Genomic DNA, 121,896 nt, shown 5'->3' on the forward strand with positions numbered 1-121,896 from the left:
TGACCGGTCCTGGGGCTTTGACTGGTCCCGGGGTTGTAACCGTTCCCATGGGATTGACTGGTTCCATGGGGTGTGTCCAATCCCCAGTCTTGGGAATGCCCGACCCCGACTCTGCAGTTCTATTCATAGGGGGAGTGGTCGGCAGGGTAGAGCTTGGGGGTGGGGGTGAAATCATTCCCGAGGCCCAGGAAGCTCAGCCAGCCGTAGTTAAACCTGTAAACCATGTCAAATCAGAGGCTTCCGGCCTCAATAAAATATTTAAATTGCCAGCCCGCCTCCTGGTAGCGGTTCGCTGACCGCCCCTGTTGCATCTCCGTTAAACTCGGTAGCGGGCGGGTTGGAGGCGCATTGGGGTCAGGAGGATATTCTTCCATTTTCACCTCTGACCCGACACCAACCCGCCGGTTTTTGCGGTGTTAAAATCCCGCCCGATTCTGTCAGATTGCAGCACGGTGGCATAGTGGTTAGCACTGTTGCCTCACAGCGCCAGGGACCCGGGTTCAAATCCGGCCTCGGGTGACTGTCTGTGTGGAGTTTGCACATTCTCCCTGTGTTTGCGTGGGTTTCCTCCGGGTGCTCCGGTTTCCTCCCACAGTCCAAAGATGTGTGGGTTAGGTTGATTGGCTATGATAAATTGACCCTTAGTGTTAGGGGGATTAAATACGTGGGGTTACGGGGATAGGGTGGGTTATGTGTTGGTGTAGGGGTTACAGGGATCGGGTGGGATATGTGTCAGTGCAGGCTCGATGGGCCGAAATGGCCTCTATCTGCACTGTGGGGTTTCTGTGATTCTGTGATCTCAGGCACGGAGAATGTGTGATCAGTAATTTCCAGTCTCTTTTCCCTTCTCTGTTTTACAGTGAATTTGCTGGCGATTGTGATCCTGTCCCGGGGAAAGTGCGGGCTCTCCACCTGCACCACCCGCTACCTCGTGTGCATGGCAGCGGCAGACCTCCTGGTCATTGTCACTGAGGTCATACTGAGGCGGATCTATGTGTCTTATTTCCCAGTGTGTTTCCTGGACATCACTCCTGTGTGTAGTGTTATCACTGTCCTGGTCAGTGCAGCCACAGACTGTTCTGTCTGGTTCACCGTCACTTTCACCTTCGATCGATTTGTGGCCATTTGTTGTCAGAAGCTGAAAACTAAATATTGCAACGAGAAAACTGCTGCTGTAGTTCTGGCAACAACCAGTATTCTGCTCTGTTTAAAAAACGTTCCCTTCTACTTTACATATCAACACTGGGAGATAATCGCCAATGTGCCGTGGTTCTGTGTCACAATCCCGAGCTATTATACTGAGCCCGGGTGGGTGGGATTTGATTGGTTTGTTACGGTCTTAACCCCATTCCTCCCATTCGCTTTAATTCTGTTGCTCAACGCTCTGACAGTCAGACACATTTTAGTGACCAGTCGGGTCCGTAAGGGACTGAGGGGTGAGAGCAAGGGAGAGAATGGCAGAGACCCAGAGATGGAAAGCAGAAGGAAGTCTGTGATTTTACTCTTCACCATATCCGCCAGCTTCATATTGCTTTGGTTGGCCTATGTTATTAATTTCTTATATTATAACATTACAGCAACAAATCCCGATCATTACACTGGTTCTTTATATATATTTGGACGAGTCGGATATATGCTGGTGAATCTAAGTTGCTGCACAAACACATTTATTTATGGGGTGACACAGTCCAAGTTCAGAGAGCAGGTGAAGAGAGCGGCGAAATATCCAGTTACCTCAACTATTCAATTAATTAATAATCATGAACAACTGAGCTCAGCCCAGAGGCGGCTCCCAGTGTTTCCAGTCCAGGAATGTAATATTCAGCCCCAGACTGCCATCCACTGAATTACACCAGAAATCGCTGGAGATCTGAAGATATAGCCAGTGGCGGGGCGAGCACTGTGTTTAGGATTCAGCGCTGTTTCTGATTGACATTTCTCACATTGCCTTTCGGGACAGGACCACTAGTTTGCTGCTTTCAACCTGAGCTCTTCCGTAAAGAGTCCCTCTAACGATTGAGGGCAGCAATTCATTCGCAGCTTCCAGAGTAAGAGCCTGGTCAGTAGTTAGGCAGACAGAGCTTAGCTGCAGTTCAGGGGATTACATTACATGGAATCTACAGCACACAAACAGGCCATTCGGCCCAATCAGACTGTGCTGGTATTTATGCTCCACACCAGTCTCCTCTCATTGCATCTACCTCATCTCAGCCTCTCAGAATATCTTTCTATTACCCTTTCCAGCCTTTACTCGTCTAGTTTCATTCTGAAAGAATCTAAACTACTTTCCTCAACCACATCCTGTGGTAGAGAGTTCCACATTCTATCCACTCTCTGAGTAAAGTAATTGCTCCTTATTTCCCTATTGAATTTATCAGTAACTATCTTGTATTTATGACCCCAGGTGTTGCATTCTCCCACAAGTGTAAGCATTCTCTCCACATCTACCCTGTCCAACCCATTCATAATTTTAAAGATCTCTATCAGGCCTCATCAAAGTCATCTCTCTTCTATAGCAGAAAGGCCCAACCTGATTAATCTTTCCTGATAGCTGCAATCTTTCAGTTCTGGTGCGATCCAACTAAATATTTGTAGGACCGAATCTATTGGCCCCCTTCACAAAATCCGTTGCCTAGCCACCGACTCCATCCCTCTCCTTAGCACCAGTTTGCCTGTTTGCAACCTTGGTGTCGTATTTCATCACAGGATGATCTTCCGACCAGATATTAACTCCATCACCAGGACGGCTTACTTCCACCTCAGAAACATCGCTGAACTTCGCCGCTGCCTCAGCTCATCTGCTGCTCAAACCATCATCCATGCCTTTTGTAGCTTTAGACTTGATTACACCACATCTCTCCTGACCGTCCAAAGATGCGCAGGTTAGGTTGATTGGCTATGATAAATTGACCCTTAGTGTTAGGGGGATTAAATACGTGGGGTTACGGGGATAGGGTGGGATATGTGTTGGTGTAGGGGTTACGGGGATCGGGTGGGATATGTGTCGGTGCAGGCTCGATGGGCCGAAATGGCCTCTATCTGCACTGTGGGGTTTCTGTGAGTATCTGTGAGACCGGCTTCACATCTCCCACCCTCCATAACTTGAGCTCATCCAAAGCTCTGCTGCCCATAACCTAAACCACACCAATCCCCTAAACCACCACCCCTGTGCTCGCTGACCTACAGTGACTCCCGTTGCAGCAATGCCTCCAATTTAAAATTATCATCCTTGCTTGAAATCCCTACATGGTCTCGCCCTCCCTACCTCTGCCAGCTCGACCAGCCCCACAACACTCCCGAGATGTCTGTGCTGCTCTAATTCTGGCCTCTTGCACATCTCCGATTTTAACCGCTCCACCATTGATGGATGTGCTTTCAGCTGCCTGGGCCCGAATCTCAGGAATCCCCTCCCTGAATCTCTCTGCTTCTCTCAATCTCCCTCCTCCTTTAAGATGTTGCATAAAACTTACCTCTTTGACTAAGATTTTGGTCATCTTTACTAATATCTCCTTATGTGGCTCACGGTCAGGTTTTGTTCAGTAACAATCCCGTGAATCGCCTGGGCCATTTTACTATGTTAAAGGCGCTATATCAATTCAAGTTGTTGTTGTTGTAAGTATTTTGTTCACTTTCTCCAGTTTTTCTATGTCCTCTTTCTGTTATGGAGACCATAACTATGCACCGTTCTCTAAGTGTGACCTGACCCGGGTCCTATACATGTTTAATACAATTTACAAAGTATTTACAGCACAGAGACAGGCCATTCGACTCACAATGTCCATGTTGGTGTCCATGCTCCACACGAGCCTCCACCCACCCTCCTTCATCTAACACAGTAAAAATATCGTTCTATTCCTTTCCCCCTCATGTGCTTGTCTCGCTCCCCCTAAATGTGTCTGTGCTATTCGCATCCACTGCTCCTCGTGGTAGCGAGTTCCACATTCTGACCACTCATTTGGTAAAAAGATTTCTCCTAAATTCCCTATTAGATATATTAATGACTATCTTATATCTATGGCCCCGAGTTCTAGTCGCTCCTGCAAGTGGAAACGCCTTCTCTAATCTACCCTATGAAACAATTTCATAATCTCAAGGAACACTCTCTGATTATCCCTCAGTCACTGTCCTAAAGAAACGTGCCCGAGCCTGTTCAGTCTTTCCTGACAGGTATAACCTCTCAGTTCTGGGATCATTCTAGTAAATACTGTTTGTACCTTCACCAGTCCCTCTGGGTCCTTTTTATAAGACAGAGACCATGTTCACAGTACACCAAGTGTGGTCTGACCAAGGTTCCATACAAGTTTAACATAACTTGTATTTGTTACATTTCTATCCCTCTAGAAATGAACCCCAGTGCTTTCTTTGTGTTTATGGCCTGGTCAACCTGCATTGCAACTTTTACTGATTTATGTAACTGTACCCTCACATCCCTCTGTCCCTCAACCCCGTTTAGAACTTATATTCCAAGGTGTATGTGACCTCTGTATTCTTCCTATTAAAATGCACTACCACACATTTCTCTATATTGAGGTTCATTTGCCAGTTACACACCCATTTTGCCAGTTTAATAACGTCTTCCTGGATTTTGTTGTAGTCCGCCTCTGTATATTAAATATAAACCCCCATTTAGGTGGCATCCACAATGTTTGAAATTGCAATTCCGATTCCTGAGTCCTAATTGTTTAAGTAAATGGTGAACAAAAGTGTTCCCAGCACCGATCTTTGTGAAACACTACTTCCCACCATTGGCCAACTTCACTTCTTTTAATTCTATCGCCTTAAAAATAAACCCCAATTCATTGTCAGCATTTTATCTGCTTTGCTGTCCAGTGACACTGCTTTTGATTATTTGTTCCCCTGTAGCCCTGCTGCCCTTTGCTCTTCTGCCACGTTCAGTTTCTTATTTTCTGAGGTATCGGTGATTATAGAATCATGGAATGATACAACACAGAAGGAGGCCATTCGGCCCACCGTGCCTGTGCCGGTTTCTGGTAGAGCTATCCGATAAATCCCACTCCTCTGCTCTTTCCCCAGTATTTTATTTTATCTGAAGTGTTTTTTCCCAAATCCCCTTTGAAAGTTACTATTGAATCTGCTTCAACCGCCCTTTCAGGCAATGCATTCCAGATCACAACAACTCGCTGTGTAAAACAAAATCTTCCTCATGTTGCCTCAGGTTCTTTTGCCAATCACGTTAAATCTGTGTCCTCTGGTTACCGACCCCACTGCCACTGGAAACATTTGCTCCTTTATTAATCTATTAAATGTATTTAGGCTTTTAAGCACCTCTATCAAATCTCCTCTTAACCTTCTCTGCTCTAATCAGAACAACCCCAGCCTCTCCAGTCTCGCCACATAACTGAAGTCCCTCATCCCTGGTACCATTCTAGTCATAGAGTCATAGAGTCATAGAGTTTTACAGCACAGAAAGAGGCCCTTCGGCCCATCGTGTCTGCGCCGTCCATCAATCCCTGTCCAGTCTAATCCCATTTTCCAGCATTTGGTCCATAGCCTTGTATGCAATGGCATTTCAAGTGCTCATCCAAATGCTTCTTGAATGTTGTGAGGGTTCCTGCCTCTACCACCCTTTCAGGCAGTGAGTTCCAGATTCCAACCACCCTCTGGGTGAAAAAGTTCCTCCTCAAATCCCCCCTAAATCTCCTGCCCCTTACCCTGAATCTGTGCCCCCTTGTTATTGACCCCCCTACTAAGGGGAAAAGTTCCTCTTTATCTACCCTATCTATGCCCCTCATCATTTTGTACACCTCAATCAGGTCCCCCCTCAGCCTTCTTTGCTCCAAGGAAAACAACCCCAGCCTGTCCAGTCTCTCTTCATAGCTGAGGCGCTCCATCCCAGGTAACATCCTGGTGAATCTTCTCTGCACCCTCTCCAAAGCAATCACATCCTTCCTATAGTGAGGCGACCAGAACTGCACACAGTACTCCAGCTGTGGCCTCACCAGCGTTTTGTACAGCTCCATCATAACCTCCCTGCTCTTATATTCTATGCCTCGGCTAATGAAGGCAAGTATCCCATAAGCCTTTTTAACCACCTTATCTACCTGTTCCGCTGCCTTCAGGGATCTATGTACATGTACACCAAGGTCCCTCTGACCCTCTGTACTTCCTAGGGTCCTTCCACTCATTGTGTATTCCCTTGCCTTATTTGTCCGTCCAAAATGCATCACCTCGCACTTTTCCGGGTTAAATTCCATTTGCCACTTTTCCGCCCATCTGACCAACCCGTTAATATTGTCCTGTAGCCTGAGGCTTTCCTCCTCGCAATTTACCACCCCACCAATTTTCGTGTCATCCGCGAACTTACTGATCATACCCTTTACATTCTCATCCAAATCATTAATGTAGATCACAAACAGCAAGGGACCCAGCACCGATCCCTGAGGTACCCCACTGGACACAGGCTTCCAGTCACAAAAGCAACCTTCGACCATCACCCTCTGCCTCCTGCCACTCAGCCAGTTTAGGATCCAATGCGCCAAGGCCCCCTGGATCCCATGGGCTCTTACCTTCTTGACCAGTCTCCTATGCGGGACCTTGTCAAAAGCTTTACTGAAGTCCATGTAAACCACATCCACAGCATTTCCCTCATCCACACACCTAGTCACCCCCTCGAAAGATTCAATCAGATTGGTCAGACATGATTTACCCTTGACAAAGCCATGCTGACTATCCCCGATTAATCCTTGCCTCTCCAAGTGGAGACTAATTTTGTCCCTCAGAATTTTTTCCAATAATTTCCCTACCACAGATGTTAGGCTCACTGGCCTGTAATTCCCTGGTTTATCCCTGCTACCCTTCTTGAATAATGGTACTACATTAGCTGTTCTCCAGTCCTCTGGTACATCACCTGTGGCCAGAGAGGTTCTGAAAATTTGTGTCAGAGACCCTGCAATCTCCTCCTTTTCCTCACACAACAGCCTGGGATACATCTCGTCCGGGCCTGGGGATTTATCCACTTTTTGGCCTGCTAAAACCGCTAGTATCTCCTCCCTCTCGATGCTAATATGTTCAAGTATGTCACAGTCCCCTTGCCCGACTTCTATATCTACATCGTCTTTCTCCATAGTGAACACTGAGGCAAAAAATTCATTTAAAACCCCACCTACTTCATCTGGCTCTACACACAGCTTGCCACTTTGGTCCCTAATGGGCCCTACCCTTTCCCTGGTTATCCTCTTGCCCTTAATATACTTATAAAACATCTTAGGATTTTCCTTTATTTTGCTCGCCAGTGTTATTTCATGGCCCCTCCTCGCCCTACTAATTTCCTTTTTATGTATGCCCCTGCACCTCTTATACTCCTCTAGGGCTTCCACCGTCTTTTGTCTTTTGTAACTGCCAAAAGCCCCCCTTTTTTTCCTAATGCATTTTTGTAAATCTCTTCTGCACACGCTCCAAGGCCTTGCCATTTTCCTAAAGTGTGGTGCCCAGAATTGGACACAATACTCCACCTGAAGCCTAATCAGTGCTTTATAAAGTTTTTGCATAACTTCCCTGCTTTTGTGCTCTACTGCTTATAAATAAAGTGAAGGATCCCATAGGCTTTATTAACAGACTGCTCAAATTGTCGGCCGCCTTCAAAGTTTAGTGTACATACGTGCCTAGCTCCCTCTGTTCCCCCACTCCCTTTAAAATTGTACCTTTCATATCACATTGCCTCTCCTCATTCTTCACTTCACAATTCTCTGTGTTAAATAGAATCTGTCAAGTGTCTGCCTAATTGAATCAGAGTTCGGGTTATGCTGCAAGCAAAGGGATTGGATTCGGAAAGAAACACCATCAGAGAAGTGTAGGATCATGTCAGGGACGTACCTGAAGCTCTCAAACCCTCCAGCCTGAGGAACAGTTTATAAGGGTAAAGACCCAGGCAAATTTTGTTGTCATTTTGGGTCTTGCTTTCGGCTCCAGTGATACTTTATTTCGTTAATGCAAAATATGCCAGTAAACTGATTAAGGAGATAACTTTAAATGCAGGAATGAGGGTCAATGAGAAGGTGCTGCACGAATGACTTTTTAACAGAAGGTCAGTCATGATCGTACTGAATGGTGGAGCAGGCTCGAAGGGCCGAATGGCCTAATTCTGTTCCCATTTCTTATGTTCTCTTGTTGACCAGTCAGGCTACGTCCTCCTGAAGTCTGTTACTATCCTGCTCATTGTGTGCTACATTTCCGAGTTTCGGTGCCCTGTATACCCAACTCTAGGTGATTAAAATATATCAGAGAGAAAACTGGTCCTAATAGTGACCCCTGGGGAACACCACTGTATACTTCCCTCCAGTCTGAAAAACAACACATCACCACTGCTCTCTGCTTTCTGACCCTTAGCCAATTTGGTATCCATGCTGCCCTGTCAGACTAATCCCATGGGCTACAACTTTATGACAATTTATGTAACGAGATTTTTGTCAAATGCCTTTTGAAAGTCCATATACACAACTTCAACCGCACGACGCTCATGAAGCTTCTATTTTGCTACCAAAGTGAATCACCTCGCATTCATCGATGTTACATTTAACTTGTCACTTAACTGCGCAGTCTGTATGTTTTCTAATGTCTGTTGTGCAATGTCACTGTGAGAAATGTCTATTCAATATTTGAAGCAAAGCATCAGTGTATTGAATAAAAAGAAATAATAATTAATAAAGGCAGCCATCTACAACTGTGTGTGGCTTTCGAATTTTACCATCTGAGGATTTATTGCAGAGTAAACTCCTGGCTTATCATTTGTACCACTGCTGTTTGGAGAATTCGGTCAAGATATAATTTATTTCAAATAACAGAACTTCTGACCTGTTTGCTTCAGCCTCTCTTTTTGACTTTTGATATAAAGATGCATCGAACATCCTAAACTCCTTCTCACCCCACATAATATCCTCAGCTCCTCCCCACAGCACCAAATATCCTCAGATCCTCCCCACTCCACCTAATATCCTCAGATCCTCCCCATCCCACCTAATATCCTCATCTCCTCCCCACCCCACCTAATATCCTCAGCTCCTCCCCACCCCACCTAATATCCTCAGCTCCTTCCCAACCCTCCTAATATCCTCAGCTGCTCCCCACCCCACCTAATATCCTCAGCGCCTCCCCACCCCACTGAATATCCTCAGCTCCTCCCCACCCCACCTAATATCCTCAGCTCCTCCTCACCCCACCTAATATACTCAGCTGCTCCCCACCCCTTCTAATATACTCAGCTCCTCCGCACCCTACCTAATATCCTCAGCTCCTTCCCACCCCACCTAATATCCTCAGCTCCTCCCCACCACACCTAATATCCTCAGCTCCTCTCCACCCCACCTAATATACTCAGCCCCTCCCCACCCCACCTAATATCCTCAGCTGCTCCCCACCCCTCCTAATAGCCTCAGCTCCAATCCACCCCACCTAATATCCTCAGCTCCTCCCCACCCCACCTAATATCCTCAGCTCCTCCCCGCCCCACCTAATATCCTCAGCTCCTACGCACCCCACCTAATATCCTCAGCTCCTTCCCGCCCCACCAAATATCCTCAGCTCCTCCGCACCCCACCTAATATCCTCAGCTTCTCCCCAACCCACCTAATATACTCAGCTCCTCCCCACCCCACCTAATATCCTCAGCTCCTCCCCACCCCACCTAATAACCTCAGCTCCTCCCCACCCCAACTAATATCCTCAGCTCCTCCCCACCCCAACTAATATCATCAGCTCCTCCCCACAGCACCTAATATTCTCAGCTCCTCCCCATCCCACCTACTGTCCTCAGCTCCTCCCCGCCCCATCTAATATCCTCAGCTCCTCTCCACCCCACCTACTATCCGCAGCTCCTCCCCACCCCACCTAATATCTTCAGCTCCTCCCCACCCCACCTAATATCCTCAGCTCCTCCCCACCCCACCTAATATCCTCAGCTCCTCCCCACCCCACCTCATAACCTCAGCTCCTCCCCACCCCAACTAATATCCTCAGCTCCTCCCCACCCCAACTAATATCATCAGCTCCTCCCCACAGCACCTAATATCCCCAGCTCCTCCCCATCCCACCTACTGTCCTCAGCTTCTCCCCGCCCCACCTAATATCCTCAGCTCCTCTCCACCCCACCTACTATCCGCAGCTCCTCCCCACCCCACCTAATATCCTCCGCTCCTCCCCACCCCACCTAATATCCTCAGCTCCTCCCCGCCCATCTAACATTCTCAGCTCCACCCCACCCCACCTAATATCCTCAGCTCCTCCCCACCCACCTAATATCCTCAGCTCTTCCCCACCAATATTCCATCGAATCTTTTTGTACTGCATGTCCACAAACTCCTTTGAACGCGACCTTTTTGTCTGTGGGCAAGTTTTGCAACAACAGATTTTAGAGCAACTTTTAGGAAAGCAAATTTTACAACAACGACATCCACTACAAACAGTTAAACTCATATATACATTAATGAGATATTGCCACCCCACCATCTCCAATCATGAGACAATCAGACAAGGTTGTGCCAGTTTAACATAACTTCCCTGCTTTTGAAATCTGTTGCTCTAGAAATGAACCCATGCCTTATTTGCACTTTTATGGCTTTTTAACCTGCGTTGCTACTTCTGATGAATTGTGAATCTATACCCCGAGATCCCTTTGCACCTCTACCCCTTTTAGACTCTCATTTTCCAAGGAATAGCTCGGGTACTTATTCTTGCTGCCAAAATTCACCAGCTCACACTTAACTATATTGAAATTCCTTTTTCATTTAAATGCCCATTCTGCAAGTTTTTTTTACGGTATAATTAATTAAAAGCTTTTAGTTCGTTATGTACAAACTATATTTAAATAAATACTTGTCAGAAATGACTGGGATATAAATGAACAGCAGAATAATAAATTAACACTTCAGAAACGTCACTCAGTTGCACATCGACAAACAATCCAAAAGCTCAAGGTGAGCTGAATGAGGCATATCTATTCGTGCAATTTGTATTAATTTTAAGGTTTTCAACTTATTACCACTTCCCTCGTGTCACTATAGCAATGGTTGCAAAGCAGCAGGTGCAGAGGCTTTCCTATGGTGCTGACGTGCTGTACGTCCAGATATGTAATCAGAATATTAATCACAATGCACCCAGACAAGCAAGAAATATAAAGTGCTGTAATTCTTTAGTTCAAAGAATTAAAAAGAACTGAACAGCAACGGGTATCCATATTTCCAACTTCAATCACTTCCATTAATAAACGTGGTCTTGTTGAATCAGCAACCCCCCCCCCCATGTAACCTGTCAGAAATGCAGCACTTATTCACAAGTACAGAAAAAACACATACACAATTTGCGTCACTGAATTTAAAACCAAAAGCAGGAAAAGCTATGATTTATCACAAATAAATATTCATAATTCTTCCTGGACAAGAGAACCAATCAGACTGACTTGGATCTATTTGCTAATATGTTGATGTAAAGATGTTAATTAACAACTTTTGCTTCCAATGTTATTTCTCTCAAACATTCTCCACAATATTAATCCCTGCTTTTATCACGAAAAGTGTTGAATTATTTTAGGTACTTCCCAATTAAACAGCAGGAAACAAATGTCATTGTGCTCTCAATTTTCAATCTCCTAATTCAAACATTTAAACCGAATACAAATGAAAGATTATCAGTTTAATCAATGTATTTTGTGTGTCTTTCTCAATAAACAAATAATGGTTTCTTCTAAAGTAACTTGGTGCATTTTTCATTCATCAACACAGAGTTCCTGATTCTATTAACACTCCACTAAACATTTAAGCAAAAATCTATAATTACGTTATTCCTGGGACTTGTTCAGACTATAGAACGACAGAGAAAATAAAATCGTTCACAATAGCAAAATACAGCCGATGCTGGATTCTGAAACATAAACAGAAAATGCTGGGAAATCTCAGCAGGCCAGGCAGTATCTGTGGAGAGAGGGAGAGGAACAAAGTTACCGTTTCAGGTCTGTGACCTTTTGTCAGAACTGGAAAATGTTAGAGGTGTGACAGATTTTAACCAGGTTCAGAGGGAGGATTTAACCACTGCTGCCTTCCGCCCTATCACAGACCATCCCTTGGATAAAGTTAGAGATTTATCCCGGTGCAGAGGCCGGATTTAACCACTGCTGCCTTCCACCCTATCAAAGACCACCCCCGTTGTACCTTCCTCCCCTCCCGCCTTTCGTTGCCTCTGCACCTGGTAAAATCTGGAACAACTGTAACATTTTCCAGTTCTGAAGAAAGGTCACAGACCTGAAACATTAAATCTGTTTCTCTCTCTCTCCGCAGATGGTGCCTGGCCTGGTGAGTATTTCCAGCATTTCCTCTTTTTATATTATGTAAAATAATACTGTTTGCGTTTTCCCCGCTTTTGGTTTTCTTCCTAAACGTCTTAATGATATTTTTATAAAATCAATCAACTGTAATAAGTAACTCCTCTAAATCTTTCCCTGCCCTTCGACTTCAACTGCATGGTTGCATGTTTGTGTGACGCTGCTCAATCCATTCGATCATTGAAAATCACATATTGAGAAATTTCCATTTTAGAACGTTTTAAGCAATTCAGAGCCTTCTTAAAATAATAAAAGTTCATTAAAAATCTTTAAATTCTTCCTCGTCTCATTGCAGCTATTACAAAAGAAGTTGCAACAAGTTTCTCTTTCCCTCTTGAAGGCTGTCGTTAAAAATGCAACAATAAAATAAAGTAAACTCTAATTCCAAACGGAGCTGTAGAAAGAAAGTGAAGAAAGTGGTTAAACTTCCTAAGAGGTGAGGGTACCTCTCCCCAGTACAATAGTAAAATACTGTGCATGCTGGAAATCTGAAATAACAACAGAAAATGCTGGAAACACTCAGCTGGTCAGGCACCATCCCTGGAGAGAGCAATAGAGGTTTCAGGTCTGTGAACCATCAGCAGAGTTGGAAAATGTTGGAGATGCAACAGGCTTTAAGCAGGTGTAAAGGCAGGGAAAGTGGGGGAGGGGAGGAAGGAACTATAGAGACAGTCTGTGCTAGGATTGAAGGCAGGAGAGATGAAATGTTGCAAATGGGGATGGCAGAATCATCAACAGCTGCCACCTGAAAAATTAGGGACAGGGGTAATAGTCTGAAATTTTTGAACTCAGTTTTGTGTCCAGAAGGCTGTTACGTGCATAATCGAAAGATGAGGTGCTACTCCTCGAGCTTGCATTGAGCTTGATTTGGAACAGTGGAAGAGGCCGAGGACAGAGTGGTCTGAGTTGGACTGGAGTGGATAATTCAAGTGACAGACGACTGGAAGCTCGAGGTCACCATTACAGACTCAATGGAGGTGTTCCACAAAGTGGTCCCCCAATCTGCGTTTGGTCTCCCTAATGGAGAGGAGACCGCATAATGAGCAGCGAATACAGTATACTAAATTGATAGAATTACAAGTAAATCGATGTTTCACCTGGAGGGGGTGCTTGAGGCACTGGACAGTGGGAAGGGAGGAAGTAAAAGGGCATGTGTTGCTTCTCCTGCACTTGCACGGGAATGTGTCGGGTGAACGCGAAGGAATGTTGGGGTGATAGCAGAGTGGACCAGGGTGTTGTGGAGGGAGCGGCCCCTTCAGAATGCTGATATGGGAGGTGAGGGGAAGATGCATTTGGTGGTGGACTGGAGGTGGCGGAAATGGTGGAAGGTGATCCTTTGAATGTGGAGGCTGGTGGGGTGAAAGGTGAGGACAAGGGGAACCCTATCGTGGTTCTGGGATGGAGGGGAAAAGGTGAGAGCAGAAGTGCAGGAAATAGAATGGACACGGTCAAGAGCCGTGTCAACCACGGTAGAGGGGAATCCTAGGTTGAGGAAAGAGGAAGACATGTTGGAAGCAATGGTATGGAATGTGGCATCGTTTGAGCAGATGCGGCGGAGATGGAGAAACTGGGAGAATGGAATAAAATTCTTACAGGAAGCGGGGTTGGAGGATGTATAGTCCAGATAGCTGTCGGAATCAGTAGGCTTATATTGAATATAATAGCAAAATACTGCGGATATTGGACATCTTACATCACAACAAAAAAAGCTGGAAATACTCAGCAGGCCAGGCAGCATCCGTGGAGAGCGAAACAGAGTTAACGTTTCAGGTCTGGGACCCTTCATCAGAACTGGAGAAAGCTGGAGATGTAACACATATTAAGCAGGTGCAGGAACGGGGAGCGGGTGGGTGGGTGGGAGGAATGTATTGAAGGAACATACTGTGCTTATGTAGGAAGCGCCTGATGCCCTCATTTGTTTAAAGTAATAAGCAGACAAAAACACAGTATTCATACAAAATCAACCCACAGGTGGCCACGCACAAAATAAACAGAACCAGAGAGGGAGACAGAATTGGGAAACACCAGGAGATCGACAAGAAATATTGACAAGGACTAAGGCGCTTTGCGATCAGATATTGCCTGAACACCTGTGGTTAATGAAAGGGATTTAGTTGCTTGATTTCCTTATACACCTTGAAATTCTGGAGAAGATGGCTCGTAGTTTGCAGAAACGCGGCCTAGATCAGCCGTTGTGAATGTTGCATGATCCTTTAATAATCTCTCACAACTCAACTGAAAGCACGCGGAATGTGTAGCTTTGAGAGGGGCTTTCTGCACAGTCAGGGCTGGAAAGGGGAGGGAGCGAGAGACACTGTAGAGGCTGAGTGTGTAGAAAACTGCACAGAGAAACAGCAAATGTAAAAGGCCTTTATACATTGAAACACGAATGAGAATTTTTCCATTTTGCTACTATTCAATTGAACATGACTTCAAAATGTTTCCGCTCAGTCTCGAACCGGGAAACGTTCACATGTTGAGCGAACGTGCTGACCACCACAATAAGGGAACGCTATGCTGAACGGTCGCGTTCTGCACACCCGCGCGAAGCAATGCTTTCTCCTGATCAAACTTTCAACTTTCCACATCGCTGCGACTGCCTCAACAATCAGCAGCACATCATTCGGTACAGAGGTACAATATACACTTCTGTAAAAGGCCTGCAGTCAGCAGGAAATTACATTTGGAACTAGACACTTTAAATGTTTACATGCCCACATTTAACTGCAGCTCACAGTGTCAGAACAGTCAGCATATCATTAGTCTTCGAGGCATCTTCTTGAACTGCATCTCCCTAACAATCTTAGCTGATCACAGCACGGCTACCAATCAATTCATTGCCAGTGTGAAAAATGCAACGCTTGAAACTTAGCAACGTGTGCAAGACTGAAATGAGAGAGTGCCTGGGCCGTGGATAGGGATAACTTATCCTGCGCATTAAGATATTCATTAGGTCTGAGCCCTTGCTGCGTAAGAAAATTCTTCTCATCTCCCCTCTGAGCCTTTTGCCGGTTATTTCCTTTGGTTTCCGACCCTCCTGCCACTGCAAACGGTTTCTCCTCATTTACTCTTTCAATGCCCCTTGTAATTTTGAAAAACTCTATTAAATTTCCTCTTTAACTTCTGAGGAAAGCAATCTCTGCTTCTCCAGTCTCTCAACATAACTGAAGTCCTTCATCCCTCGGACCACTCTCTGAGACGTGAAACAGAGGCTCTCGCTCTGTGTGTCTCTCTCTCTATCTTTGTCTCTGTCTTCCTCTTTGTTTCTGTATAAGATTCTGAGGGGGGTTGACAGGGAAGATGCAGGGAGGATGTTTCCCCTCTTGGGTGAATCTAGAATTGGGGGCAAAGATTCAGGATAAGGGGTCGCCCATTTAAAACGGAGGAAGTTCTTCTCTCAGAGGGTCGTGAATCTTTGGAATTCTCTACCCCAGAGAGCTGTGGAGGCGGAGTCATTGGAAATATTCAAGGCGGAGATTGACAAATATTTGAGCTGCACAGAAACATAGAAACATAGAAGATAGGAGCCGTAGTAGTCCATTCGGCCCTTCGAGCCTGCTCCACCATTCAATGCCGTCATGGCTGATCATCCAGATTCAGTATCCTGTCCCTGCTTCTCCCCATATCCCTTGATGCCCTTATCCTTAAGAAATATTTCTAACGCCTTCTTGAATGTATTTAATGAATTGGCCTCAACTGTCTTCTGTGGTAGAGAATTCCACAGATTCACCACTCTGGGTGAAGAAATGTCTCCTCATCTCAGTCCTAAATGGCTTACATAAGAAGTAGGAGTAGGAGCAGGAGTAGGCCATATGGCCCCTCGGGCCTGCTCCGCCATTCAATAGGATCATGGCTGAACCGAATCTAGACTCACGCCCACTTCCCTGCCCTCCCCCCGTAACCGCTAATTCCCTTATCTGCTAGGAAACTGTCTATCTCCATTTTAAATGTATTTAATGTTGCAGCTTCCACAGCTCTCTGGGGTAGCAAATTCCATAGATTCACTACCCTCTGAGTGAAGAAGTTTCTCCTCATCTCAGTTTTGAAAGGGCAGCCCCTTATTCTAAGATTATGCCCCCTAGTTCCAGGCTCACCCATCAGTGGAAACTTCCTCACCGCATCCACCCAATCAAGCCCCCTCATAATCTTAAATGTTTCAATAAGATCGCCTCTCATTCTTCTGAACTTCAATGAGCAGAGTCCCAATCTACTCAACATTTCCTCATACGTCAACCCCTCATCTCCGGAATCAACTGTGTGAACCTTCTCTGAACCGCCTCGAGAGCAAGTATATCTTTTCTTAAATATGGAAACCAAAACCTCACGCAGTATTCAAGGTGTGGCCTTGCCAATGCCTTGTATAACTGCAGCAAGATTTCCCTGTTTTTATACTCCATCCCCCTTGCAATAAACGCCAAGATTCCATTGGCCTTCCTGATCACCTGCTGCACCTGCATACTAACGTTTTGTGTTTCATGCACCAGGACCCCCACATCCCTTTGTACTGTAGCACTTTGAAGTTTCTCTCCATTTAGAAAATAACTTGCTCTTTGATTTTTTCTGCCAAAGTGCATAACCTCACACTTTCCAACATTATATTGCATCTGCCAAATCTTTGCCCACTCACTTAGCCTGTCTATGTCCTTTTGCAGGTTTTTTATGTCCTCCTCAGTTACTGCTTTCCCTCCCATCTTTGTATCATTGGCACACTTGGATATGTTGCACTCGGTCCCTTCCTCCAAATCGTTAATATCGATTATCCTTAGACAGTGACCCCTGGTTCTGGACTCCCCCACCATCGGGAACAGCCTTCCTGCATCTAGTCTGTCTAGTCCTGTTAGAATTTTATAAGTTTCAATGAGATCCCCTCTCATTCTTATAAACACTGGAGAATATAAACCTAATCGACCCAATCTCTTTTCATACGTCATTCCTGCCATTCCAGGTACCAGTCTGGTGAATCTTCGCTGCACTCCCTCTATGGCAACAACATCCTTCGTCAGATAAGGCGAACAAAACTGCACACAATACTCAAGGTGTGCTGTCACCAAGGCCCTGTAGAACTGCATCAACACATCCTTGCTCCTGTAATCGAATCCTCTCGCTATGATGGCCAACATACCATTTGGCTTCTTAAGCGCTCACTGCACCTGCTTGCTTACCTTCAGCGACTGGTGCACAAGGACACCCACGTCCCGTTGCACGTCCCCTTTTCCCAATCCATTGCCGTTCAGTTAATAATTTGCCTTCATGTTTTTGCCACCAAAGTGGATAACCTCGCATTCATCTACATTATACTGCATCTGACATGCATCTGCTCAATCGCCCAAACTAGCCAAATCGTACACGCCCACCCAGCTTTGTGTCATCTGCAAACTTGGTGATTTGACATCCAGTTCCCTCGTCTAGATCATTACTTATATATTGTGAATAACTGGGGTCCTAGCACCAATCCCTGTGGTACCCCACGAGTCACTGCCTTCCACTCAGAAAAAGACCCGTTTATTCCAACTCTTTGCTTCCTGTCTGCCAACCAGCTTTCTATCCAAGTCGGTACCTTACCCCCAATCCCATGTGCTTTAACTTTTCACGCTAGTCTCTTATCCGGGACCTTATTGAAAGCCTTCTGAAAGTCCAAATACACCACATCCACTGGTTTTCCCTTTTCTATTCTACCAGTTACATCTTCAAAAAATTTCAGTGGATTAGTCAAGCACGATTTACCTTTTGTAAATCCATGCTGACTTTGTCCGAAATAACAACAGAAAATGCTGGAAAAACTCAGCAGGCCAGGCAACATCTGTGGAGAGAAAATAGAGCCAACGTTGAAAATAGACCCGAAACGTTGACTATTTTCTCTCCACAGATGTTACCTAGCCTGCTGAGTTTTTCCAGCATTTCCTGTTGTTATTTCGGATTTCCAGCATCGGCAGTATTTTGCTTTTGACTTTGTCCGATCCTGTCACTGTTTTCCAAGTGCTCTGCTATTACATCTTTTATAATGGACTCTAGCATTTCCCCACTACCGATGTCATGCTTACCGGTCTATAATTCCCCGTTTTTTCTCTACCACCTTTTTTAAATAGTGGGGTTACATTAGCTACCCTCCAATGGATGAGAATTGTTCCAGAAGTTATAGAATTTAGAAAGATAACCAGCATTGCATCAGCTATTTCTAGGGCCACTTCCTTAATTACCCTAGGATGCAGATTGTCAGGCCCTGGGGATTTATCGGCCCTCAATCCCGTCAATTTCCCTAACACCATTTCCCTACAAATACTGATTTCATTCAGTTCCTCCCTTTCATTAAACCCTATGTTCCCTGACATCTCTGGGAGTTTATTTGTGTTCTCCTTTGTGAAGACATAACTAAAGCATGTACTTAATTGGTCTGCGATGTCTTTGTTCCCCATTATAAATTCCCCTGATTCTGAATGCAAGGGACCTGCGCTTGACTTTACCAATCTTTTTCTCTTCACATATCTATAGAAGCTTTTACAGTCAATTTGTATGTTCCATGCTAGCTTACTCTCATACTCTATATTCCCCCTCTTAATTATTACCTTTGTCCTCCTTTGCTGAATCCTAAACATAGAAACATAGAAGATTGGAGCAAAAGTAAGCCATTCAGCCCCTTGAGACTGCTCTGCCATTCACTGAAATCATGGCTGATCATCCAAATTCAGTACCCTGTCCCTGCCTTCTCCCCATATCCCTTGATCCCTTTAGCCTGAAGAAATATATCCAACTCCTTCTTGAATATATTTAATGAATTTGCCTCCACTGCCTTCTGGTGTACAGAATTCCACAGGTTCACCACACGCTGGCTTACCCCTTATCCTTAGAATGTGACCCCTGGTTCTGGACTCCCTGGCCATCTGGAACATCCTTCCTGCATCTAGTCTGTCTGGTCCTGTTAGAGTTTTATAAGTGTCAACTGTGCTGCCAGTCTCCAAGAATCCATGACACTGAGATGCATATCTGAGACATACCCAGACAAAAAGGGCACACAAGGGTATTTTGTGTCTGTTTGATGCTTTGTCTCAAGAACTGCATAATCATTTCCTCTACAATGTCCTGGATATTATAATGGTGAATATTCAATTAACCGACGGCTTCTCTCTGACTCTGCTTCACTGTCTCTGAGAAAAGCACAGCAGGAAATAGATGTCAAATGGACGCCTACCCACACTTGGTGCTGTGGTTTTGCAAACATGTCCTTTGTGTTTTCGCCTAAAACATGTCATCTTGTACGAAATGTTTGCCTGGCATGAATGTGATCTGAATTTTTAAGCAACAAGGAGGAAAGTCTGCGTTGCTCTGCTTGCTGGCAGGCAGCTTCCTGCCGCTTCCCTAATGGTCTTGTGGTTAGGATTCGGCACTGTCGCCGTGGCGGCCAGAGTTCCATCCCGGTCAGGGAACTGTGCTTTTTGGTGCTGTTTGAAATGCCATGAATTAAAGCAGACACGTGAAGCAATTATTTTTCCTGATCAACATTTCAACTTGCAACACCGCTGCTGCTGCCTGAACAGGTACAAAATGCACTTCCTTGCCATCTGGAAAATGCCTGCTGTTTCAAAGTCAGCAGGAAATGACACTTGGAACGAGACAATTTAAATGTTTACATGCCCACATTGAACTGCAGCTCAAAGTGTCAGAACAGTCACGGTTATTATCAGTCTTCCATGTATTTTCTTGCTGACGGCATCTCCGTAACAAACCTAGCTCATCACATAACGGCTATAAATCAACTCATTGCCAGTGTGAAAAATGCAACATTTGAATGTTAGCAACGTGTGCAAGACTGGAATGAGAGAGTGCCTGGGCCTTGATATCTTATCCTGAGCAGTAAGATATACATCAGGCCTAAGCCCTTGATTTCACCTTATTACCTCTATCAAATCCCCTTGTAATATTGAAAATCTCTAATTAAATTTCCTCTTAACCTTCTGAGGAAAACAATCCCCGACTGTCAACATAACTGAAGTCCCATATAGCTCGGACCACTCTGCAAGACGTCAAATTGAGTGTCTCACTCTGTATGTCTATCTTTGTCTCCCTCTTTGTCCCTGTCTCTCTCTGTACAGGAGTCTGAGGCTGCTTGACAGGATAGATGCAGAGAGGATGTTTCCACTCCTGGGGGAATCGAGAACTAGGGGCAAAGTTTCAGGATAAGGAGTCGACCATTTAAAACGGAGTTGAGGAGAAATTTCTTCTCTCAGAGTGTCGTGAATATTTTGAATCCTCTACCCCAGAGAGCTGTGGAGGCGGAGTCATTGAATATATTCAAGGCGGAGATAGGCATATTTTTGAGCTACAGGGGATTCAAGGGTTATGAGGAGCGGGCAGGAAATTGGCGTAGAGTCGAAGATCTGATCAGCCATGATCTTATTGAATGGCGGGGCAGGCTCGAGGGCCGAATGGCCCACTCCTGCGCCTATTTCTTGTGTTACTATTTTATTTCTGTCCCTTCTGCCTCTTTGTCCCTCTGTCCGCAGGTCGATTTTTGCTCTGACAGATTCTGCACCTTTCAGTTCCTCGTTAGTTGTAGTGGTGAGTATCCCCGCCTGTCACGTGGGAGACGGGGTTCAATTCCCCGATGGGGAGGATTTTTAACATCCCCAATTTTAAACCTTTGGGCAGCTCCTTAAAATGCCCCTAGGAAAAGTTGAACAGAACAAAATGAACCAAAATAATTTTAAAATATATACTGGCATATGAAGAACTTTATAACAACTCCCTGCACAAGTTCCTCGTTAGTAAAGTGTTCTCCTTCTGTTTGCCTTTTGTGGGGGGCACTGAGGAGGGAGAGAGCACAGAGAAAATGAGATGACAGCGGGAGTTATCACCACTACTCTTTCGAAGAGAGAGCACAGGCACGATTGGTCGAATGGCCTCCCACTGTGCTGCCAGGCTCCATGAATCCATGACACTAAGATGGATATCTGAGACATACCCAGAAAAACAGAGCACACACGGGTATTTTGTGTGTGTTTGAAGCTTTGTCTCTAGCACTGCATAACCATTTCCTCTACAATATCCTGGATATTATAATGGTGAGTATTCAATTCCCCGACGGCTTCACCCTGACTGTGTGTCTCTGTCTCTGAGAAAGGTACAGATGGAAATAGATGTCAAATGGACGCCTACCCGTAATTGGTGCTGTGGTTTCGTGAACATGTCCTTTGTGTTCTCACCTAAAACATGTCATCTTGTACGAAAAGCTTGCCTGGTGTGAATATATTCTGAATTTCAAAGCAGCAAGGAGGAAATACTGCATTGCTGTGCTTGCTGGCAGCCAACTCCCTCCAGCTTCCTTGATGGTCCAGTGGTTAGGATTAGATGCTTTTTGTCCGAGGCGGGGGTTCGATTCCAGGTCTGGGCAACAGTGCTTTTTGGGGCTGCTTGAAATGCCACCAATCAAAGCACCCGCGTGAAGCAATGCTTACTCCTGATCAACCTTTCAACTTGCAACACCACTGCTGCTGCCTCAACAGGTGCAAAATGCACTTCCTTGGCTTCTGTAAAATGCCTGCTGTTTCAAAGTCAGCAGCAAATGAGATTTGGAACGAGACAATTTAAATGTTTACATGCCCACATTTAACTGCAGCTCAAAGTGTCAGAACAGTCACGGTAATTATCAATCTTCCATGTATTTTCTTGCCGACTGCATCTCCCTAACAAACATAGCTTATCACAGCACGGCTATCAATCAACTCATTGCCAGTGTGAAAAATGCAACATTTGAAAGTTATCAACGTGTGCAATACTGGAATGAGAGACAGCCTGGGCCGTGATAACTTATCCTGAGCATTAAGATATTCATTAGGCCTGAGCCCTTCCTGCGTAAGACAATTCTCCCCATACTGGTTCTTTTGCCGGGTATCTTCAATCGGTGTCCTCTGGTTACCGTCTCTCCTGCCACTGGCAAGCGTTTCTCCTTATTTCCTCTGTCAAAACCCCTTTAGTTTTGAAAGCCTCTATTAAATATCCTCTTAAGCGTCTGCGGAAAACAATCCCAGCTTCTCCCCACTCTCAACATATCTGAAGTCCCTTATCCCAGGGACCACTCTGTAAGACGTCAAACTGAGGCTCTCGCTCTGTATGCCTATCTTTGTCTCTGTCTCCCTCTTTGTCTCTGTATATGATTCTAAGGGGGCTTGACAGTGTAGATGCAGGGAGGATGTTTCCCCTCCTGGGGGAATCTAGACCAAGGAGGCAAAGTTTCAGGATAATGGGTCGCCCATTTAAAACGGAGATGAGGAGGAATTTCTTCTCTCAGAGTGTCGTGAATCTTTGGAATCCCAGAGAGCTGTGGAGGCGGAGTCATTGATTATATTCAAGGCGGAGATAGACATATATTTGAGCGACAGGGGAGTCAAGTTTTATGAGGAGCTGGCAGGAAAGTGGCGTTGAGTCGAACATCTGATTAGCCATGATCTTAATATATGGCGCAGCAGGCTCGAGGGCCGCATGGCCAAATCCTGCTCCTATTTCTTCTGTTCTAATGTACCGATCTTGGTTGGTTGTGTTAAGAAATGTGGGTCATCTGTCTTAGTTCATTAAATAAGCATCGCAGTAGGAAGCAGCATAAACTGCAAAATGGCTGCACAAATGATGTGCATTTTCTTCAATGGGTTGCAAAATAAATATTTTCGACGGATAAAATTGCTTTCACGTTTTCAAGAGCATTAAACAACATAGTATTCACCTGTGGCCTAGGCCTCTCGTGATGCCGTGATGTAATAATGGGGTGAAGTGCTTGGTTTACTTTCTGCTTGAATCGTTGTTGTAGCTTTGAATCTCGGCACAGGATTGAAAGGCAGCAGTTAAAATGAAGTAAAAACGGGGTGCTTGGGATGACGTCTTGGTTGCCGTTAGTCGGCAGGATTACAAACCTGCGCGGCGAGAACCCCAATAGATTTTTAGCCCATCGCCTGTAACCACCCGGCCACGACTACACCGACGGATGATTGGATCCACGCAGCTTCTCATTTGCTGTAAAATCGGTGCCTCTGCTGTGAACGCTCTGTCACTTAATCACTTGGGTTACTGTGGAATAATTCCAATTGCAAACATTTGGTTGTCTGTTTCTGTGGCACAATGGGCCAGCGCGTTCGACTGGTAATTATAAAGGCTGGTGGTTCGAGCCCACCCAAAGACGTGAGTAACTTTTAATTTTTGCAAACTCATCTATTGTTTAAAAATGGAGCCTTTGATTCCGTGAAATAAACGGTGGTGAGCATACTGCTGCTGCCTTCCTGCTTCCAATGGGAACAATCGCTTCATCGATCAGTCTTCTGCCAGGCAGCATGGATATTCTACTTCCCTTATACCAATCTTCCAAGTGCAGCGTTCTTGCATTAAAATCCAGCAGGAAAATCGGCCACAGTGGATAATCCATTCTGAAAACCCTTTTCTACACTTTCCTCAGGTTTACACATACATGGATTAGAATGGAAAGCTTGAAACTATTACAATTGCCAGAGAACTTCAGCTTCCTTGCATCGCTCCGCACCCTGATCACATGACAACAACCAACCAATCACATAGAGCGGCGCGAGAACACCCCCATTGAATGTGTCCAATCAGGGTCTGATGATTGAACTGCTCTGTCACATGCAGTTCCAGTACGGTGGAGGACTCAGATGTGAGCGGATGACTTGTTGCTGTCGCTGGCGCCGCGGCCGAGAAGCGAGCAGCCCCTGCAATCTCTTGTTTTCAGCCAAATGCTAGAGATATGAATTTCTAATGACAAACCCTTTGACGCTAACTGAATTGGTTGCTGTATTTGAATGCGGTTTGGTGCCTTGCACGGGCCATGTGATTTTCTTTTTCCGTACGGTTTGCAGTGTGTGATCGCTTAACATTTTGAGACTGAAATTAAATGCAATATCTGATTCAAATTGTTGCTTCATATGGCGTTCGGCCAAATTGAGGATATTCGACACTACGAACCAAATTCAAATCGCCTTTTCTCTGGTGTGCTGATTTTGTCCCTTTGTCCGGCCGCGTGCATCAGGGAATACATAGATACATAGATACATAGAAGATAGGAGCAGGAGTAGGCCATTCGGCCCTTCGTGCCTGCTCCGCCATTTAATGAGATCATGGCTGATCCTTTAATTCAGTATCCCGTCCCCGCCTTCTCTCCGTAACCCTTAACCCCTTTTGCCCGTAGAAATATATCTAATTCCCTCTTAAATATATTTAATGAGCTGGCGTACACTGCCCTCTGTGGCAATGAGTTCCACAGGTTCACCACTCTCTGAGTGAAGAAATTCCCCCTCATCTCTGCCCTAAATGGTTTAGCCCTTATCCTTAAATTATGTCCTCTAGTTCTGTTTTCACCCGCCAAGGGAAACATTCCTTCTGCATCCAGTCTGTCTAGACCTGTCAGAATTTTATACACTTCTATGAGGTCCCCTCTCAATCTTCTAAACTCCAGTGTGTACATCCCTAAACTACATAGTCTCTCCTCATAGGTCATTCCCGCCATTCCTGGTATCAGCCTGGTGAATCGCCGCTGCACCCCCTCCATGGCAAGAACATCCTTCCTCAGATGAGGCGACCAAAACTGTACACAGTACTCGAGGTGTGGTCTCACCAGTGCCCTGTACAGCTGCAGCAAGGTATCCCTGTTCCTGTATTCTAACCCTTTTGCTATGAAGGCCAGCATACCGTTTGCCTTCTTGACCGCCTGTTGCACCTGCATGCTCGCCTTCAGTGACTGGTGTACAAGAACACCCAGGTCTCTCTGTACTTCCCCCTCTCCCAATCTATTGCCATTTAAATAATAATTTGCCCTCCCGTTCCTGCACCCAAGGTGGATAACTTCGCACTTGTCCACATTATAGTGCATCTGCCATTTATCCGCCCAATCGCCCAGTCTGTCCAAATCGCTCTGGAGCTTCCTGGTCTCTTCCTCTGAGCCCACCCCACCTCCTAGTTTAGTGTCGTCTGCAAATTTGGAAATGCTGCATCCGACTCCCTGATCCAGGTCATTAATGTAAATTGTGAACAGCTGGGGGCCCAGGACAGATCCCTGTGGTACCCCACTTGTTACTGCCTGCCATTCAGAAAATGAGCCGTTTATTCCAACTCTCTGTTTTCTATCTGACAGCCAGTTCCCTATCCACGCCAAAACTTTCCCCTTTATCCCATGAGCCTCAATTTTCCATGCTAATCTTTTATGTGGGACCTTATCGAAGGCCTTTTGGAAGTCCAGGTACACCACATCTACTGGCTCTCCCCCATCTATTCTACCAGTTACTCCCTCAAAAAATTCCAATAGATTAGTCAAGCACGATTTACCCTTTGTAAATCCATGTTGACTCTGTCCTATCCTGTCCCCATTTGCTAAGTGCTCCGCTATTTCATCCTTAATGATGGACTCCAGCATTTTGCCCACAACTGATGTAAGGCTTACAGGTCTGTAATTACCTGCTTTTTCCCTACCCCCCTTTTTGAATAGTGGGGTAACGTTAGCTACCCTCCAATCCATCGGCACTGTTCCCGAGTCTAATGAATTCTGAAAAATCATCCTTAGTGCATCCGCTATCTCTAGGGCCACCTCCTTCAGTACCCTAGGATGCATGTTATCAGGCCCTGGGGATTTGTCCACCTTCAATCCCTTTAGCTTCCTTAACACCATATTCTTAGAGATATTGATTTGCGTCAGTTCCTCCTTTGCCAATGTCCCTATTTTTCCCGATATCCCAGGGAGGTTTTTTGTGTCTTCCTTCGTAAAGACTGACCCAAAGTATGCATTTAGTTGATCTGCCATTTCCTTATTTCCCATTATATATTCCCCCGTGTGGTTGGAGAATAAATATTTGGCTGCATTGTTTTTCCTGCTGGTTGTCCATCCAACTAAACACAGTTTTCTGTGGTGAAATGAATTCAGCAGACTCTACGAAGGAAGAACATGTAAATACTTTCAGGGCTTGACTGGGCGGATTCTGAGAGGTTGTTTACCCTGGCTGTGGAGCCCGAACTAGGGGTCAAAGTTTCAGAATAAGGGGCCGGCCATTTAAGATTGAGATGAGGAGAAATTGCTTCATTGTAAGGGTTGTGTATCTTTGGAGTTTTCTAACGCAGAGGACTGTGGCGGTTCAGTCGGTGAGTATATTCCTAATGGAGATGGATATGTACATTACGGAAATCAAGGCATATGAGATTTGGTCGGTAAATTTCAGTTGAGCTAGAGGATCAGCCATGATCTTATTGAATGGCGGAGCAGGATCAGGGGCCGCATGGCCAAATCCTGCTCCTATTTCTTATGATCTAATTTACCGATTTAGGCCGGTGGTGTTGAGAACTGTGGCTCGTCTGGCTTAGTTCATTAAATAAGCATCGCAGTAGGAAGCAGCATCAACTGGAAGATGGCTGCGCGGAAGACGTGCATTTTCTTCAACGAGTTGCAAAATAAAATATTTTCGACGGTTAAAATTGCTTTCACGGTTTCAAGAGCATTAAATAACGTAGCATTCTCCACTGGCTTAGGCCTCTCGTAATGTCCTAATGGGATGAAGTGCTTGTTATACTTTCTGCTTGAAAGGTTGTTTGATTGTAGCTTTAAATCTCGGCAGAGGATCCGAAAGGCAGCAGTCCAAATTAAGTAAAAACGGATCATTTGGAACGATGTCCTCAGTGCCGTAGTCCGTAGGCATTTCGAACCACCGAGGGGAAACCCCAAAGATTTAGTAATCAATCGCATTAACCACTCGGCCACGACTACCCTGACGGTTGTTTGGACCTACGCAGCTTCTCAATACCTTGCCCCTAATCCCATGTGCCTTAACTTTACATGGTAATCTCTTATGTGGGTCCTTATCGAAAGCCTTCTGTAAGTCCAAATTCACAATATCCACTGGCTCTCCCTTATCTATTTTACAAGTTACATCCTCAAAAACTTCCAGTAGTTTAGTCAAGCACGATTTAACTGTTGTGAATCCATGTTGACTTTGTCTGATCCTGTCACTGTTTTCCAAGTGCTCTGCTATTACATTTTTTATAATGGACTCTAGCATTTTCACCACTACCGATGTAATTCCCCGTTTTCTCTCTACCACCATTTTTGAATAGTGGGGTAACATTAGCTATGCTCCAATCCATGGGTACCGTTCCAGATTCCATCGAAAGTTGGAAGATGATCAGCAATGCATCTACTGTTTCTAGGGCCACTTCCTTAAGTACCCTGGGATGCAGATTATCAGGCCTTGGGGATTTATCTGCCTTCAATCCCATCAATTTCCCTAACACCATTTCCCTACAAATATTGATTACTTTCAGTTCCTCCCTTTCATCAGACCCCATGTACCCCGACATCTCTGAGAGGTTAATTGTGTCCGCCTTTGTGAAGACAGGTCCAAAATATGTATTTAATTAGTCTGCCATTTCTTTGCTCCACAATATAAATTCCCGTGATTCTGACTGCAAGGGACCTACGCTTGACTTCACCAATCTTTTTCTCTTCACATATCTATAAAAGGTTTTACAGTCAGTTTTTATGTTCCCCGAAGCTTACTCTCATATTCTAGTTTCCCTTTCTTAATTAATCCCTTTCTCCTCCTTTGTTGAATCCTAAACTGCCCCCATTCCTCTGGATTACTGCCTTTTCTGGCCAATTTATATTGCCTCTCCCTCGATCTTATGCTATCCCTAATTTCCTTCGTTAAGCACTGTTGAGTCACCTTTTTTGTTTTATTTTTATGCCAAACTGGGATGAGCAAATTCTGTAGTTCATCCATGTGGTCTTTGAATGTTTGCCATTGCCTATCCACCGTTAACCCTTTGACTGACATTCCCCAATCAATCCTAACCAACTCGTGCCTCAGACCATCGTTGTTTCCTTTACTTAAATTCAGGACCCTAGTCTCTGAGTCAACTAATTCATTCTCCATCTTAATGAAGAATTCGATCATATTATGATCGCTCTGACCCAAGGGGCCTCGGACTACAAGATTGCTAATTAATCCTTTCTCGTTACATAATACCCAGTCTAAGATGGCCTGATCTCTGGTTGGTTCCTCGAAATATTGGTCCAGGAAACCATCCCGTAAACACTCCAGGAATTCCTCCTCCACAGTGTTGTTACTAATTTGGTTAGCCCAATCTATATGCAGATTAAAGTCACCCATGATTCCCTTTTAATGCCACCCCCAACCTCCGCATTACTGTTTGGAGGTCTATATACCACTCTCACTAACGTTTACTGCCCATTGGTATTTCTCAGTTCGACCCATACAGATTCCACATCATCAGAACTAATATCCTTCCTTACAATTGTGTTAATCCCTTCTTTAACCAGCAAAGCGATCCCACCTCCCTTTCCATTTTGCATATCTTTTCTGAATTTTGAATATTAAAACAAACACAGCCTATCCAGTCTCACCTCATAGCTAAGGTTCTCTACTCCCAGCAACATCCTCGTAAATCTCCTCTGTACCCCCTCTATTGGTATCACATTTTTCCTGTAATGTGGTGACCAGAGCTGCATGCAGTACTCTAGCTGTGGCCTAACTAGTGTTTTATACAGTTGAAGCATAACCACCCTGCTCTTGTATTCTAGGTTTCGGCTAATGAAGGCAGGAATTACGTATGCCTTCTTAACAACCTTATCTACCTGGCCTGCTACCTTCAGGGATCTCTGGACATGCACTTCAAGGTCCCTGTATTCCTCTACACTACTCAGCGTCCTACCATTTAATGTGTATTCCCTTTCCTTGTTAGCCCTCCCCAAATGCATTACCTCACACTTCTCCGGATTTAATGCCATTTCCCACTGTTCTGCCCACCTGAGCAATTTATTGATATCTCCTTGCAGACTACAGCTTCCTTTTTCAGTATCAACCACAAATTGGAACCCTGTGGAACCCCACTGGAAGCAGCCTTCCAGTCACAAAACGCCCAAAAACCATTACAATTTGCTTCATGCCTCTCAGCCAATTTCGGATTCAACTAGACACTTTGCCCTAGATCCCAGGGGCTTTTAATTTCGTGACCAGTCTGCCATGTGGGACCTTATCAAAAGCCTTGCTAAAATCCATATACACTACATTAAACGCACTAAACTCATCGACTCTCCTTGTTACCTCCTCAAAAATTTCAATCAAGTTTGTCAGACACGAACTTCCCTTAACAAGTCCCTGTTGACTAGCCTTAATTAATCCGTGTCTTTCTAAATGATGATTTATCCTGTCGTTCAGAACGTTTTCCAATGATTTTCCCACCACCGAGGTTAGGCTGAATGGCCTGTAATTACTCGGTCTATCCGTTTCTCCCTTTTTAAACAAAGGTACAACATTAGCAGTCCTCCAGTTCTCCGGCACCACACCTATAGCCAGAGAGGATTAGAAAATGATGGTCAGAGCCTCTGCTTTTTCCTCTTTTGTTTCTCTTAATAGTCTGTGATACTTTTTATCCGAGCCTAGGGATTTATCCACTTTCAAAGCTGCTAAGCCCTTTAATACTTCCTCTCTCAGTCTGCCACTGTCAGGCAACGCCTGTCTGTTTCTCTCCATCGGTCTCTTTCTGCGTGTCCCCCTCTGTCTCTCTCTTTGCAGTCAGTATGTTTCTATTTATTTCTCCATCTGCCTGCCTCTGTCTGTCTCTCACACACACACACACACACACACACACACACACACACAGAAACACAGAAGCAGACTGAGAGACAGACAGACAGAGCAAGACAGACAGAGGCTGGCAGACAGAGATAAATATTTAAACAGACAGACTGTGCCAGACAGAAAGACAGATAGAGACACACATGCAGAAAGAGACCGACAAAGAGAAACAGACTGACTGTGCCAGACAGAGGCAAACTGATACAGACAGAAGAGACAGAGTGGAAGAATGTTGAAGTGACTGACTGAGACTGATGGAGACTGAGGCAGAATGAGACAAACAATCAGACAGGCAGATAAACAGGCGGAGACAGAGAGACATAAAACGCCGGAGACACAGGCAGTGATACAGACAGAGAGAGGCAGAGAGATTAATAGTTATAGTGGTAAAGAGAGATAGGTCAAGACAGAGAGAGAGGCAGACACACTGGCAGACAGGAAAACAGACAAAGACAGTCAGAGGCAGACAGACAGAGATATACAGAGACAGATGTAGAGGCACAGGCAGACAGACACAGACAGCGAGACTGTGTGAGACAGACAAGCAGATAGATAGACACAGGCAGAGAAAAACATAGTGACAGAGACAAAAAAGGGACAGAAACAGTCAGGCAGTGACAGACAGACTGAGATAGTCAGACAGACATGGACAGAGAGACAGATACACAGAAAGACAGAGACAGACAGAGATAGAGAGGCAGAAAAATAAACAGACTCATACTGACAGAGCCAGACAGAGGTAGACTCTTCTCTTCTTAGGCAGTCCCTCGGAACCGAGGATGACTTGCTTCCACACTAAAGCTGAGTTCTCAGGTGACTGATGAGTCCCATGCGGGACCTACATTCTCCATCACAGGTGGGGCAGACGGTGGTTGAAGGGCCGGGTGGGTGGGGTGCTTGGGTTGACGTGCACTCCTTCCGCTGTTTGTGCTTGGCTTCTGCTTGCTCCTGGCAAAGAGACTCAAGGTGTTTGGATTCTCCTCCACTTGGAACGGTCTTGGGCAAGGGATTCCCAGGTGTCGAATGGGATGTTGCACTTTTTCAACGTGTCTTTGCATGTGTCCTTGAAGGGTCTCCTCTGACCACCTGGGGCTCTCCTGCTGTGTCCGAGTTCTGAATAGAGCGCTTGTTTTGGGAGTCTCGTACTGGGCATGCGGACAATGTGATCCATCGATCAGAGCTGATTGAGCGTGGTCAAAGCTTTGATGCTGGGGATGTTGGCTTGAGTGAGAACACTGATGTTGCTGCGCCTATCCTGGCAGTGGGTTTGCAGGATCTTGCGGAGGCACCATTGGTGCTACCTCTCCAGTGCTTTGAGCTGCCTGCTGTACATGGTCCATGCAGGGCGGGTATCACTGCTGCTCTGTAGACCATAAGTTTAGTGCCGGGTTTGAGGTCCTGGTCTTCAAACACTCTCTTCCTCCCATGACCGCAGTCTGCACTGGTACACTGAAGGAGGTGTTGGACTTCGTCGTCGACGTCTGCCCTTGTTGACAGTAGGCTCCCGAGGTATGGAAAGTGGTCCACGTTGTCCAAGGCCACGCCGTGGATTTTGATAATTGGGGGAAATTACTGTGTGGATTGGGTAGGTTGGTAGAGGTCCTTTGTCTTACCGATCTTTAGTGTAAGGCCCAATCTCTCGTACATTTCAGTGAAGGTGTTGATGATGGATTGGAGTTGGACCTCAGAGTGTGTGCAGACACAAGCATCGTCTGCATACTGTAATTCGACGACAGTGGATGGGAGGACCTTGGATCTGGACTGGAGGCGATGGAGTTTGAATAGTTTCCCATTTGTTCTGTAGATTAGCTGCACTCCAGTGGGGAGCTTACTGAGGGTGAGATTGAGCATTGCAGCAAGGAAGATCGAGTAGAGCGTTGGTGTGATGACACAGTCTTGTTTAACCCCGGTCCGCAGTTGAATTGGGTCTGTAGTGGAACCGTTGCTCAGGATCACGGCTTGCATGTCATCGTGAAGCAGGCAGAGGATGGTGAAAAATGGTTGAGGGCAGCAGAATTTGAGGAGGACACTCAATAATCCCTCACGGATGACAGTTTTGCAGGCCTTTGCGAGATCAAAGAAGGCCATGTAAAGACGTTGGTGCTGTTCCCTGCACTTCTGATGTAGTTGACGTGCAGTGAAGATCAGGTCCATTGAGCCCCTCAGTGGGCGGAATCTGCATTGTGATTCTAGGAGGAGCTCTTCAGCCACTGGGAGATGGCGATTGAGGAGGATTTGTGCGATTACTTTCCTTGTGGCAGACAGCAGGGAGACTCCTCTGTAATTATCGCAATCGGACTTGTCACCTTTATTGAAGATGGACATGATTATGGCACCTCTGAGAACCCCTGGCAGGCTCTGCTCCTTCCAGATAAGATAAATTAGTTCATGAATTCGTGCCAGCAATGCTATTCCACCATGATTTAGTGCCTCAGCGGGGATTCCATCTGCTCCTGAGACCTTGTTGTTCTTCAGTTGTCGGATGGCCTTTTCAACCTTATGCCATGCTGGGGTTGTGCCGAGATGGTGGCGGGCAGCATGCTAAGGGATGGAGTTGAGGACACTGGTTTCGAAAACAGAGTCTCGGTTAAGAAGATCTTTGAAGTGCTCCTTCCAGTGGGCACTGACTGCCTCTCTGTCCTTGATGAGTACATCTCCGTTCTTGGCCCGCAGTGGGGTAGAACCTTGCGTGCTTGGGCTGTTGGTGGTCTTGACTGTGCTAAAGAATCCATGTATGTCGTCGGTGTCGGCTAGCTGATGGATCTCCTGTGCTTTCTCCACACACCATCTGTTCTATAGATCGCAATCAAGCATCTGTAGAGCTGCTTTCTTGCTCTCGAGTTGTGTTGCTGTTTCCAGATCATGAAGGCCTCGAGCTTGCAGCTTATTAATGCCTGGATCTCCAGCTCATTCTCTTCGAACCAGTCTTGATGTTTCCTAGTCGAGTGACCGAGGTGCTGATTGTGGGGGCCTTGAGTGCACTGTGGACACACTGTGTCTCTGAATCATTGGGAGTCGCCAGGTTGGATGTGATGCTGAGCCTGACTAGGGCTTTATTAGCAGGGTCTTTGAGTGCTCCAGCGTTGATTGTCCTGCAGCATTTTTTCTGTTGCCACAGCTCTTTTGATGGAGATGACAGCGGTGGTCTGTTCAGCAGCCCTCAGCTCCTGTCGTGGCATGAATGATGTGGATGTCCTTGTGGTCCCTCGCTTGGACAATGATGTAGTCCACCAGATAACAGTGTTTGCAGCGAGGGTGTTGCCATGATGTCTTGTACTTGTCCCTCTGATGGAACACGGTGTTGGTTATGACAAAACCATAGGTAGACACATAGAAAGAGACAGGCAGACAGACAAACAGCCAGACAGAGGGACTCAGACCGACAGAGACCCAGACAGCAACAGAAACGGACAGAGAGAGAGAGAGACAAAAAGAACAGAGCTGGAGAGAGGGAGACAGAGACAGACAAAAATAGAGACAATCAGAGACAGACTGACTGAGACAGGCAGTCAAAAAGAGACAGCCACGCAGCAAGAGACAGAGAGAGAGAAAGAGACAGGTTGTGCCAGGCAGGCAGACAGAGACAGCCAAACAGAAAGCGACAGACAGAGAGGACAGACAAAGAAAGACTGAGTCAGTGGCAAAAAGAGTCTGACAGAAACTGACAGAGAATGAGGCAGAATGAGATTGAGGCAGCCTGTGACAGACAATCAGACAGGGATGTAAAAACCCAGAGAATCAGAGAGACAGACAAAGCAAGAGACACAGGCAGCTAGACAGAGGCAGAGACATACAGAGAATTACAAAAACAGAAAAATCATCGCAAGAATCCTCCTCAATCAGGATGTACTCTTCAAATTTACTTTCAATATAATAGTGATTTGCAATGCAATAGATCATTGAAATGGAATATCACTTTGCAATGTAATCGTCATTTGCAATACAATAGCTCATTGAAATGGAATATCACATTGCAATACAATAGTGCTTTGTAATGGAATCATCCCTTGCAATGGAATCAGACTTTGCAATATAATAGCCATTTCCAATGCAATTGCTCGTTGCAATGGAATATCACTTTGTAATATAATAGTCATTTGAGGTGCAATAGCAGATTGCAATCTAATATCATTTTGCAATGTAATAGTCATTTTCAATGCAATGGAACATCGCAATGGAATATCATTTTGCAATATAATCGTCATTTGCAATGCAATGGAACATTGCAATGGAATATCACTTTGAAATATAATCATCATTTGCAATGCAATAAAACGTTGCAATGGAATATCACTTAAGAATATCGCAGTCATTTGCAATGCAATGGAACATTGCAATGGAATATCACTTAGATATTGTGGTAAACCACTGTTAACCCTGTACAAGTCCATGCATGTCTCAGCCCCTGGCTCCGCCCCTAAGCCCAGGTATAAAGGTCACTCACCACCCTTCCCCCGGGAGCTCTTAGGATGGATTCACTAGCAGAGGCATGCTCTAGTTCTTAGTCAATAAAAGCCTACTTCATATATGTCCATCTCGTAGCTTTTGGTATTGTTGATAGCGCATCAATTTTATTGACTAATTTTCAACATGGAGCAAATCTTGAAGCCGGAACGTTTAGACCTGGATCCTCAAGCAGCAGATGCAGCCAATAACTTTGAACACTGGCTGAGCTGTTTCGAAGCCTTCCTGGAGGCCTCCAGCACTACTGTCACTACAGATGACGCGAAACAGCTTGTTTTGAACTCACGGGTGAGCCACCAAGTCTACTCGATCTTCCGAGACGCCACTACTTATGCGGCCGCCATCGCGACGCTAAAGGAACAATACATGAGGCCTGTTAACAAGGTCTATGCCAGACACCTCCTGGCTACCCGAAAACAGCGCCCCGGGGAATCAGGCGCTGAATATTTACTGGCACTGAGAGTCCTCGGCCGGGACTGTAATTGCAAAGCGGTGACGGCCAAGGAATGCACGGAAGACCTGATCCAAGACACCTACGTAGCCGGCATCAGGTCCAACTATACTCGGCAGAGGCTGTTAGAACAGAAGAGGCTCGACCTGCAGAAGACGGTGGCCCTCGCTAACTCCTTAGACGTGGCCCTCCAGAACATGGACGCCTACCCCCCTGACCGGATGGCCACGTGGATGCCACGGGAGCAGCCTTCTTGGGACCTGGTAAGGCCACTAGCCGCCAGCAGCCCAACTACAGCTGCAATGACCAGAGGCCAGAAATGCTACTTCTGCGGCCAGGCCAAGCACCCCAGACAGCAATGCCCAGCAAAGGACGCGACCTGCTCCAAATGCGGCAAGCAAGGCCACTACGCGAGAGTGTGCAAGGTGAAATCGACCCCCAATTCCAGCAGCGCAATGTGTGAACCGTACAGGCCGCCATTTTGGACCCCACCAACCACGTGTGAGCTGTGCGGGCCGCCATTTTGGACACCACCAGCCCAGGGGGAGCCGCCATCTTGGACACCATCTCGGGACCAGGCCCTCGGCGCGGGCGAATACTACAGCGACCCACCGACCTCGACGATGGCCTCCATCACCCTGGACCAATCTAGGCCCCATCAACTAGCCAGGTCCATGATGAACGTAAAGGTAAATGGCCATGCCACAAATTGCCTTTTCGACTGCGGAAGCACGGAGAGCTTCATCCACCCTGACACGGTGCGACGCTACTCCCTATCGGTTATGCGCACTCGCCACCAGGTCTTTATGTCCTCAAAGTCCCATATGGCGGACGTCGGCGGCTACTGTTTAGCGACTCTGACAGTGAATGGCGTGGAGTACAGAGAATTTAAATTCCTCATCCTGCCACAGCTCTGCGCTCCCGTACTGCTAGGATTAGACATCCAGTGCCATCTGGAGAGCGTCACAATGGCATATGGCGGGCCCCTGCCCCCACTTACAGTCTGCAGCCAGCAGAATTTAAACACGGCACCGCGCAAAGTATGCAGCCTGTCCAACCTGAAGGTCAAACCACCCCCCATTTTTCGCTAATCTTGCCAAAGACTGCAAGCCAATTGCTACTAAAAGCAGGCGGTACAGTGCCGGGGATAGGAGCTTTATTAAATCAGAAGTACAAAGACTCCTGAGGGAAGGGATTATCAAGGGCAGCACCAGCCCATGGCGAGCCCAAGTGGTGGTAGTAAAGACCGGCGAAAAACAGCGCCTGATTATTGATTACAGCCAGATGATCAATCGATACACGCAATTAGACGCATACCCACTTCCCCGCATATCTGACATGGTCAACCAGATAGCACAATACCGGGTATTCTCGACGATTGATCTGAAGTCGGCATACCACCAGCTCCCCATCAGGCCTGAGGACCGCCAGTACACAGCCTTCGAGGCTGACGGTCACCTCTACCACTTCCTCCGAGTCTCCTTCGGCGTCAACAACGGGGTCTCGGTCTTCCAAAGGGAGATGGACCGGATGGTTGACCAGAACGCGCTGCAGGCCACCTTCCCCTATCTAGACAACGTCACCATCTGCGGCCATGACCGGCAGGACCACGACCCCAACCTAGAAAAATTCCTCCGTACGGCCCAACGGCTGAATCTGACATACAACAGAGAAAAATGTATGTTCCGCACGGCACGCCTCGCTATTCTTGGCTGCGTGGTGGAAAACGGAGTCATTGGCCCTGACCCCGACCAAATGCACCCCCCCCTGGAACTACCCCTCCCCACTGCCTAAAAGCCCTGAAGAGATGCCGAGGGTTCTTCTGTTACTACGCCCAGTGGGTGCCCAACTATGCGGACAAAGACCGGCCCCTCATCAAGTCAACCTCTTTCCCCCTGATGGCACAGGCCCGTGCGGCCTTCACCCTCATAAAAGAGGACATTGCGAAGGCCACAATGCACGCAGAGGATGAGTCCATCCCTTTCCAAGTGGAGAGCGATGCATCCGACTTCGCCCTAGCCGCAACCCTTAACCAGGCGGGGAGACCCGTGGCCTACTTTTCACGGACCCTCCAGAGCACCGAAATTCGACACTCCTCAGTCGAGAAGGAGGCCCAGGCGATAGAGGAGGCTGTACAGCACTGGAGGCATTACCTGGCCGGTAAACGTTTCACCCTGCTCACTGACCAATGGTCAGTAGCATTTATGTTTAACAACAGATAAAGGCGGAAAATCAAAAATGATAAGATATTGCGGTGGAGGATCGAGTTATCCACCTACAACTACGATATCTTATACCGGCCCGGGAAACTTAATGAGCCCCCAGACGCCCTATCCCTTGGAACATGTGCCAACGCACAAGTCGATAGGCTACGGGCCCTCCACAATGATCTCTGCCACCCGGGGGTCACCAGGTTCTTCCACTTTATTAAAGCTCGCAACCTGCCTTACTCCATCGAGGAGGTCAGGACCATGACCAGGAACTGCCAAGTCTGCACTGAATGATAACCGCATTTTTATAGGCCAGACAGGGCACACCTGATTAAAGCCACCCGCCCCTTCGAACTTCTCAGCGTCGATTTCAAAGGGCCCCTTCTCTCCTCTGACCGCAACACGTACTTCCTCAATATTATTGACGACTACTCCCGTTTCCCCTTCGCCATCCCCTGCCCGGACATGACCAGCGCCACAGTCTTCAGGTGCCTCCACGACCTGTTCGCAATATTTGGCTTCCCCAATTAGATCCACAGCGACAGGGGCTCGTCGTTCATGAGCGACGAGCTGCACCAGTACCTGCTCGAGAAGGGCATAGCCACGAGCAGGACTACCAGCTACAACCCCCGGGGTAACGGACAGGTAGAGAGGGAGAATGCAATTTTGTGGAAGACCGCCATGCTCGCCCTAAAATCCAAGGGCCTCCCAATCTCCCGCTGGCAAGATGTCCTCCCCGATGCACTCCACTCCATACGATCACTGCTCTGTATTGCCACAAACGCCACCCCTCACGAGAAGATGTTCATCTTCCCCAGGAAATCCACCTCAGGGACATCACTACCGCCATGGCTGACGCCTCCGGGACCCGTCCTGCTCAGGAAACACGTGAGGAGCCATAAGACGGACCCCCTGGTTGAAAGAGTTCACCTCCTCCACGCCAACCCACAGTACGCCTACGTGGCGTATCCTGACGGGCGGGAGGACACAGTCTCAATTCGAGACCTCGCACCCTCAGGTACCACCCGAAACACCATCGATCACCATCCACTACCTCCACCCACCACAACTACCCATGACGCACCACCGGGGTGTCTACCACGAGCTGATGACATGCCTGTGCCATCCCTACCCCGAGAGGAGGACACGCCAGTGCTCCGTCCCACGCGAGAAGCGGCCGCGGGCAAAGAACCGCCGCAACCGGCACCACGAAGATCATTACGGCAGACAAGACCCCCGGAGAGACTTTCGTATACGAACTTTTGAAACACTTCACCCCGCCGGACTCTTTTTTAAACGAGGGGTGAATGTGGTAAGCCACTGTTAACCTGTACATGCCTGTGTGGTAAACCACTGTTAACCCTGCACAAGTCCAGGCATGTCTCAGCCCTTGACTCCACCCCTAAGCCCGGGTATAAAGGTGACTCACCACCCTTCCCCCGGGAGCTCTTTGGATGGATTCACTAGCAGAGGCATGCTCTAGTTCTTAGTCAATAAAAGCCTACTTCATATAAGTCCATCTCGTAGCTTTTGGTATTGTTGATAGCGCATCAGATATAGAATAGTCATTTGAACTACAATAGCACATTGCAATGGAATATATTTTTGGAATATAATCGTCATTTGCAATGCAAACGCACATTGCAATGGAATATCATTTTGAAATATAACAGTCATTAGAAATGCAATAGAACAATTCAATGGAATATCATTTAGCAATAAAATAGTAATTTGCAATGCAGTAGCACATTACAATGGAATATCACTTTGCAATGTAATCATCATTTGCAATGCAATAGAACATTGCAATGGAAACTCACTTTAAATTATAATATTAATTTGCAATGCAATAGCACATTGCAATTGAATATCACTTTGCAATACAGTAGTCATTTGCAGTGCAATAGAACACTGCAGTGGAATATCATTTTGCAACATAACAGTCTTTAGAAATGCAATAGAACAATTCAATGGAATATCACTTAGCAATATCATAGTCATTTGCAATGCGTTAGAACAATGCAATGGAATATTGCTTTGAAACATAATCGTCATTTGCAATGCAATAGAACAATTGGACATTAAAAGGGAACATCACATTTTAATATAACAGTCACTTTCAATGTAATAGAAAATTGCAATGCAACATCATTTTGCAAGATAATAGTCATGCAATGCAATAGGACATTGCAAGGGGATATCTCTTTGCCATATAATAGTCAATTGCAATTCAATAGAAGATTGCAATTGAATATCCATTTGCAATGTAATAGCGCTTTGGAGTGGAATCTGCACTTGCAGTGGAATCTGACTTTGCAATATAATAGTCATTTGCAATGCAATAGCCATTGCAATGGAATATCACTAAACAATAGCGTAGCCATTTGTAACGCAATAGAACATTGCAATGGAATATCACTGAAATATAATAGTTATTTTTAATGCAACAGCACATAACAATGGAATATCGCTTTGCAATTTAATCGTCATTTGCAATGTGATAGAGCATTGCAATGGAATATCACTTAACAATATCGTAGTCATTTGTAATAAAATAGAACATTGCAATGGAATATTGCTTAGCAATATAACAGTCATTTGCAATGCAAGGGAACATTGCATTGGAATATCGCATTGCAATATTACTGTCATTTGCAATGCAATAGAATGTTGAAATGGAATATCACTTTGCAATACAATATTAATTTACAATTCAATTGCACATTGCAATGGAAAATCAGTTTGCAATATAATCGTCATTTACAGTGAAATAGCACATTGCAATGGAATATCGCTTTGCAATATACTCGTCAATGGAAATGCAACAGCACATTGCAATGGGATATCGTTTTGCAATATAATAGTCATTTGCAATACATTAGCACATAGCAATGGACTATTGCTTTGAAATATAATCGTCATTTGCAATGCAATAGAACATTGCAATGGAATATCACTTTAAAATATCGTAGTCATTTGCAGTGCAATAGAACACTGCACTGGAATATCATTTTGCAATATAACAGTCATTAGAAATGCAATAGAACAATTCAATGGAATATCACTTAGCAATATAACAGTCATTTGCAATGCAAGGGAACATTGCATTGGAATATCGCATTGCAATATTACTGTCATTTGCAATGCAATAGAATGTTGAAATGGAATATCACTTTGCAATACAATATTAATTTACAATTCAATTGCACATTGCAATGGAAAATCACTTTGCAATATAATCGTCATTTACAGTGAAATAGCACATTGCAATGGAATATCGCTTTGCAATATACTCGTCAATGGAAATGCAACAGCACATTGCAATGGGATATCGTTTTGCAATATAATAGTCATTTGCAATACATTAGCACATAGCAATGGACTATTGCTTTGAAATATAAACGTCATTTGCAATGCAATAGAACATTGCAATTGAATATCACTTTAAAATATCGTAGTCATTTGCAGTGCAATAGAACACTGCACTGGAATATCATTTTGCAATATAACAGTCATTAGAAATGCAATAGAACAATTCAATGGAATATCACTTAGCAGTATCATAGTCATTTGCAATGCATTAGATCATTGCACTGGAATATTGCTTTGAAACATAATCGTCATTTGCAATGCAATAGAACAACTGGACATTAAAAGGGAACATCACTTTTTAATATAACAGTCACTTTCAATGTAGTAGAAAATTGCAAAGCAGTATCACTTTGCCAGATAATAGTCATGCAATGCAATAGGACATTGCAATGGAATATCACTTTGCAATATAATAGTAATTTGCAATTCAATAGAAGATTGCAATTGAATATCCCATTTGCAATATAATAGTGATTTGGAGTGGAATCTGCACTTGCAATGGAATCTGACCTTGCAATATATCAGTCATTTGCAATGCAATAGCCATTGCAATGGAATAGCACTAAATAATAGCGTAGCCATTTGTAACACAATAGAACATTGCAATGGAATATCACTGAAATATAATGGTCATTTGTAATGCAATAGCACATAGCAATGGAATATCGCTTTGCAATGTAATCGTCATTTGATATGTGATAGAACATTGCAATGGAAAATCACTTAACAATATCGTAGTCATTTGTAATACAACAGAACATTGCAATGGAATATCGCTTAGCAATATAACAGTCATTTGCAATGCAAGTGAACATTGCATTGGAATATGACATTGCAATATTACCGTCATTTGCAATGCAATAGAATATTGAAATGGAATATCACTTTGCAATACAATATTAATTTACAATTCAATAGCACATTGCAATGGAATATCGGTTTGCAATATAATCGTCATTTGCAATGAAATAGCACATTGCACTAGAAAATCACTTTGCAATATAATCGTCAATTACAGTGAAATAGCACATTGCAATGGAATATCGCTTTGCAATATACTCGTCAATGGAAATGCAACAGCACATTTCAATGGGATATCACTTTGCAATATAATAGTCATTTACAATACATTAGCACATAGCAATGGACTATTGCTTTGAAATACAATCATCATTTGCAATGCAATAGAACATTGCAATTGAATTTCACTTTAAAATATCGTAGTCATTTGCAATGCAATAGATCATTGCAATGGAATATCGCTTTGAAATATAACCATAATTTGCAATGCAACAGAAGATTGCAATGGAATATCACTTTGCAATATAATTGTCATTTGCAATGCATTAGCACATTGCAATATCACATTGCAATATAATCATCACATGCAATGCAATAGGAAATTGCAATGGCATATCAGTTTGCAATATAATAGTAATTTCCAATGCAATAGCATACTGTAATGGAAAATCACTCTATGATATAATCATCATTTGCAATGCAATAGAATATTGCAATGTAATATCAGTTTGAAATATAATCATCATTTGCACTGCAATAGAACACTGCAATGGAATATCTCTTTGCAATATAATAGTTTTTTGCAATGCGATAGCACATTGTAATGGAATATCGCTTTGCAATATAATCGTCATTTGCAATGCAATAGCACATTGCAATGGAAAATCACCTTGCTATATCGTCTTTTACATTGCAATAGAATATTGCAATGGAATATCTGTTTGCAATATAATAGTCATTTGCATTGCATAAAATTAAATTAAAATGGAATATGACTTTGTAATATATTAGTGCTTTGGAGTGGAATCTCCCTTTGCAATATAATAGTCATTTCCAATGCAATAGCAGATTGCAATCTAATATCACGTTGCAATATAATAGTCAATATGCAATGCAATAGAGGAAAGAAATGGAATATCACTTTGCAATATAATCGTCTTTTGCAATACAACAGCACATTCAATGAAATATCACTTTGCAATATAATCACCATTAGCAATGCAATAGAACATTGCAATGGAATATCAGTTCACAATATAATAGTCATTTGCAATGGAATTGTACAGTGCAATGAAATATGAATTTGCAATATAATAGTCATTTGCAATGCAATAAAACATTGCAATGGAATATCAATTTGCAATATACTAGTCATTTGCAATGCAATCCCACATTGTAACGGAATATCGCTTTGCAATATAATTGTCATTTGCAATGCAATAGCACATTGCAATGGAATACAAATTTGCAATATAATCGTGATTTACAATGCAGTAGACTATTGCAATGGAGTATCTCTTTGCAATATAATAGCCATTTGAAATGCAATAGCACATTGTAATGGAGTATCACTTTGCAATATAATAGTCATTTGCAAATCAATAGCATGTTGCAATCTAAGATCACACTGCAATATAATAGTCGTTTGCAATGCACTATAACATTGCAACTGAATATCATTTTGCAATATAATAGTCATTTGCAATGCTATATGACATTGCAAAGGACTAATGCCTTGCAATATAAAAGTCATTTGCAATACAATAGTAAATTGCAATGGAATATATCTTTCCAATATGATCGTCATTTGCATTGCAGTAGAACATTACAATGGAATAACACTTTGCTATATGTTGACATTTGCAATGCAATAGCAAATTGAAGTGGAACATTGCCTTGCAATGCGATCGTCAGTTGCAATGCAATGGAACATTGCAATTGAATATAAATTTGCAATATATTAGTAATTTGCAATGCAATAGACCATAGCAATGGAATATCATTTGGCAATATAATAGTCATTTGCAATGCAATAGAACATTGCAATGCATTATTAACTTGCAATATTATATTCATTTGCAATGCAATAGAACATGGCAATGCAATATCACCTTGCAATATAATAGTAATTTGCAATGATATTGCACATTTTAATGGAGCCTCACTGCAGTATAATCATCATTTGCAATGCAATAGAATATTGCAATAGAATGTCACTGCAGTTTATTCGTCATTTGCAATGCAATAGAACATTGCGATGAAACATCAGTTTGCAATATAGTAGTCATTTGCAATGCAATAGAACATTGCAATGGAATATCTCTTTGCAATATGAAAGTTATTTGCAATGCAATACAATATTGCAAAGAAAAATCCCTTGTCAATATCATAGTCATTTGCAAATCAATACCACATTGCATTGGAATATTGCCTTACAACGTGATCACCATTTGCAATGCAATAGGAAATTGCAATGGAATATCACTTTCCCATATAATATAATTTTGCAATGTAATAGAACATTGCAATGTAATATCTCTTTACAATACGATATTCATTTGCAATGCAATAGAACATTGCAATGGAATATCACAAAACAATCGTCATTTGCAATGCAATAGAACATTGATATAGAATACTTCTTTGCAACAGAATAGTTATTGCAGTGTAATGGAACATTGCAATGGAATACCAGTTTGCAATATAATATTAATTTGCAATGCAATAGAACATAGCAATGGAATTTTAACTTGCAATATTATTTTCATTTGAAATGCAACAGGACATTGCAATGGACTATCGCTTTGCAATATAATAGGCATTTGCAATGGAATAGCACATTGCAGTGGAATATCACTTTCCAGTATAAATTTACTTGGCAATGCAATAGAACATTGAAATGGAATATCACTTTGCAATATAATGTTCATTTGCAATGCAATAGAACATTGCAATGGAATTTTAACTTGCAATATTATATTCATTTGCATTGCAACAGGACACTGCAATGGAATATCGCTTTGCAATATGAAAGTCATTTGCACTGCAACAGAACAGTGCAATGGAATATCACTGCAAAAGATTCATCATTTGCAATGCAAAAGAACATTGATATAGAATATTTTGTTGCAACAGAAAAGTCATTGCCGTGCAATGGAACATTGCAATGGAATATCATTTTGCAAAAAGAATGTCATTTGCAATACAATAGAACATTGCAATGAAATATAACGTTGTAATTTAATAGTCAGTTGCAACGAAATTGCACATTGCAAGGGAATAATACTGCAATATTATCGTCAGTTGCAGTGCAATAGAACATGGCAATGGCATATCAATTTGCATTATTATAGTCATTGCAATGCAATGAAACATTGCAATAGAATATCAGTTTGCAATATAATCGTCATTTGCAATGCAATATAATATTGCAATGGAATATAACTTTTGCAATATAATAGTTATACCAATGCAATAGAACATTGCAATGGAATATCAGTTTGCAATACAGTAGTCATTTGCAATGCCATAGAACATTGCAATGGAATATCGCTTTGCAATATGATCGTCATTTGCAATGCAATAGAATATTGCAGTGGAATATCGCTCAGTAATATAATCAGTAATTGCAATGCAATACCGCACTGCAATGTAATATCAAGTGGCAATATTATTTTCATTTGCAATACAATGGCACATTGCAATAGAATATCGCTGCAACATAAACGTCATTTGCAATGCAATAGATCATTGCAATCGAACATGACTTTGCAATATAGTAGTCATTTGCAATGCAATTGCACATTGCAACGGAATATCACTGCAACATATTCGATATTTGCAAAGCAAAAGAACAATGCAATGAAATATAACCTTGCAATATAATAGTCAGTTGCAATGCAATAGAATATTGCCTTGCAATGTGATCGTCATTTGCAATGCAATAGCACATTGCAACAGAAAGTCACTTTGCAATATATTAGTAATTTGCAATGCAATAGAACATTGCAATGGAATATCACTTTGCAATATAATAGTCATTTGCAATGCAATAAAACATTGCAATGGAATATTAACGTGCAATATTATATTCCTTTGCAATGCAATAGCACATTGCAATGGAATACCTCTTTGCAATACGCTCGGCATTTGCAATGCAGTAGAACATTGCAATGGAATATCGGTTTGCTATATACTATTCATTTTCAATGCGATAGCACATTTGCAATGCAATAGGACTTTGCAATGGAACATCACATTGCAACATAATAGTAATTTGCAATGCAATGCAACATTGCAGTGGAGATCACTTTGTAATATGAACGTCCTTTGCAATGCAATAGAAAGTTGCAGTGGAATATCGCTGAGTAATATAATCGGCATTTGCAATGCAATAGCACGCTGCAATGGAATATCACTTTGCAAAATAATAGTCATTTGCAATGCAATATGACATAACAAGCTGGACCCTTCAGTTCCCCCTTCCAACCCCCGGAAAGGACCATTAAAGCCGCGTTGGAGGGTGTGCTCTCTACGCTACGATATTGTGATAAGCTGGTGGGTTGATAGTATGTCAGAAATGCATATAGCTTTTCCCAGGTCAAATAGCACGAATGATGAAGATTTCCCTGTAAACCGCAGCCCCCCCCCACAAAATTGTTCTACACTTCCCCCCATCTCCTGGCCCCAGGCCTTTGGCTATTCCAGGTAGGCCGCACATTTGCTGCATATGGTCTGGTATGAATCCTGTTGGGGTGGACACCCATCGAGGCACCAGACATGTGTCAGATGAGTGAAGTTAATATTTAGGCATTACCTGATTCATTCTACGATTGCTTCATTATTCATACACTTGATTTTTCCAACAAGTTGTTAAAGTCATCATCTGAAACGCTTGGAGTAAGAGCAATACAAGCATTAGCAGTTTTAACAACTTGTTTTCCCATTTGTTTCACCCGAGTCCCTTGACATTTCCTGCACGTCATACAGAACAAGGTCAGGGCAATTACTAACTGCACCACGACTAATACATGTGAAATCAGTCGGATCCATGAATGGATCTCTATATTTAGTCCCAAATGTCATCCACCCATGTGGTCACCTTCATCGCGTCGATGTCTTTCTTCAAATCCGTTTTCCGTTGTTGCAGAGTGTAGTACACCTTTTGGGAGAGCCGTATCTCCTTCCGTAACTTTCTCAGGTGTTCGGGCAGTCGGGGTATAGGATACTGAAAGGTGCTGATGTAGTTCCACAATCAACACTTGATGTCTTCAGACACGTGAAGAGAGGTAATATTAAACTGCAATATGTCCACCAACTCCTCGTATCCAGTCCGTACCAGAACTGCTGGTGTGAAGCAAAACTCTGGACTGGGGATGTTGCAAGTTAGATTTGCATACTCAAACGTCTCCAAGTTGGTGGTTACACAGTATTTGCCTTTACCAGCGTATGCCACCTGGGTGGGCTTTGAGGCTGCGTCCAGTGCCTCCATGGTGCAGTTAATCTCCATGCCTGTGTTATTGAAACCACATTGGGCTTGCGGGCTTTGGCTGATTGCATGCGGGCACATGATGATGGCATGTCTGGTGGCACATCCTTCCAGCTTGATACCCATCCGGTTTTCTTTCACCATCACTGCGTAAGTTAACATATTGTGGTAAGATGTATGTATGCCATATTTAGTATACCAATATTTTGTACCTGATATACCTCCCGCCCTTGTGTCTCCGGTGTCATCACAGGGACGACCAAATCTAAATCCAGGAGACCCCCGCGTCTGGTTTGCATTCGACCTTCGTGGGGTATACTGGTACCATGGCTCGGAATTCACAAACTGTCATATTGAGGCTACTTAAGTGAAGTTTGGGCGTACCCGCCCCAGCATGTCCGTGGGTCAGGGTTGCATTTAACTGTTGGTTGGTAATCCAAAGGGGTACCTCCCCTGCCTGTATCTGTTCCAAGTTTCCTCAGGTTTGCTCCACTATCCAATTCCCAAATGTGCTGCAAACGTCGATTGCTGCTGCCTGCTGTGAGGCACTATATTCCTCTTTAATTATGTTATTTATAATCTGCGCGTGTGTTTCTAATACAGTAGCTATATCCTGGAGGTATACAATTAATATCTGGTCCTCCTTTAACGCTTGGCCCTCATTCTTATTCTGCTTTTATAAGATGGCTTTAATGTGGGAACCCTGATCACAGACCTTCTGATCTTTGGTAGGCAGATCAATGGTGTTAACAACCGATGTGCCGGTGTTAAAGACCGCCTCTGCATCATTAACTAAATGTCTCTTACGTCACCATACCCGCCGGCTTTTATGTCTGTATCTGCCTCCGCTACGATCCACGCATTGTTTCAATACCTGTGTTAGAAAGCATTGGTGTAACTGTTGAGTTTGTGGCGAACACCAAGCAGGCAGGGCGGTGTTGGCCAGGTTCAGCACCACTGACACTAATTCATGACGCACCTTATCATACAATATATCCCCAGTACGGGTGAACACCAGCACACTAGCAGGCCCCTCTGTCATGGGTGTGGGGGTGCAGGTCAGTGGCTCGCACTCCGGGGAGGATGGTGTCATGGAAAACACTGGGGGCGGGTGTGTGTGTGGGGCTCCCCAGTAGCAGTCAATCACAGGTGGTAGCCCGGGCTCCTCGTATTGTTCTGAAATCCCGAAAGTTTGACATCTCTCTAGGGTGGGCGTACAGTAGGGGTGCCAGCGCCCCGCATTATTGTGGCAGCATATCCTGTCCTTCCTTCCTGTGATTTACTGGTACAGACCCCCTTGTGTGTTTTGTGTGGACCAGTGGTCATCTCACAGAAAAAGGGGGCTCCCGGCCGGTCGACGCAGCACTCCACTGCCATGGTGGGTTTTGTTTGTTCACCGAACAGTAACTCTATCATTCCCAAGATAAGCCGCCCCATCGTTATCCTATACCACCGCCAGTCATAAGGAGTCCAGTTCGTTTAGCAGTCTCGGCACTAGCTTATGTTAACCAGCAGGCTCTCTCTCTCTCTCCCTCTGACCCTCTGTCCGTCTCCGGCCCCCTTTCCGTCTGTCCTATTCTTAGCTGTGTGCGCAAGACTCGGAGCGGGGTTAAGGCTACTTCATATGTGGCGTTGAGGCAGAGGCGGTGGCCTTGTGACAGTGGCTCAGTGTAACTTACCTGACTTATCGTAATTCGGTGATGGCTAGCAGCCGCCGGACGGGAATATGTGAAGAGAGGTTGCACTGTCCTCCTTCGGAGGCAGGAGGGGCCTATAAAAGGGGGTGGATATCCCCTAGGGAAGGTTCTCCAGTCCCGACATCAGCGGTTCCCAAAGAGAAGCTGTGTCTCGGAACCGGTCTATCTCCTCTGCATGGGGTAGGGTAAATAAAAGATTCTGAGTTTTGTTGGGATCTGGAACGAGGGGTCCGGTAGTCCTACCACAAAAGGGAGATAATCGGAACTCTAGAGTCAAGGGATGAGTTCCGAGGAAGGTTAGAGTCGTATAGTAGTGAGAGTTCGCAGGATCTCTGGTTAAGTCGAAAAACTGGGCCATCGAAAGGTCGACATCCCCGGAAGTGGTCGCAGCAAAGAGGTCGGGCCCACACATCTGTAAGAAAGAGACAGGTAGAATAGCGACCCGAAGAATCGACTTAGTCGTTCTAAATCCGGTCCTGATCAAATATAGGGGAGAAAAGAGAGGTCAATATTCGTTATTATTTCCTTTTAATCATAGGGTCCCCGAGCGATGGAGAAATCTCTCCCCCAGGCTCCATCACTGAATTGGTCTGGCTCCAGTGTCTCCATCTTACATCTAATTTTTCCTGTTGGCAAACGGTGGTTCCTGTACTTAGGAGGAGCTGGAAGGGCCCATCCCACCGTGGCTCAAAGGTAACGCGAACCGGTCGCTGAACCCTCACCCACTGTCCTACACAAAGGGGCGCTTCCCAAATTCCCCTTTGTCTTTTGACATCATGTGCCTCTTGTAAGTGTTGAACCCGAAAGTGTTTGGCCTGATTGGCCTCACTGATCAGGCGTAGGTAGGTCAGGAGTGTTGTCTGGAAATGGGAAGTGTCCCCCGTACCCTGAGGGGTTGCGTCTTGTGGTAACACCATAGCTCGTCCAGTCATTAGTTCGAACGGTTTTAAGCCAGTGTCTTTGGCTGGCGTGGCACGTGTGCCCCAAAGAATGGCGGGGAGGACTGCATGCCAGCACTTTCTGGTCTGTAAAATGGCCTTAGTCACAGACTGTTTTAAAGTACGGTTCATCCCTTCCACCATTCCTGAGGATTGCGGATGGTAAGGGATGTGGAAATGTTCTCGAACCCCCAGGAGGGCTAAAGCCTGTTTCATGGCCTTGCCGGTGAAGTGGGTTCCCTGGTCGGAATCTATCTGGTAATGCAACCCCCATCGGGGAATGACTTCCATCGCTAGGATTTTCGCAGCTGCGTCGGCTGTATTCCTCCTAGTGGGGAAGGCCTCGACCCAACGGGTAAAAAGGTCGATGACTACAAAGACATGGTTATACCCGCTGCTGGGGGGTAGGGGTCCTGTGAAATCCATTTGTAAGTGCGTCCAGGGTCCCCTGGGCCGCCGGGCGTGCCCCATACGTAAATGTATGTGACCCCCGATTCCCGTTTGGAGGCAAGGTAGACATAGGCGCCAATACTCGTGGATCTCTCTGGCCATGCTGGGCCACTAGCAGGTGTCAGCTATAATGTAATATAAATTATACCCTCCCAAATGCGCGGGCACGTGGTAAGATTGTATCAGGGCACGTCGACTCGACATAGGAACCACATACTGGGTCTCGTGATGCCAAAACCCACTAGGGTCTTTTTATGCTCCCTCACACACCCAAAACTGTATATTCTCAGGGGACTCAGAAAGGTACGCGGTTAGGAGCATATTGCTCGGTGAACCGTCGGCCAGGGTTGCCTCTTCAGTTCGTACTACGCGGCCGTATAAGCAACACACGAGAGAAAAGGCAATTTGAATCCCGTTCGTAGTGTCGAATGGCCTCAATTTGGCAGAGCCCCATATGCGGCAGCAGTTTGAATCAGACATTGCACTTCGTTTCAGTCTTAAAACGTTAACCGATCACACACTGACAACCGCACTCAAAAAGAAAGGCACAATGCCCGTGCGAAGCACTAAACCGCATTCAAACACAGCAACCAAATCAGTTCACGTCAAAGATTCTGTGATTAGAAATTCATACCTCTAGCATTTGGCTGAAAACAAGAGATTGCAGGGGCTGCTCGCTTCTCGGCCGTGGCGCCAGCGACAGCAACAAGTCATCCGCTCACAGCTGAGTCCTCCAACGTACTGCAGCTGATTGTGACGGAGTAGCTCAATCCTCAGGCCCTGATTGGACACATTCAATGGGGGCGTTCTCACGCCGCTCTATGTGATTGGTTGGTTGTTGTCACGTGATCAGGGTGCAGAGCAATACAAGGAAGCTGAAGTTCTCTGGCAATTGTTATTGTTTAAGCTTTCCATTCTAATCCATGTATGTGTAAAACTGAGGAAAGTGTAGAAAAGGGTTTTCAGAATGGATTATCTACTGTGGCCTATTTTCCAGCTGGATTTTCATGGCAAGAACGCTGCACTTGGAATATTGGTATAAGGGAAGTAGAATATCCATGCTGCCTGGCAGAAGACTGATCGATGAAGCGATTGTTCCCATTGGAAGCAGGAAGGCAGCAGCAGTATGCTCACCACTGTTCATTTCATGGAATCAAAGACAACATTTTCATACAATGCATGTTTGTCTGTCTCTCTTTGGTTTCCTCAGTGGCCCCATGTGTGGCCTGAAAGTCCATTGCTGGTTTTCTGTGTGTCATTCTGTGTCTGTCCCATTGCCAGTGGAGTAATACTGAGTGTCCTTCTGACATTGTGTAGCCATGTGAGCCTGCCAACAAGGGTGTTGCGGTGTCAGGGTCTCTGGGCTGTTTGAGGGCCATGCTATAGCTTGCAACACAGCCTGGATGCGGAAATCTGTCTTGCAACAACAGCACTGTTGGACATCGGAACCCAAATAACAGCCGGGAACTAAGCACCAGCTGTCAGCAGAGTGGCGCAGCGGAAAAGTATTGGGCCCGTAACCCAGTGGTCGATGGGTGGGAACCATTCTTATTTTTTAATCTCACTTACACCAACTTCCTGCTTGCAATACACAACAGGAATAAATTATGACTAACATTTACAATGGGTGTGTTTCAACAAACATCTATTTGTTAGTGTTGCCCTGTGAACAGGTAGCTTCTTCTGATCTGGTGGGTTGCATCAGAAGAGAGATTGCCGTCCATGAATCTAATTTCCTTTCTTTTCCACTTTTATTTACAAGACCAAGACACATTTCAATCACCAGTTTCTAGTTGCAGAAGCCGAAGTGGATTGATGTGGTAACGTGTCCTATCGGTCTAATGCGCTGGATTTATAATCCAGTATTTTCGGCGCTCGTTGGTTCGAGTATCACTCATTCATAAATTTCGTTGCTTTACCAACAGCAGTAAACCGTGCAGGCGTGGTGCTTTCTTTCAGAATTATGTCACATCTTCACCTTTCCCTTCAGTTGTTATTGACAAGCAGATCCGACTTGCAGAATTTCCGCAGGTCCATAATTGGGCTCAACCCCACACCGAACACGACAAACACCGCCACCCAACCAACTGAATTCAGCTCGTTCACTCACTCGTCTCCACACCTGCTGCCTCTCACTTATTCAGATATGCACCACTTTTACATTTTTGTTTCTTCCATTTCTTGCAATCTATCGACCGCGCCCCCCATTGCTGTCACTCTCGCAGCCACCATCTCTCCGTCGTTTCCCCGTTCGCCCTTCCAAACTTGCCGGTTCAACAGCCCCTCCCATTTGCTCCTGTGCTCCAATCCGATTAATATAACACGAGTATGTTTCTTCAATCTAACATATCCAGACAGTGAATCTTACATTAAGACAAGGTTAAGAGAAGATCTGTTCTGTATGAAAAGGTGGTGATCTGCACTCTGTGTTCAGGATGAGAGTCAGATGTGCTTTTTATACCATTAGTGTGAGGAAGCTGTGATTCGGAGGGCAAATAGTCCCTATTGTTCCCTCCACTTACAATTATGGTAAATTTCAGGCTCAATGCGGCAGGTCTTTTTAATCACACTGTACGCTTTACTTACAGCAACTTCCTTCTTGCAAAAAACAAGAAACGTGTAAAACAACTTTCAAGTCACTTTATTCGCACCAACATAAGCTGCAAATTTTGCAAACTTGCAGCAGCCTTGGCCTTCCCCTTTCTCTCAACCCATTCCTGCAGCGCCGCCTCTCCACCACCAGATGGTGGTCTAGGCCAGTGTGAAGCCCTAGAACATTGTCACAGTGAGGAGACGGACAGTAACACAGGACACATTTACACAACAGGGAACGCATTTACAGAGCAGGGAAACATTTACGGAACAGGCAACACCTTTACACAACAGGGAACACATTCATACAACAGGGAACACCTTTATACAAGGTGTGGAGATGCCGGAGTTGGACTGGGGTGGACAAATGTAAGAAATCACACAACACCAGGTTATAGTCCAACAGCTTTATTTGAAATCACAAGCTTTCGGAGCGCTGCTCCTTCTTCAGGTGAAGTGGAGAAATGCATAAAGACACAGGTTATATAGTCAGAGAATCATGTCAGATGTTTACAGGTAACCTTTCCAACTGCCATTTATCGCACCTCGGCAGGGAGATAATCACAGCAGTCAAAGGTGTGAATGGTGTCCAAACAGTCAATCAGGGAAACATTACATCAAAGAACAATGAGGTGGGGTCACAAGGGGTCAAATATTGCAGATGCTGGGGTCTGTATGAAAAACAAAAAAACAGACAAAAAACATTTTTTTTGGCTGGAAATCACAGCAGGTCCGGCCGCATCTGTGTAGAGAGAACAGCCAATGTCGACTCGAGTCTGGATGACCCTGCATCAGGTGGGGTTACATGTAGCGTGACATGAACCCAAGATCTCGGTTAAGGCCGTCCTCATGGGTGCGGAACTTGGCTATTAGTTTCTGCTCGACGATTTTGCGTTGTCGTGTGTCTCAAAGGCCACCTTGGAGAATGCTTACCCGAAGATCGGAGGCTGAATGTCCTTGACTGCTGAAGTGTTCCCTGACTGGGAGGGAACATTCCTGCCTGGTGATTGTTGCGCGGTGTCCGTTCATCCGTTGTCGCAGCGTCTGCATGGTCTCGCCGATGTACCATGCTCCGGGGCATCCTTTCCTGCAACGTATGAGGTAGACAACGTTGGCCGAGTCACATGAGTACGTACCATGTACCTGGTGGGTGGTGTCCTCACGTGTGATGATGGTATCTGTGTTGATGATCTGGCATGTCTTGCAGAGGTTGCTGTGGCAGGGTTGTGTGGTGTCATGGTCGCTGTTCTCCTGGAAGCTGGGTAATTTGCTGCAAACGATGGTCTGTTTGAGGTTAGGCGGCTGTTTGAAAGCGAGTAGTGGAGGCGTGGGGATGGCCTTAGCGAGGTTTTCGTCGTCATCGATGACATGTTGAAGGCTGCAAAGAACATGGCGTAGTTTCTCCGCTCCGGGGAAGTACTGGAAGACGAAGGGTACTCTGTTGGTTGTGTCCCGTGTTTGTTTTCTGAGGAGGTCTATGCGATTTTTCGCTGTGGCCCGTCGGAACTGTCGATCGACGAGTCGAGCGTCATATCCCGTTCTTACAAGGGCGTCTTTCAGTGTCTGTAGGTGTCCATCGCGTTTCTCCTCGTCTGAGCAGATCCTGTGTATTCGCAGGGCTTGTCCATAGGGGATGGCTTCTTTAACGTGGTTAGGGTGGAAGCTGGAGAAGTGAAGCATCGTGAGGTTGTCCGTGGGCTTGCTATACAACAGAGAACATCATTACACAACAGGGAACACATTCATACAACAGGGAACACCTTTATACAACAGGGAATAACTTTAAACAACAGGGAATACCATTACCCAAAACGGAGAACCTTTACATAACAGGAAACACATTAGCAATAGCCAACTGCTTTACAAAGTAGACAACATCTGTCAACAACAGGCAACACCTTTACACAACAGGGAACACATTCATACAACAGGGAACACCTTTATACAACAGGGAATATTTTTACACCGAAGAAAGCACCTTCACGTAAGTCTCTCTCTTCATCTCAGTCTCCGTTTCCGATGTCTGTCTATCTTCCTCTCTGTTTCTCTCGCAGTCTCGGTTTTCCCTCAGTCTCTGTCTCTCCCTCCTGTTATTCGGTCTGCCTCTCTCTCTCTCTCTTTGGTTTCTTCAGTGTCTTTCTCCATCCCTCCCTTTGTGTGGCCAGAAAGACTCTTGCTGGTTTTCTGTGTGTCATTTTGTGTCTGTCCGATTGTGCGTGGTGTAATACTGAGTGTCCTTGTGACATTGTGTAGCCATGTGAGCTCGCCAACACGGGTGCTGTGGGGTCCCGGTCTCTGGGCTGTTTGAGGGCCATGCTATAGCTTTCAGCACAGCCTGGATGCTGAAATTTGTCTCGCACACACAAAGCACTGTGGGGCATCGGAACCTAAACACCAGCCGGGAACCAAACACCAACAGGCAGTGGAGTGGCGCAGCGAAAGCGTGCTGGGCCCACAACTCAGATGTCGATGGGTCAAAAGCATCTTTTGCTGTTTGCATTCTTGCTTTAACCAACAATAAAACATCTATTGCTATCCACAATCAGATTGCACTGATTTTATTATCACACTTACACCAACTTCCTGCTTGCAATACACAACAGGGATAAATTATGAATTGAATTTAAACTGGGTGTGTTCCAAAGAACATTTATTTATTAGTGTTGCCCTGTGAACAGGTAGCTTCTTCTGATCACAGAAATCACAGAAACCTCACAGTGCAGATAGAGGCCATTTCGGCCCATCGAGCCTGCACCGACACATATCCCACCCCCGATCCCCGTAAACCCTACACCAACACATATCCCACCCTATCCCCGTAACCCCACGTATTTAATCCCCCTAACACTAAAGGTCAATTTTATCATAGCCAATCAACCTAACCTGCACATCTTTGGACTGTGGGAGGAAACCGGAGCACCCGGAGGAAACCCACGCAAACACGGGGAGAATGTGCAAACTCCACACAGACAGTCACCCGAGGACCAGATTCGAACCCGGGTCCCTGGAGCTGTGAGGCAACAGTGCTAACCACTATGCCACCGTGCTGCCCACGATCTAGTGGGTTGTAGCAGAAGAGAGTTTGCCGATCACGAATCTAATGTCCTTTTGTTTCCATTTTTATTTACAAGACCAAGCCACACTACAATCACCAGTTGATAGTCCATGACTCCAACAGGATTGGCGTGGCCGAGCGGTCCCAGGTACTGGATTTAGACTGTAGTCTCTTCGGGGGCAAGGGGTCAAATGCCACTGCTGCCGGATGCTGCAGCACTCATACATTTCATCACTGCAGTAGACAGTGCAGACATGGCGGTTTTAACCAGTACTACATCACGTCTTCAACTGTTCTTTCAGTTTCTATTGACAGGCAGATATGCCTTTCAGAATTTCCTCTGCTCCATAATTGGCCTGAACCCCGCACCGAACACTACAAACACCGTCACCCAACCAACTGAATTCAGCTCGTTCACTCACTCGTCTCCACACCTGCTGCCTCTCATTTATTCAGATATGCACCACTTTTACATTTTTGTTCCTTCCATTTCTTGCAATCTATCGACCACGCACCCCCCCCCCCCCGCATTGCTGTCACCCTCGCAGCCTCCATCTCTCCGTCGTTTCCCCGTTCGCCCGTCCAAACTTCCCGGTTGAACAGCACCTCCAATCTGCTCCTGTGCTCCAATCCGATTAATATAACATGAATATGTTTCTTCAATCTTACCTATGCAGACAGTGAAAGTTATATTGAGACAATGTTAAGAGAAGTTCCATTCTGTTAAAAAGATGGTGATCTGGGCTCTTTGTTCAGGATGAGAGTCAGATGTGTTTTTCATACCATTAGTGTGAGGAATTTGGGATTAGCAGGGCAAATATCCCCTATTATTCTCTCTTATAATTATGGTAAATTTCAGCCTCAATGCAGGAGGTATTTTTATCACACTTTACGCTTTACTTGCAGCAACTTTCCTCTTCCAATAGACACAAAACCTGCAACACAACTTTCAAATCATTATATTCGCACCACATAACCTGCAAATGCTGCAAACTTGCAAAAGCCTTGTCCTTCATCTTTCAGTCAGCCCATTCCTGCAGCACCGCCTCTTCGCCACCAGATGGTGGTCTAGGCCAGCGTAAAACCCTAGCACATTGTCACAGTGATGGACAGTAATACAGGACATATTTACACAACAGGCAACACATTTACACAACAGCAAACACATTCGTTCAACAAGGAACACCTTTATACAACAGGGAATACCTTTCCACAACAGGGAATACCTTTACAGAAGAGGGTATCACCATTATACAACACGGAGAATATTTACACAACAGGAAACACATTACAAAATAGCGGACATCTTTACAATGCAGACAACATCTCACAACCACAGGGAAAAACATTATACAACAGAGAACATCTTTACACAACAGGGAACAACTTTATAAAACAGGGAATATCTTTACACAACAGGTAATATCTTTACACAGCAGAAAGCTCCATCATGTAAGTCTCTCTCTTCATCTCAGTTTCCGTTTCCCTGTCTGTCTATCTCCCTCTCTGTTTCTCTCGCAGTCTCGGTCTTTCCCTCAGTCTCTGTCTCTCCCTTGTGTTATTCAGTCTGCTTATCGCTCTCTCTCTGGTATCCTCATTGTCTTTCTCTGTCCCTGCCTTTGTGTGGCCTGAGAGACAGTTGCTGATGTTCTGCATGTCATTCTGTGCCTGTGTCATTGTGCGTGTTGTAATACTGAGTGTCCTTGTGACATTGTGCAGCCATGTGAGCCTGCAAACACGAGTGCTGCGGGGTCCGGGTCTCGGGGCTTTTTGACGGCCATGCTGCAGCTTTCAACACAGCCTGGATGCTGAAATTTATCTCGCTCACACACAGCACTGTGGGGCATTGGAACCTAAACACCAGCCGGGGTTCTGCACCAGCCGACAGCAGAGCGGCGCAGCGGAGGAGTGTTGGGCCCATAACCCATATGTCGGTGGATTGAAACCATTCTTAGCTATTTGCATTCTTATTTTCACCAACAAATTTCGGCCCTTTAACAACAGCAGTAAACCGTGCAGGCAGCGTGGTTTTGTTCAGTATTATTTGCAGAATTTGCTATTGTCCGTAATAGGCCTGAACCCAAACCAAACACCGTCACCCAAGCACCTCACTAAAACACAGCACTGAGAGGCATCGGGAGCTAAATACATTTCCACATCAGGGAAAACCTTTACACACCAGAGAACACATTACACCACCGCCAACATCTTTAGAAAGCAGAAAACTTCTCTGCCCAACATGGAAAACTTTTCCACAACAGGGAATGTCTTTTCGCAACAGGGAACAACTTTACCCAACACGGAAAAACTTTATGTAACAGGGAACATCATTACAGAGTAAGGAAAATAATACACAGCAGAAAGTGCCTTCATGCAATTCTCTCTCTTTATCTCTGTCTCTGTTTCCCCGACTGTCTAACTCTCCCTCTTTTTCTCTCGCAGTTTCTGTCTTTCGCTCAGTCTCTGACACTACCTCGTGTTATTCAATCTATTTGACTGACTCTCTCTGGTTTCCTCAGTGTATTTCTCTGTCTATCCCTTGTGATATACAATCTGTTTGACTGACTCTCTCTGGTTTCCTCAGTGTATTTCCCTGTCTCTCCCTTGTGTTATTCAGTCTGTTTGTCTCTCTCTGGTTTCCTCAGTGTATTTCTCTGTCTATCCCTTGTGTTATTCAGTCTGTTTGTCTCTCTCTCTGGTTTCCTCAGTGTATTTCTGTGTCTATCCCTTGTGTTATTCAGTCTGTTTGTCTCTCTCTCTGGTTTCCTCAGTGTATTTCCCTGTCTCTCCCTTGTGTTATTCAGTCTGTTTGTCTCTCTCTCTGGTTTCCTCAGTGTATTTCTCTGTCTCTCCCTTGTGTTATTCAGTCTGTTTGTCTCTCTCTCTGGTTTCCTCAGTGTATTTCCCTGTCTCTCCCTTGTGTTATTCAGTCTGTTTGTCTCTCTCTCTGGTTTCCTCAGTGTATTTCTCTGTCTATCCCTTGTGTTATTCAGTCTGTTTGTCTCTCTCTCTGGTTTCCTCAGTGTATTTCTCTGTCTATCCCTTGTGTTATTCAGTCTGTTTGTCTCTCTCTCTCTGGTTTCCTCAGTGTATTTCCCTGTCTCTCCCTTGTGTTATTCACTCTGTTTGTCTCTCTCTCTGGTTTCCTCAGTGTATTTCTCTGCCCCCCCTTGTGTTATTCAGTCTGTTTATCTCTCTCTCTGGTTTCCTCAGTGTATTTCTCTGTCTCTCCCTTGTGTTATTCAGTCTGTTTGTCTCTCTCTCTGGTTTCCTCAGTGTATTTCCCTGTCTCTCCCTTGTGTTATTCAGTCTGTTTATCTCTCTCTCTGGTTTCCTCAGTGTATTTCCCTGTCTCTCCCTTGTGTTATTCAGTCTGTTTGTCTCTCTCTCTGGTTTCCTCAGTGTATTTCTCTGTCCCTCCCTTGTGTTATTCAGTCTGTTTATCTCTCTCTCTGGTTTCCTCAGTGTATTTCTCTGTCTCTCCCTTGTGTTATTCAGTCTGTTTATCTCTCTCTCTGGTTTCCTCAGTGTATTTCTCTGTCTCTCCCTTGTGTTATTCAGTCTGTTTGTCTCCCTCTCTGGTTTTCTCAGTGTATTTCCCGGTCTCTCGCTTGTGTTATTCAATCTGTTTGTCTCTCTCTCTGGTTTCCTCAGTGTATTTCTCTGTCTCTCCCTTGTGTTATTCAGTCTGTTTGTCTCTCTCTCTGGTTTCCTCAGTGTATTTCTCTGTCTCTCCCTTGTGTTATTCAGTCTGTTTGTCTCTCTCTCTGGTTTCCTCAGTGTATTTCTCTGTCTCTCCCTTGTGTTATTCAGTCTGTTTGTCTCCCTCTCTGGTTTCCTCAGTGTATTTCCCTGTCTCTCCCTTGTGTTATTCAGTCTGTTTGTCTCTCTCTCTGGTTTCCTCAGTGTATTTCTCTGTCGATCCCTTGTGTTATTCAGTCTGTTTGTCTCTCTCTCTGGTTTCCTCAGTGTATTTCTCTGTCTATCCCTTGTGTTATTCAGTCTGTTTGTCTCTCTCTCTGGTTTCCTCAGTGTATTTCTCTGTCCCTCCCTTTGTGTTATTCAATCTGTTTGTCTCTCTCTCTCTGGTTTCCTCAGTGTATTTCTCTGTCTCTCCCTTGTGTTATTCAGTCTGTTTATCTCTCTCTCTGGTTTCCTCAGTGTATTTCTCTGTCTATCCCTTGTGTTATTCAGTCTGTTTGTCTCTCTCTCTGGTTTCCTCAGTGTATTTCTCTGTCTCTCCCTTGTGTTATTCAGTCTGTTTGTCTCTCTCTCTGTTTTCCTCAGTGTATGTCTCTGTCTATCCCTTGTGTTATTCAGTCTGTTTGTCTCTCTCTCTGGTTTCCTCAGTGTATTTCTGTGTCTATCCCTTGTGTTATTCAGTCTGTTTGACTGACTCTCTGGTTTCCTCAGTGTATTTCTCTGTCTATCCCTTGTGTTATTCAGTCTGTTTGTCTCTCTCTCTGGTATCCTCAGTGTATTTCTGTGTCTATCCCTTGTGTTATTCAGTCTGTTTGTCTCCATCTCTGGTTTCCTCAGTGTATTTCCCTGTCTCTCCCTTGTGTTATTCAGTCTGTTTGTCTCTCTCTGGTTTCCTCAGTGCATTTCTCTGTCTCTCCCTTGCGTTATTCAGTCTGTTTGTCTCTCTCTCTGGTTTCCTCAGTGTATTTCTCTGTCTCTCCCTTGTGTTATTCAGTCTGTTTGTCTCTCTCTCTGGTTTCCTCAGTGTATTTCTCTGTCTATCCCTTGTGTTATTCAGTCTGTTTGTCTCTCTCTCCGGTTTCCTCAGTGTATTTCTCTGTCTATCCCTTGTGTTATTCAGTCTATTTGTCTCCCTCTCTGGTTTCCTCAGTGTATTTCTCTGTCTATCCCTCGTGTTATTCAGTCTGTTTGTCTCTCTCTCTGGTTTCCTCAGTGTATTTCTCTGTCCCTCCCTTTGTGTTATTCAATCTGTTTGTCTCTCTCTCTCTGGTTTCCTCAGTGTATTTCTCTGTCTCTCCCTTGTGTTATTCAGTCTGTTTGTCTCTCTCTCTGGTTTCCTCAGTGTATTTCTGTGTCTATCCCTTGTGTTATTCAGTCTGTTTGTCTCTCTCTCTGGTTTCCTCAGTGTATTTCTCTGTTTATCCCTTGTGTTATTCAGTCTGTTTGTCTCTCTCTCTGGTTTCCTCAGTGTATTTCTGTGTCTATCCCTTGTGTTATTCAGTCTGTTTGTCTCTCTCTCTGGTTTCCTCATTGTATTTCTCTGTCTATCCCTTGTGTTATTCAGTCTGTTTGTCTCTCTCTCTGGTTTCCTCAGTGTATTTCTCTGTCTATCCCTTGTGTTATTCAGTCTGTTTGTCTCTCTCTCTGGTTTCCTCAGTGTATTTCTCTGTCTATCCCTTGTGTTATTCAGTCTGTTTGTCTCACTCTCTGGTTTCCTCAGTGTATTTCCCTGTCTATCCCTTGTGTTATTCAGTCTGTTTGTCTCTCTCTCTCTGGTTTCCTCAGTGTATTTCCCTGTCTATCCCTTGTGTTATTCAGTCTGTTTGTCTCTCTCTCTGGTTTCCGCAGTGTATTTCTCTGTCTCTCCCTTGTGTTATTCAGTCTGTTTGTCTCTCTCTCTCTCGTTTCCTCAGTGTATTTCTCGGTCTATCCCTTGTGTTATTCAGTCTGTTTGTCTCTCTCTCTGGTTTCCTCAGTGTATTTCTCTGTCTATCCCTTGTGTTATTCAGTCTGTTTGTCTCACTCTCTGGTTTCCTCAGTGTATTTCCCTGTCTATCCCTTGTGTTATTCAGTCTGTTTGTCTCTCTCTCTGGTTTCCTCAGTGTATTTCTCTGTCTCTCCCTTGTGTTATTCAGTCTGTTTATCTCTCTCTCTGGTTTCCTCAGTGTATTTCTCTGTCTATCCCTTGTGTTATTCAGTCTGTTTGTCTCTCTCTCTGGTTTCCTCAGTGTATTTCTCTGTCTATCCCTTGTGTTATTCAGTCTGTTTATCTCTCTCTCTGGTTTCCTCAGTGTATTTCTCTGTCTATCCCTTGTGTTATTCAGTCTGTTTATCTCTCTCTCTGGTTTCCTCAGTGTATTTCTCTGTCTCTCCCTTGTGTTATTCAGTCTGTTTGTCTCACTCTCTGGTTTCATCAGTGTATTTCTCTGTCTATCCCTTGTGTTATTCAGTCTGTTTATCTCTCTCTCTGGTTTCCTCAGTGTATTTCTCTGTCTATCCCTTGTGTTATTCAGTCTGTTTATCTCTCTCTCTTGTTTCCTCAGTGTATTTCTCTGTCTATCCCTTGTGTTATTCAGTCTGTTTGTCTCACTCTCTGGTTTCCTCAGTGTATTTCCCTGTCTATCCCTTGTGTTATTCAGTCTGTTTGTCTCTCTCTCTGGTTTCCTCAGTGTATTTCTCTGTCTCTCCCTTGTGTTATTCAGTCTGTTTATCTCTCTCTCTGGTTTCCTCAGTGTATTTCTCTGTCTATCCCTTGTGTTATTCAGTCTGTTTGTCTCTCTCTCTGGTTTCCTCAGTGTATTTCCCTGTCTATCCCTTGTGTTATTCAATCTGTTTGTCTCTCTCTCTCTGGTTTCCTCAGTGTATTTCTCTGTCTCTCCCTTGTGTTATTCAGTCTGTTTATCTCTCTCTCTAGTTTCCTCAGTGTATTTCTCTGTCTCTCCATTGTGTTATTCAGTCTGTTTGTCTCTCTCTCTGGTTTCCTCAGTGTATTTCTCTGTCTATCCCTTGTGTTATACAGTCTGTTTATCTCTCTCTCTGGTTTCCTCAGTGTATTTCTCTGTCTATCCCTTGTGTTATTCAGTCTGTTTGTCTCACTCTCTGGTTTCCTCAGTATATTTCCCTGTCTATCCCTTGTGTTATTCAGTCTGTTTCTCTCTCTCTCTGGTTTCCTCAGTGTATTTCTCTGTCTATCCCTTGTGTTATTCAGTCAGTTTGACTGACTCTCTGGTTTCCTCAGTGTATTTCTCTGTCTATCCCTTGTGTTATTCAGTCTGTTTGTCTCTCTCTCTGGTTTCCTCAGTGTATTTCTGTGTCTATCCCTTGTGTTATTCAGTCTGTTTGTCTCTCTCTCTGGTTTCCTCAGTGTATTTCTCTGTCTATCCCTTGTGTTATTCAGTCTGTTTGTCTCTCTCTCTGGTTTCCTCAGTGTATTTCTGTGTCTATCCCTTGTGTTATTCAGTCTGTTTGTCTCTCTCTCTGGTTTCCTCAGTGTATTTCTCTGTCTATCCATTGTGTTATTCAGTCTGTTTGTCTCTCTCTCTGGTTTCCTCAGTGTATTTCTCTGTCTCTCCCTTGTGTTATTCAGTCTGTTTGTCTCTCTCTCTGGTTTCCTCAGTGTATTTCTCTGTCTATCCCTTGTGTTATTCAGTCTGTTTGTCTCTCTCTCCGGTTTCCTCAGTGTATTTCTCTGTCTATCCCTTGTGTTATTCAGTCTATTTGTCTCCCTCTCTGGTTTCCTCAGTGTATTTCTCTGTCTATCCCTCGTGTTATTCAGTCTGTTTGTCTCTCTCTCTGGTTTCCTCAGTGTATTTCTCTGTCCCTCCCTTTGTGTTATTCAATCTGTTTGTCTCTCTCTCTCTGGTTTCCTCAGTGTATTTCTCTGTCTCTCCCTTGTGTTATTCAGTCTGTTTGTCTCTCTCTCTGGTTTCCTCAGTGTATTTCTGTGTCTATCCCTTGTGTTATTCAGTCTGTTTGTCTCTCTCTCTGGTTTCCTCAGTGTATTTCTCTGTTTATCCCTTGTGTTATTCAGTCTGTTTGTCTCTCTCTCTGGTTTCCTCAGTGTATTTCTGTGTCTATCCCTTGTGTTATTCAGTCTGTTTGTCTCTCTCTCTGGTTTCCTCATTGTATTTCTCTGTCTATCCCTTGTGTTATTCAGTCTGTTTGTCTCTCTCTCTGGTTTCCTCAGTGTATTTCTCTGTCTATCCCTTGTGTTATTCAGTCTGTTTGTCTCTCTCTCTGGTTTCCTCAGTGTATTTCTCTGTCTATCCCTTGTGTTATTCAGTCTGTTTGTCTCACTCTCTGGTTTCCTCAGTGTATTTCCCTGTCTATCCCTTGTGTTATTCAGTCTGTTTGTCTCTCTCTCTCTGGTTTCCTCAGTGTATTTCCCTGTCTATCCCTTGTGTTATTCAGTCTGTTTGTCTCTCTCTCTGGTTTCCGCAGTGTATTTCTCTGTCTCTCCCTTGTGTTATTCAGTCTGTTTGTCTCTCTCTCTCTCGTTTCCTCAGTGTATTTCTCGGTCTATCCCTTGTGTTATTCAGTCTGTTTGTCTCTCTCTCTGGTTTCCTCAGTGTATTTCTCTGTCTATCCCTTGTGTTATTCAGTCTGTTTGTCTCACTCTCTGGTTTCCTCAGTGTATTTCCCTGTCTATCCCTTGTGTTATTCAGTCTGTTTGTCTCTCTCTCTCTCGTTTCCTCAGTGTATTTCTCGGTCTATCCCTTGTGTTATTCAGTCTGTTTGTCTCTCTCTCTGGTTTCCTCAGTGTATTTCTCTGTCTATCCCTTGTGTTATTCAGTCTGTTTATCTCTCTCTCTGGTTTCCTCAGTGTATTTCTCTGTCTATCCCTTGTGTTATTCAGTCTGTTTATCTCTCTCTCTGGTTTCCTCAGTGTATTTCTCTGTCTCTCCCTTGTGTTATTCAGTCTGTTTGTCTCACTCTCTGGTTTCATCAGTGTATTTCTCTGTCTATCCCTTGTGTTATTCAGTCTGTTTATCTCTCTCTCTGGTTTCCTCAGTGTATTTCTCTGTCTATCCCTTGTGTTATTCAGTCTGTTTATCTCTCTCTCTTGTTTCCTCAGTGTATTTCTCTGTCTATCCCTTGTGTTATTCAGTCTGTTTGTCTCACTCTCTGGTTTCCTCAGTGTATTTCCCTGTCTATCCCTTGTGTTATTCAGTCTGTTTGTCTCTCTCTCTGGTTTCCTCAGTGTATTTCTCTGTCTCTCCCTTGTGTTATTCAGTCTGTTTATCTCTCTCTCTGGTTTCCTCAGTGTATTTCTCTGTCTATCCCTTGTGTTATTCAGTCTGTTTGTCTCTCTCTCTGGTTTCCTCAGTGTATTTCCCTGTCTATCCCTTGTGTTATTCAATCTGTTTGTCTCTCTCTCTCTGGTTTCCTCAGTGTATTTCTCTGTCTCTCCCTTGTGTTATTCAGTCTGTTTATCTCTCTCTCTGGTTTCCTCAGTGTATTTCTCTGTCTCTCCATTGTGTTATTCAGTCTGTTTGTCTCTCTCTCTGGTTTCCTCAGTGTATTTCTCTGTCTATCCCTTGTGTTATACAGTCTGTTTATCTCTCTCTCTGGTTTCCTCAGTGTATTTCTCTGTCTATCCCTTGTGTTATTCAGTCTGTTTGTCTCACTCTCTGGTTTCCTCAGTATATTTCCCTGTCTATCCCTTGTGTTATTCAGTCTGTTTCTCTCTCTCTCTGGTTTCCTCAGTGTATTTCTCTGTCTATCCCTTGTGTTATTCAGTCAGTTTGACTGACTCTCTGGTTTCCTCAGTGTATTTCTCTGTCTATCCCTTGTGTTATTCAGTCTGTTTGTCTCTCTCTCTGGTTTCCTCAGTGTATTTCTGTGTCTATCCCTTGTGTTATTCAGTCTGTTTGTCTCTCTCTCTGGTTTCCTCAGTGTATTTCTCTGTCTATCCCTTGTGTTATTCAGTCTGTTTGTCTCTCTCTCTGGTTTCCTCAGTGTATTTCTGTGTCTATCCCTTGTGTTATTCAGTCTGTTTGTCTCTCTCTCTGGTTTCCTCAGTGTATTTCTCTGTCTATCCATTGTGTTATTCAGTCTGTTTGTCTCTCTCTCTGGTTTCCTCAGTGTATTTCTCTGTCTATCCCTTGTGTTATTCAGTCTGTTTGTCTCTCTCTCTGGTTTCCTCAGTGTATTTCTCTGTCTATCCCTTGTGTTATTCAGTCTGTTTGTCTCACTCTCTGTTTTCCTCAGTGTATTTCCCTGTCTATCCCTTGTGTTATTCAGTCTGTTTGTCTCTCTCTCTCTGGTTTCCTCAGTGTATTTCCCTGTCTATCCCTTGTGTTATTCAGTCTGTTTGTCTCTCTCTCTCTGGTTTCCTCAGTGTATTTCTCTGTCTCTCACTTGTGTTATTCAATCTGTTTGTCTCTCTCTCTGGTTTCCTCAGTGTATTTCTCTGTCTCTCCCTTGTGTTATTCAGTCTGTTTGTCTCTCTCTCTCTGGTTTCCTCAGTGTATTTCTCTGTCTATCCCTTGTGTTATTCAGTCTGTTTGTCTCTCTCTCTGGTTTCCTCAGTGTATTTCTGTGTCTATCCCTTGTGTTATTCAGTCTGTTTGTCTCTCTCTCTGGTTTCCTCAGTGTATTTCTCTGTCTATCCCTTGTGTTATTCAGTCTGTTTGTCTCTCTCTCTGGTTTCCTCTGTGTATTTCTGTGTCTATCCCTTGTGTTATTCAGTCTGTTTGTCTCTCTCTCTGGTTTCCTCAGTGTATTTCTCTGTCTATCCCTTGTGTTATTCAGTCTGTTTGTCTCTCTCTCTGGTTTCCTCAGTGTATTTCTCTGTCTATCCCTTGTGTTATTCAGGCTGTTTGTCTCTCTCTCTGGTTTCCTCAGTGTATTTCTCTGTCTATCCCTTGTGTTATTCAGTCTGTTTGTCTCACTCTCTGGTTTCCTCAGTGTATTTCCCTGTCTATCCCTTGTGTTATTCAGTCTGTTTGTCTCTCTCTCTCTGGTTTCCTCAGTGTATTTCCCTGTCTATCCCTTGTGTTATTCAGTCTGTTTGTCTCTCTCTCTCTGGTTTCCTCAGTGTATTTCTCTGTCTCTCCCTTGTGTTATTCAATCTGTTTGTCTCTCTCTCTGGTTTCCTCAGTGTATTTTTCTGTCTCTCCCTTGTGTTATTCAGTCTGTTTGTCTCTCTCTCTCTGGTTTCCTCAGTGTATTTCTCTGTCTATCCCTTGTGTTATTCAGTCTGTTTGACTCTCTCTCTGGTTTCCTCAGTGTATTTCTCTGTCTATCCCTTGTGTTATTCAGTCTGTTTGTCTCACTCTCTGGTTTCCTCAGTGTATTTCCCTGTCTATCCCTTGTGTTATTCAGTCTGTTTGTCTCTCTCTCTGGTTTCCTCAGTGTATTTCTCTGTCTCTCCCTTGTGTTATTCAGTCTGTTTATCTCTCTCTCTGGTTTCCTCAGTGTATTTCTCTGTCTATCCCTTGTGTTATTCAGTCTGTTTGTCTCTCTCTCTGGTTTCCTCAGTGTATTTCTCTGTCTATCCCTTGTGTTATTCAGTCTGTTTATCTCTCTCTCTGGTTTCCTCAGTGTATTTCTCTGTCTATCCCTTGTGTTATTCAGTCTGTTTATCTCTCTCTCTGGTTTCCTCAGTGTATTTCTCTGTCTCTCCCTTGTGTTATTCAGTCTGTTTGTCTCACTCTCTGGTTTCCTCAGTGTATTTCTCTGTCTATCCCTTGTGTTATTCAGTCTGTTTATCTCTCTCTCTGGTTTCCTCAGTGTATTTCTCTGTCTATCCCTTGTGTTATTCAGTCTGTTTATCTCTCTCTCTGGTTTCCTCAGAGTATTTCTCTGTCTATCCCTTGTGTTATTCAGTCTGTTTGTCTCACTCTCTGGTTTCCTCAGTGTATTTCCCTGTCTATCCCTTGTGTTATTCAGTCTGTTTGTCTCTCTCTCTGTTTTCCTCAGTGTATTTCTCTGTCTCTCCCTTGTGTTATTCAGTCTGTTTTTCTCTCTCTCTGGTTTCCTCAGTGTATTTCTCTGTCTATCCCTTGTGTTATTCAGTCTGTTTGTCTCTCTCTCTGGTTTCCTCAGTGTATTTCCCTGTCTATCCCTTGTGTTATTCAATCTGTTTGTCTCTCTCTCTCTGGTTTCCTCAGTGCATTTCTCTGTCTCTCCCTTGTGTTATTCAGTCTGTTTATCTCTCTCTCTGGTTTCCTCAGTGTATTTCTCTGTCTATCCCTTGTGTTATTCAGTCTGTTTGTCTCTCTCTCTGGTTTCCTCAGTGTATTTCTCTGTCTCTCCCTTGTGTTATTCAGTCTGTTTGTCTCTCTCTCTGGTTTCCTCAGTGTATTTCTCTGTCTATCCCTTGTGTTATTCAGTCTGTTTGTCTCTCTCTCTCTGGTTTCCTCAGTGTATTTCTCTGTCTCTCCCTTGTGTTATTCAGTCTGTTTATCTCTCTCTCTGGTTTCCTCAGTGTATTTCTCTGTCTATCCCTTGTGTTATTCAGTCTGTTTGTCTCACTCTCTGGTTTCCTCAGTGTATTTCCCTGTCTATCCCTTGTGTTATTCAATCTGTTTTTCTCTCTCTCTGGTTTCCTCAGTGTATTTCTCTGTCTATCCCTTGTGTTATTCAGTCTGTTTGACTGACTCTCTGGTTTCCTCTGTGTATTTCTCTGTCTATCCCTTGTGTTATTCAGTCTGTTTGTCTCTCTCTCTGGTTTCCTCAGTGTATTTCTGTGTCTATCCCTTGTGTTATTCAGTCTGTTTTTCTCTATCTCTGGTTTCCTCAGTGTATTTCTCTGTCTATCCCTTGTGTTATTCAGTCTGTTTGTCTCTCTCTCTGGTTTCCTCAGTGTATTTCTGTGTCTCTCCCTTGTGTTATTCAGTCTGTTTATCTCTCTCTCTGGTTTCCTCAGTGTATTTCTCTGTCTATCCCTTGTGTTATTCAGTCTGTTTGTCTCTCTCTCTGGTTTCCTCAGTGTATTTCTCTGTCTCTCCCTTGTGTTATTCAGTCTGTTTGTCTATCTCTCTGGTTTCCTCAGTGTATTTCTCTGTCTATCCCTTGTGTTATTCAGTCTGTTTGTCCAATTCCAATTCCAATTCCAATTAAAATGCTTTATTGGCATGAAAGTTTACAGAGAACCATATTGCCAAAGCTTACATAGCAAAAAGGTACAGTTTTCCAACATTCTGTAGGTGTCAATCGATTTGACATTTGTTGGGTATATACAATATTACTTTTAAACAATATTAATTTTAAACAGTCTTTGTACTTAATTTGGTACGTTCAATATTAATTTTAAACAGTCTTAATTTTAAACAGTCCTCAGGTTGTGACATGTTGTTACATATTTGGCCCCAAGGTATGGTCTGTCTCCTTCTCCTAGGACTAATCTCAATTTTGACAGATCATCCAATTCCTTGAAATCTGGGGTTGTTTGGCTTAGCTTGTTGAATAATATGTTTCTTGATGTGTTGAATTTTTCGCATTTTAGGAGGAAATGCATTTCTGTTTCAACCTCGCCAGCCAGACATTGATCGCATATTCTATTCTCTCTAGGCTGCCAGGATTTCTTGTATCTGCCTTTTTCAATTTCCAGTTGGTGGTCGCTTAGTCTGTACCTGGTGAGGGTCTGTCTCTGTTTTGTGTCTCTGATGGTCGTGAGGTAGTCTGCCAGTTTATATTCTCTTTTTAGGGCCCGGTAACATTCTAATCTGCTTTGGCTTTCGGTTATTTTGTTCCAATGTTCCAGGTAGGTTTCTTTGCATTTTTTAATGATTTGGTTCACTCGGATTGGTGTTTGGGCGGCTGTGTTGGTCTGGGGCTGGTCAGGGTCCGGCTGAGTACTTAGTTTCCGTAGCAGCTGACTCAGGGGACTCTTTTCTGGGTTTAGCTCTTGGGTCTGAAAGGCTTTGAAATGAAGGGTGTCTGGGGAGCTAGATTTGAGGTGATTTAGGAAGTTTAGTGCTCGTTTTTGGATGTTTATTATCAGTGGGTATCTGCCTAGTTCGGCTCTGCATGCATTTGTTGGCGTTTTCCTTTGGGTGCGAAGGATGCTTCGGCAGAATTCTGCATGTAGGGCTTCTATTGTATGTTTTTCCCATTTAGTGTAGCTTTGGTGATTTAGCGGGCCCCATACTTCACTACCGTACAGTGCAATGGGCAGGATTATGCTGTCAAATATTTTGAGCCAGATTTTGATTGGGATTTGGATGTTGTAGAATTTTCTTTTTATTGCATATAGGGCTCTTCGGGCTTTTTCTTTTAGTGCATTCACTGCTATGCTGAAGCTCCCTGATGCTGTAATAGTTAGACCAAGGTAGGTGTAGCTCATAGTGTGTCCTATAGTGATATCACTGAGGGTAAACTGGTATTTGTTTTCCTGACATCTGGGCCTTTTTTGAAAAATCATGATGTTGGTTTTCTTTAGATTTACTGTTAGAGCCCAATTTTGGCAGTATTTGTCGAGTAGGTCTAGTTGTTGCTGTAATCCCTGTTCTGTGGGAGACAGCAGAACCAGGTCGTCCGCATAGAACAGGGATTTCACTTCTCCATCTAGGAGACGGAGACCTGGTGACTCGCTTTGCTCCAGCATGTCTGCTAATTCATTTATGTATATGTTGAACAGGGTCGGGCTCAAATTGCAGCCCTGCCGGACGCCTCTTCTCTGGGTGAAGAAATCGGTGCGTTTGTCTCCAATTTTGACCCCGCATTTGTTTTTCAGATACATTGATGTAATAAGGTCATAGACTTTGCCCCCTATTCCACATTGAAGAAGTTTATAATAGAGCCCTTCGTGCCATATAGAGTCAAAGGCTTTCTTGAAGTCGATGAAACAGGCGAATATTTTCCCATTTTTTGTTTGGTGTATATGTTTTTCAATGAGGGTGTGAAGGGTATAGATATGGTCGGCGGTGCGGTGCTTTGGAAGAAAGCCTATTTGGTTTTTTCTGAGGATATTATGTTTGTTAAGAAAATCAAGTAATCTACTATTTAGAATACTGCAGAATAACTTCCCTAGACAACTGTTGACACAGATGCCGCGGTAGTTATTTGGGTCTGATTTGTTTCCGCTTTTATATATGGGGGAGATTAGTCCTTGGCACCAGATATCGGGAAAACAGCCTGAACGTAATATGATGTTGAATAATTTGAGTACCGCACCCTGCATCTCCATATTGCTGAACTTGAGCATTTCATTTTTGATGTTGTCTGGGCCACAGGCTTTCTTTAGGTGGAGAGATTTTGTTTTTGTGGCCATTTCTTTCCATGTGATTGGGGAGTCTAGAAGGTTTTGGTTGTCTTTGATTGTTGCTTCTAATGTGTGGAGTTTTTCTGTGACCTGATGTTGACTTGGGTTTGTTTCGTTTATTGGGATGTCTTTGTAGAGGTTTTCAAAATGTGTTCTCCAGATGTCGCCATCTTGGATTGGTAATGCTTGCAATTGTGTTGTACTCAGGTTATTCCACATTTCCCAGAATTGTTTTGGGTTGGTGGAGTTTTCAATTTCTTCTAGTATTTTGTGGGTATAGTTTTGTGTTTTGTTCCTAATGGTGTGTTTATATCTTTTGAGGGTTTCATTGTATCTAGTACGTAGGTCCGGATTGTTTGGTTGGCGATGCTTTTGGTTTGATATTTTTCTCAGGTCTTTTCTGGCATTTTTGCATTCGTGGTCAAACCATTTCTTATTTTTATTTTGTCTTTTGTGACTCTTCCTCTTCTGTTTCACGAGGTCGGCTTTTACAGCTGCCTCATGAAAGATCATATTTATATCCTCTATGGCCATGTTTACCCCATCTCTGGTGATCTCATATAGATTTTCTTTAAATTTTGAAATTTTACTTGTGAGATCAGGTGAATTTAGTGCTGTGATGAATTTATCTCCACTGTCTGGGGCCCATCTGTATGTCTGGTTTATTTTATGTAGCTTACTGGGTTCCTTTTTTGTGTCTGTAGTTTGGGCAGAAAGTTTAAGGTACACATTTATTTGGTTATGGTCTGAGAGGGGGGATTGCTGCCTGACAGTGAATGCGTTGATATCGCAGGGGTCCAGGTCAGTGATTGTATAATCCACCACACTAGACCCAAGAGTTGAGGAATATGTGAGTCTCCCTAAGGAGTCCCCTCTGAACCTACCGTTAACTATGTACAGGCCTAAGGCTCGGCAGAGTTGCACTACCTCCCTACCGCTTTTATTTATTTCACAATCGAGGTTGTTTCGGTTTGCGATGGCTGGTGTGACATATAGAGGGGTCTGGCCAAACACATGGTTGTTGCCCTGTGGGTCTATGAAGTCAGGTTCACATCCTGTCCTTGCATTTAGGTCCCCACATAGTAGCACCTTTCCTTGGGCCTGGAAATGGCTGATTTCCATGTGGAGAGTGTCAAATATCTCCTCTTCAAAATATGGCGATTCTATTGGAGGTATGTAGATCGCACATAAGTAAACATCGTTTTTTTCTATTCCTATATTTTTATCTAATTTTAGACATACGTGTGATTTTCCCTGTTTTATCGGTGAGATGTGTTTGTTCAGTTCTCCTTTATACCACACCAGGATTCCCCCGGAGGTTCTGCCCTTGCGTGTCTTAATGTTCTTTACTGAAGGCACAATAATTTCATGGTACATTGGGGGACAGTGGGTCGGCATGTCCTTTTGGCACCATGTTTCTGTTAACACAATTATATCAATGTCTTTTATAGCTTTTAGGAATTCAGGGTCTGTACTCTTCATCCCAAAAGTTGAGGAGCGGAGGCCCTGGATATTCCAGCAGCTTATGTGGAAAGAACGCATTTATATAGTTCAATAAAACGAAATAAAATGGACCTATTTTGTGGGATGAGTGTGGAAACTCTCTCTCTCTCTGGTTTCCTCAGTGTATTTCTCTGTCTCTCCCTTGTGTTATTCAGTCTGTTTATCTCTCTCTCTGGTTTCCTCAGTGTATTTCTCTGTCTATCCCTTGTGTTATTCAGTCTGTTTGTCTCACTCTCTGGTTTCCTCAGTGTATTTCCCTGTCTATCCCTTGTGTTATTCAGTCTGTTTGTCTCTCTCTCTGGTTTCCTCAGTGTATTTCTCTGTCTATCCCTTGTGTTATTCAGTCTGTTTGACTGACTCTCTGGTTTCCTCAGTGTATTTCTCTGTCTATCCCTTGTGTTATTCAGTCTGTTTGTCTCTCTCTCTGGTTTCCTCAGTGTATTTCTGTGTCTATCCCTTGTGTTATTCAGTCTGTTTGTCTCTCTCTCTGGTTTCCTCAGTGTATTTCTCTGTCTATCCCTTGTGTTATTCAGTCTGTTTGTCTCTCTCTCTGGTTTCCTCAGTGTATTTCTGTGTCTATCCCTTGTGTTATTCAGTCTGTTTGTCTCTCTCTCTGGTTTCCTCAGTGTATTTCTCTGTCTATCCCTTGTGTTATTCAGTCTGTTTGTCTCTCTCTCTGGTTTCCTCAGTGTATTTCTCTGTCTATCCCTTGTGTTATTCAGTCTGTTTGTCTCTCTCTCTGGTTTCCTCAGTGTATTTCTCTGTCTTTCCCTTGTGTTATTCAGTCTGTTTGTCTCACTCTCTGGTTTCCTCAGTGTATTTCCCTGTCTATCCCTTGTGTTATTCAGTCTGTTTGTCTCTCTCTCTCTGGTTTCCTCAGTGTATTTCCCTGTCTATCCCTTGTGTTATTCAGTCTGTTTGTCTCTCTCTCTCTGGTTTCCTCAGTGTATTTCTCTGTCTATCCCTTGTGTTATTCAGTCTGTTTGTCTCTCTCTCTGGTTTCCTCAGTGTATTTCTCTGTCTATCCCTTGTGTTATTCAGTCTGTTTGTCTCACTCTCTGGTTTCCTCAGTGTATTTCCCTGTCTATCCCTTGTGTTTTTCAGTCTGTTTGGCTCTCTCTCTGGTTTCCTCAGTGTATTTCTCTGTCTCTCCCTTGTGTTATTCAGTCTGTTTATCTCTCTCTCTGGTTTCCTCAGTGTATTTCTCTGTCTATCCCTTGTGTTATTCAGTCTGTTTGTCTCTCTCTCTGGTTTCCTCAGTGTATTTCTCTGTCTATCCCTTGTGTTATTCAGTCTGTTTATCTCTCTCTCTGGTTTCCTCAGTGTATTTCTCTGTCTATCCCTTGTGTTATTCAGTCTGTTTATCTCTCTCTCTGGTTTCCTCAGTGTATTTCTCTGTCTCTCCCTTGTGTTATTCAGTCTGTTTGTCTCACTCTCTGGTTTCCTCAGTGTATTTCTCTGTCTATCCCTTGTGTTATTCAGTCTGTTTATCTCTCTCTCTGGTTTCCTCAGTGTATTTCTCTGTCTATCCCTTGTGTTATTCAGTCTGTTTATCTCTCTCTCTGGTTTCCTCAGTGTATTTCTCTGTCTATCCCTTGTGTTATTCAGTCTGTTTGTCTCACTATCTGGTTTCCTCAGTGTATTTCCCTGTCTATCCCTTGTGTTATTCAGTCTGTTTGTCTCTCTCTCTGGTTTCCTCAGTGTATTTCTCTGTCTCTCCCTTGTGTTATTCAGTCTGTTTATCTCTCTCTCTGGTTTCCTCAGTGTATTTCTCTGTCTATCCCTTGTGTTATTCAGTCTGTTTGTCTCTCTCTCTGGTTTCCTCAGTGTATTTCCCTGTCTATCCCTTGTGTTATTCAATCTGTTTGTCTCTCTCTCTCTGGTTTCCTCAGTGTATTTCTCTGTCTCTCCCTTGTGTTATTCAGTCTGTTTATCTCTCTCTCTGGTTTCCTCAGTGTATTTCTCTGTCTATCCCTTGTGTTATTCAGTCTGTTTGTCTCTCTCTCTGGTTTCCTCAGTGTATTTCTCTGTCTCTCCCTTGTGTTATTCAGTCTGTTTGTCTCTCTCTCTGGTTTCCTCAGTGTATTTCTCTGTCTATCCCTTGTGTTATTCAGTCTGTTTGTCTCTCTCTCTCTGGTTTCCTCAGTGTATTTCTCTGTCTCTCCCTTGTGTTATTCAGTCTGTTTATCTCTCTCTCTGGTTTCCTCAGTGTATTTCCTTGTCTATCCCTTGTGTTATTCAGTCTGTTTGTCTCACTCTCTGGTTTCCTCAGTGTATTTCCCTGTCTATCCCTTGTGTTATTCAGTCTGTTTGTCTCTCTCTCTGGTTTCCTCAGTGTATTTCTCTGTCTATCCCTTGTGTTATTCAGTCTGTTTGTCTCTCTCTCTGGTTTCCTCAGTGTATTTCTCTGTCTATCCCTTGTGTTATTCAGTCTGTTTGTCTCACTCTCTGGTTTCCTCAGTGTATTTCCCTGTCTATCCCTTGTGTTATTCAGTCTGTTTGTCTCTCTCTCTGTTTTCCTCAGTGTATTTCTCTGTCTATCCCTTGTGTTATTCAGTCTGTTTGACTGACTCTCTGGTTTCCTCAGTGTATTTCTCTGTCTATCCCTTGTGTTATTCAGTCTGTTTGTCTCTCTCTCTGGTTTCCTCAGTGTATTTCTGTGTCTATCCCTTGTGTTATTCAGTCTGTTTGTCTCTCTCTCTGGTTTCCTCAGTGTATTTCTCTGTCTATCCCTTGTGTTATTCAGTCTGTTTGTCTCTCTCTCTGGTTTCCTCAGTGTATTTCTGTGTCTATCCCTTGTGTTATTCAGTCTGTTTGTCTCTCTCTCTGGTTTCCTCAGTGTATTTCTCTGTCTATCCCTTGTGTTATTCAGTCTGTTTGTCTCTCTCTCTGGTTTCCTCAGTGTATTTCTCTGTCTATCCCTTGTGTTATTCAGTCTGTTTGTCTCTCTCTCTGGTTTCCTCAGTGTATTTCTCTGTCTATCCCTTGTGTTATTCAGTCTGTTTGTCTCACTCTCTGGTTTCCTCAGTGTATTTCCCTGTCTATCCCTTGTGTTATTCAGTCTGTTTGTCTCTCTCTCTCTGGTTTCCTCAGTGTATTTCCCTGTCTATCCCTTGTGTTATTCAGTCTGTTTGTCTCTCTCTCTCTGGTTTCCTCAGTGTATTTCTCTGTCTCTCCCTTGTATTATTCAATCTGTTTGTCTCTCTCTCTGGTTTCCTCAGTGTATTTCTCTGTCTCTCCCTTGTGTTATTCAGTCTGTTTGTCTCTCTCTCTCTCGTTTCCTCAGTGTATTTCTCGGTCTATCCCTTGTGTTATTCAGTCTGTTTGTCTCTCTCTCTGGTTTCCTCAGTGTATTTCTCTGTCTATCCCTTGTGTTATTCAGTCTGTTTGTCTCACTCTCTGGTTTCCTCAGTGTATTTCCCTGTCTATCCCTTGTGTTATTCAGTCTGTTTGTCTCTCTCTCTGGTTTCCTCAGTGTATTTCTCTGTCTCTCCCTTGTGTTATTCAGTCTGTTTATCTCTCTCTCTGGTTTCCTCAGTGTATTTCTCTGTCTATCCCTTGTGTTATTCAGTCTGTTTGTCTCTCTCTCTGGTTTCCTCAGTGTATTTCTCTGTCTATCCCTTGTGTTATTCAGTCTGTTTATCTCTCTCTCTGGTTTCCTCAGTGTATTTCTCTGTCTATCCCTTGTGTTATTCAGTCTGTTTATCTCTCTCTCTGGTTTCCTCAGTGTATTTCTCTGTCTCTCCCTTGTGTTATTCAGTCTGTTTGTCTCACTCTCTGGTTTCATCAGTGTATTTCTCTGTCTATCCCTTGTGTTATTCAGTCTGTTTATCTCTCTCTCTGGTTTCCTCAGTGTATTTCTCTGTCTATCCCTTGTGTTATTCAGTCTGTTTATCTCTCTCTCTGGTTTCCTCAGTGTATTTCTCTGTCTATCCCTTGTGTTATTCAGTCTGTTTGTCTCACTCTCTGGTTTCCTCAGTGTATTTCCCTGTCTATCCCTTGTGTTATTCAGTCTGTTTGTCTCTCTCTCTGGTTTCCTCAGTGTATTTCTCTGTCTATCCCTTGTGTTATTCAGTCTGTTTGTCTCTCTCTCTGGTTTCCTCAGTGTATTTCTCTGTCTATCCCTTGTGTTATTCAGTCTGTTTGTCTCTCTCTCTGGTTTCCTCAGTGTATTTCCCTGTCTATCCCTTGTGTTATTCAGTCTGTTTGTCTCACTCTCTGGTTTCCTGAGTGTATTTCCCTGTCTATCCCTTGTGTTATTCAGTCTGTTTGTCTCTCTCTCTCTGGTTTCCTCAGTGTATTTCTGTGTCTATCCCTTGTGTTATTCAGTCTGTTTGTCTCTCTCTCTGGTTTCCTCAGTGTATTTCTCTGTCTATCCCTTGTGTTATTCAGTCTGTTTGTCTCTCTCTCTGGTTTCCTCAGTGTATTTCTCTGTCTATCCCTTGTGTTATTCAGTCTGTTTGTCTCTCTCTCTGGTTTCCTCAGTGTATTTCTCTGTCTTTCCCTTGTGTTATTCAGTCTGTTTGTCTCACTCTCTGGTTTCCTCAGTGTATTTCCCTGTCTATCCCTTGTGTTATTCAGTCTGTTTGTCTCTCTCTCTCTGGTTTCCTCAGTGTATTTCCCTGTCTATCCCTTGTGTTATTCAGTCTGTTTGTCTCACTCTCTGGTTTCCTCAGTGTATTTCCCTGTCTATCCCTTGTGTTTTTCAGTCTGTTTGTCTCTCTCTCTGGTTTCCTCAGTGTATTTCTCTGTCTCTCCCTTGTGTTATTCAGTCTGTTTATCTCTCTCTCTGGTTTCCTCAGTGTATTTCTCTGTCTATCCCTTGTGTTATTCAGTCTGTTTGTCTCTCTCTCTGGTTTCCTCAGTGTATTTCTCTGTCTATCCCTTGTGTTATTCAGTCTGTTTATCTCTCTCTCTGGTTTCCTCAGTGTATTTCTCTGTCTATCCCTTGTGTTATTCAGTCTGTTTATCTCTCTCTCTGGTTTCCTCAGTGTATTTCTCTGTCTCTCCCTTGTGTTATTCAGTCTGTTTGTCTCACTCTCTGGTTTCCTCAGTGTATTTCTCTGTCTATCCCTTGTGTTATTCAGTCTGTTTATCTCTCTCTCTGGTTTCCTCAGTGTATTTCTCTGTCTATCCCTTGTGTTATTCAGTCTGTTTATCTCTCTCTCTGGTTTCCTCAGTGTATTTCTCTGTCTATCCCTTGTGTTATTCAGTCTGTTTGTCTCACTCTCTGGTTTCCTCAGTGTATTTCCCTGTCTATCCCTTGTGTTATTCAGTCTGTTTGTCTCTCTCTCTGGTTTCCTCAGTGTATTTCTCTGTCCCTCCCTTGTGTTATTCAGTCTGTTTATCTCTCTCTCTGGTTTCCTCAGTGTATTTCTCTGTCTATCCCTTGTGTTATTCAGTCTGTTTGTCTCTCTCTCTGGTTTCCTCAGTGTATTTCCCTGTCTATCCCTTGTGTTATTCAATCTGTTTGTCTCTCTCTCTCTGGTTTCCTCAGTGTATTTCTCTGTCTCTCCCTTGTGTTATTCAGTCTGTTTATCTCTCTCTCTGGTTTCCTCAGTGTATTTCTCTGTCTATCCCTTGTGTTATTCAGTCTGTTTGTCTCTCTCTCTGGTTTCCTCAGTGTATTTCTCTGTCTATCCCTTGTGTTATTCAGTCTGTTTGTCTCACTCTCTGGTTTCCTCAGTGTATTTCCCTGTCTATCCCTTGTGTTATTCAGTCTGTTTGTCTCTCTCTCTGGTTTCCTCAGTGTATTTCTCTGTCTCTCCCTTGTGTTATTCAGTCTGTTTATCTCTCTCTCTGGTTTCCTCAGTGTATTTCTCTATCTATCCCTTGTTTTATTCAGTCTGTTTGTCTCTCTCTCTGGTTTCCTCAGTGTATTTCTCTGTCTATCCCTTGTGTTATTCAGTCTGTTTGTCTCACTCTCTGGTTTCCTCAGTGTATTTCCCTGTCTATCCCTTGTGTTATTCAGTCTGTTTGTCTCTCTCTCTGGTTTCCTCAGTGTATTTCTCTGTCTCTCCCTTGTGTTATTCAGTCTGTTTATCTCTCTCTCTGGTTTCCTCAGTGTATTTCTCTGTCTATCCCTTGTGTAATTCAGTCTGTTTGTCTCTCTCTCTGGTTTCCTCAGTGTATTTCTCTGTCTATCCCTTGTGTTATTCAGTCTGTTTATCTCTCTCTCTGGTTTCCTCAGTGTATTTCTCTGTCTATCCCTTGTGTTATTCAGTCTGTTTATCTTTCTCTCTGGTTTCCTCAGTGTATTTCTCTGTCTAACCCTTGTGTTATTCAGTCTGTTTATCTCTCTCTCTGGTTTCCTCAGTGTATTTCTCTGTCTATCCCTCGTGTTATTCAGTCTGTTTGTCTCTCTCTCTCTGGTTTCCTCAGTATATTTCTCTGTCTATCCCTCGTGTTATTCATTCTGTTTGTCTCTCTCTCTCTGGTTTCCTCAGTGTATTTCTCTGTCTCTCCCTTGTGTTATTCAGTCTGTTTATCTCTCTCTCTGGTTTCCTCAGTGTATTTCCCTGTCTCTCCCTTGTGTTATTCAACCTGTTTGTCTCTCTCTCTGGCTTCCTCAGTGTATTTCTCTGTCTCGCCCTCGTGTTATTCAGTCTGTTTGTCTCTCTCTCTGGTTTCCTCAGTGTATTTCTCTGTCTCTCCCTTGTGTTATTCAGTCTGTTTGTCTCTCTCTCTCTGGTTTCCTCAGTGTATTTCTCTGTCTCGCCCTCGTGTTATTCAATCTGTTTGTCTCTCTCTCTCTGGTTTCCTCAGTGTATTTCTCTGTCTCTCCCTTGTGTTATTCAGTCTGTTTATCTCTCTCTCTGGTTTCCTCAGTGTATTTCTCTGTCTATCCCTTGTGTTATTCAGTCTGTTTGTCTCTCTCTCTCTGGTTTGCTCAGTGTATTTCTCTGTCTCTCCCTTGTGTTATTCAGTCTGTTTGTCTCTCTCTCTCTGGTTTCCTCAGTGTATTTCTCTGTCTCTCCCTTGTGTTATTCAGTCTGTTTGTCTCTCTCTCTGGTTTCCTCAGTGTATTTCTCTGTCTCTCCCTTGTGTTATTCAGTCTGTTTGTCTCTCTCTCTGGTTTCCTCAGTGTATTTCTCTGTCTATCCCTCGTGTTATTCAATCTGTTTGTCTCTCTCTCTGGTTTCCTCAGTGTATTTCTCTGTCTATCCCTTGTGTTATTCAGTCTGTTTGTCTCTCTCTCTGGTTTCCTCAGTGTATTTCTCTGTCTATCCCTTGTGTTATTCAGTCTGTTTGTCTCTCTCTCTCTGGTTTCCTCAGTGTATTTCTCTGTCTATCCCTTGTGTTATTCAGTCTGTTTGTCTCTCTCTCTCTGGTTTCCTCAGTGTATTTCTCTGTCTATCCCTTGAGTTATTCAGTCTGTTTGTCTCTCTCTCTGGTTTCCTCAGTGTATTTCTCTGTCTCTCCCTTGTGTTATTCAGTCTGTTCGTCTCTCTCCCTGGTTTCCTCAGTGTATTTCTCTGTCTATCCCTTGTGTTATTCAGTCTGTTTGTCTCTCTCTCTGGTTTCCTCAGTGCATTTCTCTGTCTATCCCTTGTGTTATTCAGTCTGTTTGTCTCTCTCTCTCTGGTTTCCTCAGTGTATTTCTCTGTCTATCCCATGTGTTATTCAGTCTGTTTGTCTCTCTCTCTGGTTTCCTCAGTGTATTTCTCTGTCTATCCCTTGTGTTATTCAGTCTGTTTGTCTCTCTCTCTGGTTTCCTCAGTGTATTTCTCTGTCTCTCCCTCGTGTTATTCAGTCTGTTTATCTCTCTCTCTGGTTTCCTTAGTGTATTTCCCTATCTCTCCCTTGTGTTATTCAGTCTGTTTGTCTCTCTCTCTGGTTTCCTCAGTGCATTTCTCTGTCTCTCCCTCGTGTTATTCAGTCTGTTTGTCTCTCTCTCTGATTTCCTCAGTGTATTTCTCTGTCTCGCCCTTGTGTTATTCAGTCTGTTTATCTCTCTCTCTGGTTTCCTCGGTGTATTTCTCTGTCTATCCCTTGTGTTATTCAGTCTGTTTGTCTCTCTCTCTCTGGTTTCCTCAGGGTATTTCCCTGTCTCTCCCTTGTGTTATTCAGTCTGTTTGTCTCACTCTCTGGTTTCCTCAGTGTATTTCTCTGTCTCTCCCTCGTGTTATTCAGTCTGTTTGTCTCTCTCTCTCTGGTTTCCTCAGTGTATTTCCCTGTCTCTCCCTTGTGTTATTCAATCTGTTTGTCTCTCTCTCTGGTTTCCTCAGTGTATTTCTCTGTCTATCCCTTGTGTTATTCAGTCTGTTTGTCTCTCTCTCTGGTTTCCTCAGTGTATTTCTCTGTCTCGCCCTCATGTTATTCAGTCTGTTTATCTCTCTCTCTGGTTTCCTCAGTGTATTTCTCTGTCTATCCCTTGTGTTATTCAGTCTGTTTGTCTCTCTCTCTGGTTTCCTCAGTGTATTTCTCTGTCTATCCCTTGTTTTATTCAATCTGTTTGTCTCTCTCTCTCTGGTTTCCTCAGTGTATTTCTCTGTCTCTCCCTTGTGTTATTCAGTCTGTTTGTCTCTCTCTCTGGTTTCCTCAGTGTATTTCTCTGTTTATCCCTTGTGTTATTCAGTCTGTTTGTCTCTCTCTCTGGTTTCCTCAGTGTATTTCTCTGTCTATCCCTTGTGTTATTCAGTCTGTTTGTCTCTCTCTCTGGTTTCCTCAGTGTATTTCTCTGTCCCTCCCTTTGTGTGTCCTGAAAGACTCTTGCTGGGTTTCTGTGTGTCATTCTGTGTCTGCCCCATTGTGGGTGGTGTAATACTGAGTGTCCTTATGACATTGTGTAGCCAAGACGAGCCTCCCAACACGTAAATCTCAACTGCACCCTCGCAATCGCCTCCACATCCTTCCTAAAGTGTGGTGACCAGAACTGGACTGAATACTCCAGTTGTGGCCTAACCAGCGCTTTATAAATGTTCATCATAAATTCTATTTATGAAGCCCAAGATCCCATATGCGTTGTTAGCTACTCTCTCAATACGTCCTGCCACGTTCAGGGGCCGATGTACATTAACTCCCAGGTCCCTCTGTCCCTGCACACTCTTTAAAACTGTGCCATTAAGTGTATATTGCCTCTCGCTGTCTCTCCTGCCAAAATGCATCACCTCACCCTTTTCTGTATTAAAGTCCATCTGCCACTTGTCTGCCAATTCTGCTAGCCTTTCTATGTACTGTTGCAATCGACTGGTATCATCCTCACTGTTTGCCACGTCCCCAAGTTTGGTGTCATTGGCAAATTTAATAATATTACTCTGTATTCTAATATCCAGGTCATTTATATATATCAAAAAAGCCACTGTCCTCCATTCTGAAAAAGAGTCATTTACCACAACTCGCTGTTCTCTGTCCTTAAGCCAATTCCGTATCCAAGTTGCCACTGATCCATCAATTCCATGAGCCTCAATTTTGCGAACCAGCCTTCTATGTGGCACTTTGCCAAAAGCCTTCCGAAAATTCATGTAGACAACATCCTTTGCATTTCCTTCATCAATCATTTCTGTTACTTCATCAAAATATTCAATTAGATTACTCAAACACGATCTTTCTTTTATAAATCCACATTGGCTCTCCTTAATTAGCTTAAACCTCTCCAAGTGCCCGTTAATTTTTTCCTTGATTATTGTTTCTAAAACTGTACCCACCACTGATGTTAAACTGACCGGCCTGTAGTTACTAGAATTATCCTTACACGCTTTCTTGAACAATGGTTTCACATTTGCCACTTTCCAATCCTCAGGCATCTCCCCCGTATCTATAGAAGATTGGAAAATTATGGCAAGCCCTTCCGCTATATCCTCCCCCAATTCCCTTAGCAATTTGTGATGCAAGCCATCTGGACCAGGCGACTTGTCCACTCTAAGCATACCTAGCCTTTCTAGTACATCCTGTCTATCAATTGTTACCCCTACCTTTTCCAATACGACAGGTAATTTTCTGCATCCACGTCCTTAGTAAAGGCAGATATAAAGTACCCATTGAGTATTCTAGCCTTGCCCTGCGCCTCTAAGCAAATATCACTTCCTTTGTCTCTAATAGGTCCCACCCCACCTCTTACTACCCACTTTCTGTTTACGTGCCTGTAGAACATTTTGTTTTCACTTTTATGTAAACCGCCATTTCAATCTCATATTCTCTCTTTGCCAATCTTCATTTTCATCTTCACATCCCCTCTCAACTTATTGTATTTGGCCTGGTTCTCCCTTGAATAAGTCACATGACATGCTCCAAAAACCCGCTTTTTTTGTTTCATCGGGCCGGAAATTCGGATCTGAGGATTCCCGCAGATGCAAACCACCGACCTGCACTTAATTAGTGCGCCGGCTGTTGTGCTGTGGGCTCGCGTGGGATTCCAATCCTGGGCCTCCTCGAGCTGCCAGCGCACAGTGCTTGCATATCCCAGGGGTGCAGTTAGTTCAAAGTGTCCCCTGTGATCCCGAAGACTGGTCAAATCTATGAATTGAAATCGGCCACAAGACCTAACGAAAACTTCAAATAATTTTTTTAAAAACATCACATTTTTAAAATAACTATAAATGCCATAAAATAACAATTATAAACAGTAATTAAAATTTGTGAAAAGATTAATTACAGTTTTTAACGGGGCTAAAAATAAACTTATCATTCTTTAAAGTATTTAAAAATAATAAACCTGTGTAAAAAATGTTTTAATTTTACTTAATTCACCGCTTACCTTATTAAAACCAAGTCTTGTGACAGCTGTTTAAAAGCGTAACTGCTGGAGACTTAGCCTCCTGGAGAAACCTGCAAAAAATACCAGAAGTTCCAGACGTACGCGCTGCCTCTCCGGCGCATGCATTCGACCAGTGAACCCCTTCTTTCAATGGAACAGAATTTCCGGTTTCCCACACATGCGCAGTGCATGCATGAAACTGGCACTTTCATTGGCACTACGCGTGAGGACCCAACGCGTACTCACCCGTGGGGACTCGAATTTCTGGCCCATCATCTTGTCTATCGCCCTTGTCATCCAAGGAGCCCTTGCTTTGGTTCCCTTACCTATCCATCTTGTTGGAATGTACCTAGCCTGTACTTGGAACAGCGCCATCCTTAAAGATCACCCATTGTTCGATTACAGTTTTTCCTGTCAGTCTTTGGTTCCATTTTACCCTGGCTAGATCCTTTTGCATCCCATTGAAGTTAGCCCTATTCTAATGTAGAAGTTCCTCTCTAGCTTTTCCTTGCTCCTCTCCATTGCTGAACTAATCTTTTGATACGATGAAAACTCCTACCCAAGGGTTCTCCCAAAGACACTTATTCAACCTGACCTATCTCATTCCCCAGCACCAGATCCAGCAATGCCTCCTTCCTAGTTGGGCCAAGAGCATATTGGTCAAGGGAATTCTTCTGAATACATTTTAGAAATTCCTCACCGTTGTTACCCTTTCACCTAGCATTATCCCAATTGATATTTGTGTAATTAATGTCGCCCAAAATCACCACTCTATAGCGCTAGCATATTTTTGCGATTTTCCTGCAGATTTACTCCAGAGCCTCCCTCTCACTCTTTGAAGGCCGATAGAATATCCACAACAGCGTGTTCATACCCTTTTTGCTCCTCAACACTAAACAACTGGATTCTGTCCTTTACCCTCAAGAACATCCTCCCTTGTCAACACGACAATGTCTTGCTTTATCAGCACTGCCATCCCACCTCCATTATTTCTTTCCCCATTTTTTCTGAACAACTTGTACACTTGAATATTCGGTGCCCCGTCTACTCCATTGTGCGAGATGAAGAAACAGATCTAGAACCAAGAACGTCGATCAGACAACTGGCTGTTAAGAAGCACTGAGGTAACGTTTATGGTGCAGTGCCAATCTCATAACAGGAGGCAATTCATCCCTTCGAGCCTGTTACACAAGAACAGGAGGCAATTGATCACTTCGAACCTGTTACACGGGACAGAGGGCAATTCATCCCCTCGAGCCTGTTAAATAGGTAAAGGAGGCAATTCATTCCTTCGAGCCTGTTACAAAGGAACAGAAGGTAATTCATCCCTTCGAGCTGGTTACACAGGAACAGGAGGCAATTGATCCCTTCGAGCCTGTTACACAGGAACAGGAGGCAATTCATCACTTCGAGCCTGTTACACAGGACTGAAGGCAATTAATACCTTCGAGCCTGTTACACAGGACAGAAGGCAATTCCTTCCTTCGAGCCTGCTACACAGGACAGAAGGCAATTAATCCCTATGAGCCTGTTACACAGGACAGAAGGCAATTAATCCCTTCGAGCCGGTTACACAGGAACAGGAGGCAATTCATCCCTTCGAGCCTGTTACACAGGAACAGGAGGTAATTCATCCCTTTGAGCCGGTTACACAGGAACAGGAGGCACTTCATCCCTTCGAGCCTTTCACACACGGACAGGACGCAATACATCCATTCACATCTGTTACCCAAAACAGGAGGCAATTCATCCTTTCGACCCTGTTACACAACTACAGGAGGCAATTCATCCCTTCGAGCCTGTACACAGGAACAGGAGGCAATTCATCCCTTCGAGCCTGTTACACAGGAACAGGAGGCAATTCATCCTTTCGAGGCTATTACTCAGGTACTGGAGTCAATTCATCCATTCGAGCCTGTTACAGAGGAACAGAAGGCAATTCATCCCTTCGAGACTGTTACACAGCAACTGGAGGTAATTCATCCAGTCGAGGCAGTTATCAAGAAAAGGAGGTAATTCATCCCTCCAAGGCTGTTACACAGGAACAGGACGCAATTCATCCCTTCGAGCCTGTAACACAGGAACAGAAGGCAATTCATCCCTTTGAGCCTATTAAACAGGAACAGGAGACAATTCATCCCTTCGAGCCTGTTACACAGGAACTGGAGGTAATTAATCCCGTCGAGGCAGTTATCAAGAAAAGGAGGCAATTCATCCCTTCGAGCCATTTACACAGGAACAGGAGGCAATTGATCCCTTCGAGCCATTTACACAGGAACAGGAGGCAATTCATCCCTTCGAGACTGTTACACAGGTACAGGAGGCAATTACTCACTGCGAGCATGTTACACAGCAACAGGAGGCAATTCATCCCTTCGAGCCGGTTACACAGGAACAGGAGGCAATTCATCCCTTCGAGTCTGTTACACAGGAACAGGAGGCAATTCATCCCTTCGAGTCTGTTACACAGGAACAGGAGGCAATTCATCCCTTCGAGCTAATTACACAGCAACAGGAGGCAATTCATCCCTTCGAGCCTGTTACACAGGAACAGGAGGCAATTCATCCCTTCGAGCCCTTTCCACAGGAACAGGAGGCAATTCATCCCTTCGAGACTGTTACACAGGTACAGGAGGTAATTCATCCCTTTGAGCTGGTTACACAGGAACAGGAGGCAATTCATTCCTTCGAGACTGTTACACAGCAACTGGAGGTAATTCATCCAGTCGAGGCTGTTACTCAAGAAAATGAGGCAAATCATCCCTTCGAGCCTGTTACACAGGAACTGGAGGTAATTAATCCTGTCGAGGCAGTTATCAAGAAAAGGAGGTAATTCATCCCTCCAAGGTTGTTACACAGGAACAGGAGGCAATTCATCCTTTCGAGCCTGTTACACAGGAACTGGAGGCAATTCATCCCTTCGAGACTGTTACATAGGAACAGGAGACAATTCATCCCTTCGAGCTTGTTACACTGGAACAGGAGGCAATTCATCCCTTCGAGCCTGTTACACAAGTACAGAGACAATTCATCCCTTCGAGCCTGTTGCACAGGAACAGGAGGCAATTCATCCCTTCGAGCCTGTTACACAGGAACAGGAGGCAATTCATCCCTTCGAGCCTGTTGCACAGGAACAGGAGGCAATTCATCCCTTCGAGCCTGTTACACAGGAACAGGAGGCAATTCATCCCTTCGAGCCTGTTGCACAGGAACAGGAGGCAATTCATCCCTTCGAGCCTGTTACACAGGAACAGGAGGCAATTCATCCCTTCGAGCCTGTTGCACAGGAACAGGAGGCAATTCATCCCTTCACGTCTGTTACCCAAGAACAGGAGGCAATTCATCCCTTCGAGCCTGTTACACAAGTACAGGAGACAATTCATCCCTTCCAGCCTGTTCCAGGAACAGGAGGTAATGCATCACTTCGTGTCTGTTACACAGGAACAAGAGACAGTTAATCTCTTCGAGCATTTTACACAGGAACAGGAGACAATTCATCCCTTTGAGCCTATTACACAGGAACAGGAGGCAATTCATCTCTTCGAGCTTGTTACACACGATCAGGAGACAATTCATCACTTCGAGCCTGTTACGCAGGACCTGGAGACATTTCATCACTTCGAGCCTGTTACACAGGAACAGGAGACAATTCATTCCTTCGAGCCTATTACACAGCAATAGGAGGCAATTCATCCCTTCGAGCCAGTTACACAAGAACAGGAGGCAATTCATCCCTTCGAGCCAGTTACACAAGAACAGGAGGCAATTCATCCCTTCGAGCCTGTTACACAGGAACAGGAGACCATTCATCCCTTCGAGCCTGTTACACTGGAACAGGAGGCAATTCATTCCTTCGAGCCTATTACACAGCAATAGGAGGCAATTCATCCCTTCGAGCCAGTTACACAAGAACAGGAGGCAATTCATCCCTTCGAGCCAGTTACACAAGAACAGGAGGCAATTCATCCCTTCGAGCCTGTTACACAGGAACAGGAGACCATTCATCCCTTCGAGCCTGTTACACAGGAACAGGAGGCAATTCATCCCTTCGAGCCTGTTACACAGGAACAGGAGACAATTCATCCCTTCGAGCCTGTAACACAGGAACAGGAGACAATTCATCCCTTCGAGCCAGTTACACAGGAACAGGAGACAATTCATCCCTTCGACTCTGTTACACAGGAACATCAGACAATTCATCCCTTCGACTCTGTTACACAGGAACAGGAGGCAATTCATCTCTGCGAGCCTGTTACACAGGAACAGGAGGCAATTCATCACTTCGAGCCTATTACACAGGAACAGGAGGCAATTCATCCCTTCGAGCCTGTTACACAGGAACAGAAGGTTGTTAATCCCTTCGAGTCTGTTGCACACGAACAGGAGGCTATTCCTCCATTCGAGCCTGTAATACAGGAACATATGTCAATTCATCCCTTCTAGCCTTTACACAGGAACAGGAGGCAATTCATCCCTTCGAGCCTCTTATACAGGAACTGGAGGCAATTCATTACTTCGAGCCTGTTACAAAGGAACAGGAGACAATTCATCCCTTCGAGCCTGTTACACAGCAACAGGAGGCAATTCATTACTTCGAGCCTATTACACAGGAACAGGAGGCAATTCATCCCTTCGAGTCTGTTACACAGAAACAGTCGTCAATTCATCCATTAGAACCTGTTACACTGGAAAAGGAGTCAATTCATTCCTTCGAGACTGTTACACCGGAACAGGAGGTAATTCATCGCATCGAGCATGTTACACAGGAACAGAAGGCAATTCATCCCTTCACGTCTGTTACCCAGGAACAGGAGGCAATTCATGCCTTTGAGCCTGTTACACAAGTACAGAGACAATTCATCCCTTCGAGCCTGTTACAGAGGAACAGGAGGCAACTCATCCCTTTGAGCCTGTTACACAGGAAAAGGAGACAATTCATCCCTTCGAGCCTATTACACAGGAACAGGAGGCAATTCATCTCTTCGAGCTTGTTACACAGGAACAGGAGACAAGTCATCACTTCGAGCCTCTACACAGGAAGAGGAGACAATTCATCCCTTCGAGCTGGTTACACAGGAACAGGAGGAAATTCATCCCTTCGAGCCTGTTACACAGGAACAGAAGGTAGTTAATCCCTTCGAGTCTGTTGCACACGAACAGGAGGCTATTCCTCCATTCGAGCCTGTAATACAGGAACATATGTCAATTCATCCCTTCGAGCCTTTACACAGGAACAGGAGGCAATTCATCCCTTCGAGCCTCTTATACAGGAACTGGAGGCAATTCATTACTTCGAGCCTGTTACACAGGAACAGGAGGCAATTCATCCCTTTTAGCATGTTACAAAGGAACAGGAGGCAAATAATCCCTTCGAGCCTGTTACACAGGAAGAGGAGACAATTCATCCCTTCGAGCCTGTTGCACAGTATCAGGAGACAATTCATCCCTTCGAGGCTATTACGCAGGAACAGGAGGCAATTCATCCCTTCGAGCCTACTATACAGGAAAAGGAGGCAATTCATCCCTTCGAGCCTGTTACACAGGAACAGGAGACAAGTCAACACTTCGAGCCTGTTAAACAGGAACAGGAGGCAATTCAACCCTTCGAGCCTATTACACAGGAACAGGAGACAATTCATCCCTTCGAGCCTGTTACACAGGAAAAGGATACAATTCATCCCTTCGAGCCCGTTAAACAGGAACAGGACACAATTCTTCCCTTCGAGCCTATTACACAGGAACAGGAGACAATTCATCCCTTCGAGTCTTTTACACAGGAACATCAGACAATTCATCCCTTTCAGCCTGTTACACAGGAACATCAGACAATTCATCCCTTCGACTCTGTTACACAGGAACATCAGACAATTCATCCCTTTCAGTCTGTTACACAGGAACAGGAGACAATTCATGCATTCGAGCCTGTTTCAAAGCAACAGTAGTCAATTCATCCCTTCAAGCCTGTTACACAGGAACAAGAGACAGTTCATCCCTTCGAGCCTGTTACACAGGAACAGGCGACAATTCATCCCTTTGAGCCTGTTACACAGCAACAGGAGTCAATTCATCCCTTCGAGCCTGTTACACAGGTACAAGAGGCAATTCATCCCTTCGAGCCTGTTACACAGGAACAGGAGGCAATTCATCACTTCGAGCCTATTACACAGGAACAGGTGGAGGCCATTCAGTCCACCGAGTTTGTTAAAATCAGACCAGGATCAGGCCATTCAGCCACTCGAGCCACTTGCTTATGAACAGGAGGATTTCATTCAGCATCTCGAACCTGTGATTATAAACAATAACAGGATAATGCCAATCTGCCACTCGAGACCCTTACTTGGGAAAAGGAGGATGCCAATTAGCCTTCGATCCTTTAACATTAGGTGCAAGAGTAGACCATTTGGCCCCTCGAGCCTGTTACATAGGAACAGGATGAAGTCATTCATCTCCACGAGCCTGTTAGATTTGGAACTGGAGTGGGCCAGTCAGTCCCTGGTGTCTGTTGTACAGGAACAGGAGGAGGACATTCAGCAGCTCAAGCCTTTAACATATTGAATTTGTGTGGGCCAGTCAGCCCCAGGAGTGTGTTATACAGGAACAGGAGGAGGACATTCAGCACCTCAATCCTTTTACACAGCAACAGGATGAGGCCATATTGCCAGAAGAATCTGTTACACATCAACAGGAGGAGGCCAATCAGCCTCGCAATCTTGTTACAGAGGAAGAGGCCTTTCAGCCCCTCTAGCATGTTAGGTTGGAACTGGAGGAGGCCGTTCTGCCCATCGAGCCTTTAACATTAGGAACTGGAGTAGACCATTCTGCCCCTCGAGCCTTTAATATTAGGAACAGGAGAAGGCCATTCTGCCCCTCAAGACTTTAACATTAGGAACAGGAGTAGACCATTCAGCCCATCGAGCCTTTAACATTCAGAAAAGGAGAATGCCATTTAGCCCATCGAGCCATAAACATTAGGAACAGGACAAGGCCATACAGCCCCTCGAGCCTGTTATTAGGAACAGGAGAATGCCATTTAGCCCATCGAGCCTTTAACATTAGGAACAGGAGTAGGCCATTCAGCCCATCGAGCCATTATCATTAGGAACAGGAAAAGGCCATACAGCCCCTCGAGCCTGTTATTAAGAACAAGGGAATGCCATTCAGCTGCTCGATCATTTAACATTAGGAACAGGAGGAAGCCATTCAGCCTCCTCTCCAATGTCATATAGGAACTGGAGGGGTCCATTCAGCCAGTCGCAAATGTTATAAAGCAACTTGAGGAGGCCATTCATCCCTTCCAGAATGCGGTAACGGAACGGGGGGAGGCCATTCAGTCCCTCGCTTCTGTTACGTGGGAAAAGAAGGAGGCCATTCAGCCCATTGAGCTTTTAACATTAGGAATAGGAGGAGGCCATTCAGCCCCCTCGGGATTTTACAAAGGAGTAGGAGGAGACCATTTAGACCTTCAAGCATGTTAAATTAGAAACACGTGCAGGCCATTTAGCCTTTTGATCCGGTGACATGGCAACAGCAGGAGGCCATTCAGCCCCTCGACCTTGCAACAAAGGAGCAGGAGGAAGCAATTAAGTCATTCAGGCCTATTACATAGGAACAGGAGTAGGCAATTCAGCCCCTCGAGCCTGTTATACAGCAGCAGAAGTAGGCCATTCAGCCTTTCGAGTTTGTTACACAGGAAGAGGATGAGGCCATTCAACCCCTCGAAACAGTTACGTGGGAAAAGAGAAGGCCATTCAGCCCCTCGTGCTTGTGACAAAGGAACAAAAGGAGGCAATTGAGCCCCTCAAAGCTGTTCGATAGGAAAAGGAGGAGGCCATTTAACCCCTCAAGGTTGTTACGTAGTTACAGGAGGAAGTCATTATGTTCCTTGCATTTATTATATTAGGAATAGGAGGAGGCCATTCAAACCTATGTTTCTGTTAAACAGGAACAGGAGGAGGCCTTTCAGCCCCTCAATCTTGTTACACAGGAACAGGAGGAGGCCCATTCAACACCTCGGGCCTGTTACATAGGAACGGGAGAAGGCTATTCAGCCCCCTGAGCCTGTTACACAGCAACAGGAGGAGGCCATTCAGCTCATCGATCCTGTTACACAGGAATAAGAGGAGGCCTTTCAGCCCCTCGAGCCTGTTACACAGGAACAAGAGGAGGCCTTTCAGCCCCTCGAGCTTGTTACATAGGAATGGGAGAAGGCTATTCAGACCCCCGAGCCTGTTACACAGCGACAGGAGAAGGCTATTAAGCCCCTCGAGCCTGTTACACAGGAACAAGAGGAGGCCTTTCAGCCCCTCGAGCTTGTTACATAGGAACAGGAGAAGGCTATTCAGCTCCTCGAGCCTGTTGCACAGGAACAAGAGGAGGCCTTTCAGCCCCTCGAGCTTGTTACATAGGAACAGGAGAAGGCTATTCAGCCCCTCGAGCCTGTTGCACAGGAACAAGAGGAGGCCTTTCAGCCCCTCTAGCTTGTTACATAGGAACAGGAGAAGGCTATTCAGCTCCTCGAGCCTGTTGCACAGGAACAAGAGGAGGCCTTTCAGCCCCTCTAGCTTGTTACATAGGATCGGGAGAAGGCTATTCAGCCCCTCGAGCCTGTTGCACAGGAACAAGAGGAGGCCTTTCTGCCCTCTAGATTTTTACATAGGAACAGGAGAAGGCCATTCAGCCCCTCGTGGCTGTTAAACAGCAACAGGACGAGACCATTCAGCCCATCCAGCCTGTTACACAGAAACAACAACAACAATGTGTATTTACATAGTGTCTTTAACCAAGCAAAACGTCCCAAGGCGCTTCACAGGAGTATTATAAGATAAGAAAATATTTGACACTGAGCCACAGGAGGAGACTATTAAGGCTTCAAGCTTGTTACACAGGAACAAGAACAGGCCCTTCTGCCCCTCAAACCTGTTATATAGGGAGAGCAGGAGATCATTCAGCCCCTTGAGCTGGTTACAGAGGAACAGGATGAGGCCATTCTGCTGGAAGAATCTGTTACACAACAACAGAAGGAGGCCAATCAGCCTCTCAAACTTGCTACAGTGGAACAGGAGGAGGTCATTCAGTCACTCAAACTTCTTACATAGGAACAAGAGAAGCGCATTCAGTTCCAAGGGCCTGTAACATAGGAACAGAAGTCGGCCCATTCAACCCCTCGTGCCTGTTATGCAGGAAAAGGAGGAGGCCATACAGACACTCAAGCCTGTTACACAGGAATTGGAAGAAGTAATTCAGTCCCTGAAGCCTGTTACATAAGAATAGATGAGGCCATTCATCATCTGGAGCCTGTTATACAGTAATAGATGAGGCCGTTCATCATCTGGAGCCTGTTACACAGTAATATAGGAGGCCATTCAGCCCCGGAGCACGTTACATAAGAATAGGAGGAGGCCATTCAGCCACTAAAACCTGTTCAAGAAAGGTGACAAGTCCGATTGCGGTAATTACAGAGGAGTTTCACTGCTATCTGCCACAGGGAATGTCATCGCAATAATCCTCCTCAATTGCCTTCTCCCAGTGGCCGAAGAGCTCCTCCCAGAGTCACAATGTGGATTCTGCACACTAAGGGGTACAATGGACATGATCTTCACCGCACATAAATTACAAGAGAAATGCAGGGAACAGCACCAACCACTGTACATGGCCTTCTTTGATCTCACAATGGCCTTCAACACTGTCAACCATGAGGGATTATGGAGTGTCCTCCTCAAATTCGTCTGCCCTCAAAAGTTTGTCACTATCCTCCGCCTGCTTCACGACATACAAGCCATGATCCTGACCAACGGTTCCACCACAGACCCAATTCATGTATGAACCGGGGTCAAGCAAGGCTGTGTCATAGCACCAACGCTCTTCTCAATCTTCCTTGCTGCAATGCTCCATCTCACGCTCACTAAGCTCCCCACTGGAGTGGAGCTAATTTACAGAACAAACGGGAAACTGTTCAACCTCCATCGCCTCCAGTCCAGATCCAAGGTCGTCCCATCCTCTATCATCAAATTACAGTATGCAGAACATGCTTGCGTCTGCACTCACTCGGAGGTCGAACTCCAAACCATCATAAACACCTTCTCTGAAGCATACGAGAGCATGGGCCTTATACTAAACATCTGTAAGACAAAGGTCATCTACCAACCTGCCTCCGCCACACAGTGCTGCCCCCCGATTACCAAAATCCTCGACAAGGCCTTGGACAACGTGGACCACTTTCCATACCTCGGGAGCCTACTGTCAACAAGGGCAGACGTCGATGACGAAGTCCAACACCGCCTTCAGTGTGCCAGTGCAGCCTTTGGTCGCCTGAGGAAGAGAGTGTTTGAAGACCAGGACCTCAAACCCGGCATTAAGCTCATGGTCCACAGGGCAGCAGTGATTCCTGCCCTGCTGTATGCCTCAGAGACATGGACCATGTACAGCAGGCACCTCAAAGCAATGGAGAGGTACCACCAATGCTGCCTCCACAAGATCCTGCCAATCCATTGGCAGGATAGGCGCACCAACATCAGTGTTCTTGCTCAGGCCAACATCTCCAGCATCGAAGCACTGACCACGCTCAATCAGCTCCGATGGACGGGTCACATTGTCTGCATGCCCGATACGAAACTCCCGAAACAAGAGCTCTATTCGGAGCTCCGGCACGGCAAGAGAGCCCCAGGTGGGAAGAGGAAACGCTTCAAGGACACCCTCAAAGCCTCCTTGAAAAAGTGTAACACCCCCACCGACACCTGGGAATCCCTAGCCCAAGACCGCACAAAGCGGAGGAGAAGCATCCGGGAAGGCGCCGAACACTTCAAGTCTCTTCGCCGGGAGCGAGCGGAAGCCAAGTGCAGGCAGCGCAAGGAGCACACGTCATACCAAGCACCCCACCCACCCACCCCTTCAGCCACAGTCTGCCCCACCTGTGACAGAGAATGTAGGTCCCGCATTGGACTCATCAGTCACCTGAGAACTCATTTTTAATGTGGAAGCAAGTCATCCTCGGTTCCGCGGGACTGGCTAAGAGAGAGAGAGAAAACCTGTTACATTAGCAACAGGAAGAGGCCATTCAGCCCCTGGAGCTTGTTACATTAGGTACAGGAGGAGGCGATTCAGCCCCTTGATCTTGTTCTATTATGAACAGTAGTTGGCCATTTTGCCTCTTCGGGGCTTTTACATTAGGAGCAGGAGGAGGCAACTCAGCCAATACGGGTCTTTTACACAGGAATTATCTTCAGCCAGAAGTGCCGAGTAGATGATCCATATTGGCCTCCTCCTGCTGTGAGCGCACTGGATGCTGCCAAGGCTATGGGACCCGACAACATCCCGGCCACCGTGCTGAAGACTTGTGCTCGAGAACTAGCCGCACCTCTAGCCAAGCTGTTCCAGTACAACTACAACACTGAAATCTATCCGACAATGCGGAAAACTGCCAAGGTGTGTCCTGTCCAAAAAAGCAGGACAAATCCAATCTGACCAATTACCGCCCCATCAGTCTATTCTCCATAATCAGCAAACTGTTGGAAGGACTCATCGACAGTGCTAACAAATGGAACTCACTCAATAATAACCTGCTCACTGATGCTCAGTTTGGGTTCCGCCAATACCTCTCAGCTCCCGACCACATTACAGCCTTAGACCAAACATGGACAAAGGAGCTGAATTCCAGAGGTGAGGTGAGAGTGTCTGCCATGTACATTAAGGCAGCATTTGACCCAGTGTGGCATGAAGGAGCCCTCGTAAAACTGATGTCAATGTGCATCGGGGGGAATTCTCTCCACTGGCTGAAGTCATACCTAGCACAAAGGAAGAAGGATGTGTTGATTGAATGTCAATCAACACAGCCCCAGGATATCGAGGCAGGAGTTCCTCAGGGCAGTATCCTAGGCCCAACCATCTTCAGTTGCTTCTTCAAAGACCTTCCCTCCAACATAAGTTCAGAAATGGGGATCTTCGCTGATGACTGCACAGTGATCAGTGACATTCACAACTCCTCAGGTGATGAAGTAGTCTGTGCTCGCATGCAAGAAGACTGGACGACATTCAAGCTTGGGCTGATAAGTGGCAGGTGAAAACCGCGCCACAGAAGTGTGCGGGTTAGGTTGATTGGCCATGATAAAAATTGGCCCTTAGTGTTAGGGGGGATTAAATATGTGGGGTTATGGGGTTACGGGGATAGGGCTTGGGTGGGATGGCTGTTGGTGTAGGGACCGGGTGCTAGGGTTTGGATAATCAGCCATGATCTCGTTGAATGGCGGAGCAGGCTCGAAAGGCCGAATGGCCTACTCCTGCTCCTATCTTCTATGTTTCTATGTAAGTGCCAGGCAATGATTATCACCAACATGCGAGAGTCTAAACACCGCCCCTTGACATTCAACTGCATTACCATAACCGAATCCCCCACCGTCTACATCCTAGTGATCCCCATTGACCAGAAAATTAACTGGAATAGCCAAATAAATATTGTGGCACCAAGAGCAGATCAGAGTCTGGGCATTCCGCAGCGGGTGTCTCACATCCTGACTCCCTAAAACCTTTCTACCATCTACAAGACACAAGTCAGGAGTGTGATGGAATACTCTCCACTTGCTGGATGAGTGCAGCTCGAACAACACTCAAGAAGCTCGACACCATCCAGGACAAAGCAGCAGGATTGATTGGCACCCCCTCTACCACATTAAACATCCACTCCCTCCACCACTGGCGTACCGTGGCTGCAGTGTGTACCATCTACAAGATAAACTGCAACAACTCGCCAGCACCTCCCAAACCGGCGACCTCTGCCAACTAGAATGACAAGGGCAGCAGGAGCATGGGAACACCACCACCACCAAGTTCCCTTCCAAGTAACACAGCATCCTGACTTAGAAAAAATCTCCGATCCTTCATCGTCGCTGGATCAAAATCCTGGAACTCCCTCCCTAACAGCGCTGTGGGATTACCTTCACCACACAGACTGCAGCAGTTCAAGAAGGCGGGTCAGCACCACCTTCTTAAGTGCAATTAGGGATGGGCAATAAAGGCTGTACTTACCAGCGACGCACACATCCCATAAAAACGAATAATAATTATAAAAGGAATAGGAGGAGTTCAGTAAGCCCCTGCAACCTGTTACATAGGAACAGGAGAAGCCTTTCAACCCATCGAGCCTGTTACACAGCACAGAACAAGGTCATTCAGAAGCTTGAGCTTAGTATATAGGAACAGGAGAAGGCCATTCAAAGCCTTGAGCCTGTTATACATGAAAAGGTGGAGGCCATTCAGGTGCTTGAGCTTGTTAAATAGGAATAGGAGAAGGCTTTTCAATCCCTCCAACCTCTTATACATGAACAGGAGGAGGCCATTCAGATGCTTGAGCTTGTTGAATAGGAATAGGAGAAGGCTTTTCAATCCCTCTAACCTGTTATACATGTACAGGATGAGGCCATTCAGATGCTTAAGCTTGGCACATACGAACAGGAGAAGACCATTCAATCCCTCGCAACTGTTACACAGGAACAGGAGGAGGCCTTTCAGCCACTCAACCATGTAAAACTGAAACAGTAGAAAGCCCTTCAGAACCTCAAGCCTGTTCCACAGTACCAGGATGAGGTAATTCAGCCGCTCCAACCTGTTATGTACCACAGGAGACCATTCAGTTCCACGCACCTGTTATATAGGAACAGGAGTAGGCTATTCATCACTTCCATCATTTGATATAAGCGCAAGAGCAGATCATTCAGTCCCTGGAGCTTATTACACAGGAACAGAATGAGGACTTCCTGACAGACGACTCAGTTATACAGCAAAAGGAGAGTGCCAATCAACCCCTGAATCCTGTTACAGAGGAACAGGAGAAAGTCATTCAGCCCCGTGAGCCTGTTACATTAGCAATATTAGGAGGAGGGCATTAAGCATATCCAGCGTGTTAAATTAGGAACTGGAGGGGTGTTCAGGCCCTGGAGTCTGAGATACAGGAATAGAAGGACGTTCTGCCCCTCGAGTCCATTACACAGCAACAGAATGTGGCCATGTTGCACGAAGAATCTGTTACACATCAACGGGAGGAGGTCAATCAGCCGCTCTATCCTGTTACACAGGAAAAGTAGGTCATTCAGCCCCTCGAGATTCTTATATTAACCGGCATTATGTCCCAATTAGATGGGGACACGGTCCCATTAACCGTGGTCCACGGTCCAATTAACTTGGCTCACGGCCCATTAACTGGGGTCATGGGCCCATAACCCTGCCCAGCCAATCATCTGCACGTCGCCAAGGGCAATGTGGCCCGCTCCCTGCCCCGCGCATGCACCGCATCCTCCCAGCAGAGGTCCCACCTCCGCCTCCGTGAAGTCAGCGTGCACAGACCGAGCGACGCCGCCGCGCATCAGATGTCGGGAGGCAGGAGCAGCCCCAGGAGGAGACAGAGAGAGAGAGGGAGTTGCAGTCTAAGGAGCCACATGACAGCTGTGCACAGTGGCTCCACCACACAGTGAAAGGCTCAATCTCCAACTGGGCAGTCCTCTCCAGCGCTTGATTTTATTTTATTCTTTCTGTATTCCTCCGTTTCCCTTTTGTTGGTTTCCTGTGAAACTTTCAACCTTGCACTCAGTTTATATTTGTGACAGAAACTTACAGCACAGAAGGAGGCCACTCGGCCCGTCGTCCTGGTGCTGGCTCTTTGAAGGAGCAGTTGTGCTCAGTCCCACACCACCCGCTCTTCTGTCCCTAACCCTGGAGGTTGCTCATCCTCAATTACCTGTACAACTCCCTTTTCACATTGTTGATGGAATCAGCTTCCAACACCTTTTTAGTCAGAGCGTTCAGGATCCCGATAACTCTCTGACTGATTGCTTTTCCTCAGGTCCCCTCTAGACCCTTTTCCAATGGTTTAGAAACCATGACCTTTGGTTATTGACCCACTAGTCAGAGGGAATTTCCCACTCCCTTATTTACTGTATCAAAATCTCTCATTATTTGAAAACCTCTTTTTAAGTCATAGAGTTATAGAGTCATAGAGTTATAGAGCAGAGAACGAGGCCCTTCGGCCCATCGTGTCCATGCTGGCCATCAAGCCCTGTCTATTCTAATCTCTTTTTCCAGCACTTGCTCCGTAGCCTTGTATGCTATGGCGTTTCAAGTGCTCATCTGAAGGCTTCTTGAATGTTGTGAGGGTTCCTGCCTCTACCACCCTTTCAGGCAGTGAGTTCCAGATTCCAACCACCCTCTGGGTGAAAAGTTTTTGCCTCAAATCCCCTCAAAAACTCCTGCACCTTACCTTGAAACTGTGCCCCCTGGTTACTGACCCCTCTACTAAGGTGAAAAGTTCCTTTCTATCTACCCTAACTATGCCCCTCATAATTTTGTACATCTCAATCAGGCCCCCCCCTCAGCCTTCAATGCTCTAAGGAATACAACCCCAGCCTGTCCAGTCTCTCTTCATAGCTGAAGCGCTCCAGCCCAGGTAACATCCTGGTGAATCTCCTCTGCACCCTCTCCAATGCCATCACATCCTTCCTATAGTGTGGCGATCAGAACTGCAAACAGTGTTCCAGCTGTGGCCTAACTAGCGTTTTGTGCAGCTCCATCAGAAACTCCCTGCTCTTATATTCTATGCCTCAGCTAATGTAGGCAATTATACCATATGCCTTTTTAATCACCTTATCTAACTGTCCAGCTGCCTTCAGGGATCTATGTACATGCATACCAAGCTCCCTCTGATCCTCTGTCGTTCCTAGAGTCCTACCAATCATTGTGTATGTCCTTGCCTAGTTAGTCCTCCCAAAATGCATCAACTCACACTTTTCAGGGTTAAATTCCATTTGCCACTGCTCTGCCCATCTGATTAACCCGTCTATACCGTCCTGTAGACTGAGGCTTCCCTCCTCACTATTTACCACCCCAGATATTTTTGTGTCACCTGCGAACTTACTGATCATACCTCTTACATTCATATCTAAATCATTAATGTACACTACAAACAGCAAAGGACCCAACAACGATAACTGCGGTACACCACTGGACACAGGCTTCTAGCACCAAAACAACCTTCGACCATCACACTCTGCCTCCTGCCACTAAGCCAATGTTCGAGCCAATGTGCCAAGTTGACCTGGATCCCATGGGTTCTTACCTTCTTGACCAGTCGCCCATGTGGGACTTTCTCAAAAGCCTTACTGAAGTCCATGTAGAACACATCAACTGCACTACCCTCATCCACACATCTAGTCACCCGCTCGAAAAATTCAATCAATTTGGTCAGACATGATCTCCCCCTGACAAAGCCATGCTGACTACCTTGATTAATCCTTGTCTCTCCAAGTGGAGAATAATTCTGTCCCTCAGAATTTTTTCCAATATTTTCCCGACCACTGAATTTAGGCTCACGGGCCTGTAATTCCGTGCTTTATCCCTACTACCCTTCTTGAACAATGGTACTACGTTAGCTGTTCTCCAGTCCCCTGGCACCTCCGCTGTGGCTAGAGAGGTTCTGAAAATTTCTGTCAGAGCCCCTGCAATCTCCTCCCTTGCCTCACACAGCAGCCTGAGATACATCTCATCTGGGCCTGGGGATTTATCCACTTTTACACCCGCTAAAACCGCCAATACTTCCTCCCTCTCAATATTACTTTATTCAGGTATATCACAATCCCCCTGCCTGTTTTCTATGCCTACATCGTCCTTCTCCACAGTGAGCACAGATGCAAAATATTATTTAAAGACCCCACCTAAATCTTCTGGCTCTACACACAGATTGCCACTTTGGTCCCTATTGCATCCTACTCTTTCCCTGGTTATCATCTTGCCATTAATATACTTATAAAACACCATGGGATTTTCCTTTATTTTGCCCACCAGTGTTATTCCATGCCCCCTCTTTGCACTACAAATTTCATTTTTAAGTACCCACCTGCACTTTCTATACTCCTCTAGGGCTTCCATTGTTTTTAGTCCTGTGAATCTGCCGAAAACCTTCCTTTTTTTCCTAATCCATTCTTGAATATCCCTTGACATCCAGGGTTCCCTGGGCTTGATCGTCCCACCCTTGACCTTTAAGGGAACATGTTAGCGTTGTGCTCTCTGTATGTCCTTTCTGAAACTCCTACTGTTCTGATATGGATTTTCCTACAAGTAGCTGATCCCAGTCCACTTTGGCCAGATCCTTCCAAATCATATTAAAATTGGCCTTTCTTCAATTTAGAACCTTTATTTCTGGTCCATCTTTGTCCTTCTCCATGACTACCTTAAATCTCACCGAATTATGGTCACTGTCAGCAAAATGCTCTCCTACTGACACTTCTATTAATGGCCCGGCTACATTCCCTAAAAGTAGGTCCATTTCCCGCCCACTCTCTTGTATGACTTTCTACGTGCTGGCTCAAAAAGCTCTCCTGTTTGCACTTTAAGAATTCCACACCATCTAAGGCTTTCACACTTTGGCTATCCCAGTTAATATTGGGGAAATTGAAATCCCCTACTGTTATTACCCTATTATCTCTACACTTCTCTGAGATTTGCCAACATATCTGTTCCTCTATCTCCACCTGACTGTTTGGGGGCCTAAAGTACACTTCCAGCAAAGTGCTTGCCCCCTATTTGTTTTTAAGTTCTACTCATATGGCCGCATTAGAGGAACCTGCTAAGATATAATCCCTCCTTACACCAGTTATTGACTCCTTGATTAATATTGCGACATCCCCTCCTCTTTTTTCACCTGCCTCTGTCTCGCCCGAAGATTCTATAACCCGGACTATTGAGCTGCCTTTCCTGCCCCTCCCTCAATCATGTCTCTGTCATAGCAACAATATCATACTACCATTTGTTCATCAACATCTTCAATTCATCTGCCTTACTCGCAAGACTCATTGAATTAAAATAATTGCCATCCAGCCTTGCCATACTCCCTCGTGCCATTAGATATTTCCTCTGCCTTGCAGGCTGACTTGTTTTGTCCTCTATATTTGGCTGTGCTTCACCCCTGCCTATAGCTCCACTCTGTATCCCATCCCCCTGCCAAGTTAGTTTAAACCCACCACCAACAGAACCAACAAACCTCCCCGCAAGGATGTTGGTCCCGTTTTGGTTCAGGTGCAACCCGTCCGATTTCTACAGGTCCCACCTTCCCCAGAGCAGGCACAGTGATGCAGGAAACTAAAGCCCTCCCTCCTGCACCAACACTTTAGCCACGCATTCATCTCCTCTATCCTCCTATTCGTACACTCACTAGCATGAGGCACTGGGAGTAATCTAGAGATAACAACCTTTGAGGTCCTGCTTTTTAATCTGCTACCTAGCTCGCTAAATTCTTGTTGCAGAACCTCATTCCTCTTTCTACCCATGTCGTTAGTACCAATGTGAATCAAGTCTTCTGACTGTTTGCCCTCCCCCTTCAGCGTGCCCTGCAGCTATTCAGTGACATTCTTGACCCTGGCACCAGGGAGGCAACATACCATCCTTGGTGTCACGTCTGTGGTCAGAGAAACGTCTATCTGTTCCCCTTGCGTTAGTATCCCTGATCACTATTGCTCTCCCACATGTTTTCCTCCCCTCCTGTGCAGCTGAGTCACTCCTAGTGCCACGGACTTGCCTCTTGCTCCATTCCCCTGAGAAACTATCTCCCCCATCAGTATCCAAAACAGAAAACCTGTTGGAGAGGGAGATGGACATAGGGGTCTCCTGCACTACCTTCCTAGTTCTTTACCTCTCTCTGCCGGTCAGCCATTTCCTGTCTGCCTGTTCACTCTTTACCTGCGGTGTGACCACCTTGTTAAACGTGCTATCTACGAAGATCTCAGCCTCACGGATGCTCCACAGTGACTCCAGCCACAGCTCCAGCTCCGAAACACGGATTTCGAGTCGCTGCAGCTGGAGACACTTCCTGCACATGTGTTCGCCCTGGACACCGAAAGTGTCCCTGACTTCCCACATAGCACAGGAGGAGCACTCCACGCTGCCCTGCCATGTCCTACCCTTAATGTACTCCCTTTACTTCCTTTAAATTAAAGAATATTAAATATACTAGGGACCTTATTTCCGTTTAAGCACTACTTACTCTACACTAGAGAGCTTACTTTTACTTTAACGATGGACTGTAGATATACTCACCAGTTCCTACTTACCAATCAGCTCTTTCGCTGGTTATGATGTCACTTTAGTGGTTTTGCAGATGATTTTGTTTGACTGCATCCGCTCTCGGTCTCTTCCCTTGGTTTAAAGTAAGAATCAATTCCCAACTCACAGCATTCTGTTTAAACCACACTTTTATTTTTCTCCAGATGTAGTTAGGGGCTGTCACAGAGCTGAACTCCCGCTGGTTCTCTGCCCTCTCTTGTGCAACTTTTTAGCTCCTGCTCTCCTGTAAACTGACAAAGATAGAAAAAGAAAGGAACATCTCCCTCCCTGAACTCCCTCACGCACTCACCAAACTCACAGTTTATAACACTGTTCCGATCTGCACTCAGTGACAAACTGCACTCTAGCCTCCCTTAATTACTCTGCTGAGATTTAAATACGTGAGCTCTCTGGCAGTTACATAACCAGATTAGACGAGTTAATTAATTAATTACTCTCACCTGCTCTCCAGCACAGAGCTTGCTTAGCCCTACCAAGCCTGGAAGAAATTTAAACTTGAATCAATAAATTTAAATTTAAGTTAAATGCTCATTGCAAACACACAAGACTAGATTTTAGATAAAAAATGAGATTATCCTTTAAGATTCACTCCCTCACTCACCAAACTCGCAGCTTAACACCCAGTACCGATCTACACTCCGACCTGCACGTCATTTTCTATGAAGAGACAAGAGAGGCTGGGATTGTTCTCCTTAGAGCAAAGAAGGTTAAGGGGAGGTTTGAGAGAACTGCTCACAAATATGCAGGGTCTTGATCGAGTAGAGAGAGATACATTATTTCCACTGGCAGGAGGGTGGGTAACCAGAGGAGACAGATTTAAGTTTACTGGCTAAGCACCAGAGGTAAGTTCTCAATGGGAAATTCACAGCGAGTTTTTAAGATCTGGAACCCACTGCTGGAAGGGTGGTGGAAGCAGATTCTATAGTAACTTTCAAAAGGGATGTGTTAAACACTTGAAACTGTAAACAGAATGCAGGGCTCTGGGGAGTGAGCAGAGGTGTGATACTAACTGTTCAGCGCTTTAGAAGAGCCGGCACAGGCACGATGGACCAAATGGGCTGATTCTGTTCTGAGCAATTCTATGATTGTTTATCAACATTTTAATTTCGTTATGTATTTCTGTTGCCGGAATTCACTCTGGATTCTATGGTATCCCATTGTCTGTTGCTGTCTTTCTTTAAGCAGCAGAGTATCAGTATTGTTTAGAAATTCTCGTTTATTAATGTTTTAGTTGTGAGCCTTTTTCTAATTTAGATCAATCCTTTGTGCTGGAGGCAGGTGTTTGCTCTGATGTGCATTGCAACAATGAACAATCCGGTCGCTCCTGCGACTGCTGTGAGCTGGGTGGCGGAAGACCAGCCTCGGGCCCATTGAATGTTGCAGGGACCTCAGATGTTGAAACCTGCTGCCCTCATAAAACATCTTTCTGTTGACAACTATGGTGAAAACCAACTGTTTAGAGATGCTGGGGATTGAACCCACATCATATACAAAGCATGCGCTTTACCACTGAGCTAGTTCCTCAAATTAATCCCACAGACCAGTATCTGTCCCATAATTGTCCTTCTGACAGTCTGAATGCTTATGTTCACGTGTAGCAAGTGCATTGTACTTGTTGGATAGGATCAGATTCTGCCAATCCTCATTCTCTATACAGTCTCGGTTCCGTTTACTCAGTCCACTATCGGCCACATGAACCCCGTTCTGACCGTGTAGTTCTCTACGAGGTGTTACCGTGGTCTGGAGCAAACTGTTCACATACTTCTCCCCGTCCGTTATGTGCCGGAGTGTCTCCAACTCCCACTCACACTCAATGAATCTGAGCTGGAGAGTTCGAGACAGAGACATCTACTGCAGACAAGTCCGTTTGGGTCAATATCGCTTCCCAGATATTCCCACATATTGCAGTCTAGACATAAAAACTGCTCTACCATATCTCAGTCTCAGGATCTGTAGATCCTTTTTCGATTTCAAACTATTTAACTGTATACCTAACACCAAAATTCTAACCATTAAAAACATTAACCATCGAAATAACAACTTACACTAATCACCATGAACAATAACCAAAATCTAACTACTACCTGTAAATTACCTACCTCATTTTTTGAGTGTGTCCCTCTGATTGTCTAGTGTCTGCTTCCTGCTCCAGATGGCCTCTGCTGCTGTCGACTTCATTTCACAAGGTTTCTGCTCAACTTTCTTTTGAAAATTAAAACAAAAATCTGAGTCAAAGAAGCAGATGTGTTGGTTAGATGATCAGACTAAAATCTGATCTCTGAATCATAAAGTGAGATGGAAGAACGAAACGGAGTCAAACTGGAACAAGAGCTGTGACTGCTCGCGCTGCATTGTGACAGCACACGATCTGATCAGTGGGCAGTTGCTATGAGCTGAGCTGCTGAGGAGTCCGTGAGATGAAGACCAGCTCCGGGCCCATTCAATGTTTGTGGAGTATCAGGTCTTGGAAGTTGTTACACTCATAAAGTTGCTTTCTGTGAACAACTCCGGTAATTGAACACAGGATCTCATTCTCAACCATCTGAGCTACATCTAAAGAGAGTGCTGCCATCTAACTAAGGGTAGACCGACTGAGTGCCTTATCTTACCACTATCACTCAATGATTTTCAGGGTATAATTCATCTCCTTGCTTGCTCCAAGCCGACAAATATACCTGAATTATGCAGAGCTACTACAACTGTGGATGATCAGAAGAATCCTGGCCTCGGCACTCAGAGTAATGAGCAAAGTAGCATTGACAGGAAAGGCTAGGAAAGGTGTAGAGATTCCTTGGGATTGTCTAGAACCAAACTTCCTTTATCAAGGTGCCGTTCTAAGAACACTCCCATTATCAGTCACGTTGCTGACGGTTGGCTGGGACCAGAAATTCTCAAGCAAATTGTATCAGAAGCCAGTTAGAATATTTCGATTCCTTAAACTTTAAAGGTTTCTCAGCGCGAGTTGTGGAGAGTTGTGAATCTGACTTATGGACTCATGCAGCAAGGAAGGAGGCCGTTCAGTCCACCGTTTCTGTGCCAGCCCTTTCACATACCTATCAGATCAGTCCTTCATAATTGTCATTATTTTCACTGTACATGAACATATGTCAAGCCACAGCTGTGTGTTTGTGCTTGGAGATCGCTTCACTAAACAGACCTCGATGAGCTGTAGTTGGCAGCCAATGAAATGGTGCATGGCCTCTTCCATTAAATTATATCCCGTGCGGTGCAACTGTGATTTTCTCCAGGTAAAGGAAGCGTTGCTTGTCCTTGTGTGTGAAGGTGAGATGCGCCCAAGAGAATCTTTTTCAAATGTATCTGAAATTAAACCGCTGATGGTGGGGATTGAGTCCAGAGCCACATCCATGCAAGTAAAGCGCTCGGCCGGAACTCTGCATCCTCACTGATAATGTACTGCTATGTTAGGGACATGATGAAGAAAGTCAAAAGCGTGAGCTAATGCTGCAAGTAAAGAAAGAAAAGATTGGTGAGGAAGAATTATAACTGTTTACAGCAGAACTATTGGCAGCACAGGAACAGAGGAACAGGAGGAGGGCATTGAGCCCCTCGAGGCTGTTCCCGCAATCAATGAGATCATGGCTGATCTGTAACCTAACACCAACTATTGGCAGCACAGGAACAGAGTAACATTGAGCCCCTCGAGGCCGTTCCGTCAATCAATGGGATCATGGCTGATCTGCCATGTCCCTGCTTTTGCCCAGACCCCTCAGTATATTATTTAACAATAATCTATCAATATGATATAAAATTAACAATTGACCTTGCAACAACTGCCGTTTTTGGAAGAGTGTCCCAAACATCTACCCCCCTTTGCGTGAAGCAATCTTTCCTAATTTCAGTCATGAAAGGCTTGGCTCTAATTTTAGTATATCTCCTCTATTCCTAGCCTCACCAGCCGGCGGAAACAGTTTCTCTCTATCTCCCCCTCTCAGTTCCCCTTAATACTTGAACAACTTCAATCAAATCATCCCTTAATCTAAATTCCAGGGAATGGAACCTGAGTTTGTGCAATTTTTTCTCGTAATTTGACCCTTGCATTCCAAATATCATTCTGGTAAATCTTCACTGCACTCCCTCGAAGGCTAGTATATATTTTCTATGGTGTGGTGCCCAGAACTGAATAGTTTAATTAGGTTTATTTATAGCTGTAACACAACTACTACCATCTTATTCCCCTATGTACGTGGATCTCCTAAGTCTCTTTGGACGTTCAGCGTTTATAGATATTCACCATTTAGAAAGTATGCTGATTCATTCTTCTTAGGTCCAAAGTTGATGACCTCACACTTGCCTGCATTGAAATCCATCTGCAAAATTTTTCACCATTCATTTAATCTATTTATATCGCTTCAAAATTTCATGCTACTATCTAAACTGCCAACAATCCCTCCCATCTTTGTGTAATCGGCACACTTGGCTCTCAAACGCATCATCTAAGTCAGTAACAGCTCCCCTAGACACATCACTTCCATTTCCCCCCCCCCAATATCATGCACATTTCGATTGTACAGCCAACCCTTTTGTCATTTAACCACTAATGTTCTCCAAACTATCACAGACATTTCCATTAGTTCTATGGTTGAACGACCTGGATTTTGTGGCAAATAGATGGAGATGAGCGCTTGATGCTTCATGCTACATGCTGGAGGACCTGTGTGAGACTTGAAGCAATTTCTATGTGAAGCAATGTCTATACTATGCCTCGGTGGCGAGTTTTCTCCGTTCTACACATGGTAGTGCTAATTGAAGATAGAAGAAGTTCAACTGACATTGTGTGGAGCATTGTTGGTTCAATAGTAGAATTCATGCTTCCCATGCATGTGACGTGGGTTTGATTGCCGCCCAATGCAAGATGTTTCCTAATTTTACATTAGTTAATTAGCCCACAATGACTCAACAGTGCTTGTAACGAAAATTGGCAGTTTATATACGGGCCAGATAATGACACCACCATTCCCCGCCAGAATGGAGATTTCTGGGTAATTGCCCATCAGTCAGGCCTGGACACTGCACTGCTGTGAGTGACTGGCATTGATTTTACTCACAACATTTGTATTGTGTAACTGTGCTCCACTCACCGCATGTTGCTGGACACATAACCCTGCTATGGTAGGAATACTCTGCAGTAGGTTTGGTCATGAAACTGTGTACTGTCGTGTGTAAACTCTTTGTTTAAAAAGAATCTGCTTGCTGTAGAGGCTCTGTGTAAATAGATTCTGTTTGATTAAGTATATAGGTACAGTGTGTAAATAGACTCTGTTTGTTGTAGAGGCTCTGTGTAAATAGATTCTGTTTGATTAAGTGTATAGGTACAGTGTGTAAATAGACTCTGTTTGTTGTAGAGGCTCTGTGTAAATAGATTCTGTTTGATTAAGTACATAGTTACAGTGTTTAAATAGACTCTGTTTGCTGTTTGCTGCTTGCTGCGTAAATAGATTTTGTTTGTCTTAAAATAGACTGTTTGCTGTCAGTCATCCCATAAGTCCCACACCGCCTCTAACTCACTGGCCGACACAGCGGTGTCGGTGCTTCTGTTATTTACACAGTTGCCTTCTGCTCAGTCCACTAATTGCCTCAACAAAACCGGAACTGATGCTTCCTCTTGGAAGTGTGTTACCTCAGTGGGCGGAGACTGAATGGCGAACCCCAAACCCAGGAGCAAACAATTCGCTCCAGCTACCCATATACGGGCCGAATCCAGACCCTCCTGTTTAAAACCCAGGGGTAAATGCACTGAGCCGTGTCCTGTCAGAGGCCTCAAGATTTGCACCGCCACTTTCTGTGATTCGTGAAAGTTTCCTGACAATTACAATGGTTACACTTTCCACTGAATGCTCACTTCAATCCTGCTAACCACAGGCTGGGTGGAAATCATGGGTGAGATAGGATTTTCAAAGCGACTCACATCCTTACATTACATTGACGAAAGGCATTTCTTCAACAGTAATTTATCTCTTAGTAATCGGATTCACATTGACTGAAAGTGTAACATTTAAATACCTCCAATCTATTGTGCATCAGCCTCACTGCCATAGTTCACAGAATCATAGAATCTTAAAGCACAGAATACTGTCCTGTGCCGGCCTGTCCTGTCTGTGCCGGTTCTCTGAAAGAGCGTGCAATTTGTCCCTGTAACCAGGATCTTTCCCCATAGCCCTGTAAATGTTTCCCTTTTCAAGTAGTTATCCAATTCCCTTTTGAAAGTTATTATTGAATGTGCTTCCACCAACCTTTCAGGAAGTGCCTTCCAGATCATCATAACTCGCTGCATAAAAAGTAAATCCCCTCAACATCCTCTCGCCTTCTTTTGACAATCTGTGATCCTTTTGCTCCCAAGCCTCCTGCCAGTGGAAATAGTTTCTCCCTCTCTACTCTATCAGAAACTCTCATAATATTGAACGCCTCTATGAAATATTCCATTAACATTCACTTTTATATCTCGGCACTCAATCCAGTCCTGTGTTGGGAGCCATTGAATGGGTGTGGGCGCTCCTCCACTGATTTACATCCTAAGCTGTGTTGTTTTCTCGAAAGTTTCTCAAATCCCTGTGTGTAAAGGTGTGCACGACCAACACGATCTTTACACATTTCCATGTCACAAGGTATCTTCCCCTCTACTTTGAGCATTTGAGAAATAAAGTCTGCAGCAAGGAAGCAATCGCTAACGTTCAGTGAGCAGCTTCTAATCAGAAAGTGAGATGATGGAATGACATGGTCTCAAACAGGAACAGGAGCTGTGACGGCTCTCTCTGCATTGTGACTTCACACAATCCGGTCAGTCGGTGGCTGGTGTGAGCTGAGCGGCATCGGGGATGGTGAGATGAAGACCAGCTTTGGGGCAATTCAATCTTCGGGGAACCTCAGACATTGGAACTCGCTTTTGTCAAGCAACTTTCTGTGGGTAACTAGTGTGAAAATACTTTGTGTAGATGCTGGGTATTGAAGTCAGGACCATCATACATGCTAAGTATGTGCCCTGCCGCTGAGCTACAAACAGAAAGGAGCAAGCCATCTAACGAAGCTCAGACTGACTGAGTGCCTTATCTTCCTAATGAAACGCAATGTTACACTGGACTTAAAAGATATCCTTTTGTGCTTCAAGTATGTACTGAAGTAAGTGCACCTGACACAACTGTGGGTGAACAGAAGAAACCAGGCCTCGTCACTCAGTGAAATGATAAAGGGGCATTGAGATGGAAGGATTGGTGGAGTCCTTGGACTCTTCTCTCTGGGGAAAGGAAGTGTAAGTGGAGATCTTATGGAGGCGTATCACATTATGAAGGATTTTGAATCATAGAACCTTACAGCAACCATCACAGCAGCCGGCAACGTATTCCAGAGCTCACTACCCACGGGGAAAGAATAAACGACTGACAGCCAGTCTATTCGCACCTCTGCATAGTCTAAACGTGTGTTTAAGAATCAAAGGTTACACATCGTCATATTCAGCCTGAGACAACAACCAGGGAGGAGGGTGGGATCACTAACAAGGGTATGGAGTTTGTGGTGGAGCCAAACGTGGGGGATCGGTCTTCACCAGCAAATCGCAGCTCAGACAGAACAGACTGTTGCAGTCTGATAACACAGAGGGAGTGGAGGGTGGAGAGTGATGGTGGAGAGCTGGAGCTGGGTGTTGTCAGCAGACATGGGGAATCTGACCCCATGTCTGCAGATGATGTCACAAAGGGCAGCTTATAGATGAGGTAGAGGAGGGACAAGAATGGAAAGTTCAGAGACTCGAGAGTAAATGGTGATGGAGTGGGAAGAGAAGCCATTGCTGGTGATACTCTGGTTATGATCAGATCAGTAAAACTGGAACCAAGTGAGGGCAGTCCCACCAAAAGAGGTCCGTGTCAGAGGTATGGAGAGATCATGGATAAGTTTGCTGCAGGGTTGGAGGAGAGTATCTCTGGATTCAGGTAAATTGTGGAGCAATCGGTAACATTTAGGAATGAATCTGCAGGAGTGAACATTATACTGAAACTGCTCATTATTGTTGGATCTGTCGGGTATGTGCAGAAGTAGTAGCCTTATTCCTGAGAGAGGTCAAAGTATGATAATGTCCTGGACAATGAGATTTTTTTGTTTAATCCACCACATTATTTAGTCAAACCTGCTGATGTAATGTGTTTGTTCAAGTGACTGTAACTAATAGCAATGATCAGGGGTATAATCTTGTCTGTGGAGAATTATACACTGTATAAATCAGGGTCTATTGGAGTAGATCAGCTCAGATTGCCTGCCGGAGCTATGGGTTCCACCCCAACAGAAGTCGCTGCTTCTCACAGAAATGGGATATCCTGTAATCCGTCTGATAGAAGACATTTACTATCCTGTTATTGCAGCCGTTGCAGTTACTGGTAAGCCGTTATTGGGGTAAAGCAATTGTAAATGTGCTGCTGTACTTGGTAATGTTATACTCGCAGTTTGCTTTACATAGCCGCCTTTTCTGTTTAATCAGTGGAATTATGGTATGCCCTCAGTCTCTGGTCTTTCGGTCTTGTAGCAGCTGCATTATATCTCTAATGATCTTTAATTATCCAACCCGGACAGTGTTACTGGATTATTCTCTGCACTGAATATACTGGAATCAGGTGCCTGGGCTAAGAGCTGGATTCAGACAATCAGGAGCTGTTAATAGTTTCATATTGTGGAACGAACCTGTCCTAATTGATTGAATATGACAAAGCTCACGATCTCAGTGTTACAATATTAACTGGGATAGTCCGAGGGTGAAAGGCTTAGAGGGTGCAGAATTCTTAAAGTGCATTCAGGAGAGCTCTTTGGACCGGCATGTAGAAAGTCCTACGAGAGAGGAGGTGGTACTGGACCTAATTCTAGGGAATGTAGCTGGGCAAGTGGTAGATGTGTCAGTAGGAGAGCATTTTGCTGACAGTGACCATAATTCGGTGAGATTATAGGTAGTCATGGAGAAGCACAAAGATGGACCGGAAATAAAGGTTCTAAATTGGGGGAAGTCCGATTTTAATAATATAAGGCAGGATCTGGCCAAAATGGACTGGGATCAGCGACTCCTAGGAAAATCCAGATCAGAGCAATGGGAGTCTTTCTGAAAGGAAATAGAGAGAGTACAACGCCAACATGTTCCCAGAAAGGTAAAAGGTTGGACCAACAAGCCGAGGGAATCCTGGATGTCAGGGGATATACAAGAATGAATAAGGAAAAAAGGGAGGCTTTTGGCAGATACAAAGGACTAAAAACAGTGGAAGCCCTGGAGGAGTATAGAAAGTGCAGGGGGTATTTAAAAAGAATTTAGGAGAGCGAAGAGGCGTCATGAAGGAACACTGCCAGGCAAAATAAAGGAAAATTCCAAGGTGTTTTATAAGTATACTAAGGGCAAGTGGCTAACCAGGGAATGAGTAGGGCCCATTAGGGACCAAAGTGGCAATCTGTGTGTAGAGCCAGAAGATGTAGATGAGTTTTAAATCAATATTTTGCATCTGTGTTCACGATGGAGACGGGTGATGTAGGCATAGAAATCAGGCAGTGGGATTGTGACATACTTGAAAAAATTATTATTGAGAGGGAGGATGTACCAGCGGGTTCAGCGCGTTTAAATGTGGATAAGTCCACAGGCCCTCACGGGATGTATCCCATGCTGCTGTGTGAGGCAAAGGAGGAGATTGCATTCGCCCTGACACAAATTTTCAGAACCTCTCTGGTCACAGGGGACGTGCCAGAGGACTGGAGAACAGCTAACGTAGTACTATTGTTCAAGAAGGGTATTAGGGATAAATCAGGGAATTACAGGCTAGTGAGCCTAACATCTGTGGTAGGGAAATTATTTGAAAAACCACTGAGGGCCAGTATTAGTCTCCACTTGGAGAGGCAGGGATTAATCAGGGATAGTCAGCATGGCATTATCAGGGGGAGATCATGTCTGACCAATTTGATTGAATTTTTCGAGGGTATGACAAGGTGTGTGGATGAGGGTAATGCAGTGGATGTGGTCTACATGGACTTCAGTAAGGCTTTTGACAAAGTGCCACGTGGGAGACTGGTCAGGAAGGTAAGAGCCCATGGGATCCAGGGCAATTTGGCACACAGGCTCCAAAATTGGCTTAGTGGCAGGAGACAGGGTGATGGTCGAAGGTAGTTTATGTGACTTGAAGCCTGTGTCCAGTGGTGTACCGCAGGGATTGGTGCCGGGTCCATTGCTGTTTGTAGTGTACAGTAATTAATTAGATATGAATGTAGGAGGTATGATGACACGAAAATTGGTGGAGTGGTAAATAGTGAGGAAGGAAGCCTGAGGCTATAGGACGATATAGACGGGATGGTTAGATGGGCGGAACAGTGGCAAATGGAATTTAACCCTCAAAATGTGAGGTGATGCATTTTGGGAGGACAAAAAAGGCAAGGGAATACACAATGAACGCTAGGATCCTAGGAAGGACAGAGGTCAGAGGGACCTTGCTGTGCATGTACATAGATCCGTTTAGGCAGCAGGACAGGTAGATACGGTGGTTAAAATGCATATGGATACTTGTCTTCCTTAGCTGAGGCTTAGAATATAAGAGCAAGGAGGTTATGATGGAGCTGTACAAAACGTTAGTTAGGCCACAGCTGGAATACTGTGTGCAGTTCTGGTCGCCACACTATAGGAAGGATGCGATTACATTGGACAGGGCGCAGAGGAGATTCTCCAGGATGTTACCTGGGCTGGAGCGCTTCAGCTATGAAGAGAGACTGGACAGGCTGGGTTTGTTTTCCTTAGAGCAGAGAAGGCTGAGGAGGGACCTGATTGAGGTGTACAAAATTAGAAGGGGCATATATAGGGTAGATAGAAAGGAACTTTTCCCCTTAGTAGCGGGGTCAGTAACCAGGGAGCATAGATTCAAGTTAAGGCACAGAAGGTTTAGAGGGGATTTGAGGAAATCCTTTTTCACCAGAGGGTGGTTGGAATCTGGAACTCACTGCCTGAAAGGGTGGTAGAGGCAGGAACTCTCGCAACATTCAAGAAGCATTTAGATAAGCACTTGAAATGCCATAGCATACAAAGCTATGGAATAAGTGCTGGAAAATGGGAATGGAATAGACAGTGCTTGATGGCCGGCGTGGACTCGATGGGCCAAAGGGCCTCTTTCTGTGCTGTATAAATCTATGACTCTATGACTCATTGAGAGAGCGCAATGTCCTCCCTCTCCAATAAGTCGGTTCAGTTTAAGTGGATTTACATGTGTGATTGGTTATCACTGTAGTAAAATATTATTTCACTGAGTGTGTATCTGACGCTACTTCAGATTTCTGGCGACTGAACTGAGTTTGCAACTGACTCTTTCACACCTCCGTCTCTGCTGCAGTGTGGATGGATTAATTGACTTTCACTGGGCTTCAATGTCAATTGAGATGTTCTGAGGTTATGTTGTATCTGTTTGCACTGTATCTGTTGGAACCAGGAGTGCTTCTATTTATCAGGAGATTAAAAGGAGCAGCGGTGATGTTGGAGTTTTGTTAATTAAACAATCCCACCATCTAATGCTGTACTTTATAATTACAAGAGAAGAGAATTCAATTACTGTGAGCCATGTCTGGAAGAGACATTCGATTCTAATTATTGACTGCATTGCAGAGGAGGGGAAGAGTGAAGCGGAACAGGAGATGACTTGGATGACCTGTAGAAATATTTAATGATTCACAGAGGCTTCACCACTGTAAAAACTGACTCTGCAAATGCGATCCTTGCACACGGGGCTGGTGATCAGAAATAACAACAGAAAAAGCTGGAAAAACTCAGCAGGCCAGGGCAACATCCGTGGAGAGAGATACGGAGTTAACGTTTCAGGTTGAAGACTCTGTGTGTAAATTTATTGGAATGAACAGCTGAAACCTCCACAAAAGCTATGATGAAGAAATGTGTCTTGAAGGTGATATTACGATATTGTCAGATTGTGAGTGTTTTACTGTATCGCTATCAAGTCTCAATCTGTTTTGCTGAGTGTTCTTCTTACCTGTTCACTGACTTAATATATAAAGATAATTGAAAGGTATATAAAGAATAGAAACAGGAATTTCTTGATTGCAATGAATTATTAGGATGCTGTATTTTAAAAACTCATTGTCAATATAATTCAGTAATAAACGAGGCTGATTTAATTAATATATTTATTGTAATTTTAGTTGAATGTGCAACTTAAATTTACAGAACATATTGTGTCCCCAGCGATCTGTTCGCTGACACCAACAACCACAGATATTAATGTTGAATGCATTAATTCAGTTGTGTTACTGGGATCTATGAATTAGATTTCCTCTAACAGTCTGCTGCAGTCTCGCTGTGAATCTCAGCCTCTCCTCGCAATGCATTGAATACTCTATCTCCTCATTCGTTGCTTCTTTTTGTCCACCTTCACAAAATTCAGCACCTGACTCCCCTCCAGCTCCTACATGTCCTTATCCTTGTCTCCCTCCCATTCCCACTCACTAGCTCGGCCTCCAGTTGCCGTTTCCAATCCGATCCGAAGCCTCACACTTGGCTCTCGGCTTTTCCCGTTTAATATCAGCCCCTGTCGGTTCTCTCAACCCAGAGTAAACAAACCAACTGCACCTTCCCCGTCCCCAAAATTCGCGGACATTTCGCTCCACCCCTCTGTCGAGAGCCCAATCCAGGTCAGAGAGTCAGTTTCCACCGTTCGATGCAGCAACAAAGCTGGAAATTCCAACTCAGATCCTGTCAAACTGCTGCTTTGACTCCAGGTCTGATCTGTAATTTCTCTGCTTCCTTTTCTCTCTCTTACAGTTAACCTGTTGGCGATTGTGATCCTGTCCCGGGGAAAATGCGGTCTCTCCAAATGTATCACACGCTACCTGGTGGGAATGGCAGCGTCCGATCTCCTGGTCGTCATCACTGATCCCATATTGAACTGGATTGGGCTGATTTATTTCCCATATTCTTTCCTGAGAATCACTCCAGTGTGTAGTTTTATTGCCTTCTTGGGTTTTGCAGCCACAGATGTTTCTGTCTGGCTGACAGTCGCTTTCACCTTTGATCGATTTGTTGCCATTTGTTGTGAGAAGCTGAAAATAAAATATTGCACTGAGGTAACGGCGGCTGTGGTTATCGGAACACTGAGTGCGCTGGGCTGTTTAGGGCCTGTCCCCTGGTACTTTGTCTATAAACCTAAGTATATTATTGATATTGTTCCCTGGGATTGCATGTTTAATCCGAACTTCTTTACTTCCCGCGCATGGGGAGCATTTGACATGTTTTACCTTATTATAACCCCTTGTGTCCCGTTCTTTCTGATTTTGTTGCTCAATACTCTGACGGTAAGACGTATTTTTGTGGCCAGTAGAGTCCGCAGGGGACTCCGGGGCCGCAGCGATGGAGAGAATCACAAGGATCCAGAGTTGGAGAACCGGAGGAAATCCATCGTTTTACTCTTCAGTATAACCGGCAGCTTTATATTGTTATGGATAACTCTGGCTGTATTTTACATCTATCAACGGATTACTAATACTTTTTCTTCCTCCACCGCCGACCCGCTTTATATCACAGAATCCACAGCAACAATGCTTCAAGTTCTCAGTTCCTGCACAAACACGTGTATTTACGCTGTGACTCAGTCTAAATTCAGAGAGGAGCTGAAGAACGCGGTGAAATATCCATTCAAACTAATTGTTAAAATATAGAAAGAGCTGAAGGGTTTCAAGCACTAGAAATGAATCTCATTTCATACTCCATTCCCTACACACCCCACTGGGCCGAATGCACATTTTATATTAGCAGCACAGAGCCCTGAAATTACCTTAAATGTGATTCTGATATATTGTATTGCTGATCTGTGCTATTGAGGCGGGACTCGCTCTGCAGATGACACATGAATTGTTTCTCAAAATGTCGGCAGTAAAGCGCTCAGCTGGACTTCCAGTAAATGGCCTCCCGGCACCGACAGGGACATGATCAATCCCGTCAATCACAGTCGCTGCTGTGGGCCTGTTCAGAATTGGTGCACTTCACAGAAATGGGGAGAGAGATTGATGGATATAAAGATAGGTAGATGGTAAAGAGTGGTAGAGAGAGAGAGATGGTAGATGATAGAAATGTAGAGAGATAGATAGATAAATAGATATATATCTAGATAGGTAGATAGTTGATAGATATTTGATAGATGATAGATCGATAGGTTTTAGATAGAAACTAGATAGAGCGGGTTACACAGAGGCAATCAAACTCACAGAGGCAGATCTCAAGGGGAAATGAGACAGTGAGTGTCATGAACAGAGAGAAAAACAACCCACTCAGAAAGAAGTAGGGAAGAGAGCAATAGAAATGAATATGGAGAGAAAGGGAAAGGGAAAGTGACTGAAGAGCAGAAAGGGGCAGACAAAAAGGGACAGTTAACACGGTATCGTTAGAAAGTGATAAAGAGGCAGAGAGTAAGAAATCTAGATGAAGACACGGGTACAGGCAATGAGAAAGAAAACATAATACACAGAAATAAGAAGAGAAAGGAAGAAGGGCAGAAACAGAGAGAAGGCAGGATGAAAAATAGAAAAAATAGAGATGGAGAAAAATAGAAAGAGAAAATATAATGAGAAAGAAACCCACGGAGAATAAAACCAGAAACAGAAAGGAGCATGTATTCGTTAAAAGACAGAGACAGAAAGTGAGTAACACAGATTAAAAGGGAGTTCATGAGAGAGAGACAGTTGAGAGAAACAGATACACAAATTGAGAAAGAAACTGAGAGGGGCGGAGGGAATGTTAGGGAGAAAGTGAGAGAGACACAGGGAAAGTTACAAAGAGAGAGCGAAACAGAGAGATGTGGACAGAAAAAATCAATCAAAGAGAACTAGAAACACTGAAATAATCTGTGCAGGAGAATGACAGCCAGCAAACTGAAACAATGAATGAAAGTGTCGGATATCTTCTGGTCTATAAAAGTACAATATCATTAATTAAGAAGGAATTTGTAAGGAACCTTTAATATTAACACATCTGAAGCCCTTCAGACAATGAATTACTTGTGAAGTGAGGAGACGGCTATGTAGGCAAATGCCTTAATGAATATAACTACTTTATCTGTGTTTGAACAGATGGATATCGTGTCTTTATATTGAATTACAAATTTCTAATTATACTGTTAACTTTGTCTTTCTTATTTGTATGGAAGATAATGTACCACAAATATACCATAATTACTAATGCATTTATATAGTCCGTGAACAAATAATTAAAGTTCACTGTAAATTCAAATAAAGAAAAAGGTGAATATTATGAAAGGAGAAATTGGGACAGAACAGAGCAAGAAAAGAACAGACAGCAGAGAGAAAGAAAGGCTCAAAGTGAGAACTGCAGAGACAGAGAGAGCCACAAAGGAGAAAATGGGGAGACAACAGAGAGAGAGAGAGAGCGACAAACAGGAAGAATGAGAGATATAAACAAAAGGACAAACAGAAGAGAGAGAGATTGAGAGAGAGAGGGAGAGAGGGAGGCAGAAATTGGGAAATGCAGAGACAGAACAGAGAGACAAAGAGAGAGAGAGATGGAGAAAATGAGAGACAGAAGAGAGAGAGAGAGCGGCCCAAAGGGAGAAATGGAGAGACAGTACAGAGAGAGGTGGAGATAAGAAGGAGAGGGAAAGGTAGACTGTCATTGAGATCTAGAATGCACTGCCTGAAAGGGAGGTGGAAGCAGATTCAATAGTAACTTTCAAAAAGAAATTGAATAAAATCTTGAAGGGAAGAAAATGTCCTGGCTATGGGGAAAAAGAAGGGGAGTGGAAATATTTGGATAGCTCATTCAGAGAGTCGGCACAGGCACGATGGATGTAATGGTCTTATTTGGTGCTGTAAGATATTATGAATACTTGCATCAACGGAGACAGAAAGCAATGGGTGTAATAGAAAGGGAGATGCAACAGCGGTAGTCGCGAATTAAAAGAGACTTCAAGTAATGAGGCAGAAAAACACAGAAAAAGACTGAGATTGAAGGATATACACAGAGAGACAGGGACAATGAAAGGCAGATAGATACAAATACAAAGGCTCCTCTGTGTCTCTCCCTCCCTTGTCTCCTCTTTCCATTTCTCTCACTCTCACTCTGAAAATTTATCCCCTTCAAGATTTTATCCAATTTCTTTTTGAAAGTTACTATTGAATCTGCTTCCACCTCCCTTTCAGCCAGTTTATTCTAAATCTCAATGACAGGCTGTGTCAAGAAAATCTCATTTCACCTCCGCTTCGTTTGTCAATTATTTTAATTGTCTCCGCTCTGTCTCTCCCTCCCTTTTCTCCTCTTTCCATTTCTCTCACTCTCGCTCTGTTTCGTTTGATCCTCGCTGCCTCTTTTCTGCGTGGTAGAGACAGGAACGGGATTAACACACATAGAGCATTAGATAAAACATTCCAAACTCTCATTGCAATCAGCCTGGATTCTGGCAATGCAGACAACTAGGACAGCAGAAAAAGAAGCAGTCGGGCCAGTTGTTGTGTGTTCTGGGGTCACACACCTTCGGGTTAAGTTTTGACAGTTCCAATGGCGATGCCTGGAGGCTGCTCAATGAAAGCACACAGTCTGTTTTACTGACTATGCCCATCGCTTAATGGAGGAGATTCCCCAGCTGATCTCTATAATGTGTAACTTTCCCAGTGACCTGATGTATTCTGTAATAAACATAATGTGCGCTTACCCATCCGCTGTGTTAATAAACTGTACATGGTCCCATAGTACTATAACAACAAGCAGAACCCTGTCAATGTGTAATAAAACCCAGGAAAAGCTGGAAAACACAACAGCTCAGAAAGAATAAAGGTTATTGTTTCAGGTGTGGACAATCGTGCTGCTAAGTGAAACATAGAAACACAGACAGACCTACTAATCCGTATATGTACATAGTGCATGTGTGTGTTTGTGTTTGTGTATTGACATGCAAAAATTACAAACCTAGGGAGGATCCATGAGTAGGCGCTGTACAGATTAATTCAGTCAATGATCCCATGCAGAACAATGGAAAAATAAATGGAAAGCTAGATCTCTCTGGGTGACTAAAGAGATTTAAACGAAAGAGAGAAAAGGAAGCTCATGAAAAACGTCAGCCTCATAATACAAGCTGCATACTAAAAGCACAGAGGAGTACAGAAAAATAAATAAGAGAGGCAAAGCGAGTGTATCAGAATAAATTAGCGGCTAACATAAAAGCAGACCCAAAAATCTTTTATGAAAATATAGATAGTAAAATGGCAGTGAAAGGAAGGGTGGGGCCGATTAGGAAGCAGAAAGGAGCGCATGCATCTGTTTTCATGAAAGAAGAGGATGCTGCCATAGTCACACAGAGGGAGGGGTTAGCAGAGAAATTGGATAAAATAAAATCGATAAAGAGGAAATAGTTACAAGGTTGGCAGCGCTCAAAGTAGAAAAATCACTCGGTCCAGAAAGGAGGCATCATATGTTTCTAAGGGAAGTAAAGGTGGACATTGTGGCGGCTCTGGCCACAATCTTCCAATCCTCCTTTGATATGGGAGTGGTGCCGGAGGACTGGAGGATTGCAATTGTTATACGCATGTTTCAAAAAGGGGAGATGGATAAACACGGCAATTACAGGCCCATCAGCCTAACGTTAGTTGTGGGTAAGTTTTAGAGACATTAATGTGGGACAAAATTAATTGGCACTTGGGAAAATATGGATTAATAAATGAAAGCCAGCAGGGATTTGTTAAAGGCAAATCATGTTTGATTTAGTTGATTGAGTTATTTGATGAAGACACGGCAAATGTAGATGAGGGTCGTGCGGTTGATGTTGTGCATATGGACCTTCATAAAGTGTGGATAAAAAAGCAGATAATGGAATTGTTACAAGAAATGCACCATTGGGATTAACATGGGAACTGGCTGCATGGACACAAAATTGGCTAAAGGACAGAAAGCAAAGAGCAGTTGTGAACGATTGTTCTTCAGACTGGAGGCAAGTGTGCAGTGGAGGGCATAGACAGACCCGTGAAATGGGCAGACACTTGGCAGATGAAATTTAATGCACAGAAGTGTGAAGTGCTTCAATTTGATAGGAAAAATTAGGAGAGGCAATATGAACAAAATTATACAATTTGAAGGTGTTGTGGTAACAGGAGAACGTTGCGGTGTATCTACACAAATATTTGCAGGTGGCAGGACAAGTTGAGAAGCTGTTGAAAAGTCATACGGGATAATTAGCTCTATAAATGGTGGCATAGAGAGCAAAGCAAGGAATATATGCTAAACATTTATAAAACATTGATTACACCCAATCCCTGGTAACATTCTAGTAATTCCCCTGTGAACCCTCTCCTAGGCCTTGATAGCCGTCCTAACGTGAGTTGCACAGAACCAGACACAATACTCAAGCTGCGGCTTAACCAATGATATATAAATGTAAGCGCAACCTCCTTGATTTTCTACTCTGGGACAGTGTCGAGGGAGCATTGTGCTGCTCTAGCCTGTGCTGCAACTGCCATGGGAGTCTATGATGTGACTTTTTTGAGTGACTTTTACTCTGTATTTAACCCAGAATGTAGCTAACGTAGGTGTGTTTGATGGGACAGTGCTGATTCAACTTTAGTCTGTACCTAACTCGTGCTATACCTGACCTGGGAGTCTTTGAACTCACCGTCTATGCTGCACGTGAGATGGTCTGCTTCATTGGTCGTGTCAGGTGAGCTGTAAGTTGCAATGGCCACATGTACCTGAGATGTCTGTACTTGCGAACCACTATACAGTGAGATTTACACTGTATCTAACCCTGTTTACTTGCAATTCCACTTTTTAATGGGCAGTGTAGAGGGAGCTATTCTCCGTAACCAACTCAAACTGTACCTGCATAGGAGTGTTGATGGGACAGTGTCCAGGGAGCTTTACTTTTTATCTAACCCGTGCTGTACCTGCCCTGGGACTGTTTGATGGGACAGTGTAGAGGGAGCTTTACTCTGTATCTAACCCGTGCTGTACCTGCCCTGGGAGTGTTTGATGGGACAGTGTAGAGGGAGCTTTACTCTATATCTAACCCCGTGCTGTACCTGCCCTGGGAGTGTTTGATGGGCCAGTGTAGAGGGAGCTTTACTCTGTATCTAACCTGTGCTGTACCTGTCCCGGGAGTGTTTGATGGGACAGTGTAGAGGGAGCTTTACTCTGTTTCTACCCCATGCTGTACCTGCCCTGGGAGTGTTTGATGGGACAGTGTAGAGGGAGCTTTACTCTGTATCTAACCTGTGCTGTACCTGCCCTGGGAGTGTTTGATGGGACAGTGTAGAGGGAGCTTTACTCTGTATCTAACCTGTGCTGTACCTGCCCTGGGAGTGTTTGATGGGACAGTGTAGAGGGAGCTTTACTCTGTTTCTACCCCGTGCTGTACCTGCCCTGGGAGTGTTTGATGGGACAGTGTAGAGGGAGTTTTACTCTGTATCTAACCCATGCTCTACCTGTCGCGGGAGTGTTTGCTGGCAACAGTGTAGAGGGAGCTTTACTCTATATCTAACCCCTGCTGTACCTGCCCTGGGAGTGTTTGATGGGACAGTGTAGAGGGGGCTTTACTCTGAATCTAACCCATGCTGCACCTGCCCTGGGAGTGTTTGATGGGGACAGTGTAGAAGGAGCTTTACTGTGTATCTAACCTGTGCTGTACCTGTCCCAGGAGTGTTTGATGGGACAGTTTAGAGGGAGCTTTTCTCTGTATCTAACCTGTGCTGTACCTGCCCTTGGAGTGCTTGATGGGACAGTGTAGAGGGAGCTTTGCTCTGTATCTAACCTGTGCTTTACCTGTCCTTGCCCTGGGAGTGTTTGATGGCAACAGTGTAGAGAGAGCTTTACTCTGTATCTAACCCGTGCTGTACATGAACTGGGTATGTTTGATGGGGAAGTGTAGAGGGAGTTTTACTCTGTATCTAACCCGTGCTGTACCTGCCCCGGGAATGTTTGATGGGACACTGTAGATGGAACTTTACTCTTTATCTAACCTGTGCTGTACCTGCCCTGGGAGTGTTTGATGGGAGAGTGTAGAGGGTGCTTTACTCCGTATCTAACCCGTGCTGTACCTGCCCTGGGAGTGTTTGATGGGGACAGTGCAGAGGGAGCTTTACTCTGTATCTAACCTGTGCTGTACCTGCCCTCGGAGTGTTTGAGTGGAGATTGTAGATGGAGCTTCACTCTGTATCTAACCACTTCTGATACAGAACAACGTTTTCAGATGATACATTTGGAAAT

The 121,896-nt window shown here is 44.5% G+C and overlaps 2 pseudogenes; one reads left to right on the forward strand and one right to left on the reverse strand.

Annotated features, from left to right (window-relative positions):
* Nucleotides 1-46,100: 46,100 nt before the first annotated feature.
* Nucleotides 46,101-98,736, reverse strand: LOC147084779 (uncharacterized; annotated as a pseudogene).
* Nucleotides 98,737-109,859: 11,123 nt separating this feature from the next.
* Nucleotides 109,860-115,438, forward strand: LOC147084780 (putative G protein-coupled receptor 139; annotated as a pseudogene).
* The last annotated feature ends 6,458 nt before the right edge of the window (nucleotides 115,439-121,896 follow it).

This window comes from Somniosus microcephalus, unplaced genomic scaffold (assembly GCF_052327205.1).
Source record: "Somniosus microcephalus isolate GS21.2 unplaced genomic scaffold, FLI_Smic_1.0 unresolved_chr9, whole genome shotgun sequence".
Lineage (NCBI taxonomy): Eukaryota > Metazoa > Chordata > Chondrichthyes > Squaliformes > Somniosidae > Somniosus > Somniosus microcephalus.